Genomic DNA, 144,179 nt, shown 5'->3' with positions numbered 1-144,179 from the left:
TCGTTGTTGTTTTTTTTCAGAGGTAGTGCTTCGATTTTTCACATAACTTTAGTATCTCATATCTTGTTGCATAGAACTTTGCAGTTCTAAAGAGCTGACAAACGCATCTATAAATTAGACCCAGACACTTTGTATCTGCAGGTTAACGCCTGTAAGATATTGAGCTTTCACATTTTATAATTTTTTGCGGTATTTTTTTTTTTTGAAATTTTGACTTTAAAAACTCGGGAAAAGTCGAGAAAAAAATAATTCTTGGCATGCATTTTTAGTTTTAGATAGACGCATTAACTAAGAAGCACTACCTCTGAAAAAAACCAAGAAAAAAAATACCAGATTTCAAAAATTAAAAAAAAAAAAATTACACAATAAAATAAATAATAAAGTAGTACAAAAATTTTTAAATCCCGAAATCTATCAGAAAAAGTAATTTTGGTTCACAGCCTAAATTAAAAGTTCAATTTTGTCGAGTAGTGTAATCAAAAGCAACAAATATACTTACACAAATTGTAATATTTTCACAAAACAATTTTTCATACAAAAAGGTATAAAAACAAAATCTATCATAAAATTTTTTCTTCTACAGAATGGCAAAAATGAAATAAAATAGGCGTTTTAACACACATTTTTAGAGAAAATTTGAGATTGTTTTTGATTAATTTTTAATTTTCGAGCAACCTATTTATAGGAAATGAATAGAAACAATGCCACATAATCTGGCTATCATTAAAAAAAAAACCGCATGCAATTTGGTGGACGCGTTGCGGAGAAATGAAATTAAATTGGCGTTCAAACACACACTTTTGGACAATATTTAAGGTATTTTATGATTCATTTTTAATTCTTGAGGAACCTTTTTATAGAAAAAAACAAATTTGTTTGTGCAAAGCATGCCACATTCTCTGGCTATCATTTAAAAAAACAGCATGCAATTTGGTGCACGCTTTTCGGAGATAGCCGCTTACACACAGATTTTTTCTACAAATTTATAGTATGGATTTGCTATTTATTCCTATATAATTATTTAAACCCACGCATATACAAAAACCCCAACGACGAGGTAGTGAGGAAGTATCTGCACGTGGCAGGAAGGTTCTGATCCGGATCTCAGGCAGGGTGGGCGCTTCGACGGTATGTCATCGACACCTCAGTCTGGTCCACATCGGTGTTAGTGAGAAAATATGTAAGACAGTTGGTCGAGTAGAGTCCGTTTGTCTTGAATTGTCGTTTTAGTGGTCCGAGATGTCCAATCCGTTGGTGTATTGCGCGACCTGAGGGCTTGGGAAACACCAAGCCCTGTGATGACTGGCTAGCCAGCCATGCCCCACTACTAAAAAGTTCGTTACACTGAGTACTAGGCTTTAATTGACAATGCCTGAAGTTTTAACTATACAATGTACCACTTTGGAATTCCCTTTAAAAAACAGCCATATCAGACCAACATATAGTTTCTCCACGTTAATTTATGATATATTGCTATCTGTCGCGTCACGCCGCTATTTGGATTTATTTTTTTTACTTTTTAAGTCTAGTGTAAGATAGTTTAGGGTGAAGCGGGAGCGCAATAAAGCTCTCTCTAGCACTTTGTGAATTCGCGCCGTTTTGCCACCCTAGATTAGTTAGCCTTAAGAAGATATTATAACAAAGATGAAAAAGAGTCGAAAAATATCATAGAAATCGATCGCACATCCCCTTTAGTTATTCCCAATTTCGTCGTTTAAATACACTTTAACTTTGCAGCCACCAAACTCGTTTTCAATGTTCAATTTAATTTAGAAAAACTATTGTAAAAATGCATGGCGCCCCCGGGTGGACAAGCAAACTAATAATGTATATAAAGGCAGAAAGTGACAGTTAAACGAGTGGAGAAAAATATATATAAAATATATAAAACTAGCAGACCCGCGCGCTTTGCTGCTTACTAATTTAATGTTTAGGAATTCATCGAAATTAAACAATGAAAATTTTGATGCAATAACCTATTTTATTTATAGCAATTCTCTTTGATAAAGAACTTCTTGGTTTTACCGTCGGTACAATGAATGATTAATGTCTATGGCTTGCCTACTCGGGAGCACGTTACATACAATTGACCATGTGAAAATACCGGATGCTCCAAAATTTAAACCACAAATTTGCAACGACTGTCCTTGTGATTTATTAATAGTCATAGAAAAAGCAAGATGAATGGGAAAATGTAGTCGTTTGAAATCAAATGGCATGTCAGTCGGAATCATCGGAATTAAATCCTGTTCACCAGTCTAAATAGTTGCTACAAGTAAATTAGTCATAATTATGGTGGCTCCAGCTTTAACTTGTACATATTATGGCGGCAATCCAGGTAAATCCAATGAATTTAGAAATTCGTCTGGATAATTTACAACATCATCTTGATTGATTCTTCTAACGATGAACCGTCCACCTCAGCTCCGGCTGATCCAAAGCAACCTAAGCAAGTCCTGAAAAAGCCTAGGAAACCAAGGCCAATTACTACCCCTGGGGTTCTGGACATTGCTGCCGTCGGGGCTGCCCTAAGCCCGCAGATCCGTGAAGAGGACTACGAACTCCGCACGGCTCCCTCAGGGGATCACAGAATCTATGCTAAGAACGCAGACACTCACAGGCAGGTGATCAGGGTTCTCAATTTCCTGCAGCTGCAATACACTCACTTCTGTCTCTCCGAAGACAGGGCCTACCGTGTAGTGGCTAAAAATCTAGAAGCTTCCACTCCAAAGGAAACTATAAACAATACCTTTGAGGAATTGGGGTATCGGATGGTAAAACTATATAACCCGAAGTCCAGAAAAAGCGCCATCATTAATGCCTATGGAGTCAGGCGGGATAGGTTAGGTTAGGTTAGGTTTATAGGGCTGCTCGACTGAAGTCGAGGTCACTCGGAGGCAAGTCTGCCCATTGTGATGCCCACACTCGTCACGGTATATTGTCCAGTGCCTAGGGAGGTTTCACGAACCATCCCGAGGCCTCTATAAAGAGCACCAGTTTCTCTAGAGGCATGTTTGCCAGGCTGTCCAGATCTTCGTAGAAGGCGCCACCGAGTATTCGGTGACGCCTCCCCATGAGTGCAGGACAGTTGCAGAGAAGGTGCTGGATGCTCTCTATTTCCTCCTCGTCCCTACAGCTGCGGCAGAAGTCATGGTGGGGCAGTCTGTACCTTGTGGCCATGCGGCCGATGACACAGTGCCCCGTTATAACTCCCGTCAGTGTTCGCACCCGACTCTTCCTGAAGCTTAGGAGAGTCTTGGTGCGTTTAAGGTCATAGTGGGGCCAGAGCGAGCGAGAGATCTCACAGTTGGGTGTGGTGTTCCACCTCCTGTCCGATCTCGTTCTGGCTCGGCCCATCATCTGCGAGATGATGTCTCGTAGTGGTCTCCTTATGTCGCTGACTGCGTCCGCCATTGGCTTGGCCGATCCAGTTCTGGCACACTCGTCCGCACTCTCGTTGCCCGCTATGTCGGTGTGACCCGGAACCCACGTGAGTGTGATTGAGTGCGCGCTGATCTGGTTTAGTGCGTCCACCGTATCACGTACGAGTCTGCTTGTGGTCTTGCAGGATACCAGGGCTTTGATGGCAGTTTGACTGTCAACGCAGATTGCTATGTTCCTCGGAGGTATCTCCAAGGTGTATACCAACTTTGCCGCTTGCCATACTGCATATATCTCCGCCTGGAATACACTGCACCAGTCTGGTAGTCTTAGGGATATGTTGGTTGCTAGTTCTTCGGAGAAGATTCCAGCTCCTGTCCCTTCGGCCGTCTTTGACCCGTCGGTGAAAATGGAGAGCTCGTTCTGCCCCAGGACAGTGTTACTCTTCCATTTCTCCCTATCCGGTATGTGTCCTTTAAAGTTTCTTTTCCATGAGAACTCTGAGACACGGTAGTCACTCCGTCCTGGCCGTTCCACTATCTTCCATACGGAGTATAGTGGCGTGGCCATAAGGCGATGGCTTGAAGAACTGCGCGGCTAATAGCCTAGCGGCACTTGTCTCAGCCTTGCACTTAAGATGAAGGTCTATCGATTCCAGGCCTAACATGGTGTCCAGAGCTGCCTGTGGGGTGGATTTGAGAGATCCGGTGACCCCAAGGCATGCTGTCCGTTGGACTCTACGGAGGTTCTCTAGGTGGGATTTGGTGTTAACCGCTTCCCACCATACCATGCCTCCGTATGTCAGGATGGGTCTTATTACCGCTGTATACATCCAATGGATGATGTGCGGCTGTAAGCCCCATGTTCGTCCAAAAGTCTTCCTACAGGTGTAGAAAGCTGCCATTGCCTTTTTCTTCCTTTCCTCCGTGTTTCTCTTCCAGGAGAGTTTGGAGTCAAGGATGACACCAAGATACTTGGCTTCGCTCGATAGCTCGAGTGTCGTTCCACCGATTGCTGGTAGTTTGAAACTCGGTATCTTATATCTTCGTGAGAACAGCACCAGTTCTGTTTTTTGAGGATTGACCCTCAAACCGTTCTGGCGTGCCCAGCTGGCGGTAGTGCCCAGTGCAGATTCTAGAAGGTCACTGATTGTGGGCAGAAATTTACCCGTTACCAGTATTACTGGATCGTCTGCATAGGCCGTAACCTTATATCCGCTCCTCCCCAGCTGAAGAAGGAGGTCGTTGAGGACCAGGTTCCACAGGAGAGGGGATATAACTCCCCCTTGCGGAGTACCTCGTGTGACCGTCTTTCTTGACGAGGAGGAGCCTAGATTGGCGCTTATCGTTCTGCTCCTGAGAACGCTGTCTAGCCATCCGGTTACCGTCGGGTGTGTACCAATCTTGGTCAGGCGGGATACTCCAAATCAAAACGTTTGGTTCATTGACCTTGCTCAGGCTCAGGCATTGAGCTGCCCAGGAAGAACAACGGCGTGACGCAATGCTTTCGCTGTTATGCTCCCAATTGCAATGCCAACACAGTTGACGACCTCTGCTGCTCGAACTTTGGAGGGAAGCATGCAGCATACGACAGACCATGTAAAATCTACGTAATGATGCTGAGAAATCGCCAATCGACCGTGAATATTGCACCGCAGAACCAAGGAAACACACCACAAAGATCTAGAAGAGCGATGAATGTCCCCTACTGCTCCTAAAAAAAAAGGTTTGGAAAGAATTCCTTCGCACCAGGGACCCCAGGGTGGATAGACTCTTCAGGAGAGTAGCTAACAGAGAAACTACTGTCTGAGGCGACTGCAGACGTGCACTCGAACTACACCCTATGGAAGCTCACGAGCCGGTATAAATGGCAATCCACCCCTAACTTCCCAGTAAGGAAGGCAGATGGCTTATGGGCGAGGTCAGCAGCGGACCGGGTGGAAGCCTTTGCAGATGAGCTGGAGTGCAGATTCAGACCATTCAGGACGGCCTCAGCGAGGAGAGCAAGCCTAGTTGCTGCCAAACTGGATGAAATCTACCAAATGGAACTCCGGTGGCCTCAATAACGCTCCAGGAACTAAAGACGGATATCCGCTTGCTCAAAGCTAAAAAGGCGCCTGGAAAGGACAATATAGAAACCATAGTGGCAAATGCGCTGCCACTCGGAGCGCTTTTGTATCTGTTACAAATACTGAATGCAACGCTGAGGTTGGGACACTTTCCCAAAGCATGGAAAGCCGCGCAGGTTTTTATGCCACAAAAAGCCGGCAAATTACTGGCCAATCTGCCTGCTCCCCACTTTTGAGAAGCTCTTGGAGCGCTGCATTCTTTGCAGATTATTGGACAGCCCATCCGTAAATCGAACTATCCCTAATCACAAGTTTGGGTTGAGGCTGTGGCATGGTACTCCGGAGCAACTGCATTGGGTGGTAGAGCATATTCTGGATGGCTTCCACAAGAAGCAGTACGACGCGTCGTAGCAGCGAACCTGGACATCCAGCAAGCATTCGACAGAGTTTGGCACGACGAATTACTTGCGAAGATAAAACCCCTGAAAAACCGCCCAGCTGTTCCTGATAACACTACTCGACAAAATCGAACTTTTTTTTTTCCTCAAGGATCCAAACCGACTTTTTCTGATAGATATGGAATTTACAATTTTTTAAAGAATGGGTTTTTTTTTCTATGGCAGAACTTTTTTTTGAAGAATTTTTGAAGTCTGGTATTTTTTTGTTAAGCTTTTTTCAGAGGTAGCGCTTATTTTTTTCACATAACTCTAGTATCTTACGTCTGGTTGTAAAGATTTTGAAAAGATAATTAAAACAGCTAGAAGTTAAGCCCAAACACTTTGTAATTTCAGCTTACCGCCTGGGAAATACTTATAAAGCATTAAAATGCAAAAACGATGATTTTTGTGCGGTATTTTTTACGAAATTTTGACTTTAAAAACTCAGGAAAAGCCGAAAAAGTCTGAGCTAAAATTCGTTAACCAAACCTAACAAATGAAAAAATTTAACAAAAAATACCTTTTGGAAGGTTGCGGGCCCAACTGCCAATTGGGAACAGAGCAAACGAAAAAGGGTTGTACATTTGGTACCTGATCGCGTTCCTTTGGTATGAAATGTTGCTGACAGTAACTTTTTTCGTTATCTGAGGTAGGATACCTATTCAGGTTTCCTTTATATTTTCACAAGTGCAGGTTCACACAAATTGGATCTCGTCGCGTCTACCTAATCATATTTCAATAAAACCAAAGTAGAAATACCTGTGATATGGGATTTCATTCCTTAACCCATACAACAATCAGTACTTTTTAGTCTTTTCAGTCAATTCTAAGGATATCCAAACTTTTTTATTTGGTGTTATGTTGATACAAGTTTTTAAACATAAGTGATACATTTGATTTGCTAATGCTTGTTAACATTTTTTAAAATAATTTAAGTTTTCTGGCTGTCTTCCTTTTGTATTCGAACCAGATTCTCTTATGAGATTCCACACATAGTCGCCCATCATGTCCTCATTCCAAACACCTTGATAACGTTGTTCCATAGATTTAAATTGTTGATGAAATCTCTCTCCGTGTTCATCACTAAAGTCGCCTAGGTTGGTCGGAAAAAAGTCCAAATGGGAGTGCAGGAAATGGACTTTTAGTGACATATTTGCCCCGATTTTTTTATAATTCTTAATTAGCTCTTGGACGATATTAACATAATCATCAGACTTGCTGTTTCCAAGAAAGTTTGTTACTACCATTCGGAATGAGTTCCAAGCTGCTTTTTCATTCTTAGATAAAATATTTGGAAATCCATCATATTTTAGTAGTTTTTTTATTTGGGGACCATCAAATACTCCTTCTTTCACTTTTGCCAGCGATAGACGTGGAAAAACAGTTTTTATGTAACGCATTGATTCGCCTTCCTTATCCAGTGCTTTAACAAAATTTTCATTAGTCCCAGCTTAATGTGTAATGGTGGTAAAATAACGTCTTTAAACTTCACGAGAGCTGAATTCTGTATGTTGTAATTTTCCAAAGTATGTTCCTCCCGTTTTGGCCAGAGTTTTCTTGAGTAATGCTCTTCTCTAGTTCTACTATCTCATAGACACAGGAAGCAGCAGTATTTTGTGTAACCACCTTGCAATCCAGTTAACATGGCTACGACTTTTAAGTCACATGCGACTTTAGACTGGTGTTCTTTATATTTAATATTTTCAAACAATTTAGCCATTGTTTGATATGTTTCCTTCATATTAACAGCATGTGCGATGGGAACAGACGGCTTTTGGTTTTCATTATGTAGCAAAACAGCCTTTAAACTTTCCTTGCTGCTGTCAACAAATAACCTCCAATTTTTTGGGTGGTGTCGCGTCGAGACGCTTATGTTTATATTTTGATAAAATTTGAAGTCTAGTGTAAGATAGTTTAGGGCGAAGCGGGAGTGCAATAAAGTTCTCTCTCGCTCTTGGCGAATTCGCCCCGCTTCGCCGCACTAGATAAGTTAGGCTTAAGAATATTTTATAACGAGTTTTGAAAAGAGTCGATAAATAGTATTGAATTCGAGCGCACGTCCCTTTTTTAGTCTCCCTCCGTCTTTCGTAAAAATATATCAAATTTGCAGCCACCAAACTCGGTTTTGTTTCGTTAAAGTTACTTTAGAAAAAACTATTCTAAAATTTCATGGCGCCCCCTGGTGGACTCGCAAATTAGTATAGTTAAAAGGCAGAAAGTGACAGTGACACGAGTGGTGAAAAACATATGTGAAACAAATATTGAATATTTAAGTGTATATAATATACACCTGCCCGCGTCGCGTGTGTGTACCGCGACGGTCGGCTAACAAACATACAACAACAAAAAAAATACCTAGCGATCTCAACCACCGAGGGATGCCAAGGAAAGTGGAATTCCCAGGATCTTATTACATATGTACATATTAGAGGTATTTGTGCAAAAAATTGAAAGCTCGAGTAAAGACAAGATCATTAAAATCTCGCAGTTACTGTCTTCTGCTAAAATAAGTGCACCTCGCTTTCAATTCTTGGCACATCCGTATGACATAGTAGAGCTAGATTTGCATGTATTTAGTAGAGTTTGTGCATATATTACATATATCACATATTCACATACATCAAACCATCTTGGACGCAGAACATATATACATATAATTTATAACTGCAATCACTGTCGCCCCTCTACCCCTTTCTCGTTTTCGTTGCGCAAATATATAGTTGGGTCATTGGCCAAGCGCACACATACCAACGTAGCAGCTGCAGCGGTGAATTTTCGTTCTCGCTTTTGCTCGTCACCGTTGCTGTTTGTTGTTGTTCTTGTGCGTTTTGTGTTGGCACGCCTGCGCCAACAGATCGCCAGGTATCGTCGGGTATATCGATTTTTCGCCTCATTTGGCTTCAACATCCTAGGTCCGTATTAAACCGATCGCTCAGTGGTGCGATACCCTCTAGTCGCCGGGTATATTGTTTTTGACCTAATTTGGGTACACCTTCCTGTTTCGACAATTTGCGCCGCAGCAAATAATATAATCGTTGAAATTGAATTCGATCGAGCGCACGAGAACTTCGTTAGTCCCGCATTTTTTAATAAACTCTACGACACCCAAGTCTTTCGGTTTTTGCATTTGGAAAAACTATTCTAAATTTGCATGGCGCCCCGGGTGGGGGCGCAACAACATCAACTGCATCAACTGTCTGCAACAAGGACACACTGTGGTACGATGCAAAGCTAGCAAGTGTCGAGTGTGTGGCCGCTCACATCATGCCTTATTGCATAGGTACACAGTTGTGGATGTAAGTTTTGTGTTACCATCACCCCCAGAGAATTCTTCTCCCCTTCCCAGTCAGAGTAGCCCTTCCACTTCATAATTCTGGCAACGTCGATCGTAAGCGTCCGAACTAAAAATGGAGAGTACGTTTTGGCCCGAGCACTGCTTGACTCTGGGTCACAAACTAACTTCATAATTGAGGACCTGGCACAGCGCTTACAGATCCGTAGGGAGGAGTCGTGCATCAACTTGCTTGGAATTGGAGAATCTAATTCACAAGTCAAGAAAAAGATACACTCGGTGGTGAAGTCGCGAATCAATGGTAGTGAGTTCTCGGTCGATTTCTGGATTCTGAAGTCAATCTCGGGATACCACCCTGATCACGCACTTAATGTGAGTGACTGGAAAATCCCGAAGAACCTTCCTCTTGCAGACCCATATTTCTACAAGCCACAAAGAATAGATATGTTGATAGGTGCAGAGTCATTTTTCGAACTCTTATCGGTTGGTCAAATTAGACAAGGTCCTGACTATCCTGACAAAAAACGTTTCTCGGTTGGATTGTGTCTGGAAGATACAGTCCAAAGGTGACTGTCACCCAGGAAGCGAGGAACTGTCTGAGTTGTCGAGAAGAGTCAGTGGTGTCTATCGACAACACACTACAAAAGTTTTGGTCACTAGAAGAATTGCCATCTTCTAAAAAGCCTTTAACTCCTGAACACAAGTTATGTGAGGAGCATTATAGAAAGACTACTCAAGTCTTGCCTTCAGGTCGGTTTGAAGTACGGCTGCCATTTAAATCAGATCCAAACTGTTTGGGCAATTGCTTCGAGATTGGTAAACGGCGGTTTTTGTCACTCTGAGTTGAAGAAAATGTAATTGGAATTCATGGAAGAGTACCTCTCCTTAGGTCATATGTCACCGACTGACAATACGGTTCCTTCTGCTCCACACTACGTAATTCCACATCAGTGTGTCCTTTGGCCCCAAAGTACGCCCACGAAGCTTCGCGTCGTGTTCGATGCGTCGTCGAAGACGTCCTCTCAGGTGGCCTTGAATGACATTCCGATGGTCGGACCGACTATTCAAGAGGAGTTATACTCAACGCTGCTCCGCTTCCGTCTGCACAAGTTCGCCCTGACTGCCGCTGTAAAAAAAAAGTATCGCCAAGTGATGGTGAATGAAGCGAACAGGCAGTTTTAGTTGATAGTGTGGAGAAGAGACCCATCTGTGTGCTTGAGAGTTATGTGCCGCTCACCTTCTCGCAGATCTCTTTGTCTGGACGTTGATATGCAATGACTGCACCATCAAGTGGCCCATGCGACACCAAGCCGAAGCCTGTTACGCGCGGAACCCAGGCAGAAACGCAGCCCTCCTCCCGCCCAACCGACCGAGGGGCGCTGCCGCATGACGCGCGACGCGTGTTACCGAACCGATCGCGAGCATGCAGGAAAGATAGGTGTTAGACTAAAATTCGAGGAAAATTAGAGCTAAACACAACTCAAAGAGCTAAGCATGCAAAGATAGCTAAAAAATATAACTAATTACGGGAAAGGTATGTTAGTATTAGTGATTTAAGAAGAGGAAGGGAATTAGTAGTTGATATTATGTGGTAGAGGGAATTGAAGTCCGAGCAAAGTACCCTAAATGGTTCGTGCAAGGAATAATTCGATCTACATAGCGGAAGGAAAAGAGGAATGAAGTTTCTAGTAGATCTAATAGGAATCGTAAAGTTTATGCGGCTCAACAAGTCAGGGCTATCTACATCACCCTTGATCAGGTTGTGCATAAAAATCACACCAAGCATTTTTCTACGACTAACTAAGGTTGGAAGGTTTATTAAAAGCAATCTACGAGGATAAGATGGCAGTCTCACACCTGCATCCCAGTTAAGGCCACGCAGAGCAAAAAGTAAAAAGTTTTTCTGGACTGATTCTATACGGTCCTGGTGTACTTTGTACTGGGGGCAATAGGGGGCTGGAGCGATGAAATGTCATTACTTTGCATTTCGAGGCATTTAGGTGTAACATATTTGCACAACACCATGATTGAAAGTTATTGAGATCGGATTGCAAGCGAGAGTGAAATGAAATGTCCTTATACTGGACACAAAGTTTAACATCATCCGCATACATGAGTACTCGAGAGTTTGTTAATACTGAAGGCAGATCATTAATAAAGAGTGTGAATAGTAGGGGGCCTAGATGGCTGCCCTGTGGTACAGAAGTAACCATTGAGACCTAGAACGAAGGTAGCTAGAAATCCATCTCAAAAGATTAGGCGGAAACTCTAAAAGGTCAAGTTTTTGTGCTAAAAGGGAATGCCTTACTAAAATCAGTGTAAATGACATCCGTCTGCAAGTTACCTTGAAATCCTTTAATCCCAAAAAAGGTAAACTCTAATAAATTTATGGTTGTTGATCGTCGCCTTATAAATCCGTGCTGGGACGGAGATATAAGTGATTTGCAGAGATGTTGCAAGTGCGGAGTTAAAATTTTTTCAAACATTTTAGGAATAGCAGATAACTTAGATATACCCTATAATTATTTGCATCAGACTTGCTACCTTTCTTATGGAGCGGAATAATAAAAGATTCCTTCCAGATGGGGGGGAAGCATGGAGAGTTAATGGATAGGGTGAATAGTTTAAGCAAGGGTCCACACAGAGCGTCGGCACAGTACCTAAGTACACAGCCGGGAACTCCGTCGGGACCTGGTGAAAACACCGGCTTAACTAGTCGAAGATCATGAAGCAGTGAGCTTTCATTTAACAAAGGGCTGAAAATGCCATTCGACCTTGGTAAACTGTATGGATACGTCTGACCAGAGTAGCTTTCATGAGAATATGTTGTTTGGAAAAATTTGGCAAAAAGATCGGCAATTGCCTGATCATTGTTTGCTGAAATATTGAGAAAAGATAACGAGGATGGTTCTGCGGACGTTCTACGCTTACTATTTACGAAGCTGTAAAATTGTTTAGGGTCTTGTGAAAATCGTATCCTGCATCGAGATAGGTAGTTTTTATAGCTTGAGCGTTAAGAACGGAGAAATTTGACCGAGCTATTACATAGTGAGAAAGAGAAGAGGGAGAACCAACTTCTCGAAATTTTTTATAAAGTCTTGATTTTAAATTTTTTAGACTGGGTAACTCTTTGGTAAACCAAGGAGGTTTTCCAGATCTAACCGGACAAGAAAGTGGGACACAAGAATCAAAAAATGTGTCAAGTACATTGTAAAAAAGGTTTGTGCCTTTCATAACGTCAGTGCACAAATACAGAGCGGACCAATCAAAATCACTAATGAGGTTATTAAGCTTCGTAAACTCGGCTTTACATACAGCGGACACGTTCAGATAGCCTACCCATTCGATCCAATACAGTAGGGCCAATATCGACTGACACTTCGAATGTAGGATGGTAGGAGTCTTCAGGTATATTGAGCGGAAGGGCTCGGGTTAACAACGCTATAGTCGGATCCGAGACAAAGCACAGATCAAGCAATCGACCCAAGGAATTTTTCACATGGTTGACTTGAGACAGGGATAGGTCTAGCAAGCCGTCGATAAAGTCATGTCGTGACATGGGCACAAGGTTATTAGACTCGTTTACTGAAGACCAAACAGTACCTGGCAAATTGAAATCACCAAGAACTATCATATGGTCTTTATCTGATAGCGAGGAAGAAACAGTTTTTAAAGCGGTCAGGTGATGCTCGTATATTAAGATATCCGAGGAAGGTGGAATATACGAGCAAGTAATGAAAATGGAAAAGCCTGGGAGAATCAGTATTCCAGGTCTTGTTGAACCTGGACCATGAAATGTTCCGACGTGAAATTTGAGTCCACTGCAATAAGGACCCCTCCTCCACGTCGAGACGAACGGTCATTTCTAAAAATTGTGTACCGACCTGCCAAAACTTCGGAACTAAGGATGTCCGGCTTTAACCAGGTCTCGGTGAACACAATAACGTGGGATGAGAATGCGAGACTCTCAAGGAAAAGAGTGCTGAGCTTACTACGCAAGCCTCTAGCATTCTGGTAGGTAACTACAAGAGAGGAAGTTAGTTTTTTGGATGGGTGGAAGTAGAGGTGGAAGATGAGGATGGAGATGGAGCACTGGTCTGAATGCTAGGAAGAGTAATGGGGGGCCTATTCTTTTTCTTAGCCTTAAACTCTTTAACCACCAAATGCTCTGGCCAAAACTTGGCGGAGCAAATGGTTTCAAATTGAGTTGGGGAGACGCCTATCTTGAAGGAAGATATCTCCCTGGCGTAAGAAAAGTTAAATTTTTCCACCTTTAAGCACACGGCTTTTATTTTGCTTTGTATAAAAGCGGTCACATCATTGGATGTGAGGTCAGGGGCTAGCCGCGAGACAAAAACTTGTCGCTTTGGTGGGACTCCCACCAGTGGTTTTGGCACCACAGGCCTAGTACCTGTGATGGCAGTATCCGGTGGTCCTGGACATCTATTAGCTGGTGGGAGAAAAACTGAGGGGATAGTTAAGGGGTTGGGTGCGGACTCGATGGACACGGACTCTACAGACATTTCTAACTGCATACTCTCCGAAGTGGCGCATTCGGCTCCCGAATCTGCATCACCAGCAGCGATCGTTGCCCTTGGAGTAGGAAACGTAATCAACTGCTGCACTAAGGGAGTGGTCGGAGTAAGTTTTTCAGATGCCGGCGGACATGAGGCAGTCGGCACTTGCAAGTCCCGCGGAGTAGACTTCTTGCGTCTCGGAGACTCAGTCAGCAGCTGTAAACTGCTGAACTGAGTGTTCATGGCCAAGAGCCGATCATACTGCTGTTTAAAGCCTACGATCAGCTCTTTGAAGCCACTCCGCGTCTGCCTCATGAACGAACGCATGTCGTTTTCCACAGCACGGCATTCCTCACAACTATAATGTAGGCCGTTGTTTTGGGAAATGGCGTCTCCTACACGGCCCGAGATCCCTACACATTTTGCGTGCACTACGCTTTCGCAAAGCCAGCAGGGGATATTGGGCTGGTCATGGGTGATCTGCTTCTTGCAGGTTTTTTTGGCACAGACGACAGAAAATTCCATATTTATGTCTTTTATTTTTTTTTTACTTCGGGAAAAAAAAGTTCAAAACAAATAGCAATCAGACCACTGTGCAGAGCAAATGCTTAGAGCAATGCTTAAAGCGAAATCGGAAAAAAAGAGAGAGGAGAGGTGGTTGCAGCAACAGCTTATAAGTGAGAGCGTTACTGCACAAAAGGTTACAAGAGCGAGAGCGAAAGAACAGTTATTGAGAGTTAGGTGATAGAGAGAGTGATAGAAGGCAATAACTACGACAAAGAGCGGCTAAATGTAATGAGAGGGCGTACTTACGAAAAGCAACAACACAAACACACGACTAACCGACGCACAAAATTTATTAAATAAGTTGTGCTTTTACACAACTAACAGGCATGCACCCGCGGTAAAAGAATGATTTTAATGTAAGTTAGTCAGAGAGTTAAATTATAGATAAAAAACACCGGCTGTTTAAGTTAAACAAAAGGAAAATGCGGAGCGCAAAACAAAAACACGTCTGGTCACTACGAAAGAGAACGAACGAAAAAAAAAATCACCGACTCAAATCGCTACTCGAGGTGCCGATTGAACTAATGGTATGTTGGTCGGATTCGGAAGTGACCCTTCATTGGATCCGATCCCACCCTTCGTCGTTATCAACATTCGTTGCGAACCGAGTAGCTGAGATTCAGGAGAGGTCAGATGATGCTACGTGGCGGCATGTTCCAACTAAACAGAACAGCAGACATAGTTTCGAGAGGTTGTGAAATCCCCACTTCGAGCTTTCTGAGGAAGAGCTGAAGCTGGAAACCAGGAAGACAGCGGTCGGACTGACCGTGGCCGCTAAATAAAATGATTTAGTGGAAATTATCGAGGGATACTCGTCACACCTCAAGCTGCTAAGAGTGTTCGTTTACGTGTTCCGCTTCATCCGAAAATGCAAAGACAAAAATCTTAAATTTGAAGTCACTCCGTCACCAGTAGAGTACGATGAGGCTTTTCACAAAATTGTCGAGCTGATCCAAAAAAACGAGTATCATTAAGAGATCGAAAGGGTTCGTAAAGGCACCAGGTAAGGCCCCAGTCTTCAGCGATTGAATCCCTTCATTAACGAAGAAATGGGGACTTGGTGCTCTTTTTCGTTGTTGCGAGTTGGGGGGCGACTAGTTAACGCTCCTATGTCATACCATGCCAAGTTTCTTCTGATGTTGACAAAACGCTCGCAGTTTGTGCAGACCTATGTTCGCTATCTGCATCAAACGAATTTTCATGCCGGCCCACGAGCACTTGTGAGCATCCTTAGGCAGCGTGTTTGGATAGTAAACGCTCAGGAGGTCTGCAGGGCAATGGTCAGGTCGTGCATTCGCTGCTTTAAATGCAAGCCTCGACTCCAGACCCAAATAATGGGAAATCTACCCGCAGACAGGCTCCGTGCTCTCAGCCCATTCGCAGTATGTGGCGTTGATTTTTGTGGCCCAGTCTATACGACACTAAAAATTCGTGGAAGGCCCCCTTATTAGTCTTACATATTTGCCTTATTTGTCTGTTTTGCGTCCAAGGCGGTTCATCTAGAAATTGTCTCCGATCTAACGACTAACTCCTTCTTATTGGCTTTTCAAAGGTTCGTTGGTCGTCGAGGATGTCCGCTCCGGGTGAACTGCGACAACGCGACAAATTTCGTCGGAGCAAGTCGCCACTTCGACGAGCTGAGGAGGAAGCTAGAGACGGAAGCGGACTCAATTCGAGAGTTCGCAGCGAGAAGCGGCTGCGAGTTCGCCTTCCTTCCACCTCGAGCTCCGCACATGGGCGGACTGTGGGAAGCAGGAGTGAAGTCGGCCAAAAACCTCCTGCTGAGGTCGGCCGGAAGCGCGCTCTTCACCGCCGAGGAGCTGGAGAGCGTGATGGTGGGCATCTAGGCGGTGATGAACTCGCGCCCTCTACCAGCTCCCGACCCCAAGCCACGGAGACGCCCTGACTCCCGGGCACCTGCCGACAGGCGGGCCGCTCATCGCACCCCCAGTACCCCGGACCCCAGACCAGGACGGTCTGATTGCCAAGGAGCTGGAAATCCAACTCAAAAGATTAGGCCCCTAAAAGGTCAAGTTTTTGTTCTAAAAGGGAATGGTTTACATAAATGCTTTACTAAAATCAGTGTAAATGACATCCGTCTGCAAGTTACCTTGAAAGCCTTTAATGACAAAAGAAGGTAAACTCTAATAAATTTGTGGTTGTTGATCGTCGCCTTATAAATCCGTGCTGGGACGGAGATATAAGTGATTTGCAGAGATGTTGCAAGTGCGGCGTTAAAATTTTTTCAAACATTTTAGGAATAGCGGATAACTTAGATATACCCCTATAATTATTTGCATCAGACTTGCTACCTTTCTTATGGAGCGGAATAATAAAAGATTCCTTCCAGATGGGGGGGAAGCATGAAGAGTTAATGGATAGGGTGAATAGTTTAAGCAAGGGTCCACACAGAGCGTCGGCACAGTACCTGAGTACACAGCCGGGAACTCCGTCGGGACCTGATGAAAACACCGGCTTAACTAGTCGAAGATCATGAAGCAGTGAGCTTTCATTTAACAAAGGGCTGAAAATGCCATTCGACCTTGGTAAACTGTATGGATACGTCTGACCAGAGTAGCTTTCATGAGAATAGGTTGTTTGGAAAAATTTGGCAAAAAGATCGGCAATTGCCTGATCATTGTTTGCTGACATATTGAGAAAAGATAACGAGGATGGTTCTACGGACGTTCTACGCTTACTATTTACGAAGCTGTAAAACTGTTTAGGGTCCTGTGAAAATCGTATCCTGCATCGAGATAGGTAGTTTTTATACCATTGAAAGTTAAGAACGGAGAAATTTGACCGAGCTATTACATAGTGAGAAAGAGAAGAGGGAGAACCAACTTCTCGAAATTTTTTATAAAGTCTTGATTTTAAATTTGTTAGGCTGGATAACTCTTTGGTAAACCAAGAAGGCTTTCCAAATCTAACCGGACAAGAAAGTGGGACACAAGAATCAAAAAATGTGTCAAGTACATTGTAAAAAATGTTTGTGCCTTTCATAACGTCAGTGCACAAGTACAGAGCGGACCAATCAAAATCCCTAATAAGGTTATTACGCTTCGTAAACTAGCCTACCCATTCGATACAATACAGTAGGGCCAATATCGACTGACACTTCGAATGTAGGATGGTAGGAGTCTTCAGGTATACTGAGCGGAAGGGCTCGGGTTAACAACGCTATGGTCGGATCAGAGACAAAGCACAGATCAAGCCATCGACCCAAGGAATTTTTCACATGGTTGACTTGAGACAGGGATAGGTCTAGCAAGCCGTCGATAAAGTCATGTCGTGACATGGGCACAAGGTTATTAGACTCGTTTACCGAAGACCAAATAGTACCTTGCAAATTGAAATCACCAAGAACTATCATATGGTCTTTATCTGATAGCGAGGAAGAAACAGTTTTTAAAGCGGACAGGTGATGCTCGTATATTAAGATATCCGAGGAAGGTGGAATATACGAGCAATTAATGAAAATGGAAAAGCCTGGGAGAATCAGTATTCCAGGTCTTGTTGAACCTGGACCATGAAATGTTCCGACGTGAAATTTGAGTCCACTGCAATAAGGACCCCTCCTCCACGTCGAGACGAACGGTCATTTCTAAAAATTGTGTACCGACCTGCCAAAACTTCGGAACTAAGGATGTCCGGCTTTAACCAGGTCTCGGTGAACACAATAACGTGGGATGAGAATGCGAGACTCTCAAGGAAAAGAGTGCTGAGCTTACTACGCAAGCCTCTAGCATTCTGGTAGGTAACTACAAGAGAGGAAGTTAGTTTTTTGGATGGGTGGAAGTAGAGGTGGAAGATGAGGATGGAGATGGAGCACTGGTCTGAATGCTAGGAAGAGTAATGGGGGGCCTATTCTTTTTCTTAGCCTTAAACTCTTTAACCACCAAATGCTCTGGCCAAAACTTGGCGGAGCAAATGGTTTCAAATTGAGTTGGGGAGACGCTTATCTTGAAGGAAGATATCTCCCTGGCGTAAGAAAAGTTAAATTTTTCCACCTTTAAGCACACGGCTTTTATTTTGCTTTGTATAAAAGCGGTCACATCATTGGATGTGAGGTCAGGGGCTAGCCGCGAGACAAAAACTTGTCGCTTTGGTGGGACTCCCACCAGTGGTTTTGGCACCACAGGCCTAGTACCTGTGATGGCAGTATCCGGTGGTCCTGGACATCTATTAGCTTGTGGGAGCAAAACTGAGGGGATAGTTAAGGGTTGGGTGCGGACTCGATGGACACGGACTCTACAGACATTTCTAACTGCATACTCTCCGAAGTGGCGCATTCGGCTCCCGAATCTGCATCACCAGCAACGATCGTTGCCCTTGGAGTAGCAAACGTAATCAACTGCTGCACTAAGGGAGTGGTCGGAGTAAGTTTTTCAGATGCCGGCGGACATGAGGCAGTCGGCACTTGCAAGTCCCGCGGAGTAGACTTCTTGCGTCTCGGAGACTCAGCCAGCAGCTGTAAACTGCTGAACTGAGTGTTCATGGCCAAGAGCCGATCATACTGCTGTTTAAAGCCTACGATCAGCTCTTTGAAGCCAATCCGCGTCTGCCTCATGAACGAACGCATGTCGTTTTCCACAGCACGGCATTCCTCACAACTATAATGTAGGCCGTTGTTTTGGGAAATGGCGTCTCCTACACGGCCCGAGATCCCTACACATTTTGCGTGCACTACGCTTTCGCAAAGCCAGCAGGGGATATTGGGCTGGTCATGGGTGATCTGCTTCTTGCAGGTTTTTTTGGCACAGACGACAGAAAATTCCATATTTATGTCTTTTATTTTTTTTTTACTTCGGGAAAAAAAAGTTCAAAACAAATAGCAATCAGACCACTGTGCAGAGCAAATGCTTAGAGCAATGCTTAAAGCGAAATCGGAAAAAAAAGAGAGAGGAGAGTGGTTGCAGCAACAGCTTATAAGTGAGAGCGTTACTGCACAAAAGGTTACAAGAGCGAGAGCGAAAGAACAGTTATTGAGAGTTAGGTGATAGAGAGAGTGATAGAAGGCAATAACTACGACAAAGAGCGGCTAAATGTAATGAGAGGGCGTACTTACGAAAAGCAACAACACAAACACACGACTAACCGACGCACAAAATTTATTAAATAAGTTGTGCTTTTACACAACTAACAGGCATGCACCCGCGGTAAAAGAATGATTTTAATGTAAGTTAGTCAGAGAGTTAAATTATAGATAAAAAACACCGGCTGTTTAAGTTAAACAAAAGGAAAATGCGGAGCGCAAAACAAAAACACGTCTGGTCACTACGAAAGAGAACGAACGAAAAAAAAAATCACCGACTCAAATCGCTACTCGAGGTGCCGATTGAACTAATGGTATGTTGGTCGGATTCGGAAGTGACCCTTCATTGGATCCGATCCCACCCTTCGTCGTTATCAACATTCGTTGCGAACCGAGTAGCTGAGATTCAGGAGAGGTCAGATGATGCTACGTGGCGGCATGTTCCAACTAAACAGAACAGCAGACATAGTTTCGAGAGGTTGTGACTTGTTTGGCCCAATCCCCACTTCGAGCTTTCTGAGGAAGAGCTGAAGCTGGAAACCAGGAAGACAGCGGTCGGACTGACCGTGGCCGCTAAATAAAATGATTTAGTGGAAATTATCGAGGGATACTCGTCACACCTCAAGCTGCTAAGAGTGTTCGTTTACGTGTTCCGCTTCATCCGAAAATGCAAAGACAAAAATCTTAAATTTGAAGTCACTCCGTCACCAGTAGAGTACGATGAGGATTTTCACAAAATTGTCGAGCTGATCCAAAAAAACGAGTATCATTAAGAGATCGAAAGGGTTCGTAAAGGCACCAGGTAAGGCCCCAGTCTTCAGCGATTGAATCCCTTCATTAACGAAGAAATGGGGACTTGGTGCTCTTTTTCGTTGTTGCGAGTTGGGGGGCGACTAGTTAACGCTCCTATGTCATACCATGCCAAGTTTCCTCTGATGTTGACAAAACGCTCGCAGTTTGTGCAGACCTATGTTCACTATCTGCATCAAACGAATTTTCATGCCGGCCCACGAGCACTTGTGAGCATCCTTAGGCAGCGTGTTTGGATAGTAAACGCTCAGGAGGTCTGCAGGGCAATGGTCAGGTCGTGCATTCGCTGCTTTAAATGCAAGCCTCGACTCCAGACCCAAATAATGGGAAATCTACCCGCAGACAGGCTCCGTGCTCTCAGCCCATTCGCAGTATGTGGCGTTGATTTTTGTGGCCCAGTCTATACGACACTAAAAATTCGTGGAAGGCCCCCTTATTAGTCTTACATATTTGCCTTATTTGTCTGTTTTGCGTCCAAGGCGGTTCATCTAGAAATTGTCTCCGATCTAACGACTAACTCCTTCTTATTGGCTTTTCAAAGGTTCGTTGGTCGTCGAGGATGTCCGCTCCGGGTGAACTGCGACAACGCGACAAATTTCGTCGGAGCAAGTCGCCACTTCGACGAGCTGAGGAGGAAGCTAGAGACGGAAGCGGACTCAATTCGAGAGTTCGCAGCGAGAAGCGGCTGCGAGTTCGCCTTCCTTCCACCTCGAGCTCCGCACATGGGCGGACTGTGGGAAGCAGGAGTGAAGTCGGCCAAAAACCTCCTGCTGAGGTCGGCCGGAAGCGCACTCTTCACCGCCGAGGAGCTGGAGAGCGTGATGGTGGGCATCTAGGCGGTGATGAACTCGCGCCCTCTAGGACCAATAAGCCCCGACCCAAGCGACGGAGACGCCCTGACTCCCGGGCACCTGCCGACAGGCGGGCCGCTCATCGCACCCCCAGTACCCCGGACCCCGGACCAGGACGGTCTGAGTTGCTTTAGGCGATGGCGGCTTGTCTCGTCAGCCAGGCAAATGTTCTGGCAGCGATGGTCCCGGGAGTATGTGCTGGGCTTGCAAATAAGATGCAAGTGGCACCAGGAGCAGCCCAACGTCGAGGAGGGCGACCTCGTCATCGTCGCAGAGGACAACCTTCCGCCCCAACAGTGGCTCCTCGGAAGGATCGTCGCAACACACGCCGGGCAGGACGGAAAGGTCGGGGTGGTCGACCTCAGGACGAGCAGCGGAGCGGTGTACAGAAGGCCGATACATAAATTGGCGCTTCTGCCGATGAGTTAAAGTCCCACAGGCCTTCAACGTGGACGGTGTCGCGTCGAGACGCTTATGTTTATATTTTGATAAAATTTGAAGTCTAGTGTAAGATAGTTTAGGGCGAAACGGGAGCGCAATAAAGCTCTCTCTCGCTCTTGGCGAATTCGCCCCGCTTCGCCGCCCTAGATAAGTTAAGCTTAAGAATATTTTATAACGAGTATTGAAAAGAGTCGATAAATAGTATTGAATTCGAGCGCACGTCCCTTTTTTAGTCTCCCTCCTTCTTTCGTAAAAATATATAAAATTTGCAGCCACCAAACTCGGTTTTGTTTCGTTAAAGTTAACTTAGTAAAAACTATTCTAAAGCTTCACCCAGTTCCTTGAATAAACCAAAAATGTCGTGTCAAATGCACATATCATCTTTCGTCGTATAAAATTGTGCGTGAGCCAAATGACGCGTCCGGAAATGGGTTATTTGACGTTTTCCTTTAATAAGCCGGAATCCGTTAAAAAAAGATCCAAGAAATTCGGATTTATATTTAGGAAGATCCAGGTTCCTCACCAAATCGTTCAATTGTTCCTGTGAAATAGGATTGCAAAATTTCCATTCTCCTGAATAGTTATTGCTTGAATCCGTTGTTCCATTCGACGAGGAAGATACCGAAACCAGACTGTTTCGGGTAAACTATTTCCAGTTTTCTTTACTGAACAAAAGAAACATTCGGCGCCGTGAATATCTGTTTTTTTCCACATCATTGGACTACCAAATTTAAATTGTTTTCTAAAAAAAATTGTAATAAAAAAAATAATGTTTAGTATTTTGGATAAAGTTAATAGTTTGTGGATTAGAGTTACTTACTTTTCGTCGTAATCATATGCTGTTAAATTCAATCTAAACATTTGACATATACAGCTTGGTGCCCACTCTTCAACAAAACTTTCGGGTTTGATTTTAAAGTTTTCTTCATACTGTTTTTGGAGAGTTTCGGTAAAAGCGATTTTTATTTCGTTGATCATCATGTACTGTGCCACGTATGTAGCAAAATGAGTCTGCTTGGAAAGCACATGGAAATGATCGGCCAGAGGTATCAATAAAAATTTATTTTTATTAATTGTAAGATGTTTTGGTAAACACACGATCCTATTCTGAGGGAAGTCAGAACTACACTAAGGCACAGACACTATAGGCACAGAGTTATATATCCATGACTATGATTAGGTAGACGCGACGAGATCCAATTTGTGTGGACCTGTACTTGTGAGAATATAAAGGAAACATTTGACCTGAATAGGTATCCTACCTCAGATAACGAAAAAAGTAACTGTCAACCACATTTCATACTAAAGGAACGCGATCAGGTACCAAATGTATAACCCTTTTTCGTTTGCTTTGTTCCCAATTGGCAGTTGGGCCCGCAACCTTCCAAAAGGTATTTTTTGTTAAATTTTTTCATATTTTAGGTTTGGTTAACGAATTTTAGCTCCAAAGTTTTTTTTTCGACTTTTCCTGAGTTTTTCCCAGGCGGTAAGCTGAAATCACAAAGTGTTTGGGCTTACCTTCTAGCTGTTTTAATTATCTTTTCAAAATAGCAAAGTTCTTTACAACCAGACGTAAGATACTAGAGTTATGTGAAAAAAACAAGCGCTACCTCTGAAAAAAGCTATAAAAAAATACCAGTTTTCAAAAATTCTTTAAAAAAAAGTTCTGCCATAGAAAAAAAAAATATCATCAAACCAATTCTAAACCCCAAATCTTTAAGAAAAAGTTGGTTTTGTTCCTTGAGGAAAAATCGTGTCGGGTAGTGTTATTTGTGAGATTTTTTGTTTCATTTGGGGGAAATAAATTGTTCTTTTAAGATGATTATATGTTTCTTCAATGCCTCTCTGATTAGAATTTGTGTGATATTTATTTATTTCTAATTCTTGTTCCTCAGTTGAACTTATGCATATATTTACATCGAATTAATTTGTACAACGCTGTACTTGCGAAATATTTTGTATATGCTTCTTTAATTAACTCAAATTCCACATCAGAAACTAATATTGCGTAAATTCTGTTAGCTTTTAGAATGTCTTTTAATAGGTTAGGTTAGGTTAGGTTGAGGCGGCTGTCGGGATTGTCAGAGACCCGACACACCTAGGCCGGTTTCGGCCCGTTGTGATACCGCATATACGTTCCCTTCTCCCTCGTGAGACCCTATGTTATCCATTATCCCATCCGGATGCCCTTATGAAGCCTGCGGTCCGTCTGGGACTGATTGTAGACATGTCCGAAATGTCAATTATCTCCTTCTACTGAGAGCCGGACAGGAGCAGAACAGGTGTTCCACAGTCTCCTCCTCGTCCTCATCTCTACAGCTTCGACAGAAGCATGCCTGTTTGCATGTGTGCCTATTAGCCAGTGTCCCGTAAGGGAGCGTATGACTGAGCTGCACCTACTCCTTCCGAGTTTGCAAAGCTCATCGGTGCGCTTCCTAATAATGTTAGGCCATGTATGCCGAGTTATGCGACATATTGACACGCTTTGCCATCTGTCATTTATTAATCGCTTAAAATGTTCTTTTATTTTGAGCTTGCAGGTGGCCATTGGCATACGAATATCCTCCTTATCATGGAGAAGGGGGATTGTTGTACCAGCTCTGGCCAGCTCGACCGCTATACAGTTGCCTTCAATGTCCTGGTAGCCCGGGACCCATATTAGGCTGATGACGAACTGATAAGCCATCTCATGAAGAGATTTGCGACAGTTTGCCACGGTAGCCGAGCTTGTTGTTATCGCATTCAGCGATTTGATCGCAGCTTGGCTGTCACTGTAGATATTTATATGAGTTGCCGCATGGGCTAGTTCCTGAAGACAGCACAAAGCTTCTGTTGAGCTATTGAGATTTTTCAATAGCGTAGAGTTAAATCGACAATTTGTACTTTGATTAATTCACAACACAGTTTGTTTGATTATGTTAGTTTCTTTATTTTCCATGCAAGGCGAGTGGGAATAGAATGGGCAAGAGTTAGCAACAGGCGGACCCGTGGTGGACCGTGTTGCAGCGAAAACAATAATGGGTTTTTGTATAAAGGTTAATAACAATGTAGCAGGTCACTGTGCCAACCGACGATATGTTGTACGTTTTATGATGCTAGATTTCGAAGTGTCTCTGCTGCGCAGACGAGCCTCCCTCACAGCCTTCGTCGGCTGACGATTTTCGGGAGGGGGAAAATGACTCAAGAGCGCAGAGTCAGGTAGGCAATGTTGTGAGCTTAGCTCTGCTCTCTTTGCGCTGCCATGGGCCGGCGCTTAGCCGAACATTCTCCCCCCGTTGAAGAGCACGGGTCTTCGACATCATTCTTTGGCAGCATACACAGCTTTGCGATAGCCCTCGTGGTGCTCCCAGTAGCCGTTTTGAGCTCAGCTACCCTGGAAACGCCATCTCTGCCGGCGATCAGTTTCGTCACCCTTCCCAGCGGCCACTTAAGTGGAGGCAAGTTCTCGTTCTTTACGAGGACCACGTCGCCGACGCTGAGGTTAGGCTGCTCAGTCCTCCATTTTGCCCTCTCCTGCAGAAGCGTGAGGTACTCCTCTCGCCAGCGGGACCAGAAAGTCTGCTGCAGGAAGCTGACCTGCTGCCAGCGATCAAGACGATTGAAGTTGAGTCCGGTCACATCTGGTTCCGCGAAGGTACGGATTGGAGCAGTACCTAAGAAATGCGCAGGTGTTAGCATGTCTAAATCGTCAGGATGCTCTGAAATGGGAAGCAATGGCCTTGAGTTTATTATGGCAGTGATATGGCACACAAGCGTTCTCAGGTCATCAAAGCACAGCAAGGAGCTGGAAGCGGAACGGTAGAAATGATGCTTGGCTGTTTTAACCGCAGCCTCCCAGAGTCCGCCAAAGTGGGGAGAGCGAGGGGGAATAAACCGCCAGTCAATATGATCCGCAACGCAAAACTCCTGAACTTCCTTCATATGCCTTTCTGCCAGGAACAGCTTCTTCAACTCTGCCAACTCGTTCTTTGCTCCCACAAAGTTGGTTGCGTTATCGGACCAAATTTCCCTGGGCCGACCGCGAGTTAAAATGAATCGCTTTAGTGCGCTTATGAACGCTGGCGTCGATAGATCCTGCACAAGCTCCAAGTGAACGGCCTTGGTGGCAAAGCATATGAAGAGGCATATGTAGCATTTGATGGGTGGTCTGGTCCGCACCTCACTCTTATAAAAGAACGGACCACAAAAATCCACACCGGTGACTGCAAAAACGTACGACGCATTCACACGATCCTTCGGCAAGTCGGCCATAATATGCTGCAGCAGGCGCGGCTTGGCCTTAAAACATCTGGTGCAGCGATTTACGACGCTGGCCACTGTCTTGCGCCCTCCAATCGGCCAATACTCATGCCGAATAAGTGCGAGCAATGACCGAGGCCCAGCGTGCAGATTCTGCTCATGGACATGCACAATTACAGCAGATGTAACGGGATGACGCCTTGGAAGAATGACTGGGTGCCGTGCGTTGAAATCAAGTGATGAATTTTCCAACCGCCCACCGACGCGTAACAAGCCATGGTCATCCAGGAACGGCGCGAGTGACGAGATGGAGCTAGAGCGACTGCACCTGCTGTTCGTCACGCAGAGTCTTGTAGTCAGGCCACAAATGCACTCGCTGAATCGAACGAAGAAGTATCCGCGTACCACCAACGATGTCAGCTACTGTTAATCCGGACGACCTTTTGCGCTGCAGAAACTTGAATACATATCCAAATGTGCGCTGGATCTTTCCGAAGGAATTGGAGAACTTTCGGCCGTCAGATAAGTCTACGAATGGACAAACTGCAATCAGGACTCTCTTGCGCAACTCCAGTGTTGGCGCAGATTGAATAGACGCTGCTGGCCACAGAGGTTGCTCATCTTGAAGAAAGGGTGGCCCGTGGGCCCAAAGATGCGATTCCAGAAGCTCTGACGGCGAAGCGCCTCTGGACAATATGTCAGCAGGGTTCTGGGCGGTGGGCACGTAGCGCCACTCCATCTGAGCAGTCCGCTCCTGAATGGCTGAGACCCGATTTGCAACGAATACGTTAAAGCTTGATGAGTCATGGCGCACCCAAGACAAGGCAGTTGTGGAGTCCGACCAGCAATAGAAGCTTCCAGTGAACAATTTAAGTTTCTGTATCTCACTGATCAATTGAGAAAGCAAGTCAGCGCCACATAACTCCAACTTGGGCACCGTCAATACCTTAAGAGGGGCGACACGAGACTTCGCACACAGAAGTTGCACGTGCGCGCGATTATTTGTCCTTGACACAACGTAAATACATGCTCCATAGGCATCTAGGCTGGCGTCACAAAACCCGTGAACTTCCACTGTTGAATTGGGGAGAACTGACAGACGAGGAAATCTAAACAGTTGAGGGGTGGACAAACTCTCGCAGAAAATGGTCCACGCTGATGAAAGAGACTCTGGCAGACTCTCATCCCATTGGAGCTGCTCCTTCCATACCAACTGAAGGAAAATCTTTGCCTTTGCGATGACAGGCCCAATCAGTCCTAAAGGATCATAAAAACGAGCAATCGTTGACAACATTGAACGTTTCGTCGGCTTTGATGGCAGCTGCGTGGGTACTACCGAAAAGAGAAAATTATCAGATGAAGGCTCCCAAACCAATCCAAGAGCCTTTGTGAAGTCGGTGCCATCGTCGAACCTTAGCAGCGTTTCCTTATCCTTGTCAGGAATTCCCTCAAGTACGCCAGGGACGTTGGAGCACCATTTCCGAATTGGGAACCTTCCCCGAGCCAATAACTGGGATGTCTGCCTCATCTTTTCGCGCACTTCCTCTACAGATCCTCCTCCAGTCATCAAATCGTCGACATAGAAGTTGGAGGTCAACACTTCCGAGCCAATGGGAAATGCAGCCCTCTCTTCTTCTGCCAATTGGAGCATGGAACGAATTGCAAGATAGGAAGCCGGTTTGGTTCCATATGTTACTGTGTCGAGCTTGAACGCCTTCACATCCTCGTGAGGGGAATCCCTCCATAAGATGCACTGCAGGTAATTGTCCGGCTCAGATACTCGGACACACCTGTACATCTTGCAAATGTCACCAGTCAGCGCAATGAGGAACGTACGAAAACGAAGCAGCGTATGTAGCAGCTTTGGCTGGATAGTAGGCCCCGCCATTAGGACCTCGTTTAACGAAAAACCTGTTGATGTTGTGGCAGATCCATCGAACACAACCCGCAATTTGGTGGTCGTGCTGTCCTCCTTAAACACGCAATGATGCGGTAGAAAATAGCGACAACGACTGAGCAGTTCTGATTCCACCAACGACATATGATTAAGCTCTTGGTACTCCCTAATGAAAGATGCGTACTGAGCCTTCAGCTGCGGACGACGCTCAAGTTTCCGCTCCAAGTTGAGGAACCGCCGATATGCTTGCGTGTATGAGTCGCCCAAGATATCCAAACTTTTCTTGATGGGCAGCTTCACGGCAAACTCTCCAGATGACAGGCGCGAGAAATTTGCTTTGAAGTGATCTTCACAATCGACATCCTCCTGCTTGACCATTACCGAATCTTCAGTGGAACTTTCAACCTCCCAGAAACGCCTCAGTAACAGTTCCACTTGATCAAGAGACTCCTGCCTGGCGTCAGATGAGGCCTGAGCCCCAAGTAAGGCTGTCCTACGCGTTTGCTGACCACCTCCTGAAACCACCCATCCAAGGCGAGTCTTCTGAAGCGATGGCAAGCCAACATCCAATTTGATTTGGCCAATGCACAGCAGCTCGAAGAATAGGCTAGCCCCAATGAGCAGGTCAATACGCTGTGGCCTGAAGAACTGCGGATCTGCCAATGGTAAATTCGGCAGAATTTTCCAACCAGAAACGTCAACTGAAAAGCTGGGCTGCTGCTCGGTGATTGTGGGAGCTACCAACGCGACGAAAACTGGTACTGTAGTCAGAGGCTTGGGACTGCAAGTTGAGTCCCACAGTATAGCCCTCCGATACAAAACTGGAATCCCCAAGACCCGATACTGCGGCCGACGACATGGTCCTTTTCAGTCTAAGTTGTTGGGCGAGGCTGGAGGTTATAAGGTGCATTTGTGATCCGGAGTCCAAGAGTGCCCGACATGGTACAAGCGATCCAGCACGATCCCTCAGCAGAACAACTGCAGTGGCTAAGAGCACAACATCCCTGCAAGAGTTCTGTGCAACCAGAGAGGCAGCTGAGGACTGTGGCTGCGCTTCAGGGTGCGGGAATGAAGAGACAACGGGTTCCGTGGGCGAGGGTCTGGCGTTTAAATGCAATAAGGTGTGATGTTTGCTACCACAGTGACGACAAGTTGATGACCTGCAAGTGCGCAATTGATGGCCAGCCTTCAGGCAATTCAGGCAAAGACCAAGCTTTTTCACCTCAATTAGGCGAAGGGACAGCGAAAGATTCCCAAACAGCGCGCATGTATATATGCTATGGCCAGCAGTATTGCAAAATAGACACTCAAGAGAAACAGACTCAGTGGCTACAAATGAACTTCTAGGGTTGCTCTGTACTTTTTTTATCTTTCCCACCTGAATGCCAGGCGTATACATTGCCATAGCGTGCTCCCGATTCTCCAACTTCTGACATCTTTGCTCCAGAAAAGCGGTGAATTGTTGGCTTGTGGGTATGCTGTCCAGCGATGACGTTTCCTCCCACTTGGCTTGCGTAGCGCTGTCCACCTTCTGCAGCAGGCTGTGTATCAAGATACAGTCTGCAATCTGCTCCGTTGTTCCCATACTCTGCAAAGCCCCAAGATTAGAATTCACAGTATCCGACAAAGACCGAAGTTGCGACACAGACGAAGCCTCTACGCGCGGAACACCCAGAATGTCCGTGACATGCGCCTGAAAAATTAAACGTTTGTTATTAAAACGCTTATCAAGGAGGTCTAGCGCGATGGGATAGCTGGCGTGCGCGAACTCTAGAGACGAAATAGTGTCTAGTGCTGGTCCTTTCAGGCAGGAACGCAGGTGCTGCAGCTTCTCCACATTTGACAAATCGGTATCCTTGTCTATTATGGAGGAAAACATGCTCCAAAACGAGGAATACTGAGCGTAGCCACCACTGAACTCAGGAAGCTTCAACTCCGGCAGGCGTGGCCGACTTTGCACAACGACCGTAGTTGGGGCCTCTCCTACATGGTCCGTCCGCATTGTTGAGCATGGTAGCATTGTGGGCTGCCGCTTGTTTAACTCCCGTTTCATGCGAATCTCCAGCATGACCACGCACTCGTCAAACTCCTCCCTCAAGGGACTACCGATCTCATCGAGATCAATCCTCTCCAGGGCATTATGGTGCTCGTTGAATGAAACTACAAGCTCCGCTAGCAATTTCAGCCTCACGTTCAGCTCCTCCTCACTGAGCTCGCCAATTCTCTCCTTGCCAACGGCCGTTTCGATTCTCCGTGCTGCCCCCTACCATGGATTGCACCTTGCGCTTGTAGAATGCAGCTTCCGAATCGACGAACAATGGTGAGGGGGGCAAGAGTGAGGGGGTGCTATTAGAAGCCATTGGGTAGGTTTACGACGCACTGGGTTACAGTTTCTGAAGCACGGAGAGGTTAATAACCGGTGAATAACCTCGAACAGTTTGATAGGAACTGCACACTCGATCGCAGCGCTCAAACACACGGGCTCACAGTTCTACAGGCCAGCAGCGAAAGTTCACAGTTTTAAAAGAACTGAGTAGGTGCAGCTGACAACAACAATGGCATGCACACTTAGAGCACCGAAAACCGAAACGAAACAACCGCAAGACAAACCGCAAAGCAGATGACGCGAGAACCGTTTATGTTGCTTGTGCAGTGCACAGACGCCGAATCGAAAAACCGTGGTACAAAGCGAATTAAACAACCGACAAGTGTTATTTGCAAGGCATATATATGTGTATATATATAAATATATATCGATTAGATCACGTCGGGGTCACCAAAATGTTGAGCTATTGAGATTTTTCAATAGCGTAGAGTTAAATCGACAATTTGTACTTTGATTAATTCACAACACAGTTTGTTTGATTATGTTAGTTTCTTTATTTTCCATGCAAGGCGAGTGGGAATAGAATGGGCAAGAGTTAGCAACAGGCGGACCCGTGGTGGACCGTGTTGCAGCGAAAACAATAATGGGTTTTTGTATAAAGGTTAATAACAATGTAGCAGGTCACTGTGCCAACCGACGATATGTTGTACGTTTTATGATGCTAGATTTCGAAGTGTCTCTGCTGCGCAGACGAGCCTCCCTCACAGCCTTCGTCGGCTGACGATTTTCGGGAGGGGGAAAATGACTCAAGAGCGCAGAGTCAGGTAGGCAATGTTGTGAGCTTAGCTCTGCTCTCTTTGCGCTGCCATGGGCCGGCGCTTAGCCGAACAGCTTCCTTGATCGCTATGACTTCCGCTTGGAAGACACTGCAGTGATCCGGGAGCCTGAAGGATTGTCTTATGTTCAGCTGTTCGGAGTAGATTCCTCCTCCGACCTTGTTGTCCAGCTTTGAGCCATCAGTAAAGATTCGAATGGCTCCCTTTGGACCAGGTGGTCCCTCAAGCCAGATGTTTCTGTGAGGGATGATTGTCTCGAAGGGGGTATCTGTATACTCCCTCGGAACGCAGTAGTCCGTTTTTGTGGGGACGATTTTGTTTCCATTTAGGATGGACGCATGACCGGTGTGATGTGACACCCATTGGTCAGAGTCTCTAAGACGGATTGCTGCCATTTCTGCCTGCTCCTTACCTGCAAGGTCAAGGCTCTGCAGGCATAGGATAGCATTTAGCGCATCCGTTGGTGTTGTGCTCAGAGCTCCACTGATGCATAGGGCTGCAGTGCGCTGAACCTCGCCCAGTTGTTTAGTGATGGTCCCCTTCGATAGGGGACACACTGCGACTCCGTAGAGTAGTATTGGTCTAACTATTGCCAGGTAAATCCATTGGACTATTCTTGGGTTCATGCCCCATTTTAGCCCAATGGCCTTCTTGCAAGTGTAGAGGGCTATCGTAGCCTTCTTCACTCTGTCTTTGATGCTCAGGTTCCAGCTAAGCTTTTTGTCAATTACCAACCCAAAGTAACTGGCACTGTCGCTGAAGGAGAGCCTGCATCCGTTTAGTATTGGTGGGTTGAGAGACGGGACAAGTTCCGTTTTAGAGGTATTAACTCCCAGTCCACGCGACTCTGTCCATTCTGACAGTCGCGCGAGCTTTGCGGTCACTAGATCGCAAAGTGTTTGAAGGAATTTTCCCGAGAAGATAATGGCAACGTCGTCCGCGTATGCTACCACCTTGCAGCCCCCCCTTTCCAGGTCACACAGAATCTTGTTGACTGCTATGTTCCATAGAAGGGGAGACAGGACACCACCTTGCGGGGTGCCTCTGTTGACATACCTAGACTGAGTGGACGATCCCATTGATGATGTCACTGTCCTGCATGTGAGCAATTGATCTATGAGCATCACCAAGTGACGATCCACTCCCAAGTCAGTCAGGGCCTCTGTGATGGCTCCTGATATGACGTTGTTAAAAGCTCCCTCAATGTCTAGGAAAGCGATTAAGGAGTATTCGTTGACGTGTAGAGATTTCTCTACCGCCGAGATTACTTCATGGAGTGCCGTCTCCGTGGATTTTCCTTTTCGGTAGGCATGTTGTGCGCCAGACAGCCACTGAGGATTTATGGTTGTCCTCAGCTGCAGCCCGACTAGTCTCTCAAAGGTTTTGAGAAGAAAGGACGATAGACTTATTGGTCTGAAGTCTTTTGGGGTTGTGTGTGAGGGTTTCCCTGCTTTGGGGATAAAGACTATTTTAGCCTTTAGCCAAGCTCGGGGGATTTTTCCCACTGTCAGTATCTTCCTGAAGATACTTTGCAGCCAGTTGATGGCCATGTCCCCGGCTATTTGTAACTGAGCCGGAATGACTTGGTCCGGGCCAGGCGATTTTAAGGATTTAAAGCTGTTTACTGCCCAGCTAATATTCCGTTTTGTGAGGATGTGCACCATCGAGGTTTCCGGGCCTTCACTTGGGGTGTCTGCCGGCTCGATGGTCGTACACCCAGGAAAATGAGTGTCGAGTAGAATGTGTAGGGAGTCCTCACTAGAGTTTGTCCACGTACCATCCGTTCTCTTGAGATAACCCACCGAGGGGGATGTTTTTGACAGGATCTTGCGTAGCCTTGCGGCTTCTGTCGTATCTTCAATTACGGAGCAAAATTTTTGCCAAGAGGCCCTTTTTGCTCTCCTTGTTTCTTTTTTGTATAGGGTTAGCTTACTTTTGTAGTTTTCCCAGTGCGCCTCCTCGCTGCTGCTTTTGGCTCTGTTAAAGAGAGTCCTGCAGTCTTTCCGGAGGGTATCTATATGTTAAGACCACCAGGGGGGCTTCTTTTTCCCTCTTGGTTTGGTTGGGGGGCAAGCTGCCACGAAGGCCTTATTGCAAGCTTCCGTGAAATTGTCCACAAGACGATTAAGATCGTCTTGTGTGTCCGGGCATTTTGGTGCTAGGGGGGGGGAGTAATTACTCCATTTTTGCACTATATGTATCCCAGTTGGCTTTCCTGGGATTAGCATAGTTTGTGGATGTGGTGCTTTCGAGCGATAGGATTGTCTCGATGTACCTGTGGTCGGAGAAAGAGTGGTCCTCTAGGACTCTCCAACTTTTCATTATGTCTGACAGCTTGTGAGACAATAGAGTGAGGTCAATAACCTCTTGATGGTTTTTATGATGAAAGTGGGGTCATTACCCCGATTACCAATAATTAGGTTGGAGTTCAGGATGAAGCTGAAAAGTGACTCACCCCTTACATTTGTATCCGAGCTCCCCCATTGGGTGTGATGAGCGTTGGCATCGCAGCCTATTAGTAGGCTTGTATCCGACCTCTCGCTGTCGCTGGCAATCTTGCGAAGGAGGATCGCTTTCCTCGTAAGCCATGTAGGACGACACCAGGTTCAGGCGTGTCCCTTGTAGCTCTAGGCTAGCCGCCGTGTTGTCGCCATTGCTAAAATTGTGGAGCAGAAAGATATTTAAGTGCTTTCTTGCTAGTATGCAGGTTCTAATTTTACCTTCAGTTTGTGCTACAATCAGCTTGTAGTCCTTCGTCGCTAATCCACAGACCCTGCCTCCTACCACCCAGGGCTCTTGGATTAGAACTATGTCCCCTCCGCTTGCGGCTAAGCGGAGTATTAGGGCAGCTGATGCTGCTTTACAGTGGTGGAGATTTATCTGCAGAAGCCTCAGAGACTTCGTTGGAATCATTCTCCACCACTGTTTTATCGGCGTCAGAGTCGTCGAGGATATCGTCCCGACACAGCGCCTCAAAATCGAGCATCATCTCCGTCTCCGAGGAGTAGCTCTCCAGGGCCGGCTCCGGCTCCGGGTCTACTTCGGGTGCCTCGATCTCCGAGGCAACGTCCTGCTCAACTGGGTTGTTGACAGAACGCGCCTCGGCCGCTGCATCCGACTTGTAGACCTTCATGGTCACCGAGCTGAACCCAAAGTTGAGCTCTCCCTTGGATGCTTCTATCGGGGCTAGCGATTCCTTGTTTAGGACTACCACTGCCTGATTTGTGGGGCCCTTTGATGCCTCCACTTTGACCACCTTCCAATCTGAGGTTGGCAGTCTAGGGTTGCATCTCTGCAACATCGTGAGGATCCGCTCGGGCTTCTTAAAGGTGGCCGGCACCCATATACGGGCCCTCGGTCTACTGGGCACCTCGCTCCAGTCCACAGCGACGAGCTTCGCCCCAGCGTAGACCTCTCCGATTTGCGCCACCGCAGCTTTGTATAGCTTCACGGAGCGCTCATCTTCGCAGACCACCACTTTAATGCTCCCCTGGAACCATCCCATGTCTTTGCAGACTGGGGGTGGTCCGGGATCCTTCTCGAGAAGCTCGAAGCAGCGGTCGGCCAGTGCCGCTTCCACCCACTTCCATTGGCTTCTGGGTATTTTCCCCTCCGCGCTGCCTTTGTCGAGAACGCCTATCAGCGTCCTCTCCTTGGCAATCTGCGCGAAGGATACGTTTTGTAACACCCTGGAGCGCTTCGCGGCAGGTCCGGGCGTCTCTTGAGAGCGCTGCCTCTTCGGTTGTGCGTTGACCTTCTGTGGCTCCACACTGAAGTTGGGCAACACCGTCTAGGCCCATTCCACTTTTTTCAGCCAGTTTGCTGTTGGACTGACTTCCTGGCTGGCGTTCTGCCGACGGAGTATGTGCCCAGCACTCCTCTTTTCGGCATAGCTGTATTTCCTGGTTTGGACACTGGTTGATGGCAAGCCATCACCCGCCGCTTCACCGGAAGGTTGAGCAGCCGCAATATTGCTTAGCTGCCCTACCATGGTATCCGTTTTGGGTGTTGGCTTTCCACCCATACCAGGTTTGGGATGGGACCCACCCGGATTCATACCCGCGTCCTTCGCCATGCAGGTCTTTCCTGCGTCTGAGCGGATCGGGCCAGGCCTTTGGGCCGCTGCCTTCTCCCGCTTGGGATTTCTCCCTGCAGGCATTTGCGGAGTGCCTCTCTCGTTTTTGTTTTTTTTGTTGTCTATATTTTCGTATTTTTCCATAAAGTTCCCACGAGCTGCAGAGAAGGGGAACGGTCCACCCCGGCAGAGCTCTGCGTTACCCGGGTAGGGCATAATTAGAACAGGGGGCTGCCAAGTCCCTGAGCTCTCCGTTCACGACTGGTCTAGTTTTATACCGGGCCCCCAGCCAGGCTTACTCTTGGCACGGGTCGAGTAACACCTTAGTCCGGCCCGGTGTGAGGTGAGTGTTGGGGCTGGGATGTGGGTAGGTGTTGTGTAGGGATGGGATTGTGTGAGCTACTTAATGAGAGGCGGCACCACAAGCGCATCGTCAGTGTTGCTGCGTCGCGAACACCCGCTGGCTGTCCGCTGGTTGTAATATCTTTACAAATTTGTCTATTGTATAATTTTGTTCTGTAAATATTCTTCGTATTTTGTTTTTAAAAGGTGTCACCAATTCTACTTTTGAATTTTGATCAGTCTTAAAAATTATTTGGATGTTGAACTCGTTCAATGGGCTATCAGATACTTTTATTTCGTTTAATTTTTTATCTGTATCTGATCTATGCATATTAATGTCTATTGATACACGACTTAATGCGTCGGCGACTGTGTTTTGTGACCCTTTCGTATATTCCATTTCATAATCATATTCTAGAAGTTTTAGTTTCCAACGAACTAATTTCGAGTTTGGTTTTTTAAAATTCATTAACCATGTTAATGGTCTATGATCCGTCCTTACAGTAAACTTTTGCCCGAAAAGATATGGTCTGGAGTATTTAGTAGCCCATATTATAGCTAGCATTTCCTTTTCTACCGTGGAATAATTTAGTTCAGTATCTGACAAGGTCCTGCTAGCAAATGACACCGGTCTATCTGATTCTATGCCACCCTGTGACAATCCGGCACCAATGGCTACATTACTAGCATCCGTAGTCAATATTAATGGTTTAGTGAAATCTGGGTAAAGCAGGATTGGGTCATTGCATAGCAAGGTCTTACATTTTTTGAAAGCTCTTTCATATTCCTCATCGATTTTTACTGCTGCTTTTCCTTTTAATTTTTAGGTCAGTGGTTTTGTTATCTTTGCAAAGTCCTGAATAAATTTTCTGTAATAGCCCAGTAGGCCAAGAAATGACTTTATTTCCTTTCTTGTTTTTGGCATTGGAAATGCTTTTATGGTTTCAATTTTTTTTGGGTTGGGTTAAACACATTCTTTCGAAACAATGTGTCCCAGATATTCTATATCTTTTTTAAAGAACTCGGACTTATTTGGTTGGAGTTTAAGCCCGGCTTTGGATAATTTTTCGAATATCTGCCCTATGTGTGTACTATGTTCCTGTAACGAAGGTGAAACAACTATTATATCGTCTAGATAAACTAGACAGCATTTTCCGTTTAGATCTGCTAGGACATTATCCATTACTCTTTGGAACGTGGCTGGGGCGTTAGTTATGAATGAATGAAGAATGAATTTGAAATGTCCGCCTTCTGCTGAGAAAGCGGTTTTTATCGTATCTGTAGGTTCCATTTCCACTTGATGGTACCCGCTAGCTAGATCTGGTGCCGTAAAATATTTTGCTCTACCGATCTTATCTAAAACTTCGTTAATGTTAGGCATTGGGTATTTTTCTTTAACAGTTTTTTCGTTTAATTTTCTATAATCTACCACTAACCTCCACTCTTTTTTGTTTGATGCATCCATCTTTTTTGATACTAGAAACACGGGAGCGCTCCAGGGACTGTGACTATATTTGATAATATTTTGGTCTAACAGTTTATTTATATGATTTTTTATTTCTTGGGATTCAATTCGACTAAATCTAAAATGTTTTGTGTATATTGGAATTTCGTCTGTAGTTTTAATATTATGTTTGACTAAGATTTTTGAATGAGAGATGATCGTTTTCTTCATAAAACAACTTTTTTAAGGTTGATCTTTCTTCGTCATTAAGGTGTTCTGTCCTTAACAGTTTAAAGTTATCATTTGTGTCACCATTGCTTGGTGCTGTTATATTTGGTAGGGGATTTGATTTTTAGCAATCAGATTCAAAGAATTCGTCTACTTTTAATTGTGAATCTAGAAATAATTTCTGCTTCTGTTCTGGAAGTTCACTACTTCCATTAGACTATGTCCATTCTCTGCTCTATATAACCCTCCGTTGATGATTAAATTTTCGTTAATTTTTATGCTGTGGCAGATAAACACACCATTAGGAATACTAACTGACAATCGAACAAGAGCATTTGATTCTTCATTGATTAAATGTAGTTCAGTAGCTGAATTAAATTGTAAAATATCCAATCCGATTAATCCATGAAAATATTCATGAAAGTGGAATAGCATTAATTGGAATTGTTTTCTGTCATTAAATTCGTTAAAAAGTGGAATGTACGTTTTCTTACGTATATAATGTGTGTTGAGAACTGTTTTTATGGTTGCTGGAATATTGAGTTCTATATGACCATGGTTCGGTATTAATGATGGGTCAATAAATGAAATAGATGCGCCAGTATCTATTAAAAATCGAAGTGGTTCTTTGGATTGGCAAAGTTTTAATTAATTATATGGTAGATTAGGGCCATGATCATTTGTGTTTATGTATTCTGTCTGGGATTTGAGGCTTTTTCGCGAAAATTTGCGCCATCATCTATATTGTGAAGGTGTTCAGTTGCTTGCTGTGCCTGTCCTAAAGTTTGAATATTATTTATATTATATTTATATTATACTTAAATCTATTGTTAGGGTTACTTTCCTGTGGTGCAACTCTTTGATTGGGCATAATTGTTGGTCTATTTCTATTTTCTTGTACGTTTGTACTATATTTATTGTAGTTGAGGTGAGTAACGGTTGTCATAGTTCTTGTGGTTGTAGTCTACATATTTTCTTTGCGAATTTCCTCGATAATATCTATCCTGTTCGTATTCTCCATTGGAATATCTTGAATATCTTTCGTTTGGACGATAATTGTTTACGCGTCGCGTCATGTTATTCTCCAGTCTAATGTTATTGCTCTGCAGAAATATATTTCTTTCTTGAATAGCCCATTCATAGGCTTCTTGACGATTAGTAGGCTTCATAGCTCGAATTGGTCCACCCAGATGTCCCCTCATGCCTGATAAAAAGGTCTTTAAGCAGCTTCCTGCGAATATCGATTTCTTTGTCTTAATAATGTCAGGGTCAGTCTCTTTAGCGTCCGTGTATTTAAATAAGGCTGACTTAATTTCTGTAATTTGGTCGAAGAGTTTTTGTACTGACAATTGCTTTTGCACCAGTCCGTGTAGTTCAATCAAAACTGTTTGTTCATCTCTTTTGTCAGAGCAGTGTGTTTCGTCATGTCGTCGTCTTAGTCAATGTTTTATGTTTAGATTATTTTGAATTGTTTTGAAGTCTAGTGTAAGTAGGTTAGGGCAAGGCGGGAGCGCAATAAAAGCTCGCTCTTTCGCTCAAGGCGAATTCGCCCCGCTTTGCCACCGTAGGTTAGTTAGGCATAGAATGAAGTGTAATGAATTTTTAGAATATAATCGTTGAAATTGAATTCGATCGAGCGCACCTACATTATTTCGTCCCCGCTTTTAATAAATCTTTACGCCACCCAAGTATTTCGGTTTTGTGATTAGAAAAACTATTCTAAATTTTCATGGCGCCCCCGGGTGGACGATAAAGAACAAAAATAAAGGCAACAAATAATAGTGACAGTGACACAGTGATAGCACAACCAGTGTAACAAAAATACGCCAACATTAGTTATAAATAATATAACTAATTAATTCTATATTATAGAATAAAAAGTATTGTATAGTTGCCCGCGTCTTGTGTGTATCAAATAACAAAAGACTTGCCAAATCCGTCGTGTCGGCCGCGCAATACCCTCACCCGCTTGCTAATCGTTGCTGCTACCCTGCTGGTTACCTGCCGCTTCACCATCAGACACCGTTGCTGCAACCCAAGAGACCTATGGCCCCTTGTGATTGCACGGACTGCAAGAGGAAAGTGGCAGCTGGACTTAAAGATCCGAACGCAGAGCCTGAGGTATTTGTGCAAAAAATTGAAAGCTAGAGCCGAAGACATACATAAATACATATATAAATTGTCTTGTGCTGGAAAAATTGCACCTCGCTTTCAATTCTTGGCACAGCCGTATGATATAGTAGAGTTTGATTTGCATGCATTTAATTTATTAGTGCACATACATACATATATAACACCATATAACACATATGTACAAAAACCATACCATACTCTATTTGAACCGCTATTTGGACGCACAATTATATATATATATCGTTTACCGCAATCACTGTCGCCCCCCCCCCCCTTTCCCCTCTCGTTTTGTGAAATTCGCCAAAAAGTTGGTTCGTTAACCCAAGCCGCGGTGTATAACACTTACTTCCATACATACATACATACATACAAGCAGCTGCACCGGTGCATTCTTTTCGTCTCTCGCTTTCGCTTATCCACCGTTGCTTGCTGTGTATTTGGTGGGAGAATTTCGTTGCCGCGCTTGATCAAAACGGAGCGCCAAGTGACGCGCTACCCTGTTTTTCGAGGGTATATTGTTTTTCTTGTCACTTCGCAAGTGACGCGCTACCCTGCATTCTTAGGGTATATTGTTTTGGCTCTCAGTTGGAAAGTGACGCGCTACCCTACATTCTTAGGGTATATTTCTTTCGGCTCTCACTTGGAAAATGGCCGGCAAAAATCCTCAAGCTGAACCCTCCCAGAGGGTGCCGGCTGGGCAATGGGCACTGCATTATCCCGAATCGGGTAATGCATTGCCGCTTGCTCTGTCCGGGGTAATGCAGTGTCTAGCCAAGGCCAGGTCCAGGTCTTCCCGACCAAAAAATTTGGGGGAACTGAACCATGGCCATGGCTGGAGGTGCCTGGCGGGAAGGCATAAAACGCTAGGGGGTGGTCCCCCCGAAAAATATTAACCAGCATGGACCCTCTAGGCCAACAATGGAGCGGACGAAAGATGAAGCAAGGGTTGGGATGTCAACCCAAACGTCGGTGGAAAGCGTGGCTGCTACCACCGGCGGGCACGGGGAGGAGCAATCCTCTCTGCGTGTCGCCAGCGGCCACACCTCTGATATGACGGGAGCAGGTCATATCAGTTGCAATGCTACTGCCACAAAAACGACTCACTCCAGGTTGAGCCGCACAGGTGCCGTGGTCGATACAGATTCGGACCTGGAGAGCGTGCTCTCTGTAACCAAGACGGAGGAAGACAGCCTTCTCCGCTCCCCGGAACCAGGTTCCAGCTCCCCGCGTAGGGAAGGGCCGAAGCGTTCCAAGGAGGGGTTGAAGGCGAAGGCGCATTACAAAGCGGCCCTCAAGATCGTGGGACGGCTCCAGGGCAGGAAGGACCTCTCTGAGGATGAGAAGGCCAAAATGACCTGGGCCGAAAAACGGATAAAGGAGGGCCGGCTGCACTTCTCGCAGATGCCGCAGATGAAGGCATCGACGGAGGGATTTGCCAACAAGGTGGAGGAGAGTCTCGCCACCAAAAGGCAACGCTCGACCGAGAGTGCCAAGAACGACACTCCGGTAAGCAATCGGCAACGCGGGCCCAAGGTGGCAGCCCCCACACCCAAACAGGCGAAACGTCCCCAAAAAGCGAAGGTCAGTGAGGTGACCAAACGACAATTAATCGTGGCACTCATTGACCGGAGCGAAGAGAATGGCAAAATAACGGCGGCGCGGTGGAAGATGGTGCACGCGCGGCTCGTGGATGCGCTGTTCGCCAGAATGGAGGAGGACCCAACGGCCCCCATGCCCACGTTCGATGGTGCAGGGCGGCTCAACGGGGTAAAAATACTTAAATGTATGGACGACCCCACACTCAAGTGGCTGACGCAAACGGTCTGCCAACTGGAAGCGTTGTGGGAGGGGGCCAAGCTGGAGGTGGTGGACAGGGAGCTAATCCCGTCCATACCAAAGGCAAAGGTACTCTTCCCCATCGTAATCCAAGGGGACCGTGCGCTGAAGCTGCTACAGAGGCAGAACCCCGACGTGCCAACGGCTAACTGGAAGATTCTGCATATCGGGAGCCCACTACCCAACGAGGGGGGCCAGAGTGCGATCATCCAGATCAGCAAGGAGGCAGAGGACCTGCTATACCCAAGATTCGGGAAGATGGCGTGGGGGATGGGCAGTGTTTACCTGCGGTTGAGAAAGCGCCACCCCGAGGACAAAGATGCGCACACTCTGCAGGCGGGCGAGGTGGAGAAGGACCTTGGTCTGGACACCATCGTGGAGGCCGCACAGGGTCTTGCGCTGGACTCGGAGGAAGAGGGGGAGGACGGTGACCTGACGGTAGTAGTCAACCCGTCGAGTGGAGCTGAGCCAGACGCACATGGTGAGTGTGCTGCAGCTCAACCTCCACAAGAGTAAAATTGCGTCGGCGGAGCTCCTCTTTGCCATGGAGCAAGGGCCCGCCGACATAGCCTTAGTCCAGGAGCCATGGGTTGCCTCAGGCAATGCTGTGGCCGGGCTAAAGTCCTCAAATTTTAACGTATTCTATACACCATCGGTAAGCAGGAACAGAACCGCCGTACTCGTACGGAAGGGAATCCATGCTCACCTTATGTCTCATTACAGCACTGACGATCTAGCCGTGGTGATGCTAGAAAGCAAGGAAAGGCGCCTGATGGTAGCCTCCTGCTACATGGCACACGACAGGCCGGCTCCACCTGAAGAGTTGATGCACCTAGTGGCGGAATCCAGCCCGAAGGACCAGCAACTTCTCGTCGGCACGGACGCAAACGCACATCACAACGTATGGGGAAGCCCCGACATCAACGATAGAGGTGAGTCCCTCCTAGACTTCATACTATCAACTAACCTAGAGGTAGCAAACGTAGGAGAGGAATACACCTTTGTAGGTCCCACCTCTTCAAACGTGCTAGACTTAACACTCGTAGCGGGAACAAGTACGGTGGTATCTGGCTGGAGAGTCCTTGAAAGACCATCCTTCTCAGACCATCCTTCTCAGACCTTCTTCATCCAGTTTAAGTGCGAATTTGAACACTCTCCGAAGATAACTGTCTATAGAAACCCCCGGAACACAAACTGGGAAAAGTTTAAAAAGACAGTTACCTCGAAGCTCGCGAATCGTCCGGGCACAGTGAAATCCCCGGAAGACATAGAAACGTCCCAAGAGACCCTATCCAGGGAACTACTGGATGCGTACCACGCATCGTGCCCACCCTCGAGAATGAAAAAGAGGACCAAACCACTCTGGTGGAACCGGGACCTATCGCTCCAAAGAAACAACCTCAAAGAATTCTTCAAAATCGCCAAACAGGCGAACGAGGATATGATCAATGAGGAATACAAAACCCTACTCAGGGAGTACAAGAAGGAAATACGCAGGGCACAAAGAAACTCGTGGAGGAACTTCTGCTCCAATATCGAGAAAGTCCCAGAAACGGCTAGACTTCGGAAGCTGCTATCAAAGCAACCCACTATACAGAGTCAGCTGAAACGAGAAGATGGACAGTGGACTGAGGGCAGTGAAGAAGCCCTAACAGCACTAATGGAAGCTCACTTCCCAGGATGCACCGAGGTTGCTGACGCTACAACGCATCAGGACCTAGCAACTGAGGAAGAGCATCCCCCAACAGGTCTCATATCGTCTAAGAAAATCCACTGGGCTATAGACTCCTTTGCGGGTACAAAAGCACCTGGACTAGACGGTATATTCCCAGCCATGCTACAGGTGACCAAAGACGTGATCACCCCATGGCTCTCTGCAATATACTCAGCTTGCCTGAGCACGGGCTATATCCCTATTCAATGGCGGACCTCGAGGATTGTCTTCCTTCCAAAGGCAGGAAAGTGCAGCCATATGAGCCCCAAGGATTACAGACCGATAAGCCTCACCTCCTTTCCACTCAAAACACTAGAAAAGCTGCTGGATCTACACATCAGGAATGATGTAGGGAGACTGATGTCAACCAACCAGCATGCCTACACCAAAGGGAAATCGGTAGAGACGGCACTGCACTCGCTAGTAGCCACCATCGAGAGAGCCCTCCATAATAAAAAGTATGCTCTAGGAGTGTTCGTAGACATATCCGGAGCATTCAACAACGTCACTACGAGCGCTATTATGGACCGCCTAGAAGCGACCAATACACATCCCGCAATCAACCTCTGGATAAAGAACCTTCTAAGTTGCAGACGGGTGCAATCAGAGTGGGGCACCGCTTCCATGGTGAGGGGGGCGCATAGAGGCACACCACAAGGTGGGGTCCTGTCGCCCCTCCTGTGGAACCTGGTGGTCGACGACTTAATAAAGAGATTCGAGAGGAGAGCCCCAAAAATAACAGCCTATGCAGATGACATAAACATAATTATTACGGGAGTATGTCCATCGACCCTCAGCTCCATAATGGAATCAACACTCAGGAAGATATGTGAGTGGGCAGGAAAAGTAGGACTCAGTATCAACGCGGACAAGACGGACCTCATTCTCTTCACCAAGAGATACAAGGTACCGGCATGGATCCCCCCGAAAATTGAAAAAACCAGTCTGACCCCTAAAACACAAGTCAAATACCTCGGCATAGTACTGGACAGCAAGCTGGCGTGGAGACCCAATGTAGTGGAAAGGGTGAAGAAGGCCACCATTGCGCTATACGCATCCAAGAAGATGCTCAGCAGCACATGGGGCCTGTCACCTGCTTTAATGCACTGGATCTTCATATCGGTGGTGCGACCGACTCTGTTGTACGGAGTCTTAGTGTGGTGGCAAGCGACAGAAAAGAAGACGTACAATAAGCTTATGGAAAGGACCCAGCGGCAGGCACTGCTCTGCATTACGGGGGCGCTGAGGTCAACCCCAACAAAAGCTCTCGAAACCATAATCGGAATCGACCCCCTGGACATCCACGCTCAACTGATTGCAGCAAAGGCGGCACAACGCTTGGTAGCATCAGGAAACATGTCTCTACAGGGATTCGGACAGTTCAATTGGCCGAGACATGACCAGTATATCTGACTACATTATCCCCCAAACTTGCCTGGACGTAAACACAACCTCATTTATGGGACCCGACGACTGGAAAAGGGATCGGGACCAGACCCAACACATCAACATATACACGGATGGCTCCAAGATGGAGGAAGGAGTAGGTGCGGGCATATATTGTACAGACCCTGAAGTAAGGCTGTCCTATAAGCTACCGGACCAATGCAGCATATTCCAGGCAGAAGTCTTTGCCATACGGAAAGCGGCGGAGGTTGCTTGATGTACGGAACGCCCACATAATGTGATCAACCTGTTCGTGGACAGCCAGGCGGCGATAAGATCCATGCAGTCGTCAGCGGTCAGTTCCAAAAATGTCCTGGCAAGCAGGGAGGCATTAGATTTCCTAAGCACGACAAAGTCAGTGCGGATCTATTGGGTTCCCAGCCACCAGGGCATCGAAGGTAACGAGACAGCGGACGTACTGGCTAAGGAAGGCGTCGGGCTGGCAAACGAGAGGACTGAGAACGTGCCTGTCTCCCTCAGAGCGCTCCAAAGCGATCTAGAAAGGAGGGCACACATACAGGCCAGCAGCAGGTGGAGGAGAACCACCAACTGCAAGATCGCGAAAACCATGTGCAAGGAGAGCAATGGTAAACTCAGCCAATACCTACTACACCTACCACGGAAGGACTGTAGGATGCTAATTGGTATACTCACAGGTCATTGCCTGGCTGCAGCACATGCAGTCAAACTAGGCATCACCAACAGTGACAAGTGCAGGAAATGTGATGAACCTGGGGCTATCGAAACCCTGGAACATCTAATCTGCCAATGCCCGGCCCTCTCAAGGGCAAGAAACATACATCTTGGCAGCCCGGTACTGGCATCGCTGGAAGATGCATCCAAGAGGACGCCAGCGAAACTCCTTGCCTTTGCAAAACTCTCCTCGATCCTCACGGATTTCAAAACCGCGTAAAAACACTCAGAAGGTCCATACGCACCAATCCGGACAACTAAGGGCCATATTGGCCTATGCGTGGCCCCGTGAGGGCCGTCCGGGACAACCTAACCTAACCTAACTTGGAAAATTACGCGCTACCCTACAGTGTGAGGGTATATCGTTTTGGCTGTCACTTGCAACCAACTATACACCTCGTGCCTCGACATTCAATTATTGTCGTTCTCGATTTTCGTTCTTGTTTGAACATTTATTATTTCTTTATCTACAAAAATATTGGTTTTCGTTGCGTAGATTATAAATAGTAAAATGGCACAAGAAAATAAGTCTGTTCTCGATGACTTAAAAAGTAAGCTCAGAAACCGAGTCAAAAGCATTCGCCGCTTAGAGGATCGTTTAGAGGGTGGGTCGATTCCATTGCAATTGACAGAGCTACAATGCAGACTCGATGTTCTGAATTCTGCTATTAACAAGGCCAACCTATTGCAGGAGCAAATAGAAGAAATTGATAGCAAAGATGAATTTGGAGCCGAGCTGGAAGAAATGGCCATTGTAACCAAGGCAAAGATAATGTCGCTTATCGATGCCTTGAAGCTAACAAGCGAACCGCCGCCCTCGGTATCAGCTTCTACAGCCCCAACTCGTGCTCGACTTCCGAAATTGGCACTACCAAAATTTAGTGGTAAATATTCGGAGTTTAAAAATTTTATTAGCCTTTTTGAGACTCTTGTTCATAATGATGAGAGTATACCGGTGATCGAAAAATTTAATCATTTAATTTCGTGCCTCTCTAATGAAGCATTAGGAACAATAAAGGCGTTCCAAGTCACCGAGGCCAATTATGCAAAGGCCATGGACAGCCTAAAGCGAGTATATGACAACGAATGTCTAATATTCTCGAACCAAATCTCCGCACTGTTTAATCTGCCAAAAATCTCGCAACAGTCTGCATCGTCCCTAAGAAGCCTCATCGATACAGTGTCATCGATCTATGGTTCATTATTATCGATAGGAGACGATACGAAGATTTCGAATGCAATGCTCATTCATCTCGTTTTGAACAGAGTCGACCCAGTGACTAGACAGAAGTGGGAAGAACAGCTTGACTTCGAAAAGTTGCCGCTTTGGTCCGACTTTGAAAAAGTTTTAAATCGTCGATACCAGCGTTTGTCTGCGGAAGAGTCGACAAAGCCAAGGCAAGAAAAAGTCATGCCAAGCAAGTCGCACAATCGCAGTTCATTTGCTTGTTCTTCCACTCCCCCCAACAGTAGAGCTCAGCGAACATGCAGCTATTGCAATTCGGGAGACCATGTAGTGGCCAACTGCACGCCATTTTCACGTCTCTCGGTTATGCAAAGGTTCGAGTTCACAAAGTCTGCGTCCTTATGTATAAATTGTCTGCAAAAGGGTCACACTGTTGTAAGATGCAAGGTCGCCAAATGTCGAGTTTGTGGCCGCTCACATCACACATTGTTGCATCGATACACAGTGACTGATAATAGTCTCGCGTTGCCGCCACCCCCAGAGAGTTCGTCTCCTCCTTTAAATCAGGACCACCCTTCCACCTCTCATGCTCTGCATGCGACTTCGTTGGACAGGGTGAATTTGGCTCAGCACGTCGATCGTAAGTGTCAGAACAAAAAATGGTGAACACATTTTGGCCAGAGCTCTCCTTGACTCTGGATCCCAAACAAACTTCATCACGGAAGACCTCGCCCACCGCTTACAGATCCGTAGAGAGGAGTCGTGTATTACCTTGCTTGGTATTGGTGAATCCAATTCTCAAGTAAAGAATAAAATACACACTGTGGTGAAGTCGCGCATAAATGGTAGTGAGTTCTCCTTTGATTTTTGGATCCTGAAATCAATTTCAGGTTATCATCCTGACCAGTCAGTTAATGTAACTGATTGGAAAATCCCAGAGAACCTACCACTGGCAGACCCCTATTTTTACAAGCCACAAAGAATAGACATGCTGATTGGAGCTGAATCATTCTTTGAGTTATTAGCTGTTGGTCAAATCAAGCAAGGTCCTGACTATCCAACTCTTCAGAAGACCCTTCTTGGCTGGGTTGTTTCGGGAAAATATGTTTCCAAAAGTTCTGCCCCCCAAACGGCAAACAGTTTGAGTTGCAGTGAAGAGCTGTTAGTTTCCATTGACAGGACCTTGCAAAAATTCTGGTCACTGGAAGAAATGCCATCTCCAAAGAAAATTATTTCGCCTGAGCACACGTTATGTGAAAATCACTTTCGGAAGACGACTCAGGTATTGCCATCAGGTCGGTTTGAAGTAAGGCTGCCGTTTAAATCAGATCCAAATTGTTTGGGCAACTCCTTTGAGGTTGCTAAACGGCGGTTTTTGTCGCTCGAAAGAAGATTGTCTCGTGACCCTGAGTTGAAGAAAATGTACTTGGAATTCATGGAAGAGTACCTCTCCTTAGGTCATATGTCACCGACTGACAATACGGTTCCTTCTACTCCACACTACGTAATTCCACATCAGTATGTCCTTCGGCCCCAAAGTACGTCCACCAAGCTTCGCGTCGTGTTCGATGCGTCGTCGAAGACGTCCTCTCAGGTGGCCTTGAATGAGATTCTGATGGTCGGACCGACCATTCAAGAGGAATTATACTCAACACTGCTCCGCTTCCGTCTGCACAGGTTCGCCCTGACTGCCGATGTGAAAAAGATGTATCGCCAAGTGATGGTGAATGAAGCGGATAGGCAGTTTCAGATGATAGTGTGGAGAAGAGACCCATCTGAGTCCTTGAGATTATACAAGCTTAACACCGTGACTTATGGGACTGGACCAGCCCCTTTTTTGGCTATCCGGTGTTTAAAAAGGTTGAGTGAGTCTGTGAAGCTATCATTCCCCAAAGCTGCTGACGTTATTGGGTCCGACTTTTACGTTGATGACATGTTGACTGGTGCTGCATGCATAGAGGAGCTAAGGGCAATTAAGTCCGAAGTATCTCAGGTTCTTCAGACCGCAGGGTTTGAGTTAGCGAAGTGGTTTTCGAACTCACCTGAAATCACCGCATCTGAGAGCACAGCAAAACCCATAACGATCTCGGATTCAGAATCGACTAAGGCGTTAGGAATCTCATGGTTGCCTAAGGAAGATGCCTTTCAGTTTAAAATTGACATGGGTCATGGGTCTCCGAGCGACAAAACGGAACATACTGTCGGTGACATCGAAACTGTTCGACCCCCTTGGATTGTTAAGTCCTATCGTCATAAAGGGCAAGATCCTATTGCAGGAACTTTGGCTTAACAAACTAGATTGGGATGAGTCGATTCCGATGCATTTGGAAACAGCATGGAATATGTTGAAAAATACACTGTCTCAATTGGAAGAGATATCCATACCTCGGTTTGTGTATTCCGATCCGATGTCACCGATCCAAATACATGCCTTCGCTGACGCCTCCATGAGAGCTTATGGAGCGTGCGTCTATGTCCGTAGCAGAACTGCAGAAGGTTTAAAAATATCATTGTTGACTTCAAAGTCCAAAGTTGCGCCGCTCAAGACCAAAACGCTCCCACGGCTTGAGTTATGTGCCGCTCACCTTCTCGCGGATCTCTGTCACAGAATCAAGCCCCTATTAAAGGTACCTATCGAACGAGCTGTTTATTGGTCAGACTCTGAAGTAACTATTCACTGGATTCGGTCGCATCCATCTTCGTTGTCGACGTTCGTTTCGAATAGGGTGGCTGAGATTCAGGAGTGGTCAGATGAAGCTACGTGGCGGCATGTCCCTACAAAACAGAACCCTGCAGATATTGTGTCAAGAGGTTGTGACGTCAAGGAAATCGTCCAGTCAATCTGGTTTGAAGGACCATCATTTTTGAAGGATGAAGAAGAGACCTGGCCAAAAAACCCTCATTTCGAGCCTACAGAAGATGTCGAGCTGGAGAAGAGGAAGAACGCGGTCGGGCTGACCGCTGCGGTAGAAATTTCAGATTTGGTAGATGTCATCGAGGGATTCTCGTCACACCTCAAGCTGCTTAGAGTGTTTTGTTATATGTTCCGCTTTATAAAAAAATGTAAGAACCCGAGCATAACGTTTGAAAAAACGGTTTCACCGACCGAGTATGATGAAGCCTTTCGCAAAATTGTTGAAGTTATCCAACATCACGAGTATCGTGAGGAAATCGGGAAAGTTCGGAAAGGATCTAGAGTTGGTCCTAGTCTTCAGCGGTTGAACCCTTTCATCCATGAAGACACTGGTACTTGGTGTACTTTTTCGTTGTTGAGAGTAGGGGGGCGACTAGCTAAAGCTCCTATATCATACGATGCCAAGTTTCCATTGCTTTTGACGAAGCATTCTCAATTCGTGCGGAGCTATGTTCGTCATCTGCACCATATCAATTTTCATGTCGGCCCACGAGCACTTGTGAGCATCCTTCGACAGAGTGTTTGGATCGTAAACGCTCAGGAGGTCTGCAGTCAGACAGTTCGATCGTGTATCCGCTGCTTTAAATGCAAGCCTCGACTGCTGACGCAACTGATGGGAAATTTACCCGCAGACCGGCTCCGTGCTCTCCGCCCATTTTCAATTTGCGGCGTTGATTTTTGTGGACCCGTCTCGACGACATTGAAAATTCGAGGAAGGCCCCCATACAAGTCCTATATCGCGCTTTTTGTTTGTTTTGCGTCCAAAGCGGTTCACTTAGAACTTGTATCCGACTTGACCACTGACTCTTTTTTATTGGCTTTCCAAAGGTTCGTTGGGCGCCGAGGATATCCCCAGATCGTCCATTGCGACAACGGGACGAATTTCGTCGGAGCGAGCCGCCACCTCAGCGCTCTGCAGAAGGCGCTCGAGGACGGGGCGGACGCAGTTCGCGAATTCGCGTCAAGAAAAGGATGCGAATTTGCGTTCATACCGCCTCGATCGCCGCACATGGGAGGACTCTGAGAGGCATGTGTCAAGTCTGCGAAGAGCCTACTCCTACGGGCGGTAGGCAGCGCGCTCTTGACCGCCGAAGAGCTCGCCACAGTCCTCGTCGGGATCGAGGCCGTCCTGAACTCCAGGCCGCTGGGAGCCCTCAGCCAGGACACCAGCGACGGCGAGGCACTCACGCCCGGGCACCTGCTGACAGGCGGGTCGCTCATCGCCCCCCCAGCACTGCGGACTCCGGACCAGGAGGGTTTCAGCTGCTTGCGGCGATGGCAACTTGCCTCGTCAGTCAGGCAAGCGTTCTGGCGGCGATGGTCCAAGGAATATGTCCTGGGACTTCAAATTCGGGGCAAGTGGCACCAGCGGAAACCCGACGTCAAGGAGGGAGACCTCGTCCTCGTGGCCGAGGACAACATGCCTCCACAGGAGTGGCTCCTCGGGAGGGTGATCGCCACGCACGCCGGGGAGGACGGCATGGTCAGGGTCGTCGACCTTAGGAGGAGCGATGGTGGCATTTTTCGGCGGGCCATCCACAAGTTGGCGCCGCTACCAATGGGTTGAAGCCGCTCAGGCCTTCAACGGGTCCGGTGTTTCGTCATGTCGTCGTCTTAGTCAATGTTTTATGTTAAGATTATTTTGAATTGTTTTGAAGTCTAGTGTAAGTAGGTTAGGGCAAGGCGGGAGCGCAATAAAAGCTCGCTCTTTCGCTCAAGGCGAATTTGCCCCGCTTTGCCACCGTAGGTTAGTTAGGCATAGAATGAAGTGTAATGAATTTTTAGAATATAATCGTTGAAATTGAATTCGATCGAGCGCACCTACATTATTTCGTCCCCGCTTTTAATAAATCTTTACGCCACCCAAGTATTTCGGTTTCGTTAATTAGAAAAACTATTCTAAATTTTCACAGTGTATGATCAAGGCTTCCTTGATCTCATTCCAATTGAATCCAGCTTCTGATGCCGTAAGGGCGTCATTAGCTTTTCCCACTATCTTATTTCTAATTGATCTTAACAAAAATTTCCCGTACGGCTTATTTTCAGTATCCTTGATGAGCGACACGATTTCTTCGGCATTTTCCAAAAATTTATTAAGTTTTTTTGCGTCACCGTCATATTCGGGTAGGAATCTAATTGCGTCCGGAATACGTAAGGATGAAAATACATCTGCTGGATTATTTGGGACAGAGTTTGGGAAATCCATGGTGGAATGGTTGGCTTGTGGTCGTAGAATTAGTTGATTTGGTTCCCTTACGGTTGGCGAACTGTTATTTATTTTAGTTCTACTTCTAGTGTTAATGTTCAATTGGTGTTGTGTAATTGGTGTTTTGTTTTGTTACATATAATCAATTCTATTAAGTGATACTTATGCATGTATGTGTGATGTGTTGATATTCTATTTTCTTTTGTGGATGTGAAATTTGAGCTTTGTAGTTATATCAGGATTGCAGTCTAGTTGTGCTGGAACCACCTCGCATGTAAATAAATTGAACCAGCCACAGTCGGAACCGTATAGCTACCCAGCTTCAACACGCAACTTGCAGTTCGAGCCAACTTGGTTGGACGGCGTCTAGTTGTGCTGGAACCACCTCGCATGTAAATGAATTGAATTAGTTTCTCATTTCATGTAATAATTATATGCAATTTTTTTTTTTTTATAAATATACGTTAATTACACTAGTCAACACGATTTTTCCTCAAGGAACAAAACGAACTTTTTCTTAAAGATTTGGGGCTTAGAAATGGTTTGATGATATTTTTTTTTTTTTCTATGGCAGAACTTTTTTTTGAAGAATTTTTGAAAACTGGTATTTTTTTTAAGATTTTTTCAGAGGTAGCGCTTGTTTTTTTCACATAGCTCTAGTATCTTACGTCTGGTTGTAAAGAACTTTGCTATTTTGAAAAGATAAGTTTTTAAAAGATAGATAATAAACAGCTAGAAGTTAAGCCCAAACACTTTGTGATTACAGCTTACCGTCTGGGAAATATAAAGCATTGAAATGCAAAAATGACGATTTTTGTGCGGTATTTTTTACGAAATTTTGACTTTAAAAACCCAGGAAAAGTCGAAAAAAAATTATATCTTGTGTCCTCTATTTTTTTGTGTATATGTGCATTAATTTGGCGTCGTTTAAGGTATCGCTCATTAAAATCTATTTATAGACTTTGGAGCTAAAATTCGTTAACCAAACCTAAAATATGGAAAAAATGAACAAAAAATACCTTTTGGAAGGTTGCGAGCCCAACTGCCAATTGGGAACAAAGCAAACGAACAAGGGTTGTACATTTGGTACCTGATCATGCATAGGCCTTATGCATACTGAGCCCATCCCGGGGGAGTGGTGGGAATTTTTGAAAGATGTGAAACACGGACACACTGACACCATCCATTAGAAACAGCTGATGCTCACATTTGCGTGCAGTGAAAATTTGTTTACTTTTATAATGTAAATGAATATTAATAATATTGCAATGGTTGTGAATGTGATTCTGCACCAAAATATATTCTTGAACAATCTAATCATGTTGCTGGACATGAATGATGATAATGAGGCCAACATTGAAGAGGAGAATTTATTGGAATGGATATCTGTTTTAGAAACACTGAAGCGTTGTCACTGGGATTGCTTCTACTAAATCCAATCAATGTTTTAAATCGGAGCTCGTCACGGCACTATCTAATGAGCATAATAAAAGGCGCTGCTGCTGCGATGCCGGTACACGTACAGTATCAAAAAGCAGCAAGCCTTCGTGTGGCTTCGGCTCCTGTTGTCTCGCTTTTTTCACAAAGCGAGAACGAAAGTGAAATCAGTTGTGTTCAGCCGTCGACAAATGCAAGACCACGCTGCGCAACTATTTAATGCGACACTGATAGAAAAAATGTTTAATGAAAATTAAGAACAAAACTTTTTTTTTCATCCAAAATATTGATGGCAATGCGTCATATGTTATTATGTTGCCTGTTGTTATTTTATTTCAATTTTTATTTCACACGAAAGTATCAGCACGAAATAATTGCAACTTTTACTACAAATTGTTTGTCGTATACTTTGGGCTCTTTTTCTGAGTACAGAATAGACGGAAGACTGCCAGCCCATAACGTGTACAATATCCTGCATGAGTTTTGCAGAGCATTCATAAATGAGAGGATCCCAGACGATAATCTACAAACCGAGCGTATGCCTGAGACAATTTTGACATATCAGATGTTTTGTTGTTGTTTTTACCATTTTCCTGTCTGTCATTGTTTACATTTTCGAAGTGAATTCAGATTTTTTGTTGTGAATGTCAAATATTTATGGAAACAGAAACGTGCGAATTAGGAACATCACAACTGAATAGTGGAATAGCTGGGAAATTTTCGGAACGGCAAAACCTTACGGACCATCCCAGAAATGGATGGTGGATGGTCGCCAATGTGAAAAGGCTATTATATCCAATTATGTCAGTCCGAATGAATACAGAGTATCTATATATATAAAACAAAGTCGTGTCCGTTAGACCGCTTATAACTTCAGAACGGCTGGAACGATTTTCATGGTATTTAATTTGTTGAAATTGTCTGCATCCAGGTTAACAGCATAACTTGGAACTATGGAAAAGGCGACCGCGGCTCGGAAAATCGCGGAAAGAACGGCTGGACTGATTTTCATTATTTTTTATTTTTTGAGCTTACCTCCTTCCAGAATAGCAAAATAACTATTAAAAACATTGGATTGTATTGTATTAGTATTATTCCAGGGCTACGCTTGATTGATTTTTTTTATGGATTTTTTTGTAAGTCGAAAAGAAAATCAGACGCTTGTGAGGACCTATCTCAGGCTGAGGTATGCATCAGTCCGTCCAGGGTCCTGATTTGGAATTCACGAGGACCTTATTGGGAAAACCAGGAAACTTTTTTCCAACACTTTTTGGTTCTTTTATAGTTTTTAATTGCTTTTTTTATTGTGTCGGGTTATTATGCTACTTGGTGAGTTTGGTTGCTAGTTTGGCCTGTATGTTACTTCTTGATTCCCGATGGACTGCCGACTTGCGGGTTTCTTATTTGCCTATCTGCTATGGCTGATAGACTGCCGATCAACTGCCGATCGACCGCCGATGGACTTGCAAGCGAACTGCCGATTTGCAAACTGATCTAGTACAGGAAGAACTCAGATGCGTTTTCCCTTTCTTGATAGGACCAGTGCTGCTACGTATGGGACATTACTCAGAGCTGGGCTCGGGTTTCGCTTTAGCGTGTTGATCGGCACTTTTCCATGCTATTGGTTGTATTTTGCTGCGTGGGGTGATCGCATTTCCTTGAAGTTCGATGGCTCGTGTGCTCAGTCCTCGGTTTTCCTGTCTGCCGGCCGCGCGTGTGCTGAGGTTGGTAGTTATTTTTCTTTATTTTGTCACGTCCCCGTAACAACCTGGCCAATAGTACCGTTGGGATATTCGGGTGATGTTTTCCTGACCCCTAGGTGGCCGGCTATGGGTTTCGTGGCATTCTTGGAGGATTCTGGCTCGTTGATCTTTTGCTACGCAGAGTTTTCATGATATGTAGTCGTCGCCGTTGGCGCCATGGCCCAGATGTTGATATAGTTCCCCGTTGGCGTAAGTTAAGTCGGGGTATATCTGAGGCTCATCCTGGACTTGTTGTATTCTGCGCTGGAGCGGGTGACCCGTGCGGACCCGTGCGGGTGTTCCTAATGGTTGCCTGGATAGTACATCTGCAACTACGTTCTGTTTGCCCGCTCTATAATACACGTCATATTGGTATGGCTGAAATTCGAGGGCCATCTCGCCACTCTACCGTACGGGCTGTCAAGCGTATTTAGCCATTTTACCGCGAGATGATCGGTAGTTTTCGAATGGCCCAAATGACCGCCAGGCACTCCTTGTCGGTAGCGGAGTAGTTTTCTTCAGCCTGGTTCAGTCGTCGTTCAGCTGAAATATTCTATGACTCGTTCTTTGCCTTCGATTTCTGGGTGAGAACTGCGCCAACTCCTAGGTTGCTCGCATCTGTTTGCAGCGAGAACTTGACGTTGAAATCGGGGCACGCAAGGACGGGGGCGGTCGTGAGAAGTTCCTTCAGTAGGTCAAAAGCAGCTTGTTGTGCTTCGGTCCATATCCGTGGTTTTCCCTTCTTGAGTAGGCAGAACATCGGTTGGACGACTGTCACGAAGTTTGGTACAAATCTCCGGTACCAGGAAGCCATTCCGATGCATTGACGAAGTTCTTTCAGGTTTGTTGGAGGCCTGAGTTCTTTGACGGCGGTAATTTTGTCGGGGTCGGTATTGATTCCTTCTTCGCTGATCAAGTGACACAGATATTTAAACCGGCATTGAAAGAAAGTGCATTTTTCCGAATTTATGCGTAGATTTGCTCTTTGTAGTCGAGAAAATACCACTTTTAGATTGTGTAGGTGTTCCTAAAACCTCGCTCAATGACGATAATAGCATCTAGGAAAGCGAATGCGTAGGGTTCCATATCGGCGCCAATGACTGTGTGGAGGACCCGCTGAAACTTTGCCGGCTCTGAATGTAGTCCGAAAGGCATCACTTTCCATTGATAGAGTTCTGCAACTCGGCCTGGTATTGTGAATGTTCGTTGAGCTGTCGAAAATCTACGCACATTCGCCACTTCCCATTCTTTTTACGAACGAGTACGAGTGGGGCGCCGGGAGGGCTCGATGAGACCTTCCGTTATCAATTAGTCTACTTGTTCGTCGATGATTCGCAATGGCCGGGTTTTTAGGATAGTATCGTTGCTTGATGGGTCGATTATCCCTCATGACGATGGTATGCTCGGCGATGTCTTAGGTGCCATGGAGAGTAGCGAACTGTGGTAGCTCTTCGTCTAGTAATGCTTGGATTTGTGGCGCTATGTCCGGTGGCCAAGGATCCAGGGCTGGTTCTGACTCGTCTTCGATCTCGGTGCCAAAGTGTTGGTTCGGGGCTTCGGGTAGGATGGTGGTGTCGAACGCGCTGGGTGGTTCGGTTCTGCGTGGGAATTCGCTAATATGGGCGATAATGGGTGTGGTATCGACCATGGGTACGATATTGGGGTATGCCGGGTGTAGTACTAGTGTTATACTACAGCTAGGCTGGTACGTGAACAGGTGAGTCGCGATGACGCAACAACGACTTTTTTGGGCGACGAATATCTCGGACATGGCTAGGTGCATGGTGCTTAGGATCATGTCATGGCGCTGAGGGGCTGTGTGGATATCAGTTCAATCACCCAGAGTGGGGTCAATGTAAGTACCAAAAATGTTCACTCCTATCCTTCATACGCTTCGTTTTTTTTTCTGCTCTCGACTGACTATCGTGGCCATTTTTCTCTTATTGGCAGTGTGACCATTTTTTTCTTACATTAATTATGTTAACAATATGTAAACAATAAAATAACAATAATTATTTTAACAATATTGAGATTCTTAACAATACCCCCTTTCTTCCGGATGGGCGTGTTTTTAGCTCTTATGCTTATGTCGTGGCTAGGGAGGTTGCGGGGGGGGGGGGCTAGTAGTAGGGCTTGCCTCGTCGGTTGCATTCCTGTCCTCGTGGAAATCCTCCAAGTCGTTGATGTTAGCAACCTTCGATTTACAAGCTTTACAATGTTCGGTGATGTAAAACCTTTGACTCGATAGGGTCCATCGTATTTTTGTGCCAGCTTAGCGGCGAATCCGTCGGCCGCGTTGGAGAGTTGGTGTTGTCGTAGGAGTACTAGGGATCCAATAGTGGGGCGCCATTGCCGGCGGAGGAGATTGTAATGCCTTCCTTGTTCTTGGCTTGCCCTCTGGATGTTATTTCGGACAATGGTGAATACTTCGCTGAGTTTGGTTGCCTTACTTCGGAGCGGTCTCTGGAAGGCCTCCTGTGCCTGTCGTGACTTCGTCGTAGACTGTTCCAGGCAAGCGGGGCTCTCTTCCATGCAGTTGGAAAGCTGGGCTAAATCCCGTTGTCTCAGAGACGCTGGAACTTACTGAGAGTGATATTTCCGGTATTAGTTCGTCCCAGGTGTTTTGGCGATCCCCACAAATTGGGCAATCATGGTTTTGACCGTTCGGTGCGGTTCCGTATGTTGCAGATCTACTCCGGCTGTCTGTAGAAATGGCTGAAACGATCGGCTCGTAAATTGCGTGCCGTTGTCGCACACAAAGCGTTTGGGTGTGCCGAAATGGCTAAGTAGTCGTTCTCGAAAAGCCAGCTCCAGGGTAGCGGTGGCGGCCTTTTTAAGTGGTACAAATTCGACCTACATGAAAGTTTCAAAGAAGACGAGCAGCATCGTGTTTCCCTTCATCGATCGAGGTAGTGGTCCAACGAAGTTAGCGCAAAGTGTGGCGAATGGTTCTTCGGCTTTTTGTCGAACGCATCGACTCTTAGTTCACGATAACCAATCGAGAAATAAAAACCTAAAATTTACCAACGGATTAAATTATTTGTAAATGTGGAGTCAGAGTTGCTGAAAAATCTCGGCAGCTTCCAACAGTATCGTTGGGACATTCGGGTGATGGGTTTCCTGACCCCTACGTGGCCGGCTCTGGGTTGGTCGTGGCATTAGTGGAGGATTCTGGCTCGTTGATCTTTTTCTACGCAGAGTTTTCATGAAACGTAGTCGTCGCCGTTGGCGCCATGGCCGAGATGTTGATATAGTTCCCCGTTGGCGTAAGTGTAGTCGGTATTTCTGAGGCTCATCCTGGACTTGTTGTATCCTGCGCTGGAACCAGTGGCAGGTTGTCTTCTCTTCTTCGACCCGTGCGAGTGTTCCTAATGGTTGCCTGGATAGTACAAGTTAACTCCTTAAGAGTTCAAAAACATAAAATCATAAAACAAAAGAAATCTTACACAATAGTTTATTGCCCTGCCACTTGAAATAACATTGCGCAAGAAAGTATCACAAAGTAAATTCCATTTCCTGCCCAAACATGCGCCGAGAATTGAATTTCTCAAGAACCGCTCGATCCATTTCGGACCATCATCACCCCACCCCGTCTTTGACACAGCGACAATGCTGACAGTGCGTCTTCGCAGAGTCGGTTCTTCCGAACTCCCACCATCGATCGTAGTCGATGTTGTTCCGCCGCTGCCAACCGTTCTGCCGCTGTCAACACTCTGCCGCTTCAACAATAGGTTACTTTAAGATTTTGTACTCTAGTTTAAATGAGTTGATAATTTTTATTTGAATAAAGCACTACGCTTCTAACAGAAAATAAAAAAGAATTTTTCCTTCGACAAAGGATAAATTTAACTGGCGCCCGAACAGGGACCTGACTAGTGAACAATGCAACAAAAAGTTTAGTACGTTCACGAAAACTGCAACAGCTTGCAGCCGTCGATCTCAAAACGCAAAATACCGGTTCAACTCGCAATAATACTTCGTTATATTGCCCGGTATAGCCCATTGGTGGAGTACCATTCCTGAAAGAGTTCCGTACTCAGGAAAGCCAAAAATCAAGGAGTGAATCTCAGGAACCTGAGTAGGTTTATAGCATCCAAAAAGGACCAATTCCGGATCACCCGTTGGAGGAGCCACATCTCAACGATGTTAAGGTAAGTAAGGCAGGGGTCGGCACACAGACTCACACATTTTTTTGGTGCGTTTGTGTGCGAAAACAACAGACACGAAGTCAAATACGTTACTTTATTCTTTGCCGCTGCGAAAGCCGAAGAATTGTGCATAGGGCACACGAATGCTTCTCTGCCGCTGAGGCAAGCGAGCAGAATTTTCTCGCCGCTACGTCATCAGGCAGAATAACGAAACCACACGAAGTCTTTACGCTGTACGTGTGCCGACTGCGCTGCCCGAAATTGTTTCCTATGCACAGTGCATACGACGCTGCCGGCCTCTGAAGTAAGGTGATAAGAAAACAAAGTGAATCGACTGCCGACTGACTGCCGACTGACTGCCGACTTGAAAGCGAATTCATGTAGTACATGGTAGAACTCAGATATATATAGCGTTTTCCCTTTCTTGATAGGAGGTGTAGGCCAGTGCAGCTATGTATGGAATATTGCTCCGAGCTGGGCTCGGGTTTCGCTTTAGCGTATTGATCGGCACTTTTTCATGGTTTTTTGTTGGCTATTGGTTGTATTTTGCTGATTTGGGTGATCGGTCCATGTGCTGAGTCCTCGGTTTTCCTGTCTGCCGGCCGTGCGTGTGCTGAGATTGGTAGTTATTTTTATTTATTTTGTCTCTTGCTGTTCCCATTTTCGTTGATTTTGGTGGTGCGTGTGCTGAGTTTTCATTTTGTTGGGTGTTGAACTCGTCATTTGAGAGCTTTGTTTACTTGGTTTTGCTGTGGTGGGGGCTGGTTATATAATCTTGGCCAGCGCTGTTCCGTCGATTAGCCGCGCGTGTGCTGAGTTCTCGCTTTTCTTTCTTTCTTCGGTCGACGTCTTTATGGTTTGGTACTTCTTTGAATTCGTTGGTGTTGTTATATTCAGCTTGGAGTAACGTTGGTTGCATCGACTGCTTGTGACGAACCATGGGATCCATGGGGATCCATTGTTCGTTACACATTTAAGGAGAATGCGTGATCGATTTGATGTGACACCCATTGGTCGGAGTCTCTCAGATGAATTGCTGCCATATCAGCCTGTTCCCTACCTGCAAGGTCAAGGTATGAAGGCATTAGATAGCATTTAGCGCATCATTTGGTGTGGTGCGTAGAGCCCCACTGATGCATAGGGGGGCAGTACGTTGTTATTGCTCTAACTATTACTAGGTGTATCCATTGGACTATGCATGGGTTCATGCCCCATTTGTGGGTTGAGAGGCAGTATTTGGTTGTGAACAACACATGCTCCGTTTTCGAGGGATTTAGGGATGTAGGGAGTCCTCACTAGAGTTACTCCACGTAACACATCCATTCTCCCATCGAGGGGGTAGTTTTTGAGAAGATCTTTCGTAGCCTTGCGGCTTCCAACGTCTCCTCAATGTCGGAGCAGAATTTTCGCCAGGAGGCCCTTTTTGCTCTTCTAGTTTCTTTCTTGTATAGGGCTAGACTGCTTTTGTAGTTTTCCCAGTGTTCCTCCTCGCTGTTGCTTTTGGCTCTGTTGAACAGAGTCATGCAGTCTCTACGCAGGATATCTATTTGTGTTGACCACCAGGGGGTTTCTTTTTCCTCTAGATTTTGTTGAGAGGTAAGCTCTCGTGAAGGCCTTGTTGGTTGCTTCCGTGAAACTGTCTACTAGACGATTAAGATCGTCTTGAGTATCCGGGCATTTTGGTGCTAAGGGGGGGGTCGATAAATAAATAAACAATAAACAAATAACCAGGTTGGAGTTAAGGATGAAGCTGAAAAGAGACTCACCCTTTACATTTGTATCCGAGCTCCCCCATTGTGTGTCGCTGCCGCTGGCTATCATGCGAACGAGGTCACTGGGAGGATCACTCTCCTCGTGAGCCATGTAGGAGGACACCAGGTTTAGGTGTGTCCCTTGTAGCTCTAGGCTAGCCGAAGTGTTGTCGCCATTGCTAAACTTGTGGAGTAGAAAGATATTTAGGTGCCTTCTTGCCAGAATGCAGGTACGAGTTTTACCCTCAGTTTGGGCTACAATCAGCTTGTAGTCCTTCGACGCTAATCCACAGACTTTGCCTCCTACCACCCAAGGCTCCTGGAATAGGACTATATCCGGTCACCTCAACCTTGACTACCTTCCAGTCACTGTTCGGTAGATGGGGGTTGCATCTCTGCCACACATTTAAGATGCGCTCCGGCTCCTTAATAGAAGCCGGCACGCAAATCCAATCCCTAGCTCCATAAACCTCTCCAACCAGGCTACCGCTGCTTTGTATAGCTGCATGGAGCGCTCGTCTTCGCAGGCAATTACTTTTATATATTCTCTAGGATCTATTCCATGTACTTGCAGACTGGGGGAGGTCCGGGTCTTTTTCTATCAGCTCGAAGCAGCGGTCGGCCAATGCCGCTTCCACCCACTTCCACTGGCTCCTCGGAATCCTTCCGTCTGCACTGCCTCTGTCCAGGACACCTATGAGTGTCCTTTCCTGGAAATTTTGTGCGAAGGATACATTGTGCTGAGCCGTTGAGAGCTTCGCAGCGGGTCCAGGAGTCTCCTGGGAGCGCTGCTCTTTGGCTGAGGAGCCTCCTTCCGGGATTCGAGCTGAAGGCAGGGAGCACTGTCGTAGCCCACTTCACCTTCTTCAGCCAGTCTGCTGATGGGCTGGCATCAGTTCTGGCGTTTTGCCGACGAAGTATGTGCCCAGCATTTTTCTTTTCGGCATACGTGTACTTTTTTGCTTGGCCGCTAGTTGATGGCTAGTTGATCTCCCGTCGCTTCACCGGAAGGTCGGGCAGCGGCTATTTTGCTTAGCTGAATCCTCATGGTATCAGTCTTGGGAGAGGATTTGGGATGGGACCCACCCGGGTTCATTCCCGCGTCTTCCACCGACCAGGACTTTCCTGCGATTGAGAGGGTTTGGGCCGCTGCTTTCCCCTGCTTGCAATTGCTCCTTGTTGGCATTTGGGGAGTGCCATTCTCATTTATTTTTTTTTTATGTTTTGTTGTTTTTTTGTTTGTTTTGCTTGTTATTAATCTTATTCCCACGAACTGCAGAGAAGGGGAACGGTCAGCCCGGGCAGAGATCCACGTTGCCCGGGTAAACCATCATTAGAACAGGGGGTCCCTGAGCTCTCCGTTTTATACCGGGCCCCCAGCCAGGCTGACTGTCGGCACGGGTCGAATGTCACCTGAGTCCGGCCCGGTGTGAGGTGAATGTTGGGGTTCAAATGTGGGTAGGTATTGTGTAGGGGATGGGAGTGTGTGAGCTACTTAATGAGAGGCGGCAGCACAAGCGCATAGTCAGTGTTGATACTTCGCGAACACCCGCTGGCTTTCCGGGACTGCTTATTTCGGTGGCTCCCTTAGAGCCAACTTAGTTGTTCTCTTTGGGATGCCCGCTTATTCACAGTTGACCTACCCCCAGGGGTACGCCGTTCGCTAGGCCCCCCTCTGAGCCACCTCAAAGCCCAATAGAATCATCGGATCTTTTTAATATATAAGGATATTGTTCGGTCAAACTATTAATGTCATAATATAATATAATAATCACTTAAATGACTCTCGCGTTGTAGTACCTTACGCTCATTCTTACTCTCTTTGTTACGCTCTTGCATTAAATTTGTAATTGAATTCACCACATTAGAAGCCCGCTTATGCTCAGTGCTCATGCACTTAGAAACCGAATAAATAGTTATTGGCTAGTACTCAACTGAACCCCCTCGACTTTCGCATTATTCTTGGATTACTGCAAAATTTCTTCGCATCGAGATTAATTAGCTCACTGGAGATTGACACACCCCCATCCTTGAACAACTATATTGAGGAAAACGCTTCTCGATAAAACATTTTGGCGCCCAACGTGGGACTCGTGTGTTAATTCTGTGAACAATTAAATTACTTGCATTTATGTATATTCCATCAAACAGTTTCGTCGGTACATAATTTGCAAGTGCAACAACTACACTTTCGTTTCGTCTCGCAGTTGCCATCGAAATTGCTGAAAATCAGAAGCTAACTGATCGATCGCAGGCGTATTAACCTCTCGCTTTGCTCTCGCCACTCTCGCTTAATTCTATCATTTGCTTATCACCCACATCGCATTTAACGGCGCTTACGCTCTCGTTTCGTTTGCATTGCTGCTACCTGCTTTGGTCCATCGATCAACGCAGATATCTATCTCTTCGAATTTCTCCGCTTCACTTTCGCTTTCGTTGCCGTCGTTGGAATTTTCGCTCACTCTCTGTACTGGAATTGCACTCAACCCTTTTTTTTGCCGCCGTCGCTCGCTTCTAAATTTGTTCTCTTGCTGCTGCTGCTGATTTGGTGCCTTCTTGCTGTTGTTGCGTGCATTGCATTTGGAATCTCTAGTTCTGTTTTTTTTACATAGGTTAAGCATAGGGCCCTAGTGGTGGCAAAAAGTTGCGTCAGTTTCTGATTCATGTGCGTCTATTCGATATATTCGATTGCTTTTGCTAATTTTTGCTCTTTTCCGCCTATCAGCGCAACTATCACCACTAATAACAACAAAAACTTGTAGATCAAAAATCAAATTTTGGCGCTAAAAATGTATTATTGTGCAAAAAGGTGAAAATATACGTCAAATCATTAAATAAAATACCTGAAACTGATTGTATTATTATCATAAGAAATTTTTCTGACCCCCTGATGCCATTAAGACACTGCTGGAGACGAACTTCGGTGGTTTTCATAATTTGAAGAAGAACTCCCACTCTACAATGAAATGTCTGAAAATAATATATAAATATGAGAATCAATTCTCTTTCGTCCATTTTCCTGCCGTCTTGCATAATTCTGTTGATTTTCAAAAATTTGTGTATCTTTCCTTGTCATCAAACACCCAAATCCAAATTCAAGACGCACGTCTGCCAATGTAAACGCCTTTTCTGCTTCATTGCGTCTATTCCGATATCGATAGCAGACGCGCCCAGTGTAAAAAGGCTATTAAACAACTTTAAAGGAACGGTCAAGTGGCAAGAGGGTTCTCAAAATTTAAATGGAACATATTTACTAAAGTACTGGAATGAAACAATAAACATTAACGAAAACACATTTTCAAACCTACAAAAAACTCTAATCCAACCGGGAAATCCGATTTTACAATTAAGTCCATTGCAAGAGAAAAGAATTAAAATATTATCACTACAATCACTTGAAGAACTACACATTAATAATACAAAACATATCAACTTCCTGCAAACGAATTCCTCAATAAACAGTATGACCATCATAACACTGTTTACGATAGCAATAGTGCTGATCATAATATCACATGTCTGTCGAAAACCACAAAATGTTATAATGTTAACATTCCTCCAGAAACACCAGATATTAAAATTTACACTGACAGCAAAAGAACAACAATAAACTATAAACAAAACTATGAATTCAATAACATACCATACTTTTAAAATTTATTTGAGGACAAATGAAATAAGAGGGGAAGAGTTAACTCCAGAAGAGTTCAAAAACATAAAATCATAAAACAAAAGAAATCTTACACAATAGTTTATTGCCCTGCCACTTGAAATAACATTGCGCAAGAAAGTATCACAAAGTAAATTCCATTTCCTGCCCAAACATGCGCCGAGAATTGAATTTCTCAAGAACCGCTCGATCCATTTCGGACCATCATCACCCCACCCCGTCTTTGACACAGCGACAATGCTGACAGTGCGTCTTCGCAGAGTCGGTTCTTCCGAACTCCCACCATCGATCGTAGTCGATGTTGTTCCGCCGCTGCCAACCGTTCTGCCGCTGTCAACACTCTGCCGCTTCGAACAATAGGTTACTTTAAGATTTTGTACTCTAGTTTAAATGAGTTGATAATTTTTATTTGAATAAAGCACTACGCTTCTAACAGAAAATAAAAAAGAATTTTTCCTTCGACAAAGGATAAATTTAACTGGCGCCCGAACAGGGACCTGACTAGTGAACAATGCAACAAAAAGTTTAGTACGTTCACGAAAACTGCAACAGCTTGCAGCCGTCGATCTCAAAACGCAAAATACCGGTTCAACTCGCAATAATACTTCGTTATATTGCCCGGTATAGCCCATTTGTGGAGTACCATTCCTGAAAGAGTTCCGTACTCAGGAAAGCCAAAAATCAAGGAGTGAATCTCAGGAACCTGAGTAGGTTTATAGCATCCAAAAAGGACCAATTCCGGATCACCCGTTGGAGGAGCCACATCTCAACGATGTTAAGGTAAGTAAGGCAGGGGTCGGCACACAGACTCACACATTTTTTTGGTGCGTTTGTGTGCGAAAACAACAGACACGAAGTCAAATACGTTACTTTATTCTTTGCCGCTGCGAAAGCCGAAGAATTGTGCATAGGGCACACGAATGCTTCTCTGCCGCTGAGGCAAGCGAGCAGAATTTTCTCGCCGCTACGTCATCAGGCAGAATAACGAAACCACACGAAGTCTTTACGCTGTACGTGTGCCGACTGCGCTGCCCGAAATTGTTTCCTATGCACAGTGCATACGACGCTGCCGGCCTCTGAAGTAAGGTGATAAGAAAACAAAGTGAATCGACTGCCGACTGACTGCCGACTGACTGCCGACTTGAAAGCGAATTCATGTAGTACATGGTAGAACTCAGATATATATAGCGTTTTCCCTTTCTTGATAGGAGGTGTAGGCCAGTGCAGCTATGTATGGAATATTGCTCCGAGCTGGGCTCGGGTTTCGCTTTAGCGTATTGATCGGCACTTTTTCATGGTTTTTTGTTGGCTATTGGTTGTATTTTGCTGATTTGGGTGATCGGTCCATGTGCTGAGTCCTCGGTTTTCCTGTCTGCCGGCCGTGCGTGTGCTGAGATTGGTAGTTATTTTTATTTATTTTGTCTCTTGCTGTTCCCATTTTCGTGGATTTTGGTGGTGCGTGTGCTGAGTTTTCATTTTGTTGGGTGTTGAACTCGTCATTTGAGAGCTTTGTTTACTTGGTTTTGCTGTGGTGGGGGCTGGTTATATAATCTTGGCCAGCGCTGTTCCGTCGATTAGCCGCGCGTGTGCTGAGTTCTCGCTTTTCTTTCTTTCTTCGGTCGACGTCTTTATGGTTTGGTACTTCTTTGAATTCGTTGGTGTTGTTATATTCAGCTTGGAGTAACGTTGGTTGCATCGACTGCTTGTGACGAACCATGGGATCCATGGGGATCCATTGTTCGTTACACATTTAAGGAGAATGCGTGATCGATTTGATGTGACACCCATTGGTCGGAGTCTCTCAGATGAATTGCTGCCATATCAGCCTGTTCCCTACCTGCAAGGTCAAGGTATGAAGGCATTAGATAGCATTTAGCGCATCATTTGGTGTGGTGCGTAGAGCCCCACTGATGCATAGGGGGGCAGTACGTTGTTATTGCTCTAACTATTACTAGGTGTATCCATTGGACTATGCATGGGTTCATGCCCCATTTGTGGGTTGAGAGGCAGTATTTGGTTGTGAACAACACATGCTCCGTTTTCGAGGGATTTAGGGATGTAGGGAGTCCTCACTAGAGTTACTCCACGTAACACATCCATTCTCCCATCGAGGGGGTAGTTTTTGAGAAGATCTTTCGTAGCCTTGCGGCTTCCAACGTCTCCTCAATGTCGGAGCAGAATTTTCGCCAGGAGGCCCTTTTTGCTCTCCTAGTTTCTTTCTTGTATAGGGCTAGACTGCTTTTGTAGTTTTCCCAGTGTTCCTCCTCGCTGTTGCTTTTGGCTCTGTTGAACAGAGTCATGCAGTCTCTACGCAGGATATCTATTTGTGTTGACCACCAGGGGGTTTCTTTTTCCTCTAGATTTTGTTGAGAGGTAAGCTCTTGTGAAGGCCTTGTTGGTTGCTTCCGTGAAACTGTCTGATAGACGATTAAGATCGTCTTGAGTATCCGGGCATTTTGGTGCTAAGGGGGGGGGGGATCGATAAATAAATAAACAATAAACAAATAACCAGGTTGGAGTTAAGGATGAAGCTGAAAAGAGACTCACCCTTTACATTTGTATCCGAGCTCCCCCATTGTGTGTCGCTGCCGCTGGCTATCATGCGAACGAGGTCACTGGGAGGATCACTCTCCTCGTGAGCCATGTAGGAGGACACCAGGTTTAGGTGTGTCCCTTGTAGCTCTAGGCTAGCCGAAGTGTTGTCGCCATTGCTAAACTTGTGGAGTAGAAAGATATTTAGGTGCCTTCTTGCCAGAATGCAGGTACGAGTTTTACCCTCAGTTTGGGCTACAATCAGCTTGTAGTCCTTCGACGCTAATCCACAGACTTTGCCTCCTACCACCCAAGGCTCCTGGAATAGGACTATATCCGGTCACCTCAACCTTGACTACCTTCCAGTCACTGTTCGGTAGATGGGGGTTGCATCTCTGCCACATATTTAAGATGCGCTCCGGCTCCTTAATAGAAGCCGGCACGCAAATCCAATCCCTAGCTCCATAAACCTCTCCAACCAGGCTACCGCTGCTTTGTATAGCTGCATGGAGCGCTCGTCTTCGCAGGCAATTACTTTTATATATTCTCTAGGATCTATTCCATGTACTTGCAGACTGGGGGAGGTCCGGGGTCTTTTTCTATCAGCTCGAAGCAGCGGTCGGCCAATGCCGCTTCCACCCACTTCCACTGGCTCCTCGGAATCCTTCCGTCTGCACTGCCTCTGTCCAGGACACCTATGAGTGTCCTTTCCTGGAAATTTTGTGCGAAGGATACATTGTGCTGAGCCGTTGAGAGCTTCGCAGCGGGTCCAGGAGTCTCCTGGGAGCGCTGCTCTTTGGCTGAGGAGCCTCCTTCCGGGGATTCGAGCTGAAGGCAGGGAGCACTGTCGTAGCCCACTTCACCTTCTTCAGCCAGTCTGCTGATGGGCTGGCATCAGTTCTGGCGTTTTGCCGACGAAGTATGTGCCCAGCATTTTTCTTTTCGGCATACGTGTACTTTTTTGCTTGGCCGCTAGTTGATGGCTAGTTGATCTCCCGTCGCTTCACCGGAAGGTCGGGCAGCGGCTATTTTGCTTAGCTGAATCCTCATGGTATCAGTCTTGGGAGAGGATTTGGGATGGGACCCACCCGGGTTCATTCCCGCGTCTTCCACCGACCAGGACTTTCCTGCGATTGAGAGGGTTTGGGCCGCTGCTTTCCCCTGCTTGCAATTGCTCCTTGTTGGCATTTGGGGAGTGCCATTCTCATTTATTTTTTTTTTATGTTTTGTTGTTTTTTTGTTTGTTTTGCTTGTTATTAATCTTATTCCCACGAACTGCAGAGAAGGGGAACGGTCAGCCCGGGCAGAGATCCACGTTGCCCGGGTAAACCATCATTAGAACAGGGGGTCCCTGAGCTCTCCGTTTTATACCGGGCCCCCAGCCAGGCTGACTGTCGGCACGGGTCGAATGTCACCTGAGTCCGGCCCGGTGTGAGGTGAATGTTGGGGTTCAAATGTGGGTAGGTATTGTGTAGGGGATGGGAGTGTGTGAGCTACTTAATGAGAGGCGGCAGCACAAGCGCATAGTCAGTGTTGATACTTCGCGAACACCCGCTGGCTTTCCGGGACTGCTTATTTCGGTGGCTCCCTTAGAGCCAACTTAGTTGTTCTCTTTGGGATGCCCGCTTATTCACAGTTGACCTACCCCCAGGGGTACGCCGTTCGCTAGGCCCCCTCTGAGCCACCTCAAAGCCCAATAGAATCATCGGATCTTTTTAATATATAAGGATATTGTTCGGTCAAACTATTAATGTCATAATATAATATAATAATCACTTAAATGACTCTCGCGTTGTAGTACCTTACGCTCATTCTTACTCTCTTTGTTACGCTCTTGCATTAAATTTGTAATTGAATTCACCACATTAGAAGCCCGCTTATGCTCAGTGCTCATGCACTTAGAAACCGAATAAATAGTTATTGGCTAGTACTCAACTGAACCCCCTCGACTTTCGCATTATTCTTGGATTACTCCAAAATTTCTTCGCATCGAGATTAATTAGCTCACTGGAGATTGACACACCCCCATCCTTGAACAACTATATTGAGGAAAACGCTTCTCGATAAAACATTTTGGCGCCCAACGTGGGACTCGTGTGTTAATTCTGTGAACAATTAAATTACTTGCATTTATGTATATTCCATCAAACAGTTTCGTCGGTACATAATTTGCAAGTGCAACAACTACACTTTCGTTTCGTCTCGCAGTTGCCATCGAAATTGCTGAAAATCAGAAGCTAACTGATCGATCGCAGGCGTATTAACCTCTCGCTGTGCTCTCGCCACTCTCGCTTAATTCTATCATTTGCTTATCACCCACATCGCATTTAACGGCGCTTACGCTCTCGTTTCGTTTGCATTGCTGCTACCTGCTTTGGTCCATCGATCAACGCAGATATCTATCTCTTCGAATTTCTCCGCTTCACTTTCGCTTTCGTTGCCGTCGTTGGAATTTTCGCTCACTCTCTGTACTGGAATTGCACTCAACTCAACCAATCTCTAGTTCTGTGTGCGTGTAATTTACACTACACAACAAAATGACGACGCTCGAAGATTTGAAACGCCAACGGAGCAATATAAAGCGCAATATTTCTTGTATCAAATCTGTGGTGGAAGGCAAATCGGAAAACCCAATTTGTAATGATGAGCTTCGCTATCGCTTGAGCATCTTAGAAACGTATTTCAAGAAAATTCTAAACGTTCAATCTGACATCGAGGATCTTAGTCCGAACGATGAAAGACGTGCGGACTTGGAAGATACCTAAGATACCTTACATAGCAATAAAGCTATCCATAAAGGAAAAACTAGGAGGAGATCTGAACGCTAGCATATTGACGCCGGATCATCACCCGCCGCCAGTGTGGTCGTCGTTGCCGAGGTTGTCGCAGCCTACGTTTGACGGTACTTATGCGAATTATAAGAATTTCATAAATTCGTTCGATCAACTTATTGTGCGTGAGTCGTGACTGTCTAACATAGAAAGGTTTAATTATTTGCTGACCTGCCTAAGGGGGCCGGCGTTAGACACAGTTCAGGCATTCCAGGTTACCAGCGAAAACTATCCGAAGGCTCTAGAAAAACTCAAAGAACGTTATGATAATTCTACTCTTATTTTTCTAAAAGGAATCGAGTCATTGTTTGCCTGTGGAAAGGGCTAACAGTCAGCAGCTTCGCAGTTTAGTGGATAAAGCCTCCGCTATCTTTAGCTCTTTGGAATCCATCGGCAAACCTGAGAATATTGCTCAAGCTATGCTCATATATATCGTTATGGAGAAGTGTGATCAGCCAACTCGGATTAAGTGGAAGGAATCGCTGGACTACAAGACTCTGCCAACCTGGGTAAAATGCACACAGCTGTTGGAACGCCCCTGTCAGTTTCTCCATTGATCTGGAACCTCGGCTACTACTTCGTCGCAACGAAAGGCTGAAACCAATAAGTCCAATCGTCATTCAAATCACCATACAACCTCATCGTTTGCCATTACTAATTTGTCTTGTACCCTTTGTTCTAGTTCTGGTCATAAAATTACGAACTGTTCGCAGTTCAAGGTTATGAACAGCAATCAACGGTTCGATAATGTGAAACGCCTCGGTCTCTGCATCAATTGTCTTGGAAACGGCCATAGAGTGGCACAATGCGCATCGGTTCATCGTTGCCGTTCCTGTAATCGGACTCATCATTCAACCTTACATCACTCTCAGCCGCAACAAACACCTCAATCGTCAGAAGGACAAACCTCAACTCCAGCACAAGAAACACAATCATCGCTACCCTCCTGGCCACCTACTGCCAGTCAGTCTCATCAAGCAGCGTCTTATTCGCACATGGAAGTAGCAGCAGAGGATCAGATACTGTTAGCGACAGCGATGGTATTGGTCAAGGATGCCTCAAGTGAATACAAACTTGGTAGAGCATTGCTTGATTCGTGTTCTCAGGTTAATTTTGTAACCGAGAACTTCGCTCAAAAACTTCGCCTTCGTCGTGAAAAACACCACATCGGAATCCGCAGTATCGGAGAGTCCCTTACTAACCTTAAGGCTCGTACGACGACTTCTATTAAGTCGCGCACATCTGGCTATCAGCTAACTCTCCAGTTCGGAATAATCTCTCACATTGCCTACCAGCCAGATAGTGAGATCGACATATCAAATTGGAACCTACCTGCCAATACTCCACTGGCAGATGAATCGTTTTTTAGGTCTAAGCGCATTGATTTGTTATTGGGAACCGAAGTCTTCTATGGAGCTCTTGCTGTTTTCCAGATTCGCATTGGTCCCAATCTTCCCACGTTGCAGAAGACTCTGTTCGGTTGGGTTGTTGCTGGGAGGTACCAACGCCAACAGAATATACAGCCATCGTTATGCTTGGTGACTGTAGAAGAGTCGATCGACAAAAACTTACAGCAGTTATGGAAGGTTGACTCTATCGGCAATTCAAGAGCTAAAATTCTCCCAACTCATCGTCGCTGTGAGGAACTCTATAGGGATGCAACACAGAAGGTGATGCCATTCCAAGAAGACCCAAACTGTCTTGGAAATTCAGTCGATACAGCTCGTAATCGATTTTTTGCCATTAGAGACGTCTTGCTCGTTTACCGGAGATTCGCTCGCAGTATCTATCGTTTATGCCGGAATATGAAAGTCTTGGTCACATGTCCATAATACCGAAGACAAACTTAGAGAAACCACATTATTATATTCCTCACCATTTCGTTCTCAAGCCAAGCAGCACCTCGACGAAGCTCGTATTTGACGCTTCTTGCCGTACAACATCGCAGAAATCACTTAACGATCTTCTTTTAGTCGGTCCGACCATTCAGGATGAGTTGTACCTGCAATTGCTACGATTCCGCTTGCATAGGTTTGGTATCACTGCTGACGTCACTAAGATGTATAGACATGTGCTTGTGGGGGAGAAGGATAGAAAATTCCAGTATATTTTGTGGCGGACGTTCCCAAATGCCGAGCTTCAAACCTATCAGCTCAATACCGTAACATATGGGACCGCGTCCGCCCCATACCTCACAACTCGTAGTTTGCATCACTTGGCGGATGATTGTAAGGATAAGTGGCCCTTAGGAGCTGCGGCTGTTAAAAGGCGTTTTATGTTGATGATCTTCTGGGAGGGGCTGATGAAATAGAAATAGAACCTCAAACTCAAAACAGAAATCACAGCTACCCTCGCTTATGGTCAGTTTCCCTTATGCAAATGGCATTTCAATCATCCAGGCGTGATGGAAGATTAGTCTATTAAAGAACTAAACACATCAGAGAATGAGAGTAGTAGCACACTCGGCGTAACGTGGCATCAACAAATTGATGTATTTAGCTTTACCTTCACTCCCAAGGAAATCTTTGATGAGCTTCGCTATCGCTTGAGCATCTTAGAAACGTATTTCAAGAAAATTCTAAACGTTCAATCTGACATCGAGGATCTTAGTCCGAACGATGAAAGACGTGCGGACTTGGAAGATACCTAAGATACCTTACATAGCAATAAAGCTATCCATAAAGGAAAAACTAGGAGGAGATCTGAACGCTAGCATATTGACGCCGGATCATCACCCGCCGCCAGTGTGGTCGTCGTTGCCGAGGTTGTCGCAGCCTACGTTTGACGGTACTTATGCGAATTATAAGAATTTCATAAATTCGTTCGATCAACTTATTGTGCGTGAGTCGTGACTGTCTAACATAGAAAGGTTTAATTATTTGCTGACCTGCCTAAGGGGGCCGGCGTTAGACACAGTTCAGGCATTCCAGGTTACCAGCGAAAACTATCCGAAGGCTCTAGAAAAACTCAAAGAACGTTATGATAATTCTACTCTTATTTTTCTAAAAGGAATCGAGTCATTGTTTGCCTGTGGAAAGGGCTAACAGTCAGCAGCTTCGCAGTTTAGTGGATAAAGCCTCCGCTATCTTTAGCTCTTTGGAATCCATCGGCAAACCTGAGAATATTGCTCAAGCTATGCTCATATATATCGTTATGGAGAAGTGTGATCAGCCAACTCGGATTAAGTGGAAGGAATCGCTGGACTACAAGACTCTGCCAACCTGGGTAAAATGCACACAGCTGTTGGAACGCCCCTGTCAGTTTCTCCATTGATCTGGAACCTCGGCTACTACTTCGTCGCAACGAAAGGCTGAAACCAATAAGTCCAATCGTCATTCAAATCACCATACAACCTCATCGTTTGCCATTACTAATTTGTCTTGTACCCTTTGTTCTAGTTCTGGTCATAAAATTACGAACTGTTCGCAGTTCAAGGTTATGAACAGCAATCAACGGTTCGATAATGTGAAACGCCTCGGTCTCTGCATCAATTGTCTTGGAAACGGCCATAGAGTGGCACAATGCGCATCGGTTCATCGTTGCCGTGCCTGTAATCGGACTCATCATTCAACCTTACATCACTCTCAGCCGCAACAAACACCTCAATCGTCAGAAGGACAAACCTCAACTCCAGCACAAGAAACACAATCATCGCTACCCTCCTGGCCACCTACTGCCAGTCAGTCTCATCAAGCAGCGTCTTATTCGCACATGGAAGTAGCAGCAGAGGATCAGATACTGTTAGCGACAGCGATGGTATTGGTCAAGGATGCCTCAAGTGAATACAAACTTGGTAGACATTGCTTGATTCGTGTTCTCAGGTTAATTTTGTAACCGAGAACTTCGCTCAAAAACTTCGCCTTCGTCGTGAAAAACACCACATCGGAATCCGCAGTATCGGAGAGTCCCTTACTAACCTTAAGGCTCGTACGACGACTTCTATTAAATCGCGCACATCTGGCTATCAGCTAACTCTCCAGTTCGGAATAATCTCTCACATTGCCTACCAGCCAGATAGTGAGATCGACATATCAAATTGGAACCTACCTGCCAATACTCCACTGGCAGATGAATCGTTTTTTAGGTCTAAGCGCATTGATTTGTTATTGGGAACCGAAGTCTTCTATGGAGCTCTTGCTGTTTTCCAGATTCGCATTGGTCCCAATCTTCCCACGTTGCAGAAGACTCTGTTCGGTTGGGTTGTTGCTGGGAGGTACCAACGCCAACAGAATATACAGCCATCGTTATGCTTGGTGACTGTAGAAGAGTCGATCGACAAAAACTTACAGCAGTTATGGAAGGTTGACTCTATCGGCAATTCAAGAGCTAAAATTCTCCCAACTCATCGTCGCTGTGAGGAACTCTATAGGGATGCAACACAGAAGGTGATGCCATTCCAAGAAGACCCAAACTGTCTTGGAAATTCAGTCGATACAGCTCGTAATCGATTTTTTGCCATTGAGAGACGTCTTGCTCGTTTACCGGAGATTCGCTCGCAGTATCTATCGTTTATGCCGGAATATGAAAGTCTTGGTCACATGTCCATAATACCGAAGACAAACTTAGAGAAACCACATTATTATATTCCTCACCATTTCGTTCTCAAGCCAAGCAGCACCTCGACGAAGCTCGTATTTGACGCTTCTTGCCGTACAACATCGCAGAAATCACTTAACGATCTTCTTTTAGTCGGTCCGACCATTCAGGATGAGTTGTACCTGCAATTGCTACGATTCCGCTTGCATAGGTTTGGTATCACTGCTGACGTCACTAAGATGTATAGACATGTGCTTGTGGGGGAGAAGGATAGAAAATTCCAGTATATTTTGTGGCGGACGTTCCCAAATGCCGAGCTTCAAACCTATCAGCTCAATACCGTAACATATGGGACCGCGTCCGCCCCATACCTCACAACTCGTAGTTTGCATCACTTGGCGGATGATTGTAAGGATAAGTGGCCCTTAGGAGCTGCGGCTGTTAAAAGGCTGATGAAATAGAAATAGAACCTCAAACTCAAAACAGAAATCACAGCTACCCTCGCTTATGGTCAGTTTCCCTTATGCAAATGGCATTTCAATCATCCAGGCGTGATGGAAGATTAGTCTATTAAAGAACTAAACACATCAGAGAATGAGAGTAGTAGCACACTCGGCGTAACGTGGCATCAACAAATTGATGTATTTAGCTTTACCTTCACTCCCAAGGAAATCTTTGATGAGCTTCGCTATCGCTTGAGCATCTTAGAAACGTATTTCAAGAAAATTCTAAACGTTCAATCTGACATCGAGGATCTTAGTCCGAACGATGAAAGACGTGCGGACTTGGAAGATACCTAAGATACCTTACATAGCAATAAAGCTATCCATAAAGGAAAAACTAGGAGGAGATCTGAACGCTAGCATATTGACGCCGGATCATCACCCGCCGCCAGTGTGGTCGTCGTTGCCGAGGTTGTCGCAGCCTACGTTTGACGGTACTTATGCGAATTATAAGAATTTCATAAATTCGTTCGATCAACTTATTGTGCGTGAGTCGTGACTGTCTAACATAGAAAGGTTTAATTATTTGCTGACCTGCCTAAGGGGGCCGGCGTTAGACACAGTTCAGGCATTCCAGGTTACCAGCGAAAACTATCCGAAGGCTCTAGAAAAACTCAAAGAACGTTATGATAATTCTACTCTTATTTTTCTAAAAGGAATCGAGTCATTGTTTGCCTGTGGAAAGGGCTAACAGTCAGCAGCTTCGCAGTTTAGTGGATAAAGCCTCCGCTATCTTTAGCTCTTTGGAATCCATCGGCAAACCTGAGAATATTGCTCAAGCTATGCTCATATATCGTTATGGAGAAGTGTGATCAGCCAACTCGGATTAAGTGGAAGGAATCGCTGGACTACAAGACTCTGCCAACCTGGGTAAAATGCACACAGCTGTTGGAACGCCCCTGTCAGTTTCTCCATTGATCTGGAACCTCGGCTACTACTTCGTCGCAACGAAAGGCTGAAACCAATAAGTCCAATCGTCATTCAAATCACCATACAACCTCATCGTTTGCCATTACTAATTTGTCTTGTACCCTTTGTTCTAGTTCTGGTCATAAAATTACGAACTGTTCGCAGTTCAAGGTTATGAACAGCAATCAACGGTTCGATAATGTGAAACGCCTCGGTCTCTGCATCAATTGTCTTGGAAACGGCCATAGAGTGGCACAATGCGCATCGGTTCATCGTTGCCGTGCCTGTAATCGGACTCATCATTCAACCTTACATCACTCTCAGCCGCAACAAACACCTCAATCGTCAGAAGGACAAACCTCAACTCCAGCACAAGAAACACAATCATCGCTACCCTCCTGGCCACCTACTGCCAGTCAGTCTCATCAAGCAGCGTCTTATTCGCACATGGAAGTAGCAGCAGAGGATCAGATACTGTTAGCGACAGCGATGGTATTGGTCAAGGATGCCTCAAGTGAATACAAACTTGGTAGACATTGCTTGATTCGTGTTCTCAGGTTAATTTTGTAACCGAGAACTTCGCTCAAAAACTTCGCCTTCGTCGTGAAAAACACCACATCGGAATCCGCAGATCGGAGAGTCCCTTACTAACCTTAAGGCTCGTACGACGACTTCTATTAAGTCGCGCACATCTGGCTATCAGCTAACTCTCCAGTTCGGAATAATCTCTCACATTGCCTACCAGCCAGATAGTGAGATCGACATATCAAATTGGAACCTACCTGCCAATTCCCTGGCAGACCCTGCAGATGAATCGTTTTTTAGGTCTAAGCGCATTGATTTGTTATTGGGAACCAAAGTCTTCTATGGAGCTCTTGCTGTTTTCCAGATTCGCATTGGTCCCAATCTTCCCACGTTGCAGAAGACTCTGTTCGGTTGGGTTGTTGCTGGGAGGTACCAACGCCAACAGAATATACAGCCATCGTTATGCTTGGTGACTGTAGAAGAGTCGATCGACAAAAACTTACAGCAGTTATGGAAGGTTGACTCTATCGGCAATTCAAGAGCTAAAATTCTCCCAACTCATCGTCGCTGTGAGGAACTCTATAGGGATGCAACACAGAAGGTGATGCCATTCCAAGAAGACCCAAACTGTCTTGGAAATTCAGTCGATACAGCTCGTAATCGATTTTTTGCCATTGAGAGACGTCTTGCTCGTTTACCGGAGATTCGCTCGCAGTATCTATCGTTTATGCCGGAATATGAAAGTCTTGGTCACATGTCCATAATACCGAAGACAAACTTAGAGAAACCACATTATTATATTCCTCACCATTTCGTTCTCAAGCCAAGCAGCACCTCGACGAAGCTCGTATTTGACGCTTCTTGCCGTACAACATCGCAGAAATCACTTAACGATCTTCTTTTAGTCGGTCCGACCATTCAGGATGAGTTGTACCTGCAATTGCTACGATTCCGCTTGCATAGGTTTGGTATCACTGCTGACGTCACTAAGATGTATAGACATGTGCTTGTGGGGGAGAAGGATAGAAAATTCCAGTATATTTTGTGGCGGACGTTCCCAAATGCCGAGCTTCAAACCTATCAGCTCAATACCGTAACATATGGGACCGCGTCCGCCCCATACCTCACAACTCGTAGTTTGCATCACTTGGCGGATGATTGTAAGGATAAGTGGCCCTTAGGAGCTGCGGCTGTTAAAAGGCGTTTTATGTTGATGATCTTCTGGGAGGGGCTGATGAAATAGAAATAGAACCTCAAACTCAAAACAGAAATCACAGCTACCCTCGCTTATGGTCAGTTTCCCTTATGCAAATGGCATTTCAATCATCCAGGCGTGATGGAAGATTAGTCTATTAAAGAACTAAACACATCAGAGAATGAGAGTAGTAGCACACTCGGCGTAACGTGGCATCAACAAATTGATGTATTTAGCTTTACCTTCACTCCCAAGGAAATCTTTGCCACCACCATAAAACGAACAATTCTATCCACTGCATCATCGTTATTCGATCCAATCGGTCTGCTGTCGCCTCTAGTCATCGTCGCTAAGATTATTCTTCAGGAGTTGTGGCTGTTGAAGCTGGATTGGGACGAGTCTATTCCGCAAATTCTAAGCAATGCATGGAGCAACTGTTTGGAGTCATTGAATTCACTCTCGTCACTATCGGTACCGCGGTTTTGTTTGCAGCCCGACGCCAGGACTATTCAACTGTATGGATTTTGCGACGCCTCGATTCAAGCATACGGCTGCTGTATTTGTGTGCGCAGTGAGAATCCGCTAGGACAGGATGCAGTGAAATTTTTCACGTCTAAGTCGAGAGTAGCACCAGTGAAGAAACCGTCTCTTCCGAAGCTTCAACTGTGCGGCGCACATTTGCTGTCTCAGCTTTTCTACAAAATCAAGGATATATTCTCTGAACACAACATCACGTCATATTTTTGGAGCGACTCACAGATCATATTGCATTGGCTGCAACAACACTTAATCACTTTATCGACCTTTGTTGGGAATAGGATTTCTGACATTCAGGAGATGACGTCTGGTGGGAAGTGGCGCTACGTACCAACATATAAAAATCCAGCTGCTCTTCTGTCGCGAGGCTGCAACGTTAGCGAGCTTATCAAATCGGCATGGTTTTCTGGTCCCTTATTTCAGCTGGAAGATTCGTTGAAATGGCCCACCAGCAGTAAACAGCTTGGTAAGGTTCATAAGGAGATGTCGGAAGCAATCGACGCCTACCACATCCTCACCGACACCAGATGAGCTTCGTTTTGCTTCGCACTGCCTTATTTGGAACATTCAACGAACTCATTTCACAGAAGATATTCGTTTACTTCAGAAGCAAAAACCATTGAAGAGTAGCTTAAAGTTTCTTACTACCTTTTTAGAGCTCGTAAATGGATCCGAGCTCGTCAAGGTTGGTGGACGATTGGAATATTCAGACCTACCAGACGGTCAAAAACATCCGTTGCTGCTGCCTAGCCAGTCTAAACTTGTTTGGAATTATATTCGTCACTTGCATATTCGTAACTATTACGCTGGACCTAAGGCCTTAGTCGCTCTCATTCGTTTGGTATACTGGATCGTTAACGCCAGAGACTTGGCACGTCGAATTGTCCGCTCCTGTGTACACTGTGTTCACTACAGACCAAAGCTGCTATACCAACTTATGGGCTCACTACCACCGTCTCGACTCTCTCCTGCCCGACCGTTTGAACGCTGTGGTGTGGATTTTTGTGGACCCATTAATGCCTATCTACGGATTCGAGGAAAGGGGTCTACAAAATCGTACTTGGCCGTGTTCGTTTGCCTTCTCACCAAAGCCGTTCACATTGAAGTAGTTTCGGACTTATCAACGAAGGCGTTCTTGAATGCATTGAAGCGGATATGAGGTCGTCGAAAATTTCCGGCAGACATTTTCTGCGATAATGCCACTAATTTTGTCGGGGCATCAAATCAACTGTTTGAACTCAAAAGGTTTATGTTCAAAAAGGAGACCCAAGATGAAATTTATAGATTTTGCGCCACAGATTTTTATTAATTTCCACTTTATTCCTCCCAGGGCACCTCACTTCGGAGGCCTTTGGGAAGCGGCCGTCAAGAGTGCGAAAGGGCTCTTGAATCGAACATTGGCAAACACAAGGTTTACGTTTGAGGAACTGAGCACCGTCGTAGTGGAGATAGAAGCGATCCTTAACTCGCGCCCGATATCACCACTCTCGTCAGACCCGAACGACTTCAACGCACTTACGGCTGGTCACCTCTTGGTTGGCGAATCATTGCGTTCGTTGCCTGAGAGGTCCCTCGAAAACGTCAAGTTGTCAAATTTGGACCGCTACGACATGATCACCGCCGTCAAGCCGTCAACGAATTGCGATCTCGCATGAAATGGAGAGCACCCTCAACGAATCTTACTGAGGGCACAATGGTCATCATTCATGAGGACAACCTGCCAATACGCTGGAAGCTAGGCCGAGTGCAGTCTACAGTGCTCGGAAGGGATGGTCGTGTACGCGTGGTGCACCTCCGCACCGCGAATGGAACATGCTGCAGGCCAGTACACAAGTTGGCGATTCTTCAACTAGTTTGAAAGCAATCCTTTCAACGGGGCCGGGATGTTTGGTGAAACTCTTAATGTCATAATATAATATAATAATCACTTAAATGACTCTCGCGTTGTAGTACCTTACGCTCATTCTTACTCTCTTTGTTACGCGCTTGCATTAAATTTGTAATTGAATTCACCACATTAGAAGCCCGCTTATGCTCAGTGCTCATGCACTTAGAAACCGAATAAATAGTTATTGGCTAGTACTCAACTGAACCCCCTCGACTTTCGCATTATTCTTGGATTACTGCAAATTTCTTCGCATCGAGATTAATTAGCTCACTGGAGTTTGAAACACCCCGATCCTTGATCAAATATATTGAGGAAAACGCTCCTTTATATATATTTATATACTGACTGAGTACGGGTATAAAAGTAAAGTCGCTTCCCCAGAAGCAACTCACTCGTTTCTTCTAGTTGTTTCCTTATTACATGAGAGTAAAAAACCAGGATTTCGGCGATAAAGTATCACCAATGGAAACGATGCACATACTTTCATATTCTGGAAATTTTGTATCTGTTAACATAACGTTTTAGTCTGACAAAAAATTGCAAAATGTCGGCCGAATTTACCGATAAAAACATCGAAAGAGACATTTTACAACCCGACCAACCTCTCATAACTATAAAATAAACATCTTTCGACGAAACTTAGGCTTCAATGTCAAAACTCATATAAAAAAAAAAGTGTACAAATATGAAACTTTGAAATTCAATTAAAAAAGAATCATGCCCGACCGCCAAATAGTTTCGAGGCTTTTTTTTTTTTGCGATTTTAGGAGCATAGGCCCATATATCGAACATTTACCCAAATTTGAAATTTCAGCAGATTTCTGTTTTTAAACAAACACAAAACCGTAACCGTAGAGCATGCCCTTTGCCCACTTTGGTTAAACTGGGCACCGAGCGAAATTAATAGCACTTTCGGTCGACGGAAAATTTATCGCGAGTACTAGGCTTTAAATCGGAAATCGGTAGCCGCTATCTTCCGGAGAATTTATTGCGAAAGTGAAAACAGGAGCCTGACTAAATCATTATTTTTTGTCATCTCGAAATTGGACATGCGCACTCAACATGTATTTGCTATGTACATATGTATGACTATATAAGTATGCAAACTGTTTTATTTTGTTCAAGCAATTGGATGTCCCACATTGAATTTAAAAGCAATTAAGTGACCAAGGATTGTGAGCCATATATGTATGTGCAAAAAAAATATACCAAATAATTTCGTTTATTTAAAAAAATATATGCATAGTTTATATAAAAAAGAAAAAAGATTTAATAAAATTTCTGTTAGTTTTAATACATTACTGTTTATGTTTCCAAATTATAGTCAAAAATCGATAAAAAAAAATTGTTGAGAAATAGGAAACACAACTTCATATTTCTATGTGAACAGCATCACGTCTACATGGTTGAAAATATAGAGGTATGTAAATATGTGTGCAACTTTATGTAAACTATACATATTCTTAATAAATTAATATTAATCTAATATTATGTGTTGATTATGTATATATGTACATAATTAATAAATATAAACATTGATTATAAATCTGACTATGTTATTTGTTAAAGTTTTTTATGTTATATATATATTAGGCTGGGCCAAACTTTTAAAAATTATTTTGGTTTTTCAAAGGGACACCCCCCAATTCTGTTCTCTGTTATTCAATAAAATTATACAATTGTTTTCAAATTTTTAGTTTAATGTTTGGGGGTTGCTACCACGGAAAGAAAATAATAATTTTTGGGTAAATATACATTAAAACGAGAAGGAACGTGTGAGTCGCTTCTAAAGACGCGACTCTACTTATACCCGTACTCAGTCAGTATTTACATTTTTGAACATATGATTTTTTAGAATTTTAGCATTAAAAAAATTTTACATTTTACATTTTTTTGCTACATATGTTATCTACATCTACATATATTATGTATATTCTACATCTAACATGTAGATTATACATGTACCATTTAGATTCTACATCTCCTCCGCTAGGGGTTGCTCGCGCACTGAACGCGGCAGAGTGTGCGAGCGGGAAGGAAAATGAGTTGCATGGTCGTTGGCAGGATGGGGGAAGGGGAAGCAACTGAAAATGAATTTCTTCATTCTGGCTATAATTATGATCCGATCTTGTTCAGATTCGGCAATCTGGTAGATATGGGCATTTTCTACGATACTGCGTTTTTAGTTTTATCGTATCTTTAAAAATGTGCCTGCCACAGATTTTCGTCTTTTGTGTGGGCGGAAGGGGGTGGGGCGAAATTTTGAAATACACTTGTAGCAGTGTGATATCACATGAGTGTGGAAACCAAATTTGGTTTCGCTAGCTCTTATAGTCTCTGAGATCTAGGCGCTCATCGAGACGGACAGACGGACGGACATGGCTATATCGACTCGACTATTGATGCTAATCAATAATATATATACTTTATGGAGTCGGAAACGTTTCCTTCTCTGCGTTGCACACATCCACTTTTACCACAAATCTAATATACCCCTTACATCTTTTTTGAGTACGGGTATAAAAAACGAAATTTCGAGTTTGACCGTTAATTACGCCCCTTCCAGTGACAAGCCTACTTTACATTTTCTTTTAAAAAATTATTTTAAGTATTGCAAATATATGTATTAAATTTCAGACTTATACCTACCCGGGTTCAAAAGTTATTAATTTTGCAACGTGTTTTGAGAAAACGAGCCACTGTGCGGCGTCTCAGGGTTCATGATCGCCGCTTTTCGACAGTATATTCTACCTGCAATTGTTCGCTTCTTTGCTGTAAGCAACCGCCCGTGGGATCATATTTGGCATTCCACGGCGACGCAACAACTACAATATGTATTTTTCGCGGTGCGCTTTGTGAGGCATTCGCTCTGCTGCTGATGGGTCGGGTGGCGATGCTCTTGCTCGCGTTTTCTCTCGACAGCGTGAGTGCTTAACGTCTACATCACAACAACAAACGCTATTGCATTGCTATGTGTGCTATGCTTGCGTCGGCGCTGCACTCGACACTTGGGGAGCCACTTCAGCGCCACTGTCAACACTTTCAAAAAGAGTGGGTCTCCCAGCCGCGTTCCCGCCCAGTCTGCTCGACGAGGATGGGCTGCTGATCCACACTGCGATGGTTCGGCGCGTTTCTAGTATGGAGCTTGTCCCTGCTGTTCAGAGTGAAATGCGTGGTCCTGCTCTGGATCCTCCTCCCGTGGCCGCTGATGCTGATGGAGGGGGCCAAATCCTTTCGCACTTTCTTTCAAAATATAGCAGGTACGCGCACTAAGACTGGCTGTCTACTTGGCAACCTCTACGTGCGATTTCGACGTAATCATCTTGGGTGAAACCTGGCTCAACGAAAACTTCTTCGACAACGAGTACTTCGATCCCAACCTTTTCCAAGTGTTTCTTAAGGACAGAGATTGTGCCAAAAAGAAGCGTTGTGGTGGTGTCATTTTGGCCGTTAGACGCACCCTACGCTGTGATCTGATTTGTCTCTTTAATGATGACTCTATCTTGGATCAGATTGGTGTGTCAGTGGCCGGTCAGTCGGAGACGCTATGTATCAGCACATCGTATATCGAGAATCTCTGCGTTGTTGGTGATTTCAATCTGGGCTTGTTGGTATGGTCCGCCGATCCGCAGTCGGCGGCTATGATGCCGAGCAATGTGCGTTTGCAGCACGAAATTCTGTTTCTAGATGACTGTTTTAGTATGTGCTTGACCCAATCATTACTTTGTGTCATTTAGCAAGTGTGTATTCAATGTTCAGGCCTCATATTCGATAGATGGCCGTCCGCTCTTGAAGCAGACGGAGACACTTGACCTAGAGGTCTTGTTCGATTCAAACTTTCTTTTTATCGAGCATTTGAACTTCATTTTGAATTTGAACTTTTTGAACTTCATAGCATAAGCTATGTTCGGCTTTGTTTAAGGACCCATATACGAGGCTAAGTCTTTATTCATTTCTGGTGCGCTCGCGCCTTGAGTATGCTTCAGTGGTTTGGAACCCCACTGGGGTCGCTCAAATTGCGCGTATCGAGAGATTGCAAAGGAAATTTTTTATGTTTGTACTCCAGCCGTTGCAATTTTCTATTCCGTTGCCGTCCTATGAGTGCAGAATTCACCTCATGCATCGCTCCTCTCTCGAACATCGAAGGACCATTGCGGCTCAGGTATTTCTATACGATATATTGGTGGGTAACATCGATTGCCCTGACCCTCTTACTAGGATTGGCTTCAACACGCCTACCTGGAGTCTTAGGGACTACGCACTCTTTGTTGTTGATCACCGGACCAATTACGGAAATAATGAGCCAATATGTAGGTCTCTTCGGCAGTATATTTCGCTGCCTGATGGGATGCGATTCGACTTTTGCCTTGGGAAAGGAGCCATCAGACGGTTGCTTTCTGATTTTTTCTTTTTCAGTGGTTATACAAACTGTTTATTTTTTAAGATAGAAAGAAGTTAGCTTAGCCAGAATATACACTAAATAAATATATAGTTCCTCTCGAACTCTCCTTGGTGAACCCAGGCTTCTGGCGACTAGTGCGGCAAATTTCTTTCGGCGCTCATCGACCGTTCCTTCGTTGCCGAATCCGAATTCTTCGGCGAGGACTTCTAGCTCTTCCCGCCGGAGTTTGTGGATCCAGCCGATGCTGACCCCTGGATTGGAAAAGTGTCCCGCTGGGTATGCATCCTCTTGTTGTTCCTCGTCGTGATATTCCATGGGTGTTTTCTATTGATTTTGGCACTGAGTCTCTGTTAAACGGCACTTTTAGGATCGGCACTGCGTATATTTTCGCGATTGTTTTCGTGCCGGATTACGTGAGTGCGCGGATTTTTTATGTATGAGCTGTGGGTAAGTTTAGCATGTCAATTCAATTTTTTTCTTTTGATGTTAGTGGGTATTTAATCCACGAAGTCCCTGATTTCGGTTTTCTGGAAATTATCCCAAAAAATCGTTTAAAGTCCCTGCTCGGGCGCCACATTTAAGAACATATCTCAGGCTGGGATATGCATCTGTCTTTCCATGATTACAGTTACAAGATAATTTATAATTCGCAAGGACTTTGTTGGGAAATCAGGGACTTTCCAGATACTGAAATAAAATGGTTAGCGAAATTACAACACTTTTGGTTCCTTGATTTTTAATGGGTATCTTTAATTTTCCGTATTATTATTCTACCAGGTTATGTTAAGTATTAGGTTATTTTTATTTGTTTTTTTAACGCCTATGGTGGTTTTTTGTTGATGGACTGCCTGACTTGCGTGTTTGTTATTTGCCTGACTGCTATGGCCGATGGACTGCCTCGTCTCAACGCCAGGCAGTTCCTTTTATGGATTGGCCGGCCATCGATTTTCCCACCAATGTCTTACAGATATCTTATTTCTACTTCGGAATGTTGGAAGGGTTGGGATATGGGCATATCCGCGGGTCGCGAACGTACGTTCGCACGCTTTTAATGCACAAAAAAGATAGAAAACGAAAACTTTCCAAGACTTTTTTTCTGCGTTTCAATAGCATTTTGTTAGCTCTATGCTTAGTGCAAATGATGGGGTTCATCGAGTTTTAGATTTTAAAATAATTTAAAAAAACATGCGGTCGCGAACGTACGAAAAATATAAGTCGACTTTGACTTAATCTAGAAAAATGCAATTATCTGCGAATTGGAACGGAATATTCTAAAACGATAAATTGACTTTAAAAGAGGATTAATGTATCTTTCTATAAGGTATATTCACATAAAATTATCTCCATTGGTTTAAAAAAAATTAAATTAAGTACCGGTCGCGAACGTACGGGTCGCGAACGTACGATTTTTCCATATGTATTTTAAATTTTTTCTCCTTACGTTTTCCCTTGAATCAGTTCATATTTCCCTTAAAACCAACTTATTACTCCATTTTATGTACGTAATAACATTTATAGTAAGAAGAGAAAATTGTATTTAAAATGAAAAAAATGAGCTGCTTTTTCGCGCAATTCATTTAACTTTTGTGGATCGCTTTTAATTTTATTGAGATATCGGGTCTGTTTTTCACTTGTTTTAGCCATCTACGAATATTTATATGCGTGTTAAACAATTAAAAGTAAAAGTAACAAATAAAAAAAATACTTACGGTCGCGAACGTACGCTACTTCGAAAATCAAAATAAAAAGTTTGGTTAATAGTAACCCCAAAGTTTTTTTATATTTAAAATAGTTACACAAAACTTACTTTACACATGCAGTTTCAGCCACCTGCTTGCATTCAATGCGAAGCAATTACAATAAAATGATGTTTTCGGTCGCGAACGTACGATTAGAACATAGATAAGAAGCAAAATAAAAATTAACCATTAACTGAAGATTTTTTCGGTCTCTTTGCATTTTTCTCTTCTTAACAGATTGCAATAGAGAGATTGGGTAGAAAGAGTGCAAACATATCAGATGTTTTGCATGCAAAATAATTAAATATAAAAATGCCTTTAAAAAAAGCCACAAGTGAAGAAATCACATTTTTCAAGTTTTCAGGCAAATTTTCTCATGAAAACCACTGAGATATGCCATAAAACCATGGCATTATGAAAATTTGGACATTTCTTTATAAGAATACACAAAAAAATACGATTATTATGAACATTTTATTTTTCGGTCCTGGTTGACCATTCGGCGGATATGCCCATATATATTGCATATATATTACGCGTGCAGACGGGCTGATCGGTAACAGAAAGTTACCTAATCATTAGGCCTGCAGTCAGTGTCCAATATTCCCGGTAAGGGAAGTCAGAGAATGCTGACTGGCTCGCGCGTGTGTGTGAATTGCCCGGTAACCGAGGGTTACCTAAAGCAATCGCCTTCCAAAAAGTGTTCAATGTCCCAGGTAAGGTGATCGGTGTGCACCGGTACTGTGGGAATGGAATTTCGTCATTTGAGAGCGTTTGGTCACTTAGATTTTACTGCAGTGAAATCAACCCCCGATTATATAATCTTGGCCCAGTGCTGGGTTCTCGGATTTTCATTACTTCTTCGGACGACGTCTTTCGACCTGCGCTTTTGAATTCGTTGGTGTTGATATCTTAACCTGGAACATGGTAGAACGTGTGTGTGATAATGATGACGATCAATTAAAGACTGAAAAAGGGCAGGCGGGCCTAATTGCCCGTGCCCTAATGCAAGCGAGAGGGAGAACGAATAAAGCGATAGAAGCTGGCGCTGCTGCAGAGCCGAGTACAAGCGATAGATAGAGAGAGGGAATGCGAGCATAGATGCTTCAGCTGCAGTAGCAAAATGAAGAAGGAGATATAAAGAGGCGAAAAAACGGCCGCCTCCGTGAGTACTTATAAGCGGTTACAATATTTATATGCAGTGAGCAATGTAATAGCAAACAAAGGTGAAATTACGTTATTTTGCACCACTGGCTATTATTTAGGAACTTGTTTAGAAATTTCAGCCTGGGAAACCAGACAGTAAGGTCTAATAGAGGTGGATAAACATCGATGTTACTATTGATGTATCGATGTTTTTTTAAATGTTTAAAAGCATCGATGTTTTTTGGCGAAACATCGATGTTTTGTTTTTATGTTTTTGTCGTCTCATTGAAAGAAAAACCTAAAGAGAGAAGTAGATCAAGCTCAAAAGGTTACCTTTTTAGATGAATACAGACGGTATGATTCCATTTAAAGCTGTAGCCCAAAAATATTTGTGTGTCCTGGAAACATCCTACCGGGTAACGACATATCTGCTATACATTTTTCAGCAGGAGATATGTCACTAAATTCTGGGCGGAGATATGACGCCAAACTCCGCGAGGAGACATGTCGTTAGGGCCTGCCAGGATATATATCGCAATGCCCATCCTACGAGTCAGAGAGGATGTTCAGGATGGGTGGGAAAATTATTTCCGATCATCGTAGCCGCCTTAAGCCGGAAGTGGTGGGCCAATTATTATTTCTCAACAAGAATCAAGACTTATTTTAAGATATAATCTGGAAAATTTACTTTTTTTTATTTATATACTAGTTGACCCGGCAAACTTCGTACCGCCTAACAGTCAATGAATGTCGTGTTACTTTTTAGCTGAACTAATTTAGGCTTTAATGAACGTAAAACAATGATACAAAATAATATATTTATATAGATAGAAACAAAAAAGTATTTTATTATGATGAATGATGATGAAAACATACATACAGAATGAGAATAAAAATAAAAAAAATAATAATTAAGTACTTCAAACTCATGTCAGAAAAAAATGATTGAAAACTATGTTGTGCAGATTGGGGGAAAAAAAATAAAACTCGGATTATTAATTCATTAATAGGATTTTCATTCAAGCACTTTGTGGTAAACGACATTATTTGTTTTTTGGTCAGGCGCAAGAACAAATAAAGCGGATGGTTTGCTGACACGTGAGCATGCCACGTACAATTGACCATGAGAAAAACATGCATTATCTAGATTGAGGCCACAAATAGTCAAGGATTGGCCCTGTGATTTGTTGATCGTCATGGCGAAAGCAAGACGAATCGGGAATTGAATTCGTTTAAACTCAAAGGGCATATCCGTTGGAATCATCAGAATCCTTGGAATAAGAACTTCCTCATCTTTAAATTTTCCTTTAAGTATCGACGCGTTAATCACATTGCTCATCAGTTTTCTTATCACCAAACGCGTTCCATTACACAGTTTTGGTTGGTTTAAATTTTTAAGCATGATGACTACCGAGCCAACTTTAAGTTTTAAATTGTGCGGTGGTAAACCAGGCACATCCAAGGAGTTTAAAAATTCAGTTGGATAATTAGTGGCTTCTTCTTCGTTTGTTACACAGTCGATAGATTTGAATGAATACAGAGTACCTACGATTTGATTTTGAATTATAAAATTGAGGTCATCTACATCTTTATTTTTAGCGGCCAAAATTGCTCGCTCACTTAACAATTTAGTATTTTTGTGGTTAGCAATTATATCCGGGAATACTTTGTTGATAAGCTCGTCTTTTGATGATACGAAATTGCAAAAATTTGGAGGAAATGAAATCAAACCGCTCAAACCGATAGTCAGCAATTGCTTCCCTAAATTCCGTTCCTTTCCGATGATTTTATGTTTTTACTGTAGAATAAATCTTAGGTATTATTTTCGGGAATTAAAAATTAAATAATTAATAAATACTTTTCGAAAATTAATGTCTAAAACAAACAAATATAACAGTACCTGAACTTTGTAGACATTTTACAAAAAATAAATTTCTGAACGCACACATGATGTCTTCAGAAAAAATAAAGTTGTGGCTTAAAGGTCTCAGCAACCAGGCCATAAGCTCAAAAAAAAAAAATAGTTGTTACACTATTTGACAGGATTGGACAACAAATGTCTGACATGTAATAAACAAATCAGCATCTATTGAAATGATTAAGTATTCATTACACATATCGAGTTTTCATTGTTATACCCGTACTCAAAAAAGAGTTAAGGGGTATATTAAATTTGTGGTAAAAGTGGATGTGTGTAACGCAGAGAAGAAAAATTTTCCGACCCCATAAAGTATATATATTCTTGATCAGCATCAATAGCCGAGTCGATATAGCCATGTCTGTCTGTCCGTCCGTCCGTCCGTCCGTCTTGTTGAGCGCCTGGATCTCAGAGACTATAAGAGTTAGGGTAACCAAATTTCGTTTCCAGACTCATGTGATATCACACTGCTACAAGTGTATTTCAAAATTTCGCCCCGCCTCCTTCCGCCCCCACAAAGGACGAAAATCTGTGGCAGGCACAATTTTAAAGATACGATAAAACTAAAAACGGAGTATCGTAGAGAATGCCTATATCTACCAGATTGCCAAATCTGAATCAGATCGGATCATAATTATAGCCAGAATGAAGAAATTAATTTTCTGTTGCTTCCCCTGCCCACCCTCCTGCAAACGATATCATAACTCATTTTCCTTCTCGCTCGCACACTCTGCCGCGTTCAGTGCGCGAGCAACCCCTAGCGGAGGAGATGTAGAATCTAATTGGAACATGTACAGTCTACATGTTAGATGTAGAATATACATTGTATATGTAGATGTAGATATCATATGTAGCAAAAAAATGTAATATGTAAAATTTTTTTTTTTTCTAAAATTCTTAAAAATCATAAGCTCAAAAATGTATATACTGACTGAGTACGGGTATAAGTAGAGTCGCGTCCCCAGAAGCGACTCACACGTTCCTTCTCGTTTATCTTGCAAAACATCTATGTTTCATCGATGTTTTTCCACCTCTAGCGACTATGCCCTAGAGGTTTGCACATGGAAACAATATGTCCCTTGCGAAAGCAACTAATGCACAGCCCTTTAAGGAAGTTCGCCTTGAGCCAAAGTTAACGAGGTTTTTTTAAATTGCTTGCTCTGGTGAGTACTGACTGACCTTTTTACATTTTGGTCGCCCTGAGCTAATCTCTTCAGCCGATAGATGTTGATAGCGTTTGTAAGGTCCTCTCTCAGGCTGAGGTATGCTTCAGTCTGTCCAGGGTCCTCAAGAAAATTTGTAGATTACTGGAACTTTTAGGTTCGGGGCGGCCTTGTCTGACCGAAAGAGAGGTAGGTGACAGGAGGAGCCTTGTGTTGCTGACGAAAATACTTCAAGAAATCGTGGTTTGTGTTTTTGCTGGCGTTTATTACTTTTATTATTTAATTCTTCGTGGGTTTGTTTACGATGGATTACTCCCGGATCTTCAGTCTGTCCAGGGTCCTCTACAAGAAAATTTGTAGATTACTGGAACTTTTAGGTTCGGGGCGGCCTTGTCTGACCGAAAGAGAGGTAGGTGACAGGAGGAGCCTAATGTTGCTGACGAAAATACTTCAAGAAATCGTGGTTTGTGTTTTTGCTGGCGTTTATTACTTTTATTATTTAATTCTTCGTGGGTTTGTTTACGATGGATTACTCGCGGATCTTGTTACTTGGCCTGTGTGCCAGTGGACTGCTTAGTCAGTGTCTCGTGTTCGGGCTGATGGACTGCCTAGTGCAGTGTCTTGTGTTCGGGCTGATGGACTGCCTGCTCTTTCGGCCGATCTTGGCCCTTTTATGCAGCTGGCAATCGCACCTGAGACCCGGAAATAATTAATTCTTGCTGACTTAAGGTTATTGGATAGCAATAATTGTGGGGTGTGGTAACTAGGTCGAAGCTTGGTGCTTCGTTGAAAATTTTTAGTGTGTCAGGGTGGTTTTGCTGAGGCTGCATCCCGAAAGGTGCAGTTGGGAATTGGGTTTGGCTTCAAAATGAGTTTTTGCTAACTCTGCATCGCGTAAGTTGAGTGGTAAGTCGATGACCTGAGGCCGAATGGTTGCGAAAGATCGCCAGGTGGTGGGTGACCGAGAATTCTGTGCTTAAGACTTTTGTATTTTCCGGGGTGCTGACGCACTGCTAGTTGTGAGGAGAAACATGGCCGGAGCCATGGTTCGGTGTCTCTGCGTATATCAGTTTGATGGTTGTTCCCGAACGGCGTAGATCCGTTGCCACTCCGCTGTTTGTAACGAGACATGGCTAGAGCCATGGTTCGTTACACCCCCCATTCTACCGGGTGGGTAATGGAGAGATTAGTGGCGTCGGCGGGTGATGAGGTTCGCCTTTTTCCGGGTTCTCTTGTCCTTTGGCTTGTGCCGAGTCTTTGGATTCGTCGGTGCTAATCTAGTCACTTTAGCATGGCGTCGGTAACGTTATATGGTCGTTCTTTGTCCAGGCATTCTTGAAACGGCGGTGCTATGTCGGGTGGCCAAGGATCCGTGGGCAGTTCTGGATCGTTTTCGGTGGGTTCGGTGGCTCCGGGGTCAAAGGTTTGATTCGGGTCTTTCGGCAGGATGGGTCTGTCGAGTGTGCTGGACGGTTCGATCCGTTGGTAGTCGCTTATGTGGGCGACGATTGGGGTGGCGTTGGCCGTGGGTGTTTCATAACTGTGATGTTTCATAACTCTGATGCAATACTTGGGTGGTATTGGCGGTCGTTTGGCGCATGAAAGGTGAGTCTCGGTGATGCCTCTTGTGTCGGACCAACAGCTGGTTCGGGCGACGAAGATCTCGGACCTGGCACTAGGCATGGCTCGGTGCATGGCGCTAGCAGTCAAGTCGGTACGCGGAAGGTACTCCATGTGGATATCAGTTCGATTATGGGCCCCGACCAGCGTGGGGTTAGCGTGGCTGTTTCCCGTGTTGCTCGGCTGTCGGATGGTGGTTGCCGCTGTCCTTTTTCGATGCTGGTGGTCGGTTTTGAGGGCGTCCGTGCGTTCAATTCTTCCGTTGTGGATTCTGTGTGTGCTTGCTCTGTTGCTTGTCTTGGACCTGGGCTTCCTGTGTCGAGCGCCGTGTTCAAGTGTGTTTGTCTCGTGTGTGAGATCCTCGTGGTTTCTTTGGGATGCGTGTTCTCTGTTGTTGGCCTAGTACGCGGTTGCCGTGGCCGTGGGACTCATTCTCCCCATTGCTTGATTGCTGTTTACTGGTGTTGGCCTTGGATTCGTGTTCTCCGTTGTGTGCCGTTGTTTCGTATTCGCTGCGATTGGTTTGGGTGTCAAGTACTGCGTTGCGTTATTGGGTGCCGTGTGCGTTGTGGTAGGTCGTGGTCATGGGTTCGTTGCGATTTGTTGGGGTTTCTTGTACGTGGATGGTAGTAAGCACGGGTTCAGTGGGCATGGGGCGACGGTCTCGTAGCTGTAGCAGCGTGGTGCCGCATTGGATCGTCGTTTCGGTGGCACCTAGGAAGTCCATGCCGAAAATAACTTGTCCCAACATGTTTGGCAGGACCAGGAGCGGGATTTGAACCTCTCGTTGATCCAGCTTGATGTGCGCCAGTAGAACTTGTGAGATCTCTCTGACCGGGCCATCAGCCAGGCGTATGCGGACGCATGCATCTTGCAGGTTGGTGTTGTTGTCTAGTTGTCGGGCGAGGTTTGCACTGATGAAGCTTCTGGATGCCCCGGTGTCGATTGTGGCTTCCGTTGCGTGTCCTCCAATGGTCACCATCGCCACTATCCGGCCGTTGCTTACGTGTAGAGAGTTATTTAGTCTCGGGTTGGAGGAGGCGTCGTTTCCGGCTGATCCCGTGTCAGTTGGGGACGCATGTCGTTTCCCGACGTGTTTTGGCGGCAGCAATTTACGGTCCGTATGCCGCGTTTGCCACATTCCCAGCAGAATAGGATGGAGGGATTATGGCAGTCGTATGCCGCATGCCCCGCTTCACCATACCGGCGACAGGCTGCGCGTGGGTTGGTGATGGGGGTCGTGATCATGTGATGGGCTGCGTCGGGATTCGCTGTACTGTTTGGATGAGCTGGTGGTCTCCCAGGTGTGTCTGTCGATTCCCAATGGGGACTCAGAAATGGCGTCTGGTGCGAGTCGCAATTCCTCTGCTCTGTGGCCGGCCTTGCGTATCTTGGCGTGTTACGCGGGGGTGCGAAAGTGGTCGGGATGGTCCGCTCTTGGATGCTCTCGAACTCGGTGGCCAACATTGTGAGCTGTGCTAAGCTTTGTAGTTCGTTTCGCCGCACATACATCTGGTATGCTGGCACGGCGTTTACCTGGCGTGTTGCATGAGTAGGCGTATCTCGATGAGGTAATCCTTGAACAATTCTCCTACCGCTTGCTTGCGGGCTCGGATCTGGTCTTCCAATTGTTCAAAATACCGTGGCGGCAAGAAGAACGTCAAGAATTCTTGGCGGAAATATGCCCATGAGCTGCCTTGCAGTTGGCTGGTGCGGTACCAGCGACTGGCCCGATCGGTGAGAAGCTCTGTCATGGCCCGAGGTATCTGATTTGTGTCCACCCCATTTCAGAGCGCACGTTCTTTGAGTAGTTCCAGAGTTCCAGTTCCAGTGATTCCCCACTTCCGAATCTCTTCCGCGATTTGGGCGGTGTGGCTGTGGTGTCGGTTATCTATGGAAGAGTCCATGGCTGGCACGATCCTCTGTGTGGCCGAGCTACTGTCGTTACAATGGGTGGTGGGCCGGGTGTGCTGTATTCGGCCGCGGTGGGGACTTGTAACCCGGCTTTTGGGTCTGTTTTCGGCTGGTCAGATGTCCCAGGAGTGGTGGGCATGGGTGACTTGGAGGGTCCTGCTGGTTTGGCGTATTGCCGTTCGAGGTCTCCCAGTCGAACCCAGGCGTCCTGCGAGAGTGTTCCGGCGACTAATGCGGCGAATATCTTTCGTCGTTCTTCGACTGTTCCTTCGTTGCCAAATCCGAATTCGTCGGCAAGGGCTTCCAGCTCGTCCCGCCAGAGTTTGTAAATCCAGCCGGTGGTGACCCCTGGATTGGTATGGTGTCCCTCAGGGTAAAATTCGTCGGGTTGACCGTCTCCGTGGGCTGCCATGGTGGGTTTCTGTGGTTAGTGGCACTGACTTACGTTTGGGTTGGTGGTACTCCGGTACGGTACTTTCGTTTGATACTCGTAGGATCGGCACTGCGGCACTATTTGTTCGCGACCGGGTTTAGCGTGGGCGGAGTTTTGTGCTTGACGGTTATTGATCCTGGCTAGCCTAGTCTCTTTCAGTGGCCGTGGGTCTTTACTCCACAAAGCTCCGTATTAAGGTGTTAGTCGCCTTAAAGTTACCAAAAAGTCCCTGCTCGGGCGCCACTTGTAAGGTCCTATCTCGACTGAGGTATGCTTAAGTCTGTCCAGGGTCCTCTACAAGAAAATTTGTAGATTACTGGATCTTTTAGGTTCGGGGCGGCCTTGTCTGACCGAAAGAGAGGTAGGTGACAGGAGGAGCATTGTGTTGCTGACGAAAATACTTCAAGAAATCGTGGTTTGTGTTTTTGCTGGCGTTTATTATTTTTATTAATTAATTCTTCGTGGGTTTGTTTACGATGGATTACTCGCGGATCTTGTTACTTGGCCTGTGAGCCAGTGGACTGCTTAGTCAGTGTCTCGTGTTCGGGCTGATGGACTGCCTAGTGCAGTGTCTTGCGTTCGGGCTGATGGACTGCCTGCTCTTTCGGCCGATCTTGGCCATTTTATGCAGCTGGCGATCGCACCTGAGACCCGGAAATAATTAATTCTTGCTGACTTAAGGGTTTTGGATAACAATAATTGTGGGGTGTGGTAACTAGGTCAAAGCTTGGTGCTTCGTTGACAATTTTTAGTGTGTCAGGGTGGTTTTGCTGAGGCTGCATCCCGGAAGGTGCAGTTGGGAATTGGGTTTGGCTTCAAAATGAGTTTTTGCTAACTCTGCATCGCGGAAGTTGAAAGATAGCCAGGAGGTGGGTGACCGAGAATTCTGTGCTGGTTGCGAAATAATGCAGAATGGGTATAGTTGTTGATCGAGAGTTCTTAATTTTAATAATTGCGTGCGTTGCTTAAGACTATTGTATTTTCCGGGGTGCTGACGCACCGCTAGTTGTGAGGAGAAACGTGGCCGGAGCCATGGTTCGGTGTCTCTGCGTATATCAGTTTAATGGTTGTTCTCGAACGGCGTAGATCCGTTGCTACTCCGCTGTTTGTAACGAGACATGGCTCTAGCCATGTCTCGTTACACGTTTTTCCAAGTCACAGTGGGTCGATGGAATCTAATAATCATCTAATCTTAATTCTCTCGTATCTGGAGAGGTTTTTCGATCTACCTTGGACATGAAGAAGTGCATTCGAAATTAACTTAACACCCACAAACTGTAGCGACTCGAATAATAAAAGCGGACACTGTATCAATCAGGGATCTCAGCACAGATGTTGTTATGACACGTGCTTCAAAAAGAGCCTTCGGATAATATTTTTCGGTCACTTGGTAAGCCTTTACTGTTCCTAGCGCTTCTTTCTCTAAACAAGTCAATAATTAAACATCTCCCCATATCTTAATATAAGGTCGCTATCCACTATTCTGGTAAAAAAAAAGTTGATACAATTGTTTTATTCGGTAAAGTCTCTAATAAATTTAGTCAATTATAGATACCTGTGATAAATTCTGACTCAATGGCTGCTTTTTGTTCCAATTTAGCAGTCATGGACTTGTGCGTGGATTTAGCCGAACTACATAAATCCATAAGTTCGGCTCGAGACACTAAATCAGGATTAACGTCATATATTTCTAATTGTAATTGGAAATCATATTTAATGTACGACTCTGAGATGTACGCACCAACAGGGCAGGTGATCGCACAGTCCACCGCACTATTAAATTTGCGAGTATGTACATTGTACATACTATGTGCATAAAGTATGACAACTAATTACTTGCAAAACTAAATAACTCACACAATTTCAACATTATCATTAAAAAAATAAATACAGGAATTATTTGGGAAAGTTTTGTTTATTAATTATTATATAAATATGTATAAGCTATAGGTATGACAAAAAAAGTTCCGAAATTCCAAGCAAAACGTAAAAGAAATGAAGAAAATAAAAGACCGACATTTTTGACGCTGTCAATAAATTCTTTGCAAAATGCAAACACTGCTTGAATTAATACAACAGAAAAACTAACGGGTCAGAAAGTTCGAAAACGACCGATCGCGTGCTCTTTTCTAATCTTACTTGGTCTGATTCCTTCTAAAATTAGCTTCGTTTCAAGTCACGTTTTTATACCCGTACTCAAAAAGAGTTAAGGGGTATATTGTATTCGTGGTAAAAGTGGATGTGTGCAACGCAGAGAAGGAAACGTTTCCGACCCCATAAAGTATATATATTCTTCATCAGCATCAATATCCGAGTCGATACAGTCATGTCCGTCTGTCCGTCTCGGTGAGCGCCTAGATCTCAGAGACTATAAGAGCTAGAGAAACTAAATTTGGTTTCCAGACTCATGTGATATCACACTGCTACAAGTGTATTTCAAAATTTCGCCGCGCCCCCTTCCGCCCACACAAAGGACGAAAATCTGTGTCAGGCATATTTTTAAAGATAGGATAAAACTAAAAACGTTATATCGTAGGGAATGCTCATATCTACCAGACTGCCGAACCCGATCTGAATCAGATCGGGTCATAATTATTGCATCTCCCGCCTCCTCCGGCAAGAGACACGCTATCTCTTTCTCGCTCGCACACTCTGCCTCGTTATGTACGCGAGTGGCCTCTAGCGGAGCAGATGTAGAATCTAAATGGTACATGTATGATCTACGTGTTAGATGTAGAATATACATAGTAGATGTAGATAACAGATGTAGAAACAAAATGTAAAATGTAAAATTTTGTTTTTAATTTTAAAAGATTATAAGCTCAAAAATGTATATACTGACTGACTTGCACGTTCCTTCTCGTTTATTGATGATTTGCTGGAATTCTGACAGCTCTGACGGCAGACCATCAAAGCTTTTCTCGCCGGGATTGTGCGGAAGTTTTAAAAACAATTAAAAATAAACCGCAAATAAGGCTCAGAGAATTGTCGAATGACATTAAAACAAACTGCAAGAACGTGTTCCATGAGACAGTGAGAAAAATACTCATTTGCCACAATTACTTATCATATGTAGCAAGGAAGGAGCCATTGCTGTCTGCTGTCAACATTGAGAAGCGCTTGAACTTCGCAATTTTTAATGTTAACAGTTCTCCGGATTACTCGAATGATGTAATTTTTTGTGACGAGACTAAGGTAATGATGTAATCTCATGATGGACCAGGAAATGTTTGGGGAAATAAAAAAACAGCCAAAAGCATTTTACCAACCGTTAAAGTTGGGAAGCTTTCGGTTATGGCGTGGGGCTGTATTTCAAACAAAGGTGTTGGAGAGCTGCGCATATTTAATGACATTATGACCAAAGAATTCCATTTGAACATACGATCACCGACCACTATTAATTCGTACGGCAAGCGCTTTTACCCCTATGCAGTGTTCGACAGACGATATTTTCAATACTAATGTAGATATCACATGCGAACTTATTTTTCTCTGAATGATCATTTTATTCTCTTAACCTTAGGAAAAAAAAGTTTTGTTGTACTTCAACAACAATAATAACAAAAATTTCTTTGAATGCTTTGCTTAACTGATAAGGAAAATATGACTACCAATTATTCGTAAGGTGCGCTAGCTTAGCTTAGAATTGAAAGAAGATCAAAACAAAAGCAAACAGCGTAACATAATCACTATCTAGTCATAATCTGGAATCAGTCATACAATGCAGAATGTAAGAAATGTGTAATTGCTTCAATTTAGTCAAAGTTTAGCAACGATGGCACGTTTTAAGCCGACTTGCAACGAAATAAGTAGTTTAGTTATAGATTATTATAAATCGGAAAAGATTTTTGGTGAAATAGCCAAGCAATTAAATCTGGCTAAGTCGTCCGTTCAATGCATTGTAGACAATTTTAAGAAAAAATGCCCATATTGAAAATATCGCAAATAGAGGCCGAAAATCGGCAATAACATTTCGTTACAAAAGAGCCCTGGCCACAATTGCAAAGACTGATCGTCGCCAAAGTTCGAGAAATTAAGCCTCTGAGTGGTCTGAGTGCAGTTGCGAGATATTGGATATAAGTTATAATTATCTATGTTACATACTCAATAGCTTAAATTACTCTTAGGCCAAGGAAAAACCATTGCTTACGCTTCGTCAAAAGGAGAAGCGTTTACAATGGTCTCGGGAACGGATGTCTTGGACTCAAAGGTAATGGAACACCATCATATTTAGCGATTAATCTAAATTTGTGATGCGCGAAGGAGAATCATCCGTAACAAAACTGTAGCGTACCATAAAGACTGCCTGAAAGGACAGTTAAGTATACATTTCAGCAGGATGGAGCATCATCTCATACTGCCAAACGAACCAACTCATGGCTGCAGTATATGGAAATTGGGGTCTTAGATTGGCCATCAAATAGCCCGGACCTAAGCCGAACCGAGAATATACGGGGAATAATGAAAAGAAACCTAAAATATTAACCTCAAAGAACACTGTGAGGTCCTATTTCAGGCTGAGGTATGCATCAGTCTGTCCAGGGTCCGCTACAAGAAAATTTGTAGATTGTAGGTGACTTCAGATGTCGGGCTGGCTTGAAAAATGCAGTAGGCAAGCGAAAAATGATGATGCGAGAGTTTTGTTGTTCTTGGATTATTCAGTATTTATTCATTCACTAAATTCTTTTACGTTGCTACTCTGGCTTGTAGTTGTATGGTGCGCTGGTGGACTGCGTAGTGCAGTGTCTTGGGTGTGTGACTGAGGGACTGTCTAGTGCAGTGTCTTGTGTCCGGGCTGATGGACTGCCTGTGTCTTGTGTTCGGGCTGATGGACTGCCTACTCTTTCGGTCGATCTTGGCCCTTTTATGCAGCTGGCGATCGCACCTGAGACCCGGAAATAATTAATTCTTGCTGACTTAAGTTTATTGGATAACAATAACTGCATCGCAGTAGGTGCGGGCTGCAGTTTGGAATTGGGTTTAGGATTGATTTTGCTAACTCGACATCGCGGAAGGTGATAGCTGAATTTGGGCCGGTAGGTCGATAATTTTATGCTGGCTTGACTTATTGTGAAATAACGCAAATGATATTTCTTATGTAGGCCGTCGATTGCGAAATGTCCCAAGCGGTGGGGTGTTTTAAATTGTTGTGTGGACAAGAATGTGTAGAGTTGTTGGTCGAGAGTTCTTAATTAATTGTGAGCGTTGCTTAAGACTATTTTATTTTCCGGGGTGCTGACACACCGCTATTTGTGGAGAACCGTGGCTAGAGCCATTGTTCGTTAGCTCTGTGTATATCAGTTTGGTTATTGTCTCCCGCCAGCGTGGATGCGCTGACCCTCCGCCGTTTGTGACGAGCCATGGCTATAACCATGGTTCGTTACAACACTTTCTGACCTAAAAATAAAACTGCAAGGGATGTGGGACTCTATTTCTATGCGTTGAAAATGTGTTGAAGAGGCCAAAGGATATTTTACACAATATTAATATTAAACGAGAAGGAACGTGTGAGTCGCTTCTGGGGACGCGACTCTACTTATACCCGTACTCAGTCAGTATATACATTTTTGAGCTTATGATTTTTTAGAATTTAAAAATTTAAAAAAAAATTTTGAATTTTACATTTTTTTTGCTACATCTGTTATCTACATCTACATCTACAATGTATATTCCACATCTAACATGTAGATTGTACATGTACCATTTATATTCTACATCTCCTCCGCTAGGGGTTGCTCGCGCACTGAACGCGGCAGAGTGTGCGAGCGAGAAGGAAAATGAGTTGCGTTGTTGTTTGCCGGAGGGGGCGGGGGGAAGCAACTGAAAATTAATTTCTTCATTCTGGCTATAATTATAATCCGATCTGATTCAGATTCGGGAATCTGATAGATATAGTCATTCTCTACGATACTGCGTTTTTAGTTTTATCGTATCTTTAAAAATGTGCCTGCCACAGAATTTCGTCCTTTGTGGGGGCGGGGCGAAATTTTGAAATACACTTGTAGCAGTGTGATATCACATGAGTCTGGAAACCAAATTTGGTTGCCCTAGTCTTATAGTTTTTGAGATCCAGACGACAAACAAGACGGTCGGACGGACAGACAGACATGGCTATATCGACTCGGCTGATCAAGAATATATATACTTTATGGGGTCGGAAACGTTTCCTTCTTTGCGTTACACACATCCTCTTTTACCACAAATCTAATATACCCCTTAACTCTTTTTGAGTATGTGTATAAAAACCATAATTCTTTAAAAAAATTTAAAGTCCCATAATAATCTACTGTAGTGAACCCATGCATGTACATATGTAACACTCTGTTATATATATAAATACATATATAAGCGCGTACATATGAGCAGTGACATAAACAAATTATGTTTATGTTACGTATTCCTTTTGCACAGCAACGATCTACGACTTGAAAGCAGATCGGTCAGCTACCAAAACTGCTGAGCAGGCATTTACCCGAACTCAGGCAGAACCAAAACGCCCTAACGCTGAGGCGATGGGTCTCCCTCTCAAAAGCCCCTTAACGCTGATCATGCATTTCCATTAGACTCAGGCAGAGACCACGCGCACTAATACTTATGCGGTGGTACTCTTTTCATATAATGCGTGGGAGAACTCTCGCTCTCCGTTATACATAAGAACGATTGTACCCTAGGATAAGAACCAAAAAGATATTCAATAAACATTCGGAATTAAGCCACCAAGCTGAGCGGCCTAGTTTCGCTAAGTATTTGTAACTTAACATGGCGACCGTGACAAATTCGACACTGCTCGATTAAAACAACTAAATAATTTTAACATCTAAATCAAATCATATTAAAGGCTGTGGCCATGCCAAAGGAACAGTTAAATTGTGTGATTGCATTATTGTGTTCCGTACTATGGTGATACTGCTGCATAAATACAATGATGAACAACTGGAACAACAAGGACAGTGATGAACAACTGGCCCAACTGGAATAATAAGGACAGAAACAGCAAAGAAATATCTGAGTGAGTACAGGGATGAGCACCCAAATTAAACTTAAACCCAGAAGAAGTGGTTTAAAAGAACGGATCAGAAAGAGAAATTCTGATATCGTTAATTTTCTGTATAAAAACGACAATCCCCCGAAGTGGGAAGTCGCAGTGAAGTTATAGAGCGAACTCGAACACCTCGAGTCGCTATTAAAAAGTAAAAGCTCACCCTGTGCCACAACACAAAAACAAAATAGACAACTTGTTAATCACCGTCCTGCCCCCAGAGCCATACCAAAACAACAAAAGAAGTGCCCTGGAGACTGCCAAGGACCACTCTACAGCCCGACGTGCAACAACACTTGCATATGGGTGTTGCCGAAACGGAAAGAGATGACCAGCGCCGGCACCCCATCAGCCTGCGAGATGACCAGCTCCAGCACCCAATCCAACTAGCCTGTGCGAAGACACAGCACCGGCACCGCCAGCGCGACAAGCTGGGCCACGGACCGATAGCGTTATAGAGAACTCCCATCAAAATAATATTAAATACTATTAAAACAATATAAATAAATTTAATTTTTGTAATACCCGACGACAATTGAGTCGACCGGTAAAATAGATTGGCCTGTAAAGCCATTCGCCTATTAGGTAGGACACAAATGTAATGATAATTGGTATAATAATATATCAAATTTTAAAAATAATTTTTGAGATAAAAGAAAAACCCAATAATTCAATCATGAGTAAAACAGAATCAAAGATCGAAAATCCGACGGCAAATGTCGTCAATAAACTTGAAATAGTAGATCACACAGAAGATATAGGTTCACTGTGGACACTATTACTAATAATAATTATTTTGCTATCCACAATGCTTTTGCTAAAATTGTATGCAATGCACAATAAGATATTAAAGAAAAAGTACGCAACAACCACTATATAAACACAAATATATATATAAAAAAAAAAATTAATTAAATAAAATTATTTCAAAATATCCGATTATCTATGGACAATGGTTGGATACCGATAACAAAAGCAATTGTAAGAATTAGAGCAGAATTTGATAGATCTTTTAAATGTTTAAATAAATGTGCATAAAATGTGCATATCACAATACAAACTATAACAAAGCATACAGAAATACTTATTGCACAATATAATAAAATAGTACTTATCTATCAAAATTGCCAAGAAAGACTTTCAGATTTACATGAAACCCAAATTATAGAAGTATTAGCAAACCTACAAGAAAAACTTCTTAAAACCCAAATTATAGAAGTATTAGCAAACCTACAAGAAAAACTTCTTAAAATCAGTACAATACATAGCTTGCAACTTTCCTTACCAAACAATTACACCAGTCTAGCCAGCTTTAATAAATCATTTCTGCCCGATACAATACATATAGCAGAACAAGTAATACTAGAAACTGACCTAGAAACTGACCAAGAAATAGAAACAACAATGGCACAAACAAATATAGAATTTCTCAGCTCAGCCTCCAGGCTTATACCAGATTTCGATGGTAAACACGAAAATCTGAGAAGTTTCCTAGACGCACTAGAAATAGTAGATTCCACTAAAGGAACTCATGAAGTTTTAGCTGTATCCGTCCTTAAATCAAAACTTAAAGGACATGCCAGGAACTTAATAGAATCAGAAACAACAATAGCAGACGTCATCCGTAAGCTTAAAAATGACGTAAAAGGTGAGTCAGTTGAAGTACTGAACGCTAAAATGTTGAACGTCCAACAGAAAAATAAAACTGCAAACGTTTATACTCAGGAAATTCAACAATTGACAAAGGCTCTAGAAAGCGCCTATATTGCACACGGAATTTCCCTTTCACTTGCCACTAAATATTCAACCCAACAAGCTGTAAAAGCTATGACAAAGAATTGCTCCATCGAAAAAGTTAAACTTATCATGGAAGCAGGACAGTTCGATAACATGAACGAAGCTGTCTCCAAGTTCGTAAACAGTTGCACAGATGCAACCGGTAAAACTGATACCGTACTGTACTATAATCGGCAGAGTAATAACTCATATAGAGGAAACTCATACCGAGGCGGAAGCCGAGGTGGATACCAAGGTAACTACCGAGGTAGTTACCAAAGTAGCCAAAGCCGAGGACGCGGAAATTTCAGAGGAAATTTTCGACGTTACAACAATAGTAATAACAACAATACAAACTATAGAGGAAACAACCGTCAAAACGGTGGATTCTATAGTGGTAATAATGCCAACTCTAACAGGCAAAATAATAATGTCCGACAGGTGCAAACCACGCCGGAAAACCAGTAAGCCCCCTTAAGAAAACAAAAACAGTAACGGTTCACATTATCAATCTTAATTTCAACCTTTTTGTTTCATTACAAAATGAAAAAACACACAACATATATACATTTTTGGTAGATACAGGTGCGGACATATCTTTAATAAAAGAAAATACAGACACATTTCGTAACATAGATTAGAATAGAACTTCTCTCAGGAAAATATGCTATTCCACATAATTTTCATATAGGAGATTCAAACTTTCCCATTCCTTGCGATGGAATAATTGGTATAGATTTCATGAAAAAATTCAATTGTCAAATAGATTTAAAACCAGAAAATGTTTGGCTCATCCTGAGACCAAATAATTTCAATTATCCCATCAATATTCCAATATGTATATCATATACTAGAAAACAATTTAACAATTTTACCAGCACGATCCGAAGTTGTCCGAAAGATTGCTATAAATACAGCAACTGAATATATATTCATACCAAATCAAGAGATTCAAAATGGAGTATACATTGGAAACTCTATTTCAGACTCTCAAAACACCTTCGTCCGAATATTAAATACAACAAATACAAATGCAATCATTGAATTAAATACAATAAAATTCGAACCATTAGATGATTACGACATAGTAAATACCAATCCTAATAATAATCAGACCGAAATTTTAGACAAGTTAGATAAAAACTTCCCCATTCAATTCAAAACCATTCTTACAGAATTATGCACCAAATACTGTGATATATTCGGAACAGAAACCGAATCGATATCAACTAATAATTTTTATAAACAAAAGATAAGAATGATAGATGATGAACCGATATATATAAAAAACTACAGAATTCCCCACAGTCAAAAGGAGGAAGTAATAAAGCAAGTAGAAAAGCTAATAAAAGACAAAATAGTAGATATAGATATTCTTGATCAATTAGGTAGAGCTAAATACTTTTCATGCCTAGATCTGATGTCAGGTTTTCATCAAATAGAACTTGAAGAAAGTTCAAGAAATATAACGTCGTTTTCAACGAGCAATGGCTCCTATCGCTTCACGCGATTACCATATGGTTTAAAAATAGCGCCCAATTCTTTTTAAAGACTGATGACAATTGCAATTTCAGGTATCGAACCTTCTCAGGCATTCTTGTATATGGATGACCTAATTGTCATCGGTTGTTCCGAGAAAAACATGATTAAAAACCTCACCAGCGTTTTTGATATGTGTAGGAAAAACAACCTTAAATTGCACCCTGAAAAGTGCTAATTCTTCAGACACGAAGTAACCTTTCTAGGTCATAAGTGTACTGATAAAGGTATTTTACCAGACGACAAGAAATATGACGTTATAGAGAAATACCCAGTTCCAACGAACGCAGATAGCGTTAGAAGATTCGTTGCATTTTGCAATTATTATAGACGTTTCATTAAAAATTTTTCCGATATGTAAACAAGATTATGTAAAAATAATGTTAACTTCGAATGGACAAATAAATGTCAGAAAGCATTCGAATATTTAAAAGTACAATTGATAAAACCAACCTTACTGCAATATCCAGATTTTAGCAAAGAATTTTGTATAACAACGGATGCATGTAAACAAGCATGTGGTGCTGTTCTAACACAAAATTATAATAGAACTCAGCGACCAGTAGCGTATGCATCAAGACCATTCACAAAGGGAGAAAGTAATAAAAACACAACAGAACAAGAACTAGCAGCAATACATTGGGCAATAAATCATTTTCGACCATACATTTATGGCAAACATTTCACTGTCAAACTGACCATAGGCCACTTACCTATTTATTTTCTATGATTAACCCCAGCTCAAAATTAATACGTATGAGACTAGATTTGGAGGAATATAATTTTACTGTGGAGTATCTTAAGCGAAAGGACAACCATATAGCAGATGCGTTATCAAGAATAACCATTACAGACTTAAAGAATATACAAACAACCAATACAGTATTAAAAGTCACTACAAGAAATCAAAGTAGACAAAAAACCTGCGCAGGTTCAAACACAGAATTGCAAAAGCAATCGATCTCTTCAAAGCCCAATATATACAAAGTCATACAAAATGATGATGTTAAAAAAGTAGTGACCTTACATTTATCTTCGACTAAATGCTTCTTTAAACATGGGAAAAAGATATTTGTTAGAATTAAAGTTAGCGACTTTTATACTAATGGAACCTTCGACTTAGGTCAATTTTTCGAAAGGCTTGAAAAAGAAGCCGGTATAAATAACATAAGCCAACTTAAAATGACACCGAGCGAAGAAATCTTTGAGAACATTTCAATAGATTCTTTTAAGAACAAGGGCAATAAAATATTAAAGAATTTAAGAGTAGCGCTGCTCAAGCCGGTGACCACAATAAAAGAAAATAAAGAAAAAGAAGAGATACTGTCTACATTCCATGATGATCCAATCCAGGGAGGTCACACAGGTATAGCTAAAACATTAGCGAACATAAGAAGGCATTATTATTGGAAAAACATGACACGTCAAATTACAAATTATGTGAGAAAGTGTCCCAAATGCCAAAAGTCCAAAACGACTAAACATACCAAGACCCCATTGACTATAACTGAAACACCACAAATGGCGTTTGATATGGTAATTGTATATACGATCGGTCCACTTCCTAAATCAGAACAAGGAAACGAATATGCAGTCACTTTAATCTGTGACTTGACAAAATACCTTGTAGCCATACCAATCAAGAACAAAAGTGCAAAAACAGTAGCTAAAGCTATATTTGAAGATTTTATTCTAAAGTACGGTCCAATGAAGACGTTCATTACGGACATGGGAACGGAATACAAAAATTCAATAATTGAAGATTTATGTAAAAACTTAAATATTCAAAACATAACATCCACTGCACATCATCACCAGAGTGTACGAACCGTGGAGCGAAGCCACAGAACTTTTAATGAGTTCATACGCTCATACATCTCAACTGACAAAACAGATTGGGATGTATGGCTACAATACTTCGTATATTGCTTCAACACAAACCCCTCTATGGCACATGATTATTGTCCATATGAATTAGTTTTCGGTAAGACTTTGAACTTACCAACACATTTTAATAGCATAGATAGAATAGATCATCTTTATAATATAGATGATTACGCTAAAGAATCAAAATTTAGACTAGAACAAGCTTTTAAAAGAGCAAGATTAATGGTAGAATCTAATAAACAGAAACAAAAAATTAATTATGATAAAATCTGTTTAGATTTAAAATTAAAAACAGGAGATCAGGTTTTATTGAAAAATGAAACAGGTCATAAGTTAGATTTAAAATATACTGGACCATATAAGGTAGATAGTATAGGAGAAAATGATAATATAACAATTTCAAATATAAAAGACAAAAAACAAAAAACAAAAAATTCAAATATTGTTTTAAATAACTTCATATATTACGTTATTTTTTTAAAAAGGGAGGTGTAGTGAACCCATGCATGTACATATGTAACATTCTGTTATATATTAATTACATATATAAGCGCGTACATATGAGCAGTGACATAAACATCTTATGTTTATGTTACACATTCCTTTGCACAGCAACGATCTAAGACTTGAACGCAGATCGGTCAGCTACCAAAACTGCTGAGCATGCATTTACCCGAACTCAGGCAGAACCCAAACGCCCTAACACTGAGGCTATGGGTCTCCCTCTCAAAAGCCCCTTAATGCTGATCATGCATTTCCATTAGACTCAGGCAGAGACCACGCGCACTAATACTTATGCGGTGGTACTCTTTTCATATAATGCGTGGGAGAACTCTTGCTCTCCGTTATACATAAGAACGATTGTACCCTAGGAAATTAATTTTCAGTTGCTTCCCCCGACTACTTCAGGACCCGCTACTCATTCTCTTTCTTGCTCGCACTCTATGGCGCGTTATGTACGCGCGAGCCCTCTAGCGGTGAAGATGTAGAAACTACATGTTAGATGTAGAATATACATTGTAGATGTAAATGTGGATAACTTATGTTGAAAAAAAATGTAAAATGTAAAATGTTTTTTTTTTTAATTCTAAAATTCTAAAAAATCATAAGGTCAACAATTTATATTCTGACTGAGTACTGGTATAAGTAGAGTCGCGTCCCCAGAAGCGTTTTCTTCTTGTTTTTTCTAAGGCAGAACTTTTTGTTGAAGAATTTTTGAAGTCTTGTATTTTTTAAAGCTTTTTTCAGAGGAAGCACTTCTTTTTTTCACATAACTTTAGTATCTTACGTCTGGTTGTAAAGAACTTTGCTATTTTGAAAAGATAATTAAAACAGCTAGAAGTTAAGCCCAAGCACTTTGTGATTTCAGCTTACCGTCTGGGAAATATAAAGCATTGAAATGCAAAAATTATTATTTTTGTGCGGTATTTTTTACGAAATTTTGACTTTAAAAACTCGGGAAAAGTCGAAAATATCGCTTATTAAAATCTATGGAGAATCTTTGGAGCTAAAATTCATTAACCAAACCTAAAAAATAAAAAAAATTAACAAAAAATACCTTTTGGAAGGTTGCGGGTCCAACTGCCAATTGGGAACAAAGCAATCGAAAAAGGGTTTACATTTGGTAACTGATTTCGATCCCAATTCCCAATTGGTTGATCTTATAAAGGGATAAAGGTTTTGAAGGGTTTTTGAACAAATTTTAGCGCAACCGTTTATTCTTTGTATTTTTTACAGATTTCGACTTCTTCATTGCAGCTTATATCGATTATTTTCTTTATAATAAAGGGTGATACATCCACCTATATGGAAAGCGTATAACCACCGTACTAATGGTGCTATTTCTTAGGGTCAGCAAATTTGACGTAAGATGTTCATTTATCTAGATGAACATTTGACACTTGCATTTGTTAGCAATTCCAAAAAAAATGTTAAATGTCAATTCATATTTATAATGTTTAATGTTGATACTAGTTGTTTTCTTTTAATATAATAATTTCGATTGATGGACAATGCTTGATACTTTTTACTACTATCTTTACTGAGACTCTGTAATTCAATCTCGTGATAGAGAAGATTTTTAATAAATGCAAGTGTCAAATGTTAATCTGGATGGGAGCTATAACACCATCAAAAGAAAATGATAAAAAATGAGAGAGACCCTAGCAAGTCCCGAGTAATACCCTTGGCCAAGGAAACTACTCTTTAGCATATTTTTAATCGAGACTTAATTCATTAAATATAAATGAAAGTAAATTAATAATGATGTTAATATACTTTCTTACATTTTTCCGTTTCAGATGAGAAAACCATCACTTTTATTATGACAGAACAACTGTCAAGCAATAATTGTAGAACTGGAAAAAAGAGTCCAGACAATGTTCATTTTATAATGCGTGCAAACGGTAATATCAGCGTCAATCAGAGAAAGTCTATTAATTCTCACAATCAATTTTCGTTGACCTTTGAATCTAATGAACGTGATGTGATGTACTGCAGTTTGCAATCTGCTCGTTTAAATGCACAGTCCAGTGATGTTTTCCAGCCTAACGCTGGAAAGCTGAAACTATCGCCACTGGAAAAGATTGACGATTCCAATACTGTTGCCCCTCCATCGCCCGCACCTAATAGTGATGGCTTTGAGTCTTGTGTTAACCAGTTAAAAACTCATACATGTAACGGAACAATATCAAAGTCAGAAAACCATGCCTTAGTTCCGAAGCATGGTATGGGTGGATCAACAAACTACCATCAACGTGGCTTATCCCCGAACTCAAGGTATCGTTTGGAGCGGTATAGAGAGGCTAAGCCAGCTCAACAAACAAAATTATTAGAAGCAGTAAATGTTCCATCAACAGTTCCATCTGTTTCTTCAACTCGATTACTGCTACCATCCAACGTAGCGCTACCTATGGGTCAATGTGAAAATTTTAATTCTTATCTGGGATCTGCAGTACATACACCAGTCAAGCGATATGTACCAACTCCACCGCCTGCCATTGATCTGTATGCAGGCCTAACATTACAGCCATCGTCAGCAATTATGACCCCCCCTGCATCATCAGTGCAGTCTCAGTACTGCAACATGCCATATAATTATCGTTCAAAATGCTGCCATAATGGAAATGTTGACTCTATGCATGGAAGTTTGACCAAACCATCACAAACATATGTCGCAAGTGTATCCTGTTCAACATCTTGTGCCTCGCCATTGCCCGCAGCATCAACAAGTATTCCCATGGCCTTTTCAGCAGGCAGCCATTGCTCGCCAATTATGACAGCTACTGCGGAACAAACTATAACTCACAGTACCGACAACTCACATATAACTAGCCGAAGATCAGAAGAAAGTGATTCTTTAATTGTTGTAGCACCCGGTACCACAGTAACCCAAATAGAAGCAGGTAGCCCCGCTGGCACATGTTTGCATTGCAATACAGCACGACGAACTACTGGTGTACATCAGACAACACAAACGACTGGACCTATTAGTCCTGTGCCGATATCTTTGTCTGTTCCTATGACTGCGCCAGCAATATCGAGTTTGAGCGAGCAAATTGCTAGTAAAAATACTGAATCAAGTATTGTATCCGTTCAAACGAAGCTCCAAGATATTAGAAATGGTGCACTGAGGCACGGTTTCAGTCATCAGCAGTTGTACGGACCAGGTACCGCAGCTACGTTTAGCCACCTTATAAGCAATCCACGTTTACATCATACTCATCACCCACAGACACATCAACACCAATCGTTGCAAATCCTACCACAGCCACAAATTCATCATTACTCTTGCAAAAAACGAATAGTCATTTATTTAAAACGTACAACTTCCCAATTTTTCGGAGTTGAGCCGAGTACTGAGGCCGAAGACTGTGCTCTGTGGCATGGTCGACATCGTCGACTGGCTATTCGTCGATTTGGATTGTTCGACAGCGCACTAGAATATCGTGTCCAACAGTCCATTAGACATGGTGTTAATGTTGAAGTTGGAAAGCAAAAAACTCCGGAATTGAAGCGGAACTTTTCTAACGCAACTAATAATTACGCACAAGATCGTCCCGACATACTTCCAGTTCAAGATGCAAATGCTATGAATATGACAACTTCTTCAGATAATAGGCGACCCAAATTATATACAAACAGAGATTTTTGTGACGGTGCTTTTGTAGAGCGTAAGGCGACAGTTGGTCACATGTTTATAACAATGGTTAATTATTTGCTCCATTGTATTTATAAACGGCATACAAAGTGCAGCCACAGAGTAAAAGATCAATATCAATGGTCCCGTAGTTTTGCACCATTACATGTGCAAAGCAGTTCTAGTTTTGATCCAACTCACAATGATCAACCAATCGATATAGAAATAAGCAATAGCATGACGGATGCTTTAGAAATGATAATTGTGGATGAACTCTTTTTTGATAGTCCTTGCGAAGTATCTACTACAACTGCAAATGATGACATATCTGATATTGGCAGACAAGCAATCAAGCCACGTGTCTCTACATTGGGAACCAGTGCCCCCAATATAGGAGTTGGAGTAAGTGTTTACATGACTGAAAGACACCAAAACGGATGGCGCACATCCGCTCTTATTAGCAATGCATGCACAAGTGGTGATATTAATTTAACTGCTGATCAAAATGTACATCAAGTGAGTGCGGGTCATATGCAATTGTGCAATTCAATCCCTAACCAAATACAACCATCAATGCGAACATCACAATCTACAACATCTGCATGCCAACGTGGCACACGTATAACAGCTCAGCTCTTGGATGGCGTCTTGGAAAACTCAAGGCGACCCCCTTTACGGTGCATCAAATATTTTTCAGTCAATGATTTGGACGATCGAACGGATCATCGGCCTGTATTTACCTATTGGATTAATACCGTACAATTTGTAGTTTTAGTTTTATCGATAATATGTTATGGTATTGCTCCGATTGGAATTGGCTCTGAACAAAAAACAGGACAGGTACTGGTTACCAGTTTAAGTCTTCAGACGGTTCAACATGTGGAACAACGAAATATGTGGATTGGACCACGGAATATTGACTTAGTTCACATTGGTGCAAAGTTTGCTGCTTGCATGCGACGTGACATTAAGATCATGGACGTTGTTATTAAAACAAGACGTCACGAAAGGGAAACAGCCTGCTGTATTCGGAATGATGACTCCGGTTGCGTTCAAAGTTCTCAAGCTGATTGTAGTATTAGAGGCCTCTATCCTACAGTAAGTAAATACATTAAAAAACTAACAAATACAATAAACCAATATCATCCGCACCTTACGTTACATCTCCAACTTTCCCCCACCAACGAATTATTATGCATCCCTTATTCATATATCAATCAATACACCAGGACCATAAAGAGATAGAGAGTACGCTGTACTGATCTAATCCAAATTCTGAAATGTATTTTTTTTATTCGTAACTTAAATATGTATAGTACATTGGACGTTGATCCAATGATTGCACTGTCAAGGGATATCTTCGTCCCCCTTGATTAAGTTGTGCATAATAATCACACCAAGAATTTTTCTACGATTAACTAAGTATGGAAGAGTTATTTAAAGCAATCTATTAGGGTAAGATGGCAATTTCACAATTGCATCCCAGTTGTGCCCACGCAGAGCAGTTTTTCTGAACTGATTCTATACGGCCTTGGTGTACTTTGCACTGAGGGTACCGTACACAAGAACTTCTCTAGAAGTTGTCTGGCAACTCTCCGTGCATGGCAGCAATCAGCTGTTCAAAAAAAACAGACATCTGAATTTTACGGTAAACTTAATTAAAATGCTTTTACCGAGACTGTTGGCCATCGAAGAACTACGGAGGCAACATATTAGAATACACACCTTGCAGCGCAGGCTTCTCAGATGCGCATCAGACTCGTTTTCGCGTTCAGACGATACGTATGTGGTTTTTCTGATTGTCTTCTCAAACTACTGCTAGTTTAGTTCATTACAATTACCAGTTTTTGGTAAAATGATCGCTATGCTTCTATTTGTGCTGCCTTGGGTCTGCACTTGGCCGAACAGGGGTTTTTGACAATGGCAATAATGTGTAGAAATGGTTTTTTAGTTCTGTTTTGGCATTTTGAAGCGAAGCCACCTGGTAGAACTACAAATGACTACAAATGTTTTCACAATTTGCACAAAAAGTATGCACAAGTTTGACGTAGAGGAATTTTTACTGCAATAAGCTATTTTTTGTAATGCTTAATTAAAGAAAAACAGAATGCTTTCAATATAATTAATATTAAATATCTTGCTCCGAATTCGACTTAAAAAAGGTGGCATTACTGTATTAACTTCGAAAGTCCGAATCGCCCTAGGTGGCATTCTCGGACTGCAGCGGATTGAGCACGGAATTTTTAAGTGAAAATTCAGTCAGCGGATTAGTGATAGTGATTTACTAAAATGCTTATTTTATTAACTTAAAATGTATAATGTTAAATTATTTGAATGAGAGTTAATCACCAATTGAGCAACCTTTATATGAAAGTAAGTTTCGTATCGTTTTAAGTGTGTGTTTATGGGTGTATTTAATTAAATCGCTGGATAAATTGTGAGCGATTTTGATTCCGCTGAAAAATTGGAATGGAATTGAGGTGATTTTCCAGCGGAAGTGATTTCTGAGGCACACCTGATAGAGAGTCTTCGTTATATAGGGGTCGTCAAAGGAATTTGACCACCTCTTTATAAACCCGAGCACACCCATGGCCTTATTTACTATAGTCGAAATGTGTTCAGAAAACTTTAACTTGGGGTCAAGTTTAACACCAAGATCATCAACCAATGTGGTTCTCTCAAGAGATCCACCGCAGAGGGTGCACGGATCAAGAATGGGCTGGAGCGATAAAATGTCATTACTTTGCATTTCGAGACATTAAGTTGTAACATATTTGCACAACACCATGACCAAAAGTTATTGAGATCGGATTGCAAGCGAGAGTCAAATAAAATTTCCTTATACTGGACACAGAGCTTAACATCATCCGCATACATGAGTACTCGAGAGTTTGTTAATACTGAAGTCAGGTCATTAATAAGGAGAATGAAATGTAGGGGGCCTAGATGATTGCCCTGTGGTATTCAAGAAGTAACCTTAAAACCCTGAAACCCTAAATCAGGGCTGCCCAGGCCCATTGCTCCGCGAGCTCTTTTGTTTTTGTAATTTCTCCCAGCATAGGTAGCCAATTCTTGCTACCTTTTTTATGGAGAGGAATGATAAAAGATTCCTTCTAGATCGGCGGAAGCATGAAGAATTTCTGAATAAGGTGAATAGTTTAAGCAGGGGTCCACACAGTACATGAGTACAGAGCCGGGGAATCCGTCAGGACCTGGTGAAAAATTGGGCGAAAAGATCGGCAATTTCCCGATCATTGTTTGCCGACGAATTAAGAAATGATAGCGAAGATGGATGTGCGGACGTTTTGCGATAACTGTTTCTTATACAGCTTAAATGGGTATCCTGCATCGAGATAGTTAGATAGATATCCTGCATCGAGATAGGTAGTTTTAGGTAGTTTTTTTAGGTAGAGAGAGAAGGAGAACCAACTTTTTGATATTTTTTATAAAGTCTTGATTTTAAGTTTTTCAATCTGACTAACTCTTTTGTAAACCAAGGAGGCTTCCCAGATCAAATCGGAACGCGAGACACAAGAATCAAAAAGTGTGTCAAGTACATTGTAAAAATGTTTGTGGCTTTCATAACGTCAGTGCACAAGTACAGAGCTGACCAATCGAAATCCCTATTGAGGTTTTGATTCAATATCGACCGACACTTCGAAAGTAGGCTGGTAGGAGTCTTCAGGTATTGTATAACCTATTATCGGATCCTTGAAAAGGTATAGATCAAGGAATTTACTTTATATTTTTTATTTATTTATTTTTATACCCGTACTCGAAAAGTTAAGGTGTATGTTAGATTTTTGGTCGAAGTGGATTTGTGTAACTCACAGAAGGAAACGTTTCCGACCCCATCAAGTATTTATATTCTTGATCAGCATCAATAGCCAAGTCAATATAGTTATGTCTGTCTTTCCGTCAGACTGTCCGACTCGATGAGCACCTAGTTCTCAGAAACTATAAGAGCTAGAGCAACCAAATTTTGTTTCCAGTCTCATGTGATATCACACAGTTACAAGTGGCATCCACAATTTTTAAGATAAGAGATAACAAAAAACGTAGTATCGTAGAGAGTGCCATATCTACCAGATTACCGAATCTGAATAAGATCGGATCATACTTATAGGCAGAATAAAGAAATTTATTTTCAGTTGCTTCCCCCACCTCCTCAATGCAATGCTCGACCTTTGCGGAGTTGTAGAATCTACCTTGTGTATATATAATCTACATTTTAGATGTTTAATCGACATTGTAGATGTATATGAACATAACAGATGTAGCAAAAATGTAAAATGTACAATTTTTTAAAATTCTAAGCTCAAAAATGACTGAGTACGGGTATAAAAGTAGAGTCGCGTCCCCAGAAGCGACTCACACGTTCCTTCTCGGCTTTTTATACCCGTACTCAAAAAAGAGTTAAGGGGTATATTAGATTTGTGGTAAAAGTGGATGTGTGTAACACAGAGAAGGAAACGTTTCCGACCCCATAAGGTATATATATTCTTGATCAACATCAATAGCCGAGTCGATATAGCCATGTCTGTCTGTCCGTCCGTCCGTCTTGTTGAGCGTCTGGATCTCAGAGACTATAAGAGTTAGGGTAACCAAATTTAGTTTCCAGACTCCTGTGATATCACACTGCTACAAGTGTATTTCAAAATTTCGCCCCGCCCCCTTCCGCCTACACAAAAGACGAAAATCTGTGAAAGGCACAATTTTAAAGATACGATAAAACTAAAAACGCAGTATCGTAGAGAATATCCATATCTATCAGACAACCGAATCTGAATTAGATCGGATCATAATTATAGCCAAAATGAAGAAATTAATTTTCACTTGCTTCCTCCGCCTCCGAGAGACAGAGACACGCTACTCATTCTCGTTCTCGCTCGCACACTCTGCCGCGTTCAGTGCGCGAGCAACCCCTAGCGGAGGAGATGTAGAATATAAATGGTACATCTATAATCTACGTGTTAGATTTAAAATATACATTGTAGATGCAGATAACAGATGTAGCAAAAAAATGTTACATGTAAAATTTTTTTTTTTTAATTCTTAAAATTCTAAAAAATCATAAGCCCAAATGTTTTTGTTTTCAAAAGTAAATCGGAAATAGAAAGCCGAAGCCTGATTTAAGGTCTTTTTCTGTAAGCGATTAAGAAACGGTATTTATACCGGAGAGGTGCGTAAATTGATATATTCGATGACGGTGGAATATACGAGAAAGTAATGAAAATAGTAAGGCCGAGAAGATGCAGAGGAATTTGAGGTCTTTGTTGTGGGGCCCCTCCACGCCGGGCCCCGCCTGCCCTTTGAGGCGCCCCGCACCCCCGACCCCGCGCGCCGGCCGGCGGCCACAGCTTGTTGAACCTAATTTGTGAAATGTTTTCAAAGTGTTCAAAAGTGTTCACTTTAGTGAACTCAGTTGTTAGCTCAATTGAATACTTTTAAGTGGGTGAACAAACTCACTTTTTTGCTCAGCTGTTACCATGCTCACTTGTTTACTCAGCTGTTCACTCAGTTCAATGATTTTGTTCACTCATTTGTAAATTCCGTGAAGCCTTAACCCACAAAGCTGGCTAGCCTGTTTCAGCCGCTCGTTTCGGATACGTTCCAGACGTCTCAGTTCTGTTGGGATCTGTGTCGCGAGGCTTCAAATCGCCGTCCAGTTTTCTTCGCTTTCCAGTATAGCTGCAACCAGACCTTCTACTGTGATGGGAACCCCAAGGGTGCCCTCTGCTCGTCCGCGGGCTTCCAAAAATCTTACACATGTAGTCAGGGCGTCCTCAGCGTTCTCTTCCACTCCACAGCTGGGGCATAGCTCGTCTTCCTCGTGGCCAAAGCACCCATGACCGCTCAGAACCTGTGTCAATTCAAACGTAAGTTCCCCATACTGCCGATCTATCCATGCCTTTATGTCAGGGATAGTCAGTGTGTCCAGCGGCCATTCTCCGCTCTACCCCGTCTATGCTGCCAGCTATCCAGGCATATGGACCTGGCCCTGCTCCTGACTGCTCCTGCCTGCTCTGACGTCTTCTTGTGTGATGGCGACCTTCCTCTCCTTGTAGTATTTACTGACTTCCATCTCTGCCAGCTCGATGCCATCGCTGGTATGTCGCTTATCACCAGAATAGTCTCTATGGAAACTGTGAGAAAAGCCGCACTGATCCGCAGGGCTCCAAGTCTAAAGTATAACTCTATTCCCTTGATATAGCTTTTGGTGCTCGTTGCCTGAGCCCATATCGGCACGGCGATATAGTCGTCAACACTATACTTTGCTACGTTGAAGAGAAGTCTCTTGCTCGTCGACTTCGGGCCTCTTTGGGCCTATTTGCCGATGGATCCTTTGTGTCATTCCCTGGTTTTGGGATCAGCACCAGCTTTTGCTATTTCAATCTCCCAGGGAAGCAGCCGTCTGTGCGACACCTGGTGTATGCCTGCGCAAAAGTGTCTGGAAAAATACCTATGGCCAGTTTGAGAGTCGTCAGGTCCTGGTGCTATGCTGTTTGGCAATCTCTGCGCTATTTTGGCCACCTGACACTCGGTGACACGTACTGTCGGTCCTGGCGGAACAAAGTAAACGAAAAAGGGTTGTATATTTGGTACCTGATCGCGATTTCCCAATTGGCAGCTGGGCCCGCAACCTTCCAAAAGGTATTTTTTGTTTAATTTTTTTATTTTTTAGGTTTGGTTAACGAATTTTAGCTCCAAAGTCTCTCCATAGATTAATGAACAATACCTTAAACGACGCCAATTAATGCACCTATACACAAAAAAATAGAGAACACAGGATATAATTTTTTTTCGACTTTTCCTGAGTTTTTAAAGTCAAAATTTCGTAAAAAATACCACACAAAAATCATAATTTTTGCATTTCAATGCTTTATATTTTTTCCAGACGCTAAGCTAAAATCACAAAGTGTTTGGGCTTACCTTGTAGCTGTTATCATTAGCTTTCAAAATGGCAAAGTTCTTTACAGTTCTTTGTTAGATATTAGAGTTATGTGGAAAAAAATAAGCGCTACCTCTGAAAAAAGCTTTACAAAAAATACCAGAATTCAAAAATTCTTTAAAAAAAGTTCTGCCATAGAAAAAAAACAAAAATTCTTTTAAAAATTTTAAAGTCCCATATCTATCAGAAAAAGTCGGTTTGGATCCTTGAGGACAAAAAAAGTTGGATTTTGTCGAGTAGTGTAATCGATGTGGCATGTGATGCGATGCGATGTAAGCTATTTTAATTATTGGGTGGAGGTCCTTGAGCATCCTGCAGTGGTTTAGGTTTAGTTGGAAAGCTCTTAGAATTTTGATAATTTTACTGACTCGCGGTACGCGATTACGCATGGTCGGTAGGACTGCCTTTTCTTTGTGCGCAGAGTAAGCAGTGTGTGTCTTTACTGCAGATTCTAGCCTCGTGGTGTTTTCTTCCATATCTAAAGCACTCTCCTCGGAGGTCTTTTCTTCTGGTGCAGTTTAACGAGATATTCCCAAATTGCAGGCACTTAAAGCAGCGTTTTGGAGTTATTATTGACTTCATGGGACAGATTACCCATCCGATCTTTATTTTTGACTTCGCGACAAGTTTATTGGCAGTGCTTGTCGGTAGCTCTTAGGTATTTAACCGCGTCTTCGGGGGTGGTTGTTTCATCTACGCCAATCTTGACTGCTTCCAGTACCTCCGCCTTGGTCGTGACCTCGTTCTCTACCACTCTGGCATCGGATCTCACCTTTCGCGGAGCCTGCTTTTTTCCAGTTCCTGTGGAGCTGTCTATTGAGAGCCGTTGGGTTTTCGTTCGGAGTGTCACCGCCTTTTCCTCTCGTGACCTGAACTTTTTTGGCGGAGTTTGTCTCTGGCCCGATTTTTCCCGTGACCTTTTTGGTGTCGCTTGAATAATCTCTGAGGCGTCGAACACTATGCCATTCTTGTTTGCCGCTTTTGGCGAAGTAGCGAAGATCCTTTGCGGATCCGCGACCTACAGAGCTGATTTACCTTATTTAGCTTGGCTTGGCCTAGAAGTACCAGTATAAAAATTCGCCTGGACGTATGCACCCCTTTTTGTCTTCTTCTTCTTTATTTTAATTTTTGGTTTTACTAGTGGCAGCGACTGGTTGCTACGATCTTTATGTATACGATATGTGCTTGTGGATATTTTGCTCGTTACCGAACACTATTTTGTCGATCAGCTGCTCGAGTCGAACGAGAAATGGAAAAAATGCTTCAAAGTGCGCGTGGAAAAATTTTGTTTTTGCGGTCCCAATGCAAAGAGAGCGTGAGATATCGAAACTGGGTGCACCCTCCGCCCCTCGCCACTGGCTAGAGCACGTCTTCGACCTGGCAAAGACCGCTGTAGGATCCACCCTTCGCGCGTAAGATAGGCTCGGTACGTACCCTTTCCAATTGGGATACATCAGCTCACTTGTTTACGTTTTTAGGAAGGTTTCAAGCTTTATTTTTTGCCTATTACTGGAGACAATCTGGTAAACACGTCCGTTCACTTTCAACTGTGTTGCTCTACATACATACATATAGATGTATGAATGTATAAGTATGTGTGGCAATACCCCCATGTTAGCCTCTAGCATTCTGATAAGCTACTAAAATAAAATGAGCTAGTTTTTTTGATGGATTGGTATAGAACTGGAAGATGAAGACGGAACATAGGGCTGGTTTTGATTAAGGCAATATCCGGTGGCCCGTGATGTCTATTTACTGGTGGGATAGATAGTGAAGTTGATGCACACTCAACAGACACGGAAGTTTATGGCTGCATGTTCTCTCTCCAATTCTCAGAATGCATTTTTTTACTCGTTTTTCGCAGTGGCAATGCATGGTTCTGTATCGCCAAAACTTGAACTAACAATGACAAATTTTTAAATGGGAGAGGCACTGGTACAAGTTTATTTAAAGAAAACAATGGAGTGACCGCGATTAATCGCCTGGGGGCTACTTTATTTGTGGGAAGAGGGTTACTAATATATTCAGGTGTGCCACAGAAATCACTTCCGCTGGAATTTCACCTCAATTCCATTCCACTGTGCCACACACCGATTTTTCAGCGGAATCAAAATTGCGCACAATTTATCCAGCGATTTGATTAAATACACCCATAAACACAAACTTAAAACGATACGAAACTTACTTTCATATAAAGGTTGTTCAATTGGTGATTAGCTCTCATTCAAATAATTTAACATTATACCTGCGCTGTAGTCGGAGGTGGCCACCTTGGGCGATTCGGACTTTCGAAGTTAATACTGTAATGTCACATTTTTTAAACCGAATTCGGAGCTCGGAGCAGATATTTAATATTAGTTATATTGAAAGAATTCTGTTTTTCTTTAATTATTTACACAAATCACACAAAATAGCTCATTGCAGTAAAACTGACTTTACGTCAAACGTGTGCATACTTTTTGTGCAAATTGTGAAAACATTTGTAGTTCTACCAGGTGCTACCATCGCTTAAAAATGATAAAACAGAACTTACAAACCATTTCTACACATTATTGCCATTGCATTTATGTCAAAAACCCCTGTTCGGCTAAGTGCAGACCCATGGCAGCACAAAGAGAAGCATAGCGATCATTATACCAAAAACTGTGCTGCCATGCACGAACAGTTGCAGTCAACTGCTAGAGTTACCGAGTACATTATTTTGTTTGACGCGGACGATATGGGATGTTCCTCTGCTTTGAAATTATAAGAGTACAGCTTTGAAATATCAATTAAAAACCAATTGTTTTGTTATGATAAAATCAATAAAGCTGCAAAATAAACCCTATTCGAATTGAATCTTGAAAGGTGTCAGCCCTATGTGAAATTACTAGGAAAAATTAAATTCCTCGGAACTCTGTGGCCTGGCGGAAATTTTTAAGCAGAAATCCTTTGCGCGGATTCGCAATCCACTAGTGATGTCTGTATCGATTATTGAAAAGCACTGATATACTGAATTATTACTATTTATTAAATGGAGTTTTGCATGTACATATGTATGTACAGTAGGCTGGGCCAAAAAACTTTTTTTTTCGAAATTCAAACGGGACACCCCCTCGTTTTGTTACCTTGGATTTAATAGTAATTTACATGTTTTTATTTTATTTTATTTTTTTAGAGGTTGCTACCGAATTTTACACAAAAATTTAATCAAGAAAATTAAAAAATAAAATTTTTGACGAATGAGTGGATAACACTGGTCAACACGATTTTTCCCCAAGGAACAAAACCAACTTTTTATTAAAGATTTGGGGCTTAAAAATGGTTTGATGATATATTTTTTTTTCAATGGCAGAACTTTTTTTTGAAAAATTTTTGAAAACTATCCTTTTTTTTTTAAGTTGGGCCCGCCCCCTTCAAAAAGGTAGTTTTTGTTCAGTTTTTCCATTTTTTAGGTTTAGTTAACGAATTTTAGCTCCAAAGTCTCTCCATAGATTTTAATAAGCGATACCTTAAACGACGCCAAATTAATGCACCTATACACAAAAAAATAGAGAACACAGGATATAATTTTCTTTCGACTTTTCCTGAGTTTTTAAAGTCAAAATTTCGTAAAAAATACCGCACAAAAATCATAATTTTTGCATTTCAATGCTTTATATTTCCCAGACGGTAAGCTGTAATCACAAAGTGTTAGGGCTTAACTTCTAGCTGTTTTAATTATCTTTTCAAAATAGCAAAGTTCTTTACAACCAGACGTAAGATACTAGAGCTATGTGAAAAAACAAGCGCTACCTCTGAAAAAAGCTTAAAAAAAAAAATACCAGACTTCAAAAATTCTTCAAAAAAAAGTTCTGCCATAGAAAAAAAACCATAATTCTTAAAAAAAATTTAAATCCCCATATCTATCAGAAAAAGTCGGTTTGGATCCTTGAGGAAAAAAAAAGTTCGATTTTGTCGAGTAGTGTAATTGGTGAAATCTATTGCATATATATTGATACCATTCATATCGTCATTAATCAGTTATTGGCAGTAAAAAACCTGCACAATTTTTTGCGAACTAGTTAAGTAAATATATCAACCTCAGCTGAACTTCTTAGTTTTCAACAATCGTTAATTTTTTAACAGTAACTAAAAAAAAAAAAAGTACCTTATTATCAATATGAACTAGTTTCTAAGTTTCAATATTATTAAAAAAAAAAAACAGACGAATTCAATTTTTTTTAATGTATATTTACCAAAAAATTTGTATTTTCTTTTCGTAGTAGCAACCCCAAAACATTAAACTAAAAATTTGAAAAAAAAATTGTATAATTTTATTGAATAACAAAGAACAGAATTGGGGTGTGTCCCCTTGAACAAATTTTTTGGTCAAATTTTGGCCCAGCCTTCTATACAGAGATCAAAATTAATGCGAGAATGGAGTTATGACATACCTAAACACATCGATATGGGTTATATTACATGTATTTCGTTGAGGATAAGATCAATCTTGTTTGAATCTGAATCACTATTATTTATTTCTTTCTTATTTAATTTTTTTTAGAAATCCATATCAACATGGAAAAAATGGTCCCCCGGAGAATCTGGACCTGGAGGTCGAATTTCTGGATCAGTTTGTGGCTTAGATCCAAAATTTTGCGATGCACCAGCGTCAATAGCACCATATGAGTGGCCCGACGACATCACAAAGTGGCCCATTTGTCGTAAAACGAATTCGTTCACTCAGCGCTATCGTTATAAAGACCATACTTCTGAGCATATGGTCTGCGAAGTAATTGGTCATCCTTGTTGCACCGGGCTATATGGAGAATGCCGAATAACGACGCGGGAATATTGTGATTTTATAAATGGATATTTTCATGAGGAAGCCTCTCTCTGCTCACAGGTAATAGTGAATGACTTAAAATTGTTTTCGCTACTCCAGTACATGTTTTATTATTTTTCAGATATCATGCCTCAACAATGTATGTGGCATGTTACCATTTATATCTGTGGAATCTCCTGATCAGCTCTATAGACTGTTAACATCGCTGTGCATGCATGCCGGTATTTTACACTTGGCAATTACACTAATTTTTCAACATTTGTTTCTTGCTGATTTGGAAAAATTAATTGGAACTTTCCGAACTGCTGTTGTCTACATAATATCCGGCTTTGCAGGAAATCTTACAAGCGCTATAATTGTACCGCATCGTCCAGAGGTAATTAAAAATATCTTAAAATGTAATAAGAAACGAGAAGGAACGGTATGAGTCGCTTCTGTGGACGCGACTCTACTTTTATACCCGTACACAGTCAAAATAAATTACTCGAAAACTCTAGCCTGGCAGAAATCAGCTTTTCAAAAAAACAAACATCTGAATTGATTCTAGTTAATGTTAAGAAAAATGCCTTTAGCGAGACTTCTAGCCATCGAAGAGGTACGGATGCAGCAGATTAGAAAATAAACCCTCCGGCGCAAGCTTCTCAGATGCGCATCGAACCCGTTTTCACAATTTGACGATACGTATGTAGTTTTTGACATTTTCTGCTCAAATTACTGCTACTTTGTTTCATTATAGTTAAAAGCTTTCGGTAAAATTATCGTGTTGAAAACACAAACTTCGAAAGGATTCTTAATATATTCAAAGAGGGATATCCTCTTCCTCGATTCCGCCCATTCTGCACTTGGCGACTGCCCTGCGGTTTATAGGAGTTGGGTCATTCCAAAGAGCAATATGAAAGGACGCGGATCTGTCTATGTCCAGGAAATCGGTTAGAAAAATTCTATGGAAAATGCTTCCGTTGCTGGAAAGGAAACTGGTCCCTGTTTCATTCAACTGAAGCAATCAGAGCAAAAGCTGAGTATATGCAAACAGCATTTCTATGAAAAGTATGGGATTCCTGGTGTAAGGTTAGCAAGCAAGGTTATTTTAATAGAAAGGGGTATTTTAGCTTAAATGTAAAGGCAGTAAGTGAGATGCTTTTAAGATGTTTACTTTTCTTATTGTGTAGAAGTGGTTTGTTAATTTTGTCTGTCTGTTTCTTATGTGTGTTTTAGAACGCTGTATTTTGTTTCAATGTTGTCTATACATTTTATTAACTTTTAAATATTGATTCCTATAGATATGTGATTACGACCTTAAAGTCATTTATGTGGATGCTTCGAAGCCTGGAGCAACTCATGACTCTTGCGCTTCGGGTCAAAGCGAGGCCAGGGCATTTTTGCAGGAAGAGTATAACAGTGGTTCCCATGGTAATTGGCTTCGTGGAGATTCGGGTCCCCCCTTAGAACCCTTTTTGCTTACGGCTTACAGAAATCCAACGGCAGGGTCCAAACAAATACTTTTAATCTTCGTCATGTTTCTGCTGAAATGTGATTAAGAGAACTTTTGGAGTTATTAAAAGCCGATTCAGACTACTCCAAGAGATCCTATTGTATAATCCCCTTAAGGTCACATGCATAATAAATGTGTGCTGTGCCGCGAGCATAGGGATCAGGAGTTTCGTGTTGTCGAAGCTAATGAAAGACGCGAAGAAGTTTGCGCTTTACCAAATTTTGATCAGCCTGAACCAACTTCACGAATTCGGGATAGCATAGCAGCTTCTTTAAGATGATGTTAATGCTTTTTTATGTAGATATTATTTTTAATAAATAAATGTATTTAGTTTTGTCAAGTATGTATTTTTATTATTTCTAAATTAATTACTTAAATTTCGTCTCTATGGCTAAAACTAATTTCTCTAATTTTAAGTTTGTCTTTTTGCGCTCCTCCAACATCTCATGCGCGTTTTTCCTGAGCTCCACCCGCTCCTCCTTTATCTCTCCTAAGACCAGAGTCTTATCTGCCACCATTGCGCCCTCTTTGCTGCAGCTTGCACCATCCATCCGTGGTCTTTTTGGGGACGGCTTTCTACGTTCTACGTTCTCCTTCTCTTCAACGCACTGCAGGATGCCACGCCATCCACCGCCTCGAACATATTGCAGAGAATGGCTATCTCCTCCTCAGTGTGAGTGAGTGCCACCTGCTTAAAAGGACCACCTCCTGTGGCTCTGGTCTCCCGCCTGATATGAGAAATTGTTCTGGCACCAGCCACGCCATCCAACGCCTCGAACATATTTTTTTTGTCTGTTTTTTCAAGTGGACACCACCTAATTCTGTTCTTTGTTATTCAATAATATTATAGTTACTGTTAAAAAATTAACGATTGGTGAAAATCAAGAAGTTCAGCTGAGGTTGATATATTTGGTTAACTAGTTCGCAAAAACTTTTGCAGTTTTTTTTACTGCCAATAACTGATTAATGACGATATGAATGGTATCAATATATATGCAATAGATTTCACCAATTATCCACTCATTCGTCAAAAATTTTCGTCATGACATTTTAAAGCGCTGACACCTGTTAGAAATTCAGTCAGCGGATTTGATAGTGATTTACGAAAATGCTTATTTTATTAACTTACCACGTATAATGTTAAATTATTTGGATGAGGGTTAATCACTAATTGAACAACCTTTATGGGAAAGTAAGATTCGAATCGTTTTAGGTGTGTTTATGTGTATATTTAATCAAATCGTTGGATAAATTGTGAGCGATTTTGATTCAGCTGAAAAATCGGTGTGTGTCACCACGGAAGGGAATTGAGGTGATTTTCCAGCGAAAGTGATTTCTGTGGCACCCCTGATATTCTTGATCAGCATCAATAGCCGAGTCGATATAGCCATGTCTGTCTGTCCGTCGGAATTCACTACGAAAATGTAAACAATGACAGACAGGAAAATGGTAATAAAAACAACAAAAAAACATCTGATACGTCAGAATTGTCTCAGGTACAAAACTCGGTTTGTGGACTATCCTCTGGGATCCTCTCATTTATGAATGCTCTGCAAAACTCATGCAGGATATTGTACACGCTTTGGACTGACAGCCTTCCGACTATTCTGTAATCAGAAAAAGACCCCGAAGTATACGGCTATACAAAACTTAGCTTTAAAAACGCCTCGTTGTTTTCGGCATCTTTCTCCCAAAATGTCCCAAACCGCTTCTCAACAAACATATAATTTTTATTTTTATTTAAAACACTGATTGGATTTAGTAGAAGCAGTCACAAATGACCACGCTTCAGTGTTTTCAAAACAGATATCCATTCCAATAAATTCTCCTAGTCAATGTTGGCCTCATCATCATCATCTATGTCCAGCAACATGATTAGTTTGTGCAAGAATATATTTTGGTGCTGAATCACATTCACAACTATTTCAAAATTATTACTATTCATTTTCATTTATAAAAGTAAACAAATTTTCCGCCTCACCAAATTGTGTGTATCAGCTGTTTTTCATGGATGGTGGATGGTGCCAGTGGGAAGAGTTTCACATCTATCGGCTGGGGTCGCTCTTCCAATATCCAATATCATATCTTGGGCTCCCCAATATTTTATTGGCAAGGTAATGTGTCTGACTATCAGTAAAAGAAGAAGGCGACGCCTCCCGTGCCGACCACCGTGAAGAACCGAATTTGAAAATAATATTTGTTTTATATTTATGAAAATTAATAAAAATAATAAATTATAATATCCATATAATTGTCATTCATAAAATACTGCATTAATTAGATTCTATTTGTTTTCCTTATTTCAATATTTCATTTGTTTTTTTGTTCTCATATTGCAATGTTTGCTTCGTGTTTTCTGGCAAAATATATCAAATTGATATAACTTTCGAGGGGGTTGAAACATACCAGCAATATCAGCAAACACATTCGGATCTGAGTACTGCCTTCCGTACAGAGGCTAGAAAAAAGTTTTTGACCGAAAAAATGTCTCATCGGTTTCATACGAATATCGACCCTGATTCTGTTCGCGAGGTGTTTTTTCGGATCTGAGTACTAGGCTATAGAATATGGAAATTAAATTCGACTATAATGGGTACGACTAATATGCCAACTCAATTAATATGCAAGGTAGGAAAATTGATTGATGCTATTGAAAAAGCTTAGTAGCTCAATAATAGTATTCACTGATCATATACGATCCGGAAAGTTATAAAAAAGGCGTTCCTACAAGATAGACTGTGTAGTGTTTCAGAAGCTTAATTTACAAATTATTTCGTTAATTTTTTAACAGGTTGGACCATCAGCATCTCTCAGTGGTGTGGTGTCTTCACTTATTGCACTTTTAATATGGATGCATTGGAAATGTCTTCACAAGCCGCAAATTGCTTTATTTAAATTGTTACTCTTGTGCAGTGTCTTGGTCGGAATTGGAACGCTTCCCTATCAGCTTAATTTTGTTGGACTTTTGGCTGGAGTGGCTTGCGGTGTCCTTTTAACTATGTCCCTAGTGCCATTCACCACATTTTCGAAATACGGACGGAAAAAAAAGGTTTAATCTATTTATATTTATAACTGATGTTAGTTTAAATAAGGTTACTTACTGTTTTAATTTTCAGATAAAACTTATTTGGACATGTATATTATTTCATGTAATAATATATAGTGGTTTGATTATGACGTTTTATATTCACCCCAGTGAATTTCATACAATGAGCATTGTGGATATTTTTAGTAATAGCAACGGATACGATAATGTTACCAATATTGACCATCATGGCGTAGACGTCATAAGCAGCACCACTAGAGACACGGAGACACAGAATCCCCAATTTTATTATCACCATCATTCTGATGACATAATCACAAATAGTGTCGCATTCACAGAAAGAGCTCTTGGTTCGGTAAGTAGTAATCTATATACATATATAACGAGAAGGAACGTGTGAGTCGCTTCTGGGGACGCGTCAGTATATACATTTTTGAGCTTATAATTTTGTACAATTTAAAAATTAAAAAAAAATTTTTTTTTGCCACATCTGTTATCTACATCTACAATGTATATTCTACATCTAACATGTAGATTGTACATGTACCATTTAGATTCTACATCTCCTCCGCTAGAGGTTGCTCGCGCACTGAACGCGGCAGCGTGTGCGAGCGAGATAGAGAATAAGTAGCGGATTTCTGGCTGAAGTAGGCGGAGGAAGCAACTGAAAATTCAATTACTTCATTCTGGCTATAACTATGATCCGATCTGATTCAGATTAAGCAATCTGGTAGATATGAGCAATCTCTACGATACTGCGTTTTTAGTTTTAGCGTATCTTTAAAATTGTGCCTGTCACAGATTTTCGTCCTTTGTAGGGGCGGAGCGAAATTTTGAAATACACTTGTAGCAGTGTGATATCTCTTACAGTCTCTCAGATCTAGGCGCTCATCGAGACAGACAGACGGACATGGCTATATCGACTCGGCTATTGATGCTGATCAAGAATATATATACTTTATGGGGGCGGAAACGTTTTCTTCTCTGCGTTGGACACATCCATTTTTTACCACAAACACAATATACCCCTTAACTCTTTTTTGAGTACGGGTATAAAAAGAGAGGATATAATTTTTTTTCGACTTTTCCTGAATTTTTAAAGTAAAAATTTTGTAATAAATACTGTACAAAAATCATAATTTTTGCATTTCAATGCTTTATATTTCCCAGACGGTAAGGTGAAATCACAAAGTTTTTGGACTTAACTTCTGCTGTTTTAATTATTTTTTCAATATAGTCTTTACAACTAGACTTAAGATACTAGAGTTATGTAAAAAGAAGAACCGCTACCTCCGAAAAAGCTTTACAAAATACCAGACTTAAAAAATTCTTGAAAAAAAAGTTCTACCATAGAAAAAAAACCATAATTCTTTAAAAAATTTTAAAGTCCCATATTTATCAGAAAAAGTCGGTTTGGATCCCTGAGGAAAAAAAAAAAAAGTTCGATTTTGTCGAGTAGTGTTATCAAATGCAATTAACAACTATAGGCTAACTACTATATACTTTACGGGGTCGGAAACGCTTCGCTGCGTTACACAAATCCACTTGTACCACAAATCAAAAAACAAATCTAACGCTTCGAGTACTGGTATCAAAATGCCGAAATTGAAGAAACATTAAAAATGGTAGATAGCTTCAACTTTTAGTCGCTATATCTTCAGGTATAATTATTCTATCACCACGAATCAAAAAATATCTCATTAATCAATTTCAAAGCCCAAAATATATTAAACAAATTCGGTTCGGTTCATTGAGGAGAAATTCTGTCAGGTAGTGTTATTTATCAGTCGCGATCAAACACTCACCGAGTTAAGACGTGCCTAAAAATGTACGCGGAAGCTGCGCTAGCGCTAAAGCTACTATTAACAGTTATTCGATTCACAAAACAAAAGGAAACAAATCAGTGGTTGCTGATAAGCACTAACAAAGTGTTGTTGTTATCATGAACGACGACGAAGACGACACAACGGTTTGGAGATGGCAGAGAGTAAAACCGAAGCCAAAGGCATTCAAGAGACAAAACCAAGTCTCACCGATTCTACTAAAGAAAAAAATCGCTCTGGACTTTGCACCCAGCACCAGCTCCAATCAATACGCCCTCCTAAGCGACAGCACGCCAAATAACGGAAATAAAGACGAAAACGAAGCACTGGACATGATAACTGAAGACACCTTAGATGATTCTGCCAAGCCGCCACCTATATTCTTATCTGAAGTCAGTGATATAAAAGGAATGCTAGCTTATCTCGAGACTAAAATTAAAAAAGAGCTTTTCTTTTATAAAGTACAACGCGATGGTCATGTGAGAGTTATGGTAAAGTCTATTGAAGAATATAGGAAACTTGTTAAAAATCTTACTACAGAATTTGTCAAATTTCACACATACCAGCTTAAACATGAGAGGGCATTCAGAGTTGTTATTAAGAATTTGCACTTCTCAACGGATATCGACTTAATTAAACAAGATGTGGAGTCCAAAGGTCACGCTGTTAGAAACATTAGTAATATTAAAAGTCGTGTAACCAAAGAGCCATTGAATTTGTTCTACTTAGACATTGAGCCCAACAATAAGAACTTAGATATATACAAAGTTAAACTCATTGGTAATGCAGTTGTTAATATAGAACCACCCCGTAAAACCAAAGAAATCGTTCAGTGCTATCGTTGCCAGGAATTTGGACACACAAAGTCATATTGTGCAAAAACTAACAGATGTGTGAAATGCTCTTTTAACCATCCTAGCAACACTTGTCCAAATGATAAAGAGCAACCAGCAAAATGTGCCAACTGCAACGAAGATCATGCTGCTAGTTACAAAGGGTGTAAAGTCTATCAGGAACTTATATCAAAAAAATTTGTAAGCGGACGCAACCACCAGAAAAACACCAAAGATGACAATAATAAAAATGACCTTGCTACATCTCAATCATTTGCTCCGTTTAATAATTCGACCCAACAACCCAAAGATTACCAATCATACGCTCAAGCTGCTGCAGGAAATAGTATCTCGAACACGTCTCTAGAAAGAATAGAACAGCTTCTAGAAAAACAATCGCAACTTACCAATAATTTACTTAACATGATAATGTTACTTGTAAATAAGCTATGCAAATAAATCTTAACTTAGGAATATGGAATGCCAATGGGCTTTCCAACCATGTAAATGAAATATCTTTATTTTTAAAAACGAATGCCATTGACGTCATGCTTATTTCAGAAACACACTTCACTAGAAAATCTTTTTTTAGAGTTATTGGATACGAAACAGTAAGAGCTGAGCAGAGCATCCGTCAGATAGAGCTCATGGAGGTGCTGCAATTATTGTCAAGCAGGGCCTTAAATTTCAAATCATGGACAGTACTAGGGAAAACGCTATGCAGGCTGCCACAATTGAGATTAAATGTATGCACTCAGATGTATCAATAACAGCGATTTATCTCCCACCAAGATTCACAATAAAAGAACTCGATTTTAAAAACTTTTTCCAAGGACTGGGAGTTTATCGTGGGAGGCGACTTCAATGCCAAACATCCATGGTGAGGATCCAGATTGACTAACCCGAAGGGATCGGAGTTATACAAATGCATACGAAACAATAACATAACAACTTTGTCAACTGGTGTGCCTACATACTGGCCAACTGATAGTCGAAAAATTCCAGATTTGATTGATTTCGTAGTATTCTCTGGAATCCCACAATCACACATGCGAGTAACGGAGAGCTTTGACCTTAACTCAGATCATTCTACAATAATAGCAACTTACAGCACAATAGCCTATATGTTAGAAAAGCCCTATAAAGTCATTACAGCCTCTACAGACATTAACGCATTTAAAAGCTATTTAGACTCAGCTATAAGCCTGGAAATTTCGTTAAAAACAGGAGAGGAGATAGACTATGCTGTGGAGCTTTTCACAAATACAATTCATAAAGCGATCTACAGAAACACGAATCATGCTCTTAATTATCAACAACCAAACCAATTGTACCTTTCAACCGAACTTCGACAAAAAATACAAAATAAAAGGAATCTGCGAAAACGCTGGCAAGAAACTCACTACCCTGCTGACAAAAGATTATACAACAAGGCTGCATCTGAGCTTAGACAACTGCTGTCGAACTTACGCAATGAATCTCTAGCTGCGTATCTGAGAAACTTAGATCCTAATTCCTGCAACAATGAATACAACCTATGGAGGGCGACTAAATACCTAAAGAAACCAGCTAAAAGAAACATAAAAATTCGCAAAAGCAATGGAACTTGGTGTAGGTCTAATAATGAACAAGCGGAAGCATTTGCACAACATCTGCATTCTGTATTTCAGCCAAACGATATAAATAATTATATAACAGAGACTGAAGTAGAAAAATTCCTTGAGTCACCCTGCCAAATGAGCTTGCCTATTAAAAGCATCAAATATGAAGAAGTTGTGACAGAAATCAAATGCTTGAACAATAAAAAAGCACCAGGCCCTGATAAAATAGACGGCATCACCCTAAAAAGTTTAACACCAAAATGCATTCGGTTTCTCACTCTTGTGTTTAACGCGATTCTCAGACTAGACCACTTTCCAAGTCAATGGAAATGTGCAGAGATCATTATGATCCTAAAGCCAAACAAAATAGAAACGGAATTGACATCATACCGTCCCATTAGTCTGTTGACAATATTCTCGAAAGTGTTTAAAAAAATACTATTGAAGAGAATGTTGCCAATTTTGGACGAGCTTTCCATCATTCCTGAATACCAATTCGGATTCAGGAGAGGTCACGGGAACCCCTGAGCAATGTCACAGGGTCATTAATGATATAGTTTCTGCATTTGAAAACAAAAAGTACTGCACTGCTGCATTTGTTGATGTTCAACAAGCGTTCGATCGAGTCTGGCACAATGGTTTATTGTACAAGATAAAGAAATGGCTACCTGGTCCGTACTATTTATTAATCAAATCATATCTGACTAAAAGATGCTTTTACGTGCAGCAAAAAAAATGATACATCAACACTACTTCTCATCAACGCAGGCGTCCCACAAGGAAGCGTATTGGGACCAATTCTCTACACCCTATACACGGCCGACATGCCAGTTACAAATAACTGCACTGTTGCAACATATGCTGATGATACAGCCGTTTTAGCCACAAGCACATCTATAAATGAAGCTTCCGAACTCCTGCAGTGTGAGCTAAGCCTAATTGAAGACTGGTTCCTTCGATGGAAAATTAGAATCAACTCCCTGAAATCCGTCCAAATAACTTTTTCATTAAGACCAGGTAGCTGCCCAATTGTTACACTTAATGGCTCAGAAATTCCACAAACCAGTACCTGGTGTAGAAGCGAATTTTGTTTTCCAGTGGTTTCTGATATTCGACCGATCAGATTAGGACATGTAAAAACCTCATTAAAGCAGAGTTGTTGACATTTTGCTAACTCTAGACTTTTCCAACTTAATATGCAATGTCCTGATCTGTAAGTCGAATATCTATGAAACCACTTTGGAAAACAAAATTCGCCTCTAAAATCCATACTGAAGCCTTTGTTGGGCACCTGTGACCCGCTATACAGCTCTGGGGAACTGCTAGCAACTCAAATATTGAGATACTTCAGCGTTACCAATCAAAAACTTTGCGACTCATTGTCAATGCTCCTTTTTACGTATATAATGCAAATATACACAAAGATCTTAATATTCCAACCATAAAAGAAGAAATAAATAAAACTAGTAAGAAATACATCGACAGACTCCACAACCACGAAAATAATTTAGCCTTAAGTCTAGTAGACAATAGTTTAACAGTAAGAAGACTGAAAAGATACCACATTCTCGATCTCCCCGATAGATAAATCCAACAAACTGAAAAGAAGTTATATATAATAGCAGGGCTCATTGGAAAACTGCTATTTCTGTTAATTTAATATTAATTATACAATTTACTTATTGTTTAAACAGACAGATTGTAAATAAAAAAAGAAGAGAGAAAAAAAAGGTAGTGTTATTTATGGTCGTATTTGAAAATTATCGAATAAATATTGCATAATGTGCGGATTAGTAACATCCCCGATGGATGGAGGCATAACTGGGAAATTTTCGGAACTACAAAACCTTACGGACCATCTTAGAAATGTATGTTGTATGATCGCCAATGTGAAAAGGCTATAATAATCCAAACGAGCAAGAACCGATATTGAGCGGGTTGACAAATATCAGGAATTTCTGACGATTTCCGTTGCAAAACTGTTGAAAGGACTTTGCTCGATCAATAAGGCAAAGCGCGAATTCGTATAACTTAGGCAATTGGGCTTATTCTCGATGGTGCAATTCAAATTCAAGTCAAATTAAAACCGTGTTTCTGACGAAGAGTTACACACTTAGATATATAATGGGCAGGGGTCGTTGGACAGCGCAGAACCTTTTTCGTTTGCTCCATCTTTTTGACTGCCGATCTAAAAAGTTTCAAAAATTACGTTTGTGGGACACTAGCATCCACTATCGAACATACTTGACAGAACAGACGAAAGATATAACTATTTATTTTCCGTTCACGTCAACGAGTTAAAGAAAACTTCGAACAAGCCCATGCACAGTCGAATTTTCGTCGAGCATAACAAGTTCGCCGAGCGTGTTCGCTTGTAGATGATTACCATTAACAACGAGGAAGGAGCATGTGGGTTCCTCCACGAATGTCTTCAAGTGTAAGTTTATCACCAAGACCTAATCCCCTTGTCCACTTGAGTCGAGTCGAGGAGTTTGAACCGAACCGAACGACATTAGACGTACTTTTATATGCTCCACCGTGTGATAAAAATATATTGCTATTAAGCGCAAATTCCTTCGCGAAAAAGTTCTCTGGATAGGAATGGGTGTTTGCGCGTATGCTGCCCTTTATAATTATCAAATCGTGTTGTAATTACTAATAGAAGGATCAAATAAAACAGAGCACAAGGTCTGTACGCAGTGCCGTAGCTACGTACATGCAAGACGGTGCGGCGCACCGGGGCCCTTGAGCTTACGGGGCCCCAAGCTCAGGGACCCAGACTCTGACCAAAAAATCACCAAAAAATCTTTCACTCCACACTTCGATTTGAAATTCAAGCATGAATTCGATATTTCTTCTCTCGCTTCTTCTTCACATTACTTCAAGGAAATATTAATTATTTTATTTACTCCATAATCTTTTCACAAAACTTAATTCTGGAAACCATAATATTTAATATTCATAACTCATTTAATAAGCCAACACAACTTAAAAATTTCATAATAATATTATTTTTCTTCCGTAACTAGAATTTTATACCCTAACTTCATTATTATTTGCTCAAACAATTATCTTGAATAAATTTGATTCCTAATAATTTTTAATCTCTTTGCTTTTGCTCAAATTCACTTTCACATATACAGCTGCTGAAAATAAGTTTTAATTAAATAGTAACATAATATATAAAAATGATAATAATAATAATACATATAGAAAAATCAATTCGATGCAAATGTATCAAAGTGAAACAAATAAATCGAGGGAAGTCAGCAAACGCAAAATCAAAACAAACACGCCAAAAATCGGTATAGATGCTTCGCTGATTGCATCGTTATCTCTGCGAACGCTCTCTTTCGTCACCTCTTCTTTCGACCGCACACTCTATCTCACAGAGATGGGTATGTCGGTTTCGACGTTTTCTTTTACATAGTTAATTTCGTTTGGTTTTTATTGATTGTTTTTATTCGGTTTGTTGGACTCACCCAGACTTATCGTAGAAGGCCTTCTCAAAGATCGGTTTTATTTTATTATTATACCCGTACTCAAAAAGAGTTAAGGGGTATATTAGATTTGTGGTAAAAGTGGATGTGTGCAACGCAGAGAAGGAAACGTTTCCGACCCCATAAAGTATATATATTCTTGATCAGCATCAATAGCCGAGTCTATATAGCCATGTCCGTCTGTCCGTCCGTCTGTCCGTCTTGATGAGCGCCTGGATCTCAGAGACTATAAGAGCTAGAGAAACCAAATTTGGTTTCCAGACTCATGTGATATCACACTGCTACAAGTGTATTTCAAAATTTCGCCCCGCCCCCTTCCGCCCACACAAAGGACGAAAATCTGTGGCAGGCACAGTTTTAAAGATACGATAAAACGCAGTATCGTAGAGAATGCCCATATCTACCAGATTGCCGAATCTGAATCAGATCGGATCATAATTATAGCCAGAATGAAGAAATTAATTTTCAGTTGCTTCCCCTCCCCCTCCCACAACCAACAACGCGTCTCATTTTCCTTCTCGCTCGCACATTCTGCCGCGTTCAGTGCGCGAGCAACCCCTAGCGGAGGAGATGTAGAATCTAATTGGAACATGTAAAATCTACATGTTAGATGTAGAATATACATTGTATATGAGATGTAGATATCATATGTAGCAAAAAAATGTAAAATGTAAAATTTTTTTTTTTTCTAAAATTCTTAAAAATCATAAGCTCAAAAATGTATATACTGACTGAGTACGGGTATAAGTAGAGTCGCGTCCCCAGAAGCGACTCACACGTTCCTTCTCGTTGGTTTTAAATTTAGGTTATTAGTTTGGGGTGATAGAGCATTACAAGTCTCGCTTCACTGGTTTATTAGCACTTTTCCTCAACCACTTTGCATGTTTAGTTATTTCACGTTATTCTTTTGTCCGGTTGTACATGTCTTGGTGATCTTGAACGTTCCTATTCTTTTACATGTCTTCTTTTTAATGCAATTGCGAATTTCTTTTAATCGACCCTAAATTTTCACTAATTAACTAATTGCTGCTGCTTCGCCTTCTTCTGCTTGTCTCCGGTATTCCGTTTTCAAAACGTTCTGATCCGGTCGTTAACCCTGCTCTCCCGCTAATGACAATCGAACAGACTCAGACTGCGCATATGTAACGTTGCTGCGGCTGCTGGTCTGCCAAAGAAAGTTGCGTCGGGGAGCTTGGCCCTTTCCACGGGTTCTTCTGCCCCTGACTCGACCCTGATCTGGTCTCTGAAGAGAGGTTAGGTCAGAAAATTTTCTTAGACTATAAAAATCCCTTATTTCTCACCTTTTTTCTTCAAAACTGTGTATTATTTTCCTTCGCTATGCTGTTGCTGGGCACAGCGATGTTTTAAAGCGCCTGCTTAGAACCAAAATCTGTTCTCGAATATATTCTTTTTTTCTCTTTTTCTGAGAACCATGCACAGCACAGAATCAACTAAAGAAGTTTGTTTCTTACTTAGCTCATTCAGATTGTGCTGATTGCTATCGTCTTCATCCATTATCCCAAATAAAATCTGATATAGGGATCCCATAAATCCAAATGGAGCTCGCTTATTTCTTGCCTTACTTTGAGCCATGAACAGTTTGTTATTTTCTTCCAAGTCTAACAATTTCTTTTCTGTATTATCCAAAACTAAAAGGTATTGGTCTTCGAAAGTATAAAGCCTTTCGCAAATCAATTTCATTTTCGAAACCAAATCTTTACCCTTTCATCTCAAAATAGGTGTCCATATATAGAGAATTATTATATTTCAAGAGGAGGCTACTATTTCTAAATATATTGCCGAAGTCTTATTTATTTTTTCCATTGCATATTTTGGCTTATCAACTTTGGGTGATGCGTTAGAAAATTGACAACTTAATATAAATAACAGCCATTATAAACCCGAGTTTTGAAATTCTCGATGAATTTCTAGTCTGCGTTTGTTGCTGGATCTCTTCAGTGTCAGCCTTAACCTTGTCGACAGATTCATCTTTTCAGAGGAAAATGTTTCCTTCTTCTACGAGTATATTAGGATTCCCTCTTCCATTTGTGCCTCTGTTGAAGAGTATGCAAATACTCCTCTTTCCACGTTACCCAGAAATCTCTTTTTATCTTTTGAATTAGTTTTAATGTGAAGTCGAAATATACTGTAACGAACCATGGATCCCATGGTTCGTCACAAGCAGATGACGCAGCCAACGCTACTCCCAGGTGAAGCGATCAACACCCAGCAAAAATGCAAACTCAGCACACGCCAAAAGACAGGAGACCAGCAGAAGGGGCTTACGCAATAAGTACCTAAAATAAATATTAAATAAATAAATATTCCTAACAATATATATTCCCGAAGTGCCAACGAAATTCCTTTCCCACGGTACCGGTGCACACCGATCACCTTACCTGGGACATTGGACACTTGTTGGGAGGCGATTGCTTAGGTAACCCTCGATTACCGGGCAAAACCCCCACATGCGCAAGCCAGTCAGCAGTCTCCGACTCTCCTTACCGGGGATATTGGACACTGACTGCAGGGCTAATGATTAGGTAACCTTCTGTTACCGATCAGCCTGTCTGCACGCGCAGACTATAATTCGGCAATATATATTTATGTAAGAACCCTTCCCACATTCTGGAGTAGAAATAAGATATCTGTAAGACATTCATGGGAAAATCGAAGGCCGGCCGATCTATAAAAGGCACTGCCTTGCATGAAGAAAAGGGCAGTCCACCAGCCATCGTCGGAGGCAGTCAATCAGCCATCGCGAGAGTCAGTCAAATCAACATCCGCGTCGTAGTGCAAGTAAACATAACATAACCGGGTAGAATAATCATACGGAAAAACGAGGGACTGTGAGTCGTTTCGCGGCACGACACACCGACTCAGTAGTATATACAAAAAAAAAAAAAAATTTTAATTTTACATTTTTTGCTACATGTCTCCTTTTGCTATTTATACGTGGTCGCCATCTTCCCCGGGGCGGCGGGGGGGGGGGGGGGCCGGGGGGGGGGGGCCGTTTTTATTTGGTTTTTGCCGCTGTTCGGGGGGTATGGTATCCGTGCTTTAGTTTTTCGTTCTTTGGGCCTGGTGGGGGGGGGGGGGGGGCCGGTGAACTGGGTGGCTGGTGAGGCGGGCACAAGCGGCGCAGGACGGCGAGGGGAGCGCGGACAGACATGGCCGACGGTGGGTGGGGGCGCCGCCACCTAGTACGGGTAAAATAAAGAAAACCATTAAAATTAAAAGAACCAAAAAGTGTTGTGATTTCTATTTCAGTTTTCTGGCAAAGTTCCTGGTTTTCCCGATAAAGTCCTCGTGAATTATAAATATCTTGTAATTCAGGACCCTGGACAGACTGATGCATACCTCAGCCTGAAATAGGACATTACAAGTGGCGCCCGAGCAGGGACTTTAAAGGAATTTTCGTGGAAACTTCAAGAAAACCGAAATCAGGGACTTCGTGGATTAAAGACCCACTGCCATCAAAAAGGAAATTGAATCGATAACAAGTCCGCGCACTTACATAATCCGGGCGCGAAAACAAACGCGAAAGTATACGCAGTGCCGATCCTAAAAGTGCCGTTTAACAGTGACTCAGTGCCAAAAATCAACAGAAATCAACATGGAACATCACGACGATGAACAACCAGAGGAGGCATACCCTGCGGGACACTTTTCCAATCCAGGGGTCAGCACCGGCTGGATCCACAAACTCCGTCGGGACGAACTAGAAGTCCTCGCCGAAGAATTCGGATTCGGCAGCGAAGGAACGGTCGATGAACGCCGAAGGAAATTTGCCGCTCTAGTCGCCGGGCCACTCGCGCAAGAAGCCTGGGTCCGCCTAGGAGAGTTCGAGAGGCACTATGCCAAGCCAGCCTCACGCTCTCGTTCCAAGTCACCACGGCCCACTACTCCTGGACTATCCGACACTCTCCAAATGGATCCTAAGACCGGACTACGAGTCCCCGCAGCCACCGAATACCGCACTCCTGCTGCCCCGTTTCCAAGGCCCCTAGCTACAGAGACCCACCCAGCACCCGTGCCAAGGATCTTGCCAGCGATCGACCGACCCATGGAAGGGCACCACTACAACCACGCTGCACCAATGGCGGAACGCATCCGAAAGTGGGGAATCCAGTTTGACGGCCAAGATGACCCTCTATCATTCATCGAACTGCTCGAAGAACGCGCGCTCTCGTATGGGGTGGACACAAACCATCTGCCGCGGGCCATGGCCGAACTTCTCACAGACCGTGCCAGTCGTTGGTTCCGCACCAGCCGCCTACAAAGTTCCTCATGGGAAAATTTCCGCCAGGAATTCTTAACGTTCTTCTTGCCACCACGGTATTTTGAACAATTGGAAGACCGGATCCGAGCCCGAAAGCAATTGGCTGGGGAACTGTTCAAAGATTTCCTCATCGAGATACGTCTACTTATGCACCACGCTGGGTACGACGCAACCAAGGAGCTAACCAGGATCTACGACAACGCCCTTCCAGCCTACCAGATGTACGTGCGCCGCCACGAACTGCAGGACTTGTCACAGCTAACACTGCTGGCCACGGAGTTTGAGAGTATTCAAGAGCGGACCATTCCGAGCACTCTCGCACCACCACGACACACGCCCAGATACGCACGGCCTACTACAGATCAGAGGAGCGACGATTCCAATCGGACACCATTCTGGAAGCCTCATTGGCAGACTCACCAAGAAGACAGCCATCCAACCCAGTGAGTACGGCAAAGCCCGAGGTAGCACATCGCATGATTTCGACCCCCATCGCCAACCCCCGCGCAGCCTGTCGCCGGTGTGGTGAAGCAGGGCATGCGGCATATGAATGCCAAAATCCCTCGATCCTGTTCTGTTGGGAATGTGGCAAACGCGGCACCCGGACCATCGATTGCTGTCGCCAGAACACGTCGGGAAACGACTCGCGTCCTCGACTGACACGGGATCAGCCGGGAACGACGTCTGCCCCGACCCACGAATAAAAACCCCGCTACACATGAACGAGAACCGCATAGTGGCAATGGTAACCATAGGAGGACAGGCAACGGAAGCCACCGTCGACACAGGGGCATCCCGAAGCTTTATCAGTGCAAACCTCGCCCGACAACTAGACAACAACACCAACCTACAAGATGCATGCGTCCGCATACGCCTGGCCGACGGCTCGGTCAGAGAGATCACCCAAATTCTACTGGCGCACATCAGACTGGATCAAAGAGAAGTTCAAATACCCCTCCTGGTCCTACCAAACATGTTGGATCAAGTTATCGTCGGCATGGACTTCCTATGCGCCATTGAAACAACGATCCAGTGCGGTACCACACTTCTACAATTACGAGATCAGTGCCACACACCACATATCCACACCGTTCCGACCAACAGAGTACAAGGCAACGAACCCCGACACCAGAAACTGAAGCCAACGGCGGCCGTCATACGTCCGCAACCTATCCCAACAATTTCGGCACCCAGCCACGCCAACATGACACCCATACAAACCTCAGCGAACACACGACCACGACCTACCCCAATGAACAAAACGACCCAGATCGCCACGAAGAACACGACACCCAGCCCAGCCCCAGCAGAGGCAAAGCGCCGGCCCACGAACATGAAGCCGAAACCAACAACACGAAACAACAATCAAGCAAACGGGAAAACGAGTCCCACGGTCACTACGGAGCAACCGCGTCCTAGGCCAACCACAGGGGACACATACCCCAAAGAAACTACGAGAATCTCACCCACGAGACAAGCACTAACGCACTGGAACCCGGCGCTCGACACAGGAAGCCCAGGTCCAAGTCCAGCAACAGAGCATGTAAGTACCCTCTCCTCCCAGGAGAAAGTGAACATAGAAACACCCTCAGAGACGACAATCAGCCCTGAACCAAGACAACAACATCGACACCGACAACGGCAGCAACAGATCAACAGCCCAGCAACAAGGGAAACAGCCACGCTGACCCCACCCTGGTCGGGGCCCATAATTGAACTGATATCCACAAAGCCCCTCAACGCGGGCCCGGAAACCAGTACGATGGCCCCACGATACACCGACCGCAGCCCTGTCGTACCCACGGCCGACGCCACACCGATCCTCGCCCACACAATGGAGTACCTTCCACGTACTGTTATGATTTTTAGCGTCATGCACCGAGCCATGCCTAGAGCCATGTCCGAGATCTTCGTCGCCCACACAAGTCGTTGCTGCGATACCAGAGGCGTCATCGCGACTCACCTGTTCACGTACCAGTCTGGCTGTAGTATAACACGAGTACTACACCCGGCGTACCAAAACATCGTACCCATGGTCGACACCACACCCATCGTCGCCCACATAAGCGACTACCAACGGAGGATCGAAACGCACAGCTCCTTCGACACAACCCTCTTACCCGAAGACCCCAGCCAGCCATTTGACTCCGAAGCCGCCGATCGAACCGAACATGAGCCCGAACCAGTCCCGGAGCCGTGGCCGCCGGACTTGGCCCCACAGACCCAAGCATCCGTCGCCCAAACAAGCCATTGGTCCAACAAAAGAGACATCGTCGAGACCAGCCAGTTCATGCACCAGTCTGGAGACAATACCACCCAAGTGTTCCGCCAGAGCTACAAAACTACTCTACCCACGTCCAACGCCTCCCCGATCATCGCCCACATAAGCGATTACCACCGGAGCATCGATCCGTCAAGCACATTTGACAAACCCATCCTTCCGAAAAACCCGAATCAAACCTTTGACCCCGGAGCCACCGAACCCACCGAAGACGACCCAGAACTACCGACGGATCCTTGGCCACCCGACATAGCCCCGCAGATTCGAGAATGCCTGGACAAATAACGACCAAAGAAAACCGCCGAGAAAACCATCGTCATATGGGATAATCGACCCACCAAGCACCAACTACACCAACTACAAAGCACCCAGAACAGCAGAAAGGCCACGATCACAACCGCAGTAGAAAATATAACGTTACCGACGCCACGCTAAAGTGACGAGACTAACAGCGACGAATCCGGAGACTCGGCACAAGCCAAAGGACAGGATAACCCGGAAAAAGGCGAACCTCAGCACCCGCCAAGCGACGCCACAAATCTCTCCATCACCCACCCGGAAGAAAGGGGGGGTGTAACGAACCATGGATCCCATGGTTCGTCACAAGCAGATGACGCAGCCAACGCTACTCCCAGGTGAAGCGATCAACACCCAGCAAAAATGCAAACTCAGCACACGCCAAAAGACAGGAGACCAGCAGAAGGGGCTTACGCAATAAGTACCTAAAATAATATTAAATAAATAAATATTCCTAACAATATATATTCCCGAAGTGCCAACAAAATTCCTTTCCCACGGTACCGGTGCACACCGATCACCTTACCTGGGACATTGGACACTTGTTGGGAGGCGATTGCTTAGGTAACCCTCGATTACCGGGCAAAACCCCCACATGCGCAAGCCAGTCAGCAGTCTCCGACTCTCCTTACCGGGGATATTGGACACTGACTGCAGGGCTAATGATTAGGTAACCTTCTGTTACCGATCAGCCTGTCTGCACGCGCAGACTATAATTCGGCAATATATATTTATGTAAGAACCCTTCCCACATTCTGGAGTAGAAATAAGATATCTGTAAGACATTCATGGGAAAATCGAAGGCCGGCCAATCTATAAAAGGCACTGCCTTGCATGAAGAAAAGGGCAGTCCACCAGCCATCGTCGGAGGCAGTCAATCAGCCATCGCGAGAGTCAGTCAAATCAACATCCGCGTCGTAGTGCAAGTAAACATAACATAACCGGGTAGAATAATCATACGGAAGAATAAAGAAAACCATTAAAATTAAAAGAACCAAAAAGTGTTGTGATTTCTATTTCAGTTTTCTGGCAAAGTTCCTGGTTTTCCCGATAAAGTCCTCGTGAATTATAAATATCTTGTAATTCAGGACCCTGGACAGACTGATGCATACCTCAGCCTGAAATAGGACATTACAATACTTACAGTTTATTGCTATATGTATGTGGGTTTTGTTAGTTATGACGACATGTTACGGTTTTTCAACGATGAAGAAAGGGTGGCATTGCGAACACGATAGCTAAAGAATTAGGTTTACAACGAGAGCACGACGAATCGAGGAATGGTTTAGATCGTTCAAGACCGTGTCATATTGAAAACAATGGGGTCGGTTCATGACGCTGTCTTATTGAACGACCTAATCAATGCGGCGACGATGTGCAAGGTGCAAGGTGCGAGTGCTACGCCGAAGTGCCCGTGCCCTAACTAATAATTTATATGCTTTCCTTTTTTAGTGAAAATTTGATTTATCTGGGTGGGCATTGAGGTTGCCAAGTTTTTAAGAATTGTAGGGTTAATTTGATCCCATTCCTGGAGCAATGCTTTTTTGAGGTCATTTACGTATCAAACTGGCGTCCATTCTTATAAATTTTGTTGGATAATATTCCCCAAAGATCCTCTATTGGGTTAAGGTCCGGACTGATCGCTGGCCATTGCAATAAGGGAATCTTCCTAGCTTGCAAAAAGTTTTTTGTTTTCCGTGCCGTGTGGATGGGCGCGTTGTCCCGCTGGAAGATCCACTCATCCCCGTAAAGGTTTCCAGCAAATTCAATGAGTATTGTTTCCAACGACTCTATATACATTTCTGCATTTGTTCTGGTGGGTATAAAACAAAGTGGGGACTTCCCAGCATACCCAATTCCACCCCAAACCATTAATGATCCTCCACAGTGGTTTCGTTTATGGCAGTGCTGCCGTGGTTGCCTTTTGTCGCGCCAATCCTTTCGGCAGGAGTCAGGACCGTCCAAGTTAAATTTTGTTTCATCCGAAAATATAACTTCAGTGAACTCCTCTGACCAAAGGAGGGGGATATCCGCTTGAAAAAACAAATTAAACAAATTTTTTAGAAAATTTTGGACCAGCCATAATATAGGCACATACAAAAATTATATTTTTGATATTTTAAAATATTTATTTTTATATTTCGTATGTTAACTAAATATACCTGCATAACTCATTATACTTTATTACATTTTAAACGTAATTCCCTTCATCTATTTTTGTGTCTATTTTTTACAGCACATAATATATCCATCTGCGCCACGGAAGTCAAGTGTTCGGCAATGGCAGGAAGTTGAATTGAGTCGTTCGTTGAATAAATTTACAAATTATAGTAATATACAAAAAAGTATCGAAAATATATCAAACGTAAAAAAAGTGCTTACTTTGCCTGTTAGATTAACAAACCAGAAAAACCATTTAAATCTTACGACTGAATTAACAACAGTATATAGCAAAATGAACAAATATTTGGGATATATAAACAGCACAAAAGCGAACGGCCCGTAATTATTTTACATAATCGAATCAATTCAATACAATATAAGTATTTATGTTAAAGATTATATATCTATTGATAAATGTATTATCAGTTTTTCAAATAAATACAACACAATAAATATAGTCTTAAAAAATATCATATTGTATCGAACCATGGTTCGTCTCAAGGGGGTAGGCACACGCGCGGCTGATCGACGGAAAGGCGCTGGCCAAGAACCGAAGCAACTAAAGATCTCAAATGACGAGGTCAACACCCAACATAAACGAAACCTCGCGGAAAGACGCTGCCCAGGAAAAATGAAACAATTGCAGCATCAGCAAACGACGTAACCAACGCTACTCCAAGGGGAAGATATCAACACCAACGAGGTCGATGACTCAGCACACGTCAAAAGACAGGAAATGCGTCGACCGAAAAAAAAAACCAAGAACTCAGCGCACGCGCGATCCAGTCAGCAGTCTCCAACTCCAACACTGACTGGAGGGCCGATGATTAGATAACCCTCTGTTACCAGTCAACAAGTCGACCCCCTTCCACCATTCCCCCTAGGAATAAGACATCCTTTAAGACCTAGATGGAAAATCTATGGCCGGCAGATCCAAGAAAAAGCTTACACATCAGTCGATCAAGATACAAGAATTAGCTTACACGTCAGTAGATCGAGTACCAGAGCTAGCCTACGCGTGTTGTGATTATTTTTTATTTCTTGATTTCAGACCCGATCCTGATAAAGTCCCCGCAGAAATGACAAATGTCAGCATGGAATAAGTATCTTACAACATATCAAATATACCGTGCGAAAAACAGGGAAATTCGAGACTAATCCCACAGACTTCAATTGTCTGGACGTTTATATGCAATGACTGCACCATCAAGTGGCCCATGCGACACCAAGCCGAAGCCTGTTACGTGCGGAACCCAGGCAGAAACACAGC

General features: G+C 43.2%; 1 protein-coding gene across 2 annotated transcripts; it reads left to right on the top strand.

Annotated features, from left to right (window-relative positions):
• The first annotated feature begins 79,783 nt into the window (after positions 1-79,783).
• Positions 79,784-143,342, top strand: LOC111076107 (inactive rhomboid protein 1). Of its 2 annotated transcripts, XM_022369746.2 has the most exons (8): positions 79,786-80,306; positions 80,443-80,538; positions 107,995-110,930; positions 121,310-121,651; positions 121,713-121,967; positions 125,875-126,132; positions 126,200-126,484; positions 142,983-143,342. In XM_022369746.2, exons 3-8 carry the CDS (start codon positions 108,018-108,020, stop codon positions 143,250-143,252), a joined length of 4,323 nt encoding a protein of 1,440 aa, XP_022225438.2. In that variant the 5' UTR covers positions 79,786-80,306; positions 80,443-80,538; positions 107,995-108,017; the 3' UTR covers positions 143,253-143,342. The 2 variants fall into 2 exon arrangements, with proteins under 2 accessions (XP_041451820.1, XP_022225438.2); XM_041595886.1 differs by lacking the exon at positions 142,983-143,342 and having other exon boundaries at positions 79,784-80,306; positions 125,875-126,131; positions 126,198-126,275.
• Positions 143,343-144,179: the final 837 nt, after the last annotated feature.

Source organism: Drosophila obscura, unplaced genomic scaffold (genome assembly GCF_018151105.1).
Source record: "Drosophila obscura isolate BZ-5 IFL unplaced genomic scaffold, ASM1815110v1 contig_137, whole genome shotgun sequence".
Taxonomy (NCBI): domain Eukaryota; kingdom Metazoa; phylum Arthropoda; class Insecta; order Diptera; family Drosophilidae; genus Drosophila; species Drosophila obscura.
The sequence above is the reverse complement of the archived record's forward strand: the minus strand, read 5'-3'. Positions and strand labels throughout refer to the sequence as shown.

What these genes read in the sequence shown, in the direction of transcription:
- LOC111076107 (XM_022369746.2), top strand. Translation starts at nt 108,018, where the DNA reads ATGACAGAACAACTGTCAAGCAATAATTGTAGAACTGGAAAAAAGAGT. An exon ending in AAGCCTCTCTCTGCTCACAG is followed by an intron (nt 121,652 to 121,712) that starts GTAATAGTGAAT and finishes ATTATTTTTCAG; the next exon opens with ATATCATGCCTCAACAATGT. An exon ending in TTGTACCGCATCGTCCAGAG is followed by an intron (nt 121,968 to 125,874) that starts GTAATTAAAAAT and finishes ATTTTTTAACAG; the next exon opens with GTTGGACCATCAGCATCTCT.